General features: G+C 44.0%; 2 protein-coding genes across 4 annotated transcripts in view; both read right to left on the reverse strand.

Annotated features, from left to right (window-relative positions):
- Positions 1–30221: 30221 nt before the first annotated feature.
- Positions 30222–92974, reverse strand: LOC121001861 (mas-related G-protein coupled receptor member H-like). 3 transcript variants are annotated; one of them, XM_040433081.1, is made up of 3 exons: positions 92895–92935; positions 32553–32695; positions 30222–31585 (listed from the first exon to the last, which is right to left on the reverse strand). In XM_040433081.1, the coding sequence occupies exon 3, from the start codon at positions 31545–31547 to the stop codon at positions 30549–30551; it is 999 nt and encodes a 332-aa protein (XP_040289015.1). In that variant the 5' UTR covers positions 31548–31585; positions 32553–32695; positions 92895–92935; the 3' UTR covers positions 30222–30548. The 3 variants fall into 3 exon arrangements, with proteins under 3 accessions (XP_040289015.1, XP_040289014.1, XP_040289016.1); XM_040433080.1 differs by lacking the exon at positions 32553–32695 and having other exon boundaries at positions 92895–92965; XM_040433082.1 differs by lacking the exons at positions 30222–31585; positions 32553–32695 and adding an exon at positions 72645–73805 and having other exon boundaries at positions 92895–92974.
- Positions 92975–108161: 15187 nt separating this feature from the next.
- The window catches only part of LOC121002529 (mas-related G-protein coupled receptor member H-like), an 81051-nt gene continuing 45033 nt past the window's right edge, over positions 108162–144179 (reverse strand). Inside the window, exon 2 of the mRNA XM_040433974.1 lies at positions 108162–109204. Coding sequence (XP_040289908.1) covers positions 108162–109166 — 1005 coding nt within the window. The 5' untranslated portion in view covers positions 109167–109204. The remainder of the gene's footprint in view (positions 109205–144179) is intronic.

A 144179-nucleotide genomic window follows, 5' to 3' on the forward strand; every position in this document is an offset into this window, starting at 1 on the left:
ACAATAGTGATGGAAAAGTTGTTTCAAGGGGACTAACACCTGGACTGTGGCATGTCGGAGGGGGATCCATGGCAAAACTCCCATGGAAAATTACGTAGTTGACGCAGAGTGTGGTAAGTTGAATTCTCAATGCGATTAATATAACCTGTATTAATCGCATTGCGATTACAACTTAGATCTGAGTTCCTAATGGTTGTATTGCTAGAATTGACGAATATAACGAATATAGCACTATAGTCTCAATCTTCGTTATATCCAAGCAATACAACTATTAGGAACCCAGCTCTAAGTTGAATTCGCAATGCGATTAATATAACCTGTATTAATCGCATTGCGATTACAACTTAGATCTGAGTTCCTAATGGTTGTATTGCTAGAATTGACGAATATAATGAATATAGCACTATAGTCTCAATCTTCGTTATATCCTAGCAATACAACCATTAGGAACCCAGCTCTAAGTTGAATTCGCAATGTGAATAATATAACCTGTATTAATTGCATTGCGATTACAACTTAGATCTGAGTTCCTAATGGTTGTATTGCTAGAATTGACGAATATAACGAATATAGCACTATATTCTTAATCTTCGTTATACTCTAGCAATACAACCATTAGGAACCCAGCTCTAAGTTGATTTCGCAATGCGATTAATATAACCTGTATTAATCGCATTACGATTACAACTTAGTCAAATTTGTGACACTGCAGCTTCAGAATGAATCTAAGATGGATGCTGTCCTTGCTTTTTGATAGGAGGTGGGAGGGTCTGAGAGGGAGGGTATGCTGATTGGCTGGAATGTGTCTGCTGACTGTGAGGTACAGGGTCAAAGTTTGCTCAATGATGATGTATAGGGGCGGACCGAACATCGCATATGTTAGCCCGCCGCGGCGAACACGAACAAGCTATGTTCGCCGGCGAATAGTTCGGGACCTCTCTAATAGCCACTAGTGATGAGCGAGAGGTGCCATATTCGATTTAGACAAAATTCGCGAATATTCACTTGAATATTCGTCTCATATTCGTCGAAATCGAATATTCGTCATTATTCTAGTTATCGTGATTAATATGCGATTTCAATAATCGCGTATTGCGATTTTAACTTAGTATTATAATAATTTTATTTATTAAAAAAAGCAGCAAAGTATTATAATCGCATAGCGAATTAAACACAGCTGTCTTAGTGATGAGCGGGAGGTGCCATATTCGATTTCGACGAAATTCGCGAGTATTTGCTTAAATATTCGTCTAAATCGAATATTCATCATTATTCAAGTTATCGCGATAAATATGCGATTTAAATAATCGCGTATTTCGATTTTAACTTAAGGTAACTTTCCTATTGGTTTGATATCTAGAATTAGCGAAGATGACGAATATGACGAATGTATTCGTCATATTCCTCAAAACGAAGATAACTAAGTATTCTCCATCTTTGTTTTAGCTCCATATTCGTCAACTTCGCTAATTCTAGTAATCAAATAGGAAAGTTGACTATAGAGACAGCTGTGTTTAATTCGCTATGCGATAATATTACTTTGCTTTTTTTTATAAATAGAATAATTATAATAATTATCAAGTATTATAATTATTTTATTTATTAAAAAAAAAGCAAAGTAATATAATCGCATAGCGAATTAAACACAGCTGTCTCTATAGTCAACTTTCCTATTTGATTGCTAGAATTAGCGAAGTTGACAAATATGGAGCTAAAACGAAGATGGAGAAAACTTCGTTATCTTCGTTTTGAGGAATATGACGAATACATTCGTCATATTCATCATCTTCGCTAATTCTACCAAGCCAACCATAGTAAACCAGGTCTAAGTTGAAATCACAATGCGATTACTTCAAGTTATATTAATCGAATTGCGATTTCAACTTAGCACTGCTATATTCTATATTCGTTAACTTCGTTAATTCTAGCAAGCTGATCCATTAGAAACACAGCTGTTGAAATCGCAATTTGATTAATATAACTTGAAGTAATCGCATTGCGATTTCAACTTAGACCTGGTTTATTATGGTTGGTTTGGTAGAATTAGCGAAGATGATGAATATGACGAATGTATTTGTCATATTCCTCAAAACAAAGATAACAAAGTATTCTCCATCTTCGTTTTAGCTCCATATTCGTCAACTTCTCTAATTCTAGCAATCAAATAGGAAAGTTGACTAGAGACAGCTAAGTTTTTAATTCGCTATGCGATAATATTACTTTGCTTTTGTTTTTAAATGAATAAAATAATTATAATACTTGATAATTATTATAATTATTCTATTTATAAAAAAAAAGCTAAGTAATATAATCGCATAGCGAATTAAACACAGCTGTCTCTATAGTCAACTTTCCTATTTGATTGCTAGAATTAGCGAAGTTGACGAATATGGAGCTAAAACGAAGATGGAGAATACTTCGTTATCTTCGTTTTGAGGAATATGACGAATACATTCGTCATTTTCGTCATCTTCGCTAATTCTACCAAGCCAACCATAATAAACCAGGTCTAAGTTGAAATCGCAATGCGATTACTTCAAGTTACAGTATATTAATCGCATTGCGATTTTAACTTAATTCTCACATCCGACAGTACATTCTAGTATGGAGGCGTTCCCATGGTGATGGGGACGCTCCATGAGCACGGAAGTCGGCTGAAGCGGCAACGGGCACTGACTGGAGCAGCCAGGAAGCCAGGTATCCTCAGGACAGGTAAGAACTACTTTTGGGAAGTGGGAAATAAAAAAATATAACAATAAAAAAAAAAGAATATTCGAAATAGCGAATTTATAGTGCTATATTCGAAATATTCGCAAATTAGCGAAGTGCCGATATTCGGTAAAAAAATTCGCTATTCGAATATTCGTGCTCAACACTAATAGCCACTGCCTGAAAAAATATGAGACTTCTACTGTAGACTCTGTCATAGCTTTGATAGCTAGTGTACATCCATACACATGACAGCTGCCCCAACACACCCAGCACTGCTATATCTCTATATGACAGCTGCCCCAGCACACTCAGCACTATTACATCTATACACATAACAGCTGCCCCAGCACACCCAGCTCTGCTACATCTATACACATGACAGCTGCCCCAACACACTCAGCTCTGCTATATCGCTATATATGATAGCTGCCCCAGCACACCCAGCTCTGCTACATCTATACACATAACAGCTGTCCCAGCACACCCAGCTCTGCTACATCTATATACATGACAGTTGCCCCAGCACACTCAGCTCTGCTATATCTTTATATATGACAGCTGCCCCAGCACACTCAGCTCTGCTCTATCTCTATATATCTATCTACTGTATAGTAATACTTACAGATATATAGATATAGCAGAGCTGAGTGTGCAGGGGAAGCTGTCATGTGTATAGATGTAGCAGAGCTGAGTGTGATTGGGCAGCTGTCATATATATAGAGAGAGATATAGCAGAGCTGAGTGTGCTGGGGCAGCTGTCATATATAGAGATATAGTAGAGCTGAGTATGCTGGGGCAGCTGTCATGTGTATAGATGTAGCAGAGTTGGGTGTGCTGGGGCAGCTTTCATATATAGAGATATAGCAGAGCTGAGTGTTCTGGGGCAGCTGTCATATAGAGATATAGCAGAGCTGAGTGTGCTGGGGCAGCTGTTATATAGAGATATAGCAGTGCTGGGTGTCTTGGGGCAGCTGTCATGTGTATAGATGTACACTGGCTAGAACAGCAATAACAGAGTCTACAGTAGAAGTCTCATATTTTTTTAGTCAGTAGCTATACAGCTCTTATAGCTGTGTGGGTAAGTGCCTTGCCTCTGATACAGAAGGTTGTGGGTTCGAGTCCCAGCAGACACTCATCTCCCTACCCTGGTGCAGCACAGGCAAGGCAACTGTAGTGATACAGATGACTATGCCTGGGATTTGTCGGATTCAAATTTTGTAAATGAGGTCGGGATTCGAGTCCATGAATCCTTCGAATCCAGCAAGATTCGAGGAATTCACAGATTCGTCGTCCCACCTCTAATTGAATTGTTCAGGGACCACTCCCCTTGCTTCAAGGGGTACCTGCTTAGGAAGTCTGCATGAACATTCTCCTTCCCTTTTATATGGAGAGCTGATACATGACTGACTTGTTTTTCTAATGTTCCTAGCAATCTTCTTGCTTCCCACCCCAGGGTTATCAATCTTGTTCCCCCCTGGTGATTCACATATGCCACGGTCACCTGATTGTCTGAGAGAATCCTCACGTGACCCCTGCCTAGAAGGGACTGAGAAGGTTTCACGGCCAGTCTTACCGCCACTAATTCTTTCTGATTGGAAGAGAACAATCTCTGACTTGGGGACCATAGACCCTGAAAACTGTACCCTTGATCATGGGCTCCCCACCCCCAAGGGCTTGCATCCGTGGTCAGGACAATACGATCTGGATAGGACCAAGGGATTCCCTGAACTAGATTGTCCCTGTCCAGCCACCAGGATAGACTCTTTACTGTTGTGTTTGAAATTTTATTCTGACATCCAATGCCCCCTTGTATTTTTTTAAGGCTGTTAAAATCTCTGACTGTAACTGGCGGGAGTGAAGTTGTGCCCACTCCACCGCAGGGATGCAAGAAATTAGAGACCCCAGAACCGACATTGCCTTCCGAAGAATCAGAGAGGTGGAGGAAAGTGACCTGATTTGTCTCCAAATTTTTTTTAAATTTTCTTGTGTAAGATATACCTTCTGTGTTTCTGAATTCAAAACCAGTCCCAGAAACCTCAGTTTTTTTTAACGGTTTTAATCTGGATTTTTTGCAGTTTATTATCCACCCCAGTTCTTGAAAAGTCTGCACAACCATCTGAACGTTCTTTTTGCAATTGAGCCGGGAATCCGCTATGATCAAAAAATCGTCCAGGTATGGAACTATCAACACGTTCTTGATCCTTATAAATGAAACCATCTCTGCTACAACCTTTGTGAATATCCTTGGGGCCAAGGACAGGCCAAAGGGCAATGCCTGGAACTGATATTGTTAAATGTGACCCTCCATCGGAATCGCCACCCTGAGGTATTTCTGAAATTCCTGGTGCATAGGAATATGAAAATAGGCGTCTTTTAAATCTATTACTGCCATGAAACAATGAGGGAAAAGAAGCTGGACCGTATTCCTCATTGTCTCCATTTTGAACTTTTTGTACACCAGAAATTTATTCAAATCCCTCAGATTGATGATTGTCCTGTGAGAATCGTCTGGCTTTGGAACTAGAAATAGATGGAGAAATAGTCTTCGGATTTCTCTTCTAGGGGAACAGGAATTAGGACATCTTACTTTATAAGGTCTAATACTTCCTTTATTATGGGAAAACAGCCTTTTACACAAATGCTTTTTGTAATAACGAACCTTTGCGGAGGTAAGGAAAGGAATTCTGGTTTTAGACCTGAACGAATGACCTGCAAGACCCAAGGCCCTGCAATCTTTTCCCAGGCTGACTGCAAGAATTTTAGCCTTCCTCCCATTTTTGACCTGGCGTCATTGTTGAGGTTGTTTATTACTTGTAGAGGAAGAGTTTCCAAATAGGAATCCTCTCCCCCCCAAATTTTTGGATCTGAATCTCTGGTCTTTATCTCTAATTGGTCTTCTACCCGCGTTATTCTTATAGGGACAAATGGACTGCCTATTCCTAGAACCAAATACCCCAAAAGGGTTAGGGACCGGAAACCTTCTTTTCCTATCAGGTCATTTAGCTCAGGACCGAACAAAAATTTGTCCTGGCAGGGGATGCCACATAACTTTTGTTTAGGGGATATATCCCCCCCACTCTAACTCTTAAGCCAAAGAGCCCCCCGAGCGGAATTGGTAAGGGATGCCGACTGAGCACTGAGTTTGATAGAATCGACAGAAGCATCTGTCAAGGAGTCAGCCGCTTTTTGTAGTGTGGGTAAGGAAGAGCTTCCAGAGCTAATGTTCTAGCCGTAACAGTAGCGGCTATAGCAGGGCAAAAGGATAACGTGGAGGCCTCCCAAGCTCCCCTAAGGAAAGACTTAGCTTTTTTTATCTAAGGGTTCTTTAAGCACACCAGTATCCTCAAAGGAGAGTGAAGATTTTTTCGATACCTTAGAAATGGCTACGTCAATTTTAGGGGCTTTCCCCCAGGAGGAGGAATTAACTTCCTCAAAAGGATACTTGCGCTTAAAGGACCTAGTGGCAAAGACTTTCCTACCTGGCTTTCTCCACTCCCTCTGAATTAAGGACATGATACTATTATGTACAGGAAAACAACGACCTTTCCTTTCCTGTAACCCTTCAAACAAAGAGTCCGCTACTGATTTATCTTCTTTAACGTCCTCAATGTTCATGGTAGATCTTATGACCTTTAATAATTTATCAGTGTCTTCCGGAGGAAAAAAGGAATTTGCCATAATTTAATCATCTAAAGAAGAGCCAGAAGAAGACGACTCCTGTGGAGAGTCACTGTCGTCAGACGAGTAATTCTGAGGTAGGCTAAATCTAGAACTTTTCTCCTTCACTGATGTTCTAGCCCTTTTGCTTGGCTTCAAGGAATTTTTAACTTCCGGATCTTATATTCTCTAACAATGAAGGCGACTCGTCTGATATGGTCTTGTCAATGCAAGCTTGGCATAATTTCTTCCCATAAGAAGAAGATAGCGTTGTCCTACACAGCGCACACTCTTTGTTTTTTCTTTTTGCCAGCATCTTCTTAAGGTTTAGGCTGGAAAAAAGACAATACAAAGGGCCAAAATTGAGATGGAGTATCATAAATGAGCCACTTATCCAAAGGAAGATTGATCAACTACCAGGATGGGATTCACCATTTCTCCCTCTGCAGATTCTTGTCTTCTTTCTTCCTCCATGGCAGAAATGAGGAAGTAAGGGAGCCTATTCACTGAGGAAAAAATGAATAGTTAACCCTGAATCCGCATATTAATAATGGTGAGGGAAATCGTTTAGAGGAAAGGGATCTCGATACATTAGTCAAGCGCAGACCGTCCTGTAATAGCTCAGGGAAATGGTCTGGCGTCCCCCACAGGAAGTGCGTCATCACGCGCACCGATCCTGGCATATCCGGAAGCGCGTCATCGCACGCACCACCTCCCGGAAAACACTGCCCACGTGACCTGAATCGTTATGCCGGAAACGCGTCATCACGCGCGCCGCCTTCCGGAAGTGACCTGGCACGACGTCACGAAGCATCCCACACCAGCCCGCTATCTTCAGAAAAATAGTGCGGAAGAGCCTTGCCTCAATGATGCCTGCATGCCGTGTCCGCTCCCTGATGGAGCTTTCATGGGGCAGAGCTCTCCCTGAGAGGTAGCCCACATGCCTGCCGCAAGATACAGAGGGCCCCCGGAGCACCTCCATATCTTAGGGTCCAGTCAGCCTGCCCAGCAGCGTGATGGACCCCGGCAGCTACTGTCAGCCCTCTAGGGCCCCCTAGGAATTATACACCGACGGTAAGAAAAACCTAAAAGGAAAAAACTGTAGGTCTCCCACTCCAGGGACGGGGAAACCAAGGGGTAGAGAGGCTCCACCTTTTTATTCTGTAGGTTTCCTGTTCCTGGGGGTGGATCCCTCTCTCTGTGGTGCTGTCGTGGGGAGGGGAAAAATTTGATTTGCACCGAATCCGAATTTTCTCACGCTTCATGGTAACGAATTGCATTTTTTCCTAAAATGGCTGCTGCACATGTTAGGACATGGAGCAAAGAACTCTGGGAACAAGGGATCACCCACAATGCCATGCATGCAACCAACCAGCAGCCAGCCAGCCCTGTGATGTCACAGCCCTATAAATAGCCTCAGCCATCTTGGATTCAGAAATTTTCCAGTGTATTTAGTGTGGGGAGAGAAGTTAGCAGGCGCTAGGGACAGTGCTAGGAAAGACTTGAAAACGTATATTTTGCTCAATAGAAATTCAGGGAAAGGGCATTAGAAGTGTAGGGAAAGGATAGGGAGGAATTATTCAACATTATTGAAGCAGAATAGGGTCCAATAGGGGAGTGTACAGCCTGGGCAATAGGAACAAATCTATTACATCTTGCTGCTCTGAGTGGGGATCCAAATTGCCATTATACTGCTGCTCATTTCAGGTTTGCAATATCTTTGTAATTGCAGCAAATCGTTCATGTTATTGGGGTCTTATTAGCCCTTGTGCGGTGCAGTTATATATATATGTTCTAAAGCCTTTTTTTGTCGTGTATTAGTGGGGGGAAACAAGTGGCTTATTAGCTGTTGTGTGGTGAAGTGAGAAAATTACAGCCCTTTTTGGCGTGTATTAGTGGCAAAAAAATATATATATTATTTGCCGTTCACGCCTGCAGTTATCTGTTCTAAAGTCTTTTTTAATGTGCATTAGTGGGGAAAAAGAAAAAGGGCTTATTAGCCGTTGTGTGGTGAAGTACCAAAATTACAGCTCTTTTTGGCGTGTATTAGTGGCAAAAAAAAGTATTATTTGTCGTTCACGGGCGCAGTTCTATGTTCTAAAGCATTTTTTTGTCATGTATAAGTGGGGAAAAAAGGGGCTTATTAGCCATTGTGTGGTGAAGTGAGAAATTTACAGCCCTTTTTGGCGTGTATTAGTGGCAAAAAATAATTGTATTTTTCGTTCACGGCCGCAGTTATATGTTCTAAAGCCTATTTTTGGCGTGTATTAGTGGGGGAAAAGAAAAAGGGCTTATTATTAGCCGTTGTGTGGTGAAGTGGGAAAATTACAGCCCTTTTTTGGCATGGCCCGGGAGCAGGCCCTGTGCCCTCACATGTCCTCAACCTGCCTCTGTTTTTTCTGTTCACTCAACCAGAGAAGTACTATATGCTGTGGTCTCAGCTCCACTATACAGCAAGGACGAGCTACTAGAGGACAGTCAGCAGCTACTGCCTAGCCAGGATCTGGAGGAGACACATTTTTGGCGTGTATTAGTGGCAAAAAAAAACCTTTATTTGTCGTTCACGGCCGCAGTTATATGCAGTGATGGACAGTTCGCAGTGTTCGCCAGCGAACACATCCGGGCTGCCATCTTTAATAAGGTAGACTTATCCGTCCACAGGTAAGCCCTTACCTGTGACGGGAGACGGTCTGAAATCAAATGCAGTCACCAGGAGCAGGCAGTTCCGAGAACAGCCTGATGAAGGCCCCCGGCGGCTGTTCTCGGAACTACCTGCTCCCGGTGACTGCATTTGATTTCAGACCGGCTCCCGGCACAGGCACAGGTAAAGGCTTACCTGTGCATTGCTGGATAGGTGAGTCTACCTTACTAAAGATGGCAGCCCGCATGTGTTCGCTGGCGAACACTGCAAACTGACCATCACTGGTTATATGTTCTAAAGCCTTTTTTTGGTGCGCATTAGTGGGGGATAAAAAAAGGGCATTATTAGCTGATGTTTGGTGAAGTGAGAAAATTACAGCCCTTTTTGGCATGTATTAATTTCCTTTTTATTTACTTATTTGATCTAACAGTATGTCAGACAGAGAAGTGACACGCCCTGCGCAGGGGAGGGGCACAGGCCTAAATGTTTCTGGTGCAGGCACAGGTCACAGCAGAGTAAGGGGGCATGGCACAAGGGGTCACTTCCAGAGGCCTGAGCTCCCAGTAGCAGCTAGCAGTCGTGTCTTGACCAGCAACCCACCGATTCTTGAATGGTTGACTCGATCTTCGACTTCGTCGCAAGTGACATCAGAGACCTCCAGCCAAGAGTCGGTGGGTTGTCAGACACAACCCTTAGTTGGCATGGCCCAGGAGCAGGCCCTGTGCCCTCACCTGTCCTCAACCTGCCTCTGTTCTTTTCTGTTCCCTCAACCAGAGAAGTACTATATGCTGTGGTCTCAGCTCCACTATACAGCGAGGATGAGCTACTAGAGGACAGTCAGCAGCTACTGCCCAGCCAGGATCTGGGGGAGACATCCACCGCTTCCTCCGGTAGGCGGGAAAGTAACATAGTAACATAGTAAGATAGTACATAAGGCCGAAAAAAGACATTTGTCCATCCAGTTCGGCCTGTCATCCTACAAGTTGATCCAGAGGAAGGCAAAAAAAACCCTGTGAGGTAGAAGCCAATTTTCCTCACTTTAGGGGAATAAAAAATTCCTTCCCGACTCCAATCAGGCAATCAGAATAACTCCCTGGATCAACGACCCCTCTCTAGTAGCTATAGCCTGTAATATTATTACGCTCTAGAAATACATCCAGACCCCTCTTGAATTCCTTTATTGTACTCACCATCACCACCTCCTCAGGCAGAGAGTTCCATAGTCTCACTGCTCTTACCGTAAAGAACCCTTTTCTATGTTTGTGTACAAACCTTCTTTCCTCCAAACGCAGAGGATGTCCCCTCGTCACAGTCACAGTCCTGGGGATAAATAGATGATGGGATAGATCTCTGTACTGCCCCCTGATATATTTATACATAGTAATTAGATCTCCCCTCAGTCGTCTTTTTTCTAACGTGAATAACCCTAATTTTGATAATCTTTCAGGGTACTGTAGTTGCCCCATTCCAGTTATTACTTTAGTTGCCCTCCTCTGGACCCTCTCCAGCTCTGCTATGTCTGCCTTGTTCACAGGAGCCCAGAACTGTACACAGTACTCCATGTGTGGTCTGACCAGTGATTTGTAAAGTAGTGATGAGGAGAGTGGCGTGGGAGCTGGTGTTGCGAGTGGTCAGGCTCCTGGCTCAGAGACCGTTGAGGAGGACATCAGTGACGTGCAGACAGTACTCGATGATGATGTAGTCAATCGCAGTTGGGAGACATGTGACGAAGGGGCTTCATCATCATCGAGAGAAGAGGGTGGCGGATTGCGCGCGAGGCAGCGGCAGAGCCAGCAAGTCGGTAGCGTGACCAGGAGTCAGCAGGGTATCAGCAGAGGGAGGTCAAGAGCCAAATGTGCCCGGGGTAGACCACCCGCTTCGCAGGAGCCTACCAGCCCACAAAGTAGTGGTGCAGGGGTTCACAGAGACAGTGGCAGTAGCCGTCAGTCAGTGCAAACTGTTGGGGGTAAAATCACCTACTCGGCAGTGTGTCAGTTTTTTGTAAAGAAGCCGGGGAGGTGAACATGGCCATTTGTCAAATCTGTGGGCAGAAGGTGAAGTGTGGCCAGGGTGCCAATAATAGCACCAAGGCCCTGCGTCAACATATGCAGCGTCACCATAAAGTGGCCTGGGAGAACTGTGACTCCAATGTGGAGGTCCAGCCTGCCGCAGCAACAACTGCATGACCCAGTGGCACGCACCTGATTTCAGGCAGTCAAGGCTCCACCACCTCAGCCGAAGGAAGCTGTCTGTCCTTACCATCATCTGCTGGTCCTGATGCTATAAACTCCTCCTCTTAGTCAGTAATTCCATCAGCAATAGATCACCGAAGCGATTGCCAAGAGACAATAGTATGCATGCACTCATGCAACGGCGCAGAAGCTGAACGTGCTCCTGGCCAAGTTGCTGGTACTGCAGTCGATCCCTTTCCAAGTGGTGGACTCTGCACCTTTCAGAGAACTGATGGCTTGTGCCGAGACGAGGTGGAGAGTCCCAAGCCGTCATTTCTTTACCAAAAAGGCAGTACCAGCCCTGCACACCTATGTAGAACAGAAGGTGGACCAGTCCTTGAGCCTGTCGGTGTGTCTGTCAAAGTGCACGGCAGCGCAGACGTGTGGAGCTTTAACGACGGTCAAGGACAATATATGTTCTTTATGGCCCACTGGGTAAATATGGTTCCAGCCCAGCCAAACCAGCAACTTGGCCAGTTGACGCCGCTTCCGCCTCCACGTTCTTATGCAGTTGGTCCTGCGACAATGTCTGCCTCTGCCTCCTCATCCTCCACCGTGTCCTCAGCCTCCATTGCAGGGACAATTCACAGTGCCCCACCAGCACCAGAATATGTTTATATATATATTCGCTAGGTATATCAAGATTCACAGTTATACGCCCGGATCTCAGATATATACCATACATATATAAGTGTGGATGAACAGGAGGAAACTAGGAGGAGATTATGTAGTCATGTGATGTTCATGGATAATAACACTGACATGTGCAATGCACCTCTAGAGACGCGCAATGTGAGTCCCGCGGCCGTGATGAACTGACAATACTGCGGTGCACTGTTTAAGGTGAGCACATGTCATGCACCTGAGGGTGCATGCATTTCAGTTTGATTATAAGACACTATTCATTGGGTGTGATGTTAATTGTAAAAGGCTGCTATTAGGGTTGAGCGAACCCGAACTGTAAAATTCGGGTTCGTACCGAACTTTATGATTTTTGGACCCTGGACCCGAACCCGAACATTTCAGTAAAAGTTTGGGTTCGGTGTTCGGCGGTTTCTTAGCGCTTTTTGAAAAGCTGCAGAGCAGCCAATCAACAAGCTTTTAACTTTGTGACCTTAGATGCCATCACAGCCATGCCTACTAATTGCTCTGCTGTGCTTAGTGTAGGGAGAGGATGCTGCTGCTGTGAGGGATAGAATAGGACAGAATCTTTAATCAGAACTCCAATTGAACTTAGCGATCTACATAGATTTATTTGTGTGGGTGCAGTGCACAATCTTTTTACCCTGCCCTGTGCAATTTAAGCTAGAAATACAGCTATAATTTTGTGGGTTTTAAAAAACACCCTTTTTGGGCAAAATACACAATTTTACAGCCATTGCTGTATCTGCACGTGTGAAATTCAATTATATACTGCTGTCATATTCTGTTAGTAAAAAAACACCCATTTTGGGCAAAAAAAACTTAATTTTGCAGCCCTTGCTGCATCTGTGATTGTTAAAAACAAGTTTGATATACTTCAATAATTTTCTGGCTTTGAAAAAACACAAATTTTTGGCAATAACCTTCATCTTGGGCTTTTGTCGCATTAGTCAGTGTGCAATTTAAGCTAGAAATACAGCTATAATTTTCTGGGTTTTAAAAAACACCCTTTTTGGGCAAAATACACAATTTTACAGCCCTTGCTGCATCTCCACATGTGAAATTCAAGCATTATATACTGCTGTCATATTTTGTTATTAAAAAAACACCCATTTTGGGCAAAAAACATAATTTTTCAGCCTTTGCTGCATATGTCATTGTGAGATACACCCTTTAGATACTGTGGTTCTATTCTGCTATTAATAAAACACCCATTTTGGGCAAAAATCTTTAATTTCGGCCTAGTCTGGATCTGTACGTGTGAGATACACCCTTTACATACTGTGGTTCTATTCTGCTATTAATAAAACACCCATTTTGGGCAAAAATCTTTAATTGCAGCCTAGTCTACATCTGTATGTGTGAGATACACCCTTTAGATACTGTAGTTCTATTCTGCTATTAGCAAAACACCCATTTTGGGCAAAAATCTTTAATTGCGGCCTAGTCTGCATCTGTACGTGTGAGATGCACCCTTTACATACTGTGGTTCTATTCTGCTATTAATAAAACACCCCTTTTGGGCAAAAATCAAATGTTTTGGCCTAGTCTTCATCTGTACGTGTGAGATACACCCTTTACATACTGTGGTTCTATTCTGCTATTAATAAAACACCCATTTTGGGCAAAAAAACTTAATTATGCAGCCCTTGCTGCATCTACACGTGTGAAATTCAAGAGTTATATACTGCTGTCATATTCTGTTTTCAAAAAAACACCCATTTTGGGCAAAAAACGTAATTTTGCAGCCTTTGCTGCATATGTCATTGTGAGATACACCCTTTAGATACTGTGGTTCTATTCTGCTATTAATAAAACACCCATTTTGGGCAAAAATCTTTAATTTCGGCCTAGTCTGGATCTGTAAGTGTGAGATACACCCTTTACATACTGTGGTTCTATTCTGCTATTAATAAAACACCCATTTTGGACAAAAATCTTTAATTGCGGCCTAGTCTACATCTGTACGTGTAAGATACACCCTTTAGATACTGTAGTTCTATTCTGCTATTAGCAAAACACCCATTTTGGGCAAAAATCTTTAATTGCGGCCTAGTCTGCATCTGTACGTGTGAGATGCACCCTTTACATACTGTGGTTCTATTCTGCTATTAATAAAACATCCCTTTTGGGCAGAAATCTTAAATTTCGGCCTAGTCTACATCTGTACGTGTGAGATACACCCTTTACATACTGTGGTTCTATTCTGCTATTAATAAAACACCCATTTTGGGCAAAAAACTTAATTATGCAGCCCTTGCTGCATCTACACGTGTGAAATTCAAGAGTTATATACTGCTGTAATATTCTGTTTTTAAAAAAACACCCATTTTTGGCAAAAAAACTAAATTTTACAGCCTTTTCTGCATATGTCATTGTGAGATACACTCTTTAGATACTGTGGTTCTATTCTGCTATTAATAAAACACCCCTTCTGGGCAAAAATCTTTAATTTCGGCCTAGTCTAGATCTGTACGTGTGAGATACACCCTTTAGATACTGTGGTTTTATTCTGCTATTAATAAAACACCCATTTTGGGCATAAATCTTTAATTGCAGCCTAGTCTGCATCTTTACGTGTAAGATACACACTTTAGATACTGTGGTTCTATTCTACTAATAATAAAACACCCTTTTTGGGCAAAATACACAATTTTACAGCCCTTGCTGCATCTGCACGTGTGAAATTCAAGGGATATATACTGCTGTCATATTCTGTTTTTAAAAAAACATCCATTTTGGGCAAAAAACTTAATTTTGCAGCCTTTGCTGCATATGTCATTGTGAGATACACCCTTTAGATACTGTGGTTCTATTCTGCTATTAATAAAACACCTATTTTGGGCAAAAATCTTTAATTGCGGCTTAGGCTACATCTGTACGTGTGAGATACACCCTTTAGATACTGTGATTCTATTCTGCTATTAGCAAAGCACCCATTTTGGGCAAAAATCTTCAATTGCAGCCTAGTCTACATCTGTACGTGTGAGATACACCCATTAGATACTGTGGTTCTATTCTGCTATTAATAAAACACCTATTTTGGGCAAAAATCTTTAATTGCGGCCTAGTCTATATCTGTACGTGTGAGATACACCCTTTAGATACTGTGGTTCTATTCTGCTATTAGCAAAACACACATTTTGGGCAAAAATCTTTATTTGCGGCCTAGTCTACATCTGTACGTGTGAGATACACCCTTTAGATACTGTGGTTCTATTCTGCTATTAGCAAAACACCTATTTTGGGCAAAACTCTTTAATTGCGGCCTAGTCTACATCTGTACGTGTGAGATACACCCTTTAGATACTGTGGTTCTATTCTGCTATTAGCAAAACACCTATTTTGGGCAAAAATCTTTAATTGCGGCCTAGTCTGCATCTGTACGTGTGAGATACACCCTTTACATACTGTGGTTCTATTCTGCTATTAATAAAACACCCTTTTTGGGCAAAATACACAATTTTACAGCCCTTGCTGCATCTGCACATGTGAAATTCAAGCATTATATACTGCTGTCATATTTTGTTATTAAAAAAACACCCATTTTGGGCAAAAAACATAATTTTTCAGCCTTTGCTGCATATGTCATTGTGAGATACACCCTTTAGATACTGTGGTTCTATTCTGCTATTAATAAAACACCCATTTTGGGCAAAAATCTTTAATTTCGGCCTAGTCTACATCTGTATGTGTGAGATACACCCTTTAGATACTGTAGTTCTATTCTGCTATTAATAAAACACCCCTTTTGGGCAAAAATCAAAAATTTTGGCCTAGTCTTCATCTGTACGTGTGAGATACACCCTTTACATACTGTGGTTCTATTCTGCTATTAATAAATGTCACGGCTGAGGATGGGGAAAACCCTCAGCCGTGTGCCGAAGGGTGATGGTCGCTGCTTGACCAGGACAAACAGGATTAGGGAGGAGGTCACCTCCTACAGCGTCCCTTACCTGACCCTAACTCCTACCTGCATGGGCCGACCTTGAAGGTAGGAGGACTCATGCGCAGGAACCTCGGATCCCTACTCGCCCTCCCCTTATCCCTAGGCTAGGAGTCAGAGTAAGACATCCTGTTCCTTCTGGATCCGGAGGAACAGGAGTCTCACTGGCCAAGCTGCAAGCAAGGGGAAACAAATGCAACCTATGGCAATGGCAGGTACTTGCCACTAACATAGCAGAGACCTACCACAGACAACCAAGCCTGGAACCCATGTGGATGTACTGACCACAGACAGCAGGACTCAGCACACAAACACACAACACACGGGAACCCAGGACCACAGGTGCAATAAAGAAACATAAAACCAAACACATCTTCCAGACACCAAAGGACATATATATTTGCTTATGACCAGAAGGTTGGCCCCCACTGGCAGTTGGTAAGTAACCAGGAGGATGTCTACAGCCAGCATGGCTGAAACACCCTCCCTGGCTACTGCCTACAACTGAGACTTTATAGGGCCAAGAGGCCACACCCAACAATCAGACACACCCCGTGACTCACACACACTGAAAGGGAGTTAACCCCTCCAAAACCACAGAAGGGAAAACATACCTTAAAGGGGAAGTGTCCAAACAACAAACACACTGTGGCTGTTGCCGCAGGCAACGACATGGGTGGCAAGCGTGTCCTGGGAGTCAGCCCGAAGGCCGGGACACTGCCACCACATGTACATAATACCACCAAACGTTGCCACGGACAGCCACAGTGCAGGGAAAATGTCAGTGCACACCACACATAAACAAAGTGCACACAGACATACAAAAGTGCTTACAAACGCGCACACAACTCCGAGGGAACCGCACACATAGCTGTTGTCCGCGGCAACCGCACTTGAGGCTAACAACCTTATGCCTCAAGCTGCGGTTGACACTACAACCCAAAACCACGGGCAACAGTATGCGGCTCCCAAGGAGTCACGGCCTAAACCGTGGCCGTGACAATAAAACACCCATTTTGGGCAAAAAAAACTTAATTATGCAGCCCTTGCTTGCATCTACACGTGTGAAATTCAAGAGTTATATACTGCTGTCATATTCTGTTTTTAAAAAAACACCCATTTTGGGCAAAAAACTTAATTTTGCAGCCTTTGCTGCATATGTCATTGTGAGATACACCCTTTAGATACTGTGGTTCTATTCTGCTATTAATAAAACACCCATTTTGGGCAAAAATCTTTAATTTCGGCCTAGTCTGGATCTGTACGTGTGAGATACACCCTTTACATACTGTGGTTCTATTCTGCTATTAATAAAACACCCATTTTGGACAAAAATCTTTAATTGCGGCCTAGTCTACATCTGTACGTGTGAGATACACCCTTTAGATACTGTAGTTCTATTCTGCTATTAGCAAAACACCCATTTTGGGCAAAAATCTTTAATTGCGGCCTAGTCTGCATATGTATGTGTGAGATGCACCCTTTACATACTGTGGTTCTATTCTGCTATTAATAAAACATCCCTTTTGGGCAGAAATCATAAATTTCGGCCTAGTCTACATCTGTACGTGTGAGATACACCCTTTACATACTGTGGTTCTGTTCTGCTATTAATAAAACACCCATTTTGGGCAAAAAACTTAATTATGTAGCCCTTGCTGCATCTACACGTGTGAAATTCAAGAGTTATATACTGCTGTAATATTCTGTTTTTAAAAAAACACCCATTTTTGGCAAAAAAACTAAATTTTGCAGCCTTTGCTGCATATGTCATTGTGAGATACACTCTTTAGATACTGTGGTTCTATTCTGCTATTAATAAAACACCCCTTTTGGGCAAAAATCTTAAAATTTCGGCCTAGTCTAGATCTGTACGTGTGAGATACACCCTTTAGATACTGTGGTTCTATTCTGCTATTAATAAAACAACCATTTTGGGCATAAATCTTTAATTGCAGCCTAGTCTGCATCTTTACGTGTAAGATACACACTTTAGATACTGTGGTTCTATTCTGCTAATAATAAAACACCCTTTTTGGGCAAAATACACAATTTTACAGCCCCTGCTGCATCTGCACGTGTGAAATTCAAGGGATATATACTGCTGTCATATTCTGTTTTTAAAAAAACATCCATTTTGGGCAAAAAACGTAATTTTTCAGCCTTTGCTGCATATGTCATTGTGAGATACACCCTTTAGATACTGTGGTTCTATTCTGCTATTAATAAAACACCTATTTTGGGCAAAAATCTTTAATTGCGGCCTAGGCTACATCTGTACGTGTGAGATACACCCTTTAGATACTGTGATTCTATTCTGCTATTAGCAAAGCACCCATTTTGGGCAAAAATCTTCAATTGCAGCCTAGTCTACATCTGTACGTGTGAGATACACCCATTAGATACTGTGGTTCTACTCTGCTATTAGCAAAACACCTATTTTGGGCAAAAATCTTTAATTGCGGCCTAGTCTATATCTGTACGTGTGAGATACACCCTTTAGATACTGTGGTTCTATTCTGCTATTAGCAAAACACACATTTTGGGCAAAAATCTTTATTTGCGGCCTAGTCTACATCTGTACGTGTGAGATACACCCTTTAGATACTGTGGTTCTATTCTGCTATTAGCAAAACACCTATTTTGGGCAAAACTCTTTAATTGCGGCCTAGTCTACATCTGTACGTGTGAGATACACCCTTTAGATACTGTGGTTCTATTCTGCTATTAGCAAAACACCTATTTTGGGCAAAAATCTTTAATTGCGGCCTAGTCTGCATCTGTACATGTGAGATACACCCTTTACATACTGTGGTTCTATTCTGCTATTAATAAAACACCCATTTTGGACAAAAATCTTTAATTGCGGCCTAGTCTACATCTGTACGTGTGAGATACACCCTTTAGATACTGTAGTTCTATTCTGCTATTAGCAAAACACCCATTTTGGGCAAAAATCTTTAATTGCGGCCTAGTCTGCATCTGTATGTGTGAGATGCACCCTTTACATACTGTGGTTCTATTCTGCTATTAATAAAACATCCCTTTTGGGCAGAAATCATAAATTTCGGCCTAGTCTACATCTGTACGTGTGAGATACACCCTTTACATACTGTGGTTCTTTTCTGCTATTAATAAAACACCCATTTTGGGCAAAAAACTTAATTATGTAGCCCTTGCTGCATCTACACGTGTGAAATTCAAGAGTTATATACTGCTGTAATATTCTGTTTTTAAAAAAACACCCATTTTTGTCAAAAAAACTAAATTTTGCAGCCTTTGCTGCATATGTCATTGTGAGATACACTCTTTAGATACTGTGGTTCTATTCTGCTATTAATAAAACACCCCTTTTGGGCAAAAATCTTAAAATTTCGGCCTAGTCTAGATCTGTACGTGTGAGATACACCCTTTAGATACTGTGGTTCTATTCTGCTATTAATAAAACAACCATTTTGGGCATAAATCTTTAATTGCAGCCTAGTCTGCATCTTTACGTGTAAGATACACACTTTAGATACTGTGGTTCTATTCTGCTAATAATAAAACACCCTTTTTGGGCAAAATACACAATTTTACAGCCCCTGCTGCATCTGCACGTGTGAAATTCAAGGGATATATACTGCTGTCATATTCTGTTTTTAAAAAAACATCCATTTTGGGCAAAAAACGTAATTTTTCAGCCTTTGCTGCATATGTCATTGTGAGATACACCCTTTAGATACTGTGGTTCTATTCTGCTATTAATAAAACACCTATTTTGGGCAAAAATCTTTAATTGCGGCCTAGGCTACATCTGTACGTGTGAGATACACCCTTTAGATACTGTGATTCTATTCTGCTATTAGCAAAGCACCCATTTTGGGCAAAAATCTTCAATTGCAGCCTAGTCTACATCTGTACGTGTGAGATACACCCATTAGATACTGTGGTTCTACTCTGCTATTAGCAAAACACCTATTTTGGGCAAAAATCTTTAATTGCGGCCTAGTCTATATCTGTACGTGTGAGATACACCCTTTAGATACTGTGGTTCTATTCTGCTATTAGCAAAACACACATTTTGGGCAAAAATCTTTATTTGCGGCCTAGTCTACATCTGTACGTGTGAGATACACCCTTTAGATACTGTGGTTCTATTCTGCTATTAGCAAAACACCTATTTTGGGCAAAACTCTTTAATTGCGGCCTAGTCTACATCTGTACGTGTGAGATACACCCTTTAGATACTGTGGTTCTATTCTGCTATTAGCAAAACACCTATTTTGGGCAAAAATCTTTAATTGCGGCCTAGTCTGCATCTGTACATGTGAGATACACCCTTTACATACTGTGGTTCTATTCTGCTATTAATAAAACACCCATTTTGGACAAAAATCTTTAATTGCGGCCTAGTCTACATCTGTACGTGTGAGATACACCCTTTAGATACTGTAGTTCTATTCTGCTATTAATTTTAACACCCATTTTGGGCAAAAATCTTTAATTGCGGCCTAGTCTGTATCTCTACGTGTGAGATACACACTTTACATAACTTCATTCTATTCTGCTATTAATAAAACACCCATTTAGGGCAAGATCCTAAATTTGAAAAATATGAGGAGAGCGTCAAATAAGGGACGTGGCCCAGGTTGTGGTGCTGCTGGTGGAGCTCCTGTTGCAGGGAGAGGACGTGGTCGATCTGTGCCAGCTACACGCACAAGTGAAACCCCTTCCTCAGGTGCGAGTAGGCGACAGAACCTGCAGCGGTATTTGGTCGGGCCTAATGCGGCTCTATGAATTCTCACCCCCTCTATTTCACCTCACCCCCTTGCAAATCAGCCAAGCAGTCTGAGCCCCAAGTCATGCAGCAGTCTCGTCTGCTTTTTGATGACTCTGTTGGCAGGTTTTCCAGGGCCATCCACCTAGTCCTGCCCCAGAAGTGGAAGAAATTGACTGCACCGATGCCCATCCACTTATGTTTCAAGATGAGTACATGGGAGGACCATCTCAGCACGTCTCGGATGATGACGAAAAACAGGTGCCAACTGCTGGGGCTTTCGAGAGTGTGCAGACCGACAAGGAGGGCAGTGGTGAAGACTGGGTGGAAGATGATGTGGAGGACGATGAGGTCCTCGACCCCACATGGAATCAAGGTCATGCGAGTGACCTGTGTAGTTTGGAGAAAGAGGCGGTGGTCGCACAGAGCCACCAGCACAGCAGAAGAGGGAGCAGGGTGCAAAAGCGGAGCGGCCGTCCCCTAGACAGTACACCTGTAATGCCCACTGCAGCAAGGGACCGAGCACACCAAAGCCAGCTCCAAGGAGTTCCCTGGCGTAGCAGTTCTTCAGACAATGTGCTGACGACAAGATACGAGTGGTTGCACGCTGTGCAATCAGAGCCTGAAGCGAGGCATAAACGTTCTCAACCTGAGCACAACCTGCATGACCAGGCATCTAAGTGCAAAGCACGAGCTGCAGTAGAGTAGACACCTCAAAAACCAAGAAAGGTCTCTGGCTCCTCCTGCTTCCTCTTCTGCTGCAGTCTCGGCCTCTTCATCCCCCTCTGGAGTGACAGTGCCACCTGCCACCCCGCAAACAGAGGATCTGCCAGCAACACCACCATCTGGGTCACTAAGCATCTCCACAATGTCCCAAGGAAGCGTTCAGCTCCCCATCTCCCAAACACTGGAGCAGAAGAGGAAGTACCCCCCTAGCCAACCGCGATCCCTGGCCCTGAATGCCAGCATTTCAAAATTACTGGCCTTTGAAATGCTGTCATTCCATCTGGTGGAGACGGAGAGTTTTAAAGGTCTTATGGCAGTGGCTGTCCCACAGTACGTCATGCCCAGCCGCTACTACTTTTCCAGGCGAGCCATCCGTTCCCTGCACATCCAAGTGGGGGACAAAATCAGGTGTGCACTGCGCAACGCTATCTGCGGCAAGGTGCACCTCACTACGGATATGTGAACCAGTAAGCACGGTCAGGGACGTTATATCTCCATAACAGCACACTGGGTAAATGCAGTGGCGGCTGGGCCTGAGGGGGATAGTAGTTTGCTGCATGTCCTTCCACCAACGAGGAATGCAGGGAGCCTCAGTTTGCCTCCTGTTGCTTCTTCCTCATACTCCGCTTCCTCATCCTCTACCGCCTCCTCATCCGGTCAGCGTAACACCTTCACCACCAACTTCAGCATAGCCAAGGGAAAACGACAGCAGGCAGTTTTAAAAATTATCTGTTTGGGGGACAAACCCCACACCGTGCAGGAGCTGTGGACGGGCCTTGAACAACAGACCGATGAGTGGTTGGTGCCAGTGAGCCTCAAGCCCGTCCTGGTGGTGTGCGATAATGGGTGAAATCTTGTAGCAGCTCTGGGACTAGCCGGTTTGACGCATATCCCTTGCCTGGCACATGTGCTGAATTTGGTGGTGCAGAGATTCCTTAAAAATTACCCCAAAATGTCAGAGCTGCTGTATAAAGTGCGGGCCATCTGTGCGCGCTTTGGCATTCTCACCCTGCTGCTCGCCTGTCAGCACTGCAGTGTAACTTCGGCCTTCCTGCTCACCGCCTCATATGCGATGTGCCCACAAGGTGGATCTCCACCTTACACATGCTGGCCAGACTGTGCGAGCAGCAGCAGGCGATAGTGGAGTTTTAGCTGCAGCACGCACAGGTGAGTCGCTCTGCGGAACAGCACCACTTCACCACCAATGACTGGGCCTACATGCGAGACCTGTGTTCCTTGTTGCGCTGTTTCGAGTACTCCACCAACATGGCCAGTGCCGATAAATCCGTTCTCAGCGTTACTATCCCACTTCTATGCCTCCTTGAAAAAACGCTGCTGGCGATGATGGAAGAGGATGTGGCACAGGAGGAGGAGGAGGAAGAGGGATAATTTCGTAGGGTTTCCGGTCAGTCATTAACAAGTGGCTCCGAGGGTGGGTTCCTGCACCCACAAACGCCAGGTACACAATTGTCCAGCCAGGGCACAGTTCTGGAGGATGATGAGGTGGAGGATAAGGAGGAGGAGATGGAGGAGGAGGAACCTTGTTCACAGCAGGGTGGCACCCAGACCAGCTCATGGCCATCACTGGTACGTGGCTGGGGGGATACAGAGGACACAGACGATACACCTCCCACAGAGGACAGCTTTTCGTTGCCTCTGGGCAGCCTGGCACACATGAGCGATTACATGCTGCAGTGTCTCCGCAACGACCGCCAAGTTGCCCACATTCTAACTTGTGCTGATTACTGGGTGGCCACGCTGCTGGATACCCGTTACAATGACAACGTACCGTCCTTAATTCCGTCACTGGAGCGTGATCGTAAGATGCGTGAGCACAAGCGCACGCTGGTAGATGCGCTGCTGGTGGCATTCCCACCTGACAGCGGGGGCACAGTGTTAGCACAAGGCGAATGCAGCTGGGGCACCGCCAGCACCTCAGAAGGCAGGGTTAGCATGGTCAAAAATGTGGAAAAGCTTTGTCAGCACGCCACAACAACCAGCACCACCAGCTGATATGGAACGTCTTAGCAGGAGGCAGCATTTCACCAACATGGTGGAGCAGTATGTGTGCACACGCCTACACATACTGAATGACGGATTTGCCCCCTTCAACTTCTGGGTCTCCAAATTGGGCACATGGCCTGAGCTTGCCCTTTACGCCTTGGAGGTGCTGGCCTGCCCTGCAGCCAGTGTATTATCTGAACGTGTGTTTAGCACGACTGGAGGGGGTTATCACAGGTTATAATGCGGCAGTATAAAATTACTTTTCTTCCTCAGTTCCAATTCAGCCATATCTTTATTATCAGTGTTGCCTCCACCCACAATCGTGAAAAAAAAAAACTTTTAATCTCAAACGTCTAAAAAAAATGGTGTAGATCCAGTTCAATATTGAATCAATAGCTCTCAGCCGTGGGGCAAAAAGACAGTCCCCGGCTTAATACTTTAACCTGCATACTGTCCAGTTCCACCGAGGATATATTCACAACAAGATTATTTCCGCTGGTTCCGTCTGATTGCTCTGCCCTGGGTCTCCTTCCCATGACCAGGGAACAGAGGTGGTGGTGGATTCCTTCTGGGGCCTGTGATGTTTCCTGCCGCCCCGTTGGCACTTCCTTCTCCTGTGCTTTGTGCCTGTCCTAAAACAGCAGACTTCCCAGATTCGGCAGTTGAGTCAGAGTCACAGGTCGTAAACCCAAATTGGCCATGATCGAACCTCCGCCCTTTTCTCCTCCTAGGTCTGGTCTCAGTCCGCTGGTTTTGCCAATTATAAACATGACCCGTCTGGTAGTCTTCCAGATCTCTGTGCCATTTGTCATGCTTTGTTTTTTCCACTTCGGCCCTATGCCGTTGTATGAACTTGGCCATTTTATCTTTATGTGTGGCAAGTTCTTCTAAACCAAGCAGACTTTGTATCTGTGTATCTAATGCTAACAGAGATTTGTTAATACTATCCACCTCCTTTTGCAGATATTCAATGTTTAATAGCATCAATTCAAAGGAGTATTTGTTTTTGACCAGTTTAAATTTTTTACTAAAATCTTCATTGTTAGGGAAAAGATTAAGGCGCAGATGGGACCTCAGTACTCTAGGGATTATCTGCGACCTATAGTATTCTCTTAGGGTACTCAAGTGCAATTCAATGGTGGTTAATCTTTTGGACTCCTTCTTAAATTTTCTTTTAAGCAGGTCAATTGATGGTGTATTAAGAAAAGAGACATCGCTCTTTTCCACATTAATCAGTCTGTGTATATCCTCATCAGTATATAGGCACATATTCACATTCGCCGTCTCTTTGGCTTTACCCAGTACAGGTGGTACTTCCATTATGGATACTAATCCAACCACCGATGCCCACTCCTTGGATCCAATAGTAGACAAAAGTGTTTGTAGAGCAGCACCCACGGACATAAATGGCCACACCGGTAATGCAACAGCCGAGCCACGACCGCAGATCCTCAGCAGTCGACCGTATAGCAAATGAAGAGAGTATTTTTATATACAAAGTTGGCAATTGACCAAGATATTTATCTCACCCAGCATGGGTATATGTAAAATGACACCCCAAAACACATTCCCCAACTTCTCCTGAGTACGGCAATACCACATGTGTGACACTTTTTTGCAGCCTAGGTGGGCAAAGGGGCCCACATTCCAAAGAGCACCTTTCGGATTTCACCAGCCATTTTTTACAGATTTTGATTTCAAACTACTTTGCATGCATTTGGGCCCCTAAAATGCCAGGGCAGTATAACTACCCCACAAGTGACCCCATTTTGGAAAGAAGACACCCCAAGGTATTTCGTGATGGGCATAGTGAGTTCATGGAAGTTTCTATTTTTTGTCACAAGTTAGTGGAATATGAGACTTTGTAATAAAAAATAATAAAAAAAAACATCATTTTCCGCTAACTTGTGACAAAAAATAAAAAGTTCTATGAACTCACTATGCTCATCAGTGAATACCTTAGGGTGTCTACTTTCAGAAATGGGGTCATTTGTGGGGTGTTTATACTGTCTGGCCATTGTAGAACCTCAGGAAACATGACAGGTGCTCAGAAAGTCAGACCTGCTTCAAAAAGCGGAAATTCACATTTTTGTACCATAGTTGGTAAACGCTATAACTTTTACCCAAACCATTTTTTTTTTTTACCCAAACATTTTTTTTTTATCAAAGACATGTAGAACAATAAATTTTGAGAAAAATTTATATATGGATGTCGTTTTTTTTGCAAAATTTTACAACTGAAAGTGAAAAATGTCATTTTTTTTGCAAAAAAAACATTAAATTTCGATTAATAACAAAAAAAAGTAAAAATGTCAGCAGCAATGAAATACCACCAAATGAAAGCTCTATTAGTGAGAAGAAAAGGAGGTAAAATTCATTTGGGTGGTAAGTTGCATGACCGAGCAATAAATGGTCAAAGTAGTGTAGTGCAGAAGTGTAAAAAGTGGCCTGGTCATTAAGGGTGTTTAAGGTAGGGGGGCTGAAGTGGATAGATAGGGCAGCGAATCGATATGGTATTTATATGCATACTTTTTTACCCCTGGTTACATGGGGATACGGTTGTTTATATATATATTTGCTAGGTATATCAAGATTCACATTTATACGCCCGGATCTCACATATATCCCATACATATTTAAGTGTGGATAAACAGGAGGAGACTAGGAGGAGATTATGTAGTCATGTGATGTTCATGACCGATGCGCTCCCCAGGTCCTGAGCACTTATGGATAATAACACTGACATGTGCAATGCACCTTTGGAGACGTGCGATGTGAGTCCCGCTGGCTGTGATGCACTGACAATACTGCGGTGCACTGTTTAAGGTGAGCACATGTCATGCACCTGAGGGTACATTCATTTTAGTTTGATTATAAGACACTATTCATGGGTGGGATGTTAATTGTAAAAGGCTGCTATATATTGTATTGGCTCCTCCTTTTGTGGGTGGAGCTGCATGAACTTTAAAAGGGTAGCAATTATCACTCTGTATTAGGCTGGACAAAGGCTGGGATACAGCAAAACATTGCTGCTTGATTTTATGGCACACTTTCTGCAAAGTCCGTCCAATAAAGGATTCACTGGAGATGCTGCCGCTACCTCTCTTCATTTTCTATCCTGAGGATAGGTCATCAATATATATTGCCTGCTCAACCCCTTTAATGGATATAGCCAAACTGGGTTGGCCCTCTATCTCATGGGGCCCCACAATAGCTGCACGATCTGTGGTTGGTTCTTGGGTCTGATCTTTTAAGCAGTATCAAACTCTTCCAATACGTTCAGCCCCTTTACAGCTCAAATATCGATCTAACAGATCAAGAAAAAAATAAAGTTCTTCTCTGGTCACCTTTGGATGTACAAAACTTCCTGCCTCACATTTTTTATATTCTACATGATGTCAGTGTATTCCATCATATTCTGAACATTTCTGTCACAGCTTTCATGGGAACGGATGATTAAAGGGGTTGTTGGGAGTTATGTAAGCAATGTATCTTATTCCGCTATGCTGTTTGAGTAGTTCCCAATCACTGTAATGTGAGTTACTGGAAAAGCAGAGCTACAGGGCACCCAGCTGTTTCCGTAAGTCCGGCCACATAGGGCCAGCGCTTAGTTTCATTTCAGCATGGAAGCGGTGAGATGGGACAACTCCTTTAAATGTCATATATACATGGTAAGATAAGGTATTTTTATCTTTTTATTGTCATCTTGAGGTTATTCATATGCAGTGATTAGCTGTAGATTGGTAGGACATATTTGTGAGGAAATCCACACCATAAGGCTACATGCACACGACCGTTGTGTGCATCCGTGGCCGTTGTGCCGTTTTCATTTTTTTTTCGCAGACCCATTGACTTTCAATGGGTCCGTGGAAAAATCGGGAAATGCACCGTTTTGCAGCCGCATCCGTGATCCGTGTTTCCTGTCCCTCAAAAAAATAGGACCTGTCCTATTTTTTTGACGGACAACGGTTCATGGACCCATTCAAGTCAATGGGTCCGTGAAAGAACATGGATGCACACAAGATTGGCATCCGCGTCCTTGATCCGTGGCCGTAGGTTACTTTCATACAGACGGATCCGAAGATCCGTCTGTATGAAAGCTTTTTCAGAGCTGAGTTTTCACTGTGTACATGACTGCCCCCTGCTGCCTGGCAGCACCCGATCTCTTACAGGGGGCTGTGATCCGCACAATTAACCCCTCAGGTGCTGCACCTGAAGGGGTTAATTGTGCATATCATAGCCCATTAAAAGAGATCAGGGGCTGCCATGCAGCAGGGGGCAGACCCCCCTCCCTCCCCAGTTTTAATTTCATTGGTGGCCAGTGCGGCCCCCCCGCCCCCCCTCCCTCCCTCCCTCTATTGTATTATTTTCATTGGTGGCACAGTGTGCGGCCCCCCCGACCCCCCTCCCTCTATTGTATTATTTTCATTGGTGGCACAGTGTGCGGCCCCTCCCTCCCTCTATTGTATTATCATTGGTGGTCAGTGTGCGCCCCCCCCCCGGCCCCCCCTCTATTGTATTAATATCATTGGTGGCCAGTGTGCGGCCTCCCCTCCCCCCCACCTGATCATTGGTGGCAGCGAGAGTTAGAAGCATCATACTTACCTGCTGCGCTGTCTGTGACCGGCCGGGAGCTCCTTCTACTGGTGAGTGACAGATCATTAAGCAATGCGCCGCACAGACCTGTCACTTACCAGTAGGAGGAGCTCCCAGCCGGTCACAGACAGTGCAGCAGGTAAGTATGATGCTTCTAACTCTCCGCTGCCACCAATGATCGGGGGGGGGAGAGGGGAGGCCGCACACTGGTCACCAATGATATTAATACAATAGAGGGGGGCGGGGGAGGCCGCACACTGGCCACCAATGATAATACAATAGAGGGAGGGAGGGGGGGCCGCACACTGTGCCACCAATGAAAATAATACAATAGAGAGAGGGAGGGGGGCGGGGGGGCCGCACACTGAGCCACCAATGAAAATAATACAATAGAGGGAGGGAGGGGGGCGGGGGGGCTGCACTGGCCACCAATGAAATTAAAACTGGGGAGGGGGGTCTGTCCCCTGCTGCCTGGCAGCCCCTGATCTCTTATAGGGGGCTATGATATGCAGCACCTGAGGGGTTAATTGTGCAGATCACAGCCCCCTGTAAGAGATCGGGTGCTGGCAGGCAGCAGGGGGCAGTCATGTACACAGTTCGTAGTATATTCTAACTAGAAGCGTCCCCATCACCATGGGAATGCCTCTGTGTTAGAATATACTGTCGGATCTGAGTTTCACGATGTAACTCAAATCCGATGGTATATTGTAACATAGAGGCGTTCCCATGGTGATGGGGACGCTTCAAGTTAAAATATACCATCGGATTGGAGAAAACTCAGAAACTATGGTATATTAACTCCTGACTTTACATTGAAAGTCAATGGGGGACGGATCCGTTTGAAATTGCACCATATTGTGTCAATGTCAAACGGATCCGTCCCCATTGACTTGCATTGTAATTCAGGACGGATCCATTTGGCTCTGCACGGCCAGGCGGACACCAAAACGACTTTTTTTTCATGTCCGTGTATCCTCCAAAAATCAAGGAAGACCCACGGACGAAAAAACGGTCACGGATCACGGACCAACGGAACCCCGTTTTGCGGACTGTGAAAAAATACGGTCGTGTGCATGAGGCCTAAGGCTACATGCAGACGACCATATGTGTTTTGCGGTCCGCAAATTGCAGATCCGCCAAAAAAACGGATGCCATCCGTATTTAAAAAAAAATTTGCGGATCCATTGTAACAATGCCTAAAACGGACAAGAATAGGACATGTTCTATTTTTTTTGCAGGGCTACGGAACGGACATACTGATGCGAACCAATTGAAATTAATAGATCTGCATCCTATCCGCAAATAAAATGGAATGGACACGGAAACAAGATACGTTCGTGTGCATGAGGCCTAAATCTACAAAACAATACAATACAAGGCAAGTAAATATGGTCACATGAGACCCCTACACGTGCTACAGATTAGGCTACTTTCACACTGGCGTTTTGAATTCCGTTTGTGAGATCCGTTTCAGGGCTCTCACAAACTGTTCAAAACGGATCAGTTCAGCCCCAATGCATTCTGAATGGATAAGGATCCGTTCAGAATGCATCAGTTTGGCTCCGTTCCGCCTCCATTCCGCTCTGGGTGCGGACACCAAAACGCTGCTTGCAGCGTTTTCGTGTCCGCCTGGCGATGCAGAGCCAAACGGATCCGTCCTGACTTACAATGTAAGTCAATGGGAGCGGATCCGTTTTCACTGACACATTATGGTGCAATTGAAAACTGATCCGTCCCCCATTGACTTTCAATGTAAGTCAGGACGGATTCATTTTGACTTTGTTCTTCATAATGCAAACGGATCCATTCTGAACAGATACAATTGTTTGCATTATAGGTGCGGATCCGTCTGTGCCGATACCAGACGGATCCGATCGCACCTAATGCAGGGGTGAAAGTAGCCTTATAAAATCAGCAGCATACACTATCTATTGTAAATTTTGTATTTGCCATGATACTTCACAGTACAGAAAATCCACTTCAAAATACCCTCTAAATTTATGGCATTTTCCTTATTTAAAACATACTATACAATATACTAGAAATAGACAGAAAATAAAATTATGAGTGCAAGATGTGACATAATTTACCATTTAGACGGGTGAAAATAGCGTATATAACTGTACAGTGTGCATCTGTCGTGTGCCTAATAATAATATAAAATATGACTTTTATTGTTTAGAATTTGAATTAAAAAAAAGCAAAACACAATGATAGCAAAGCATAAGTAGATGAAACCATTTTTCATAAGAAAAAAACAACTGAATTGAAAAATAGAGTCAATTTTTCTCATTTAAAAATCCATGTCGTTTTTCACTGGTGGAACGATTATCAAATAAAATAAAACACTTTTTTTACTACCTTATCCAGATACGTAGTGCTATGGATTCCCATGATAGATGCAGTTTTATATTTTTGATGGCAAGAAAAGTGCTGTGACGAAACCTAAAAATACCAATGTGAACAGTCTTCAATATAAAGTATTTCAACAGCAAGGATTTTCTTAGGGCTGTACTGGCAAAGGTTAATGACTGTGAATAGTCAAACAGTAGAATGATAATGATCCATTGAGCATTACCTTTGTGTACAGCTGGTTACTATTTATTGCAGTACAGGACGACCATGGAAGCATAATTAAGAAGTACTTGGAAGGTGAATCTGGCTGGATGTGCCACTTGTTTTGTTACTTTTTGAGTTGTTATTTTTATGATTTTCTATTCTGAAGGCTTCTTCGAGGGCATCTTGAATGGTTTGACTAGTCTTCTGCTTCCATTTTTTTCCAATAAGGAAGTAGATATATGGGTCAAGTGCACAATTAAGCACGGTACTATAAATACTAGCAAAGTAAATAGCAAGTATATGATCTTCTGATGGTAGTAGTCTAAAATACATTAAGAACCATGTAACATTAAATGGGATGACAGATGAGATAAATATAACAACCGCAACGATAATGATGATGTAGAGTCTCATTGGATACTGGTCGCTGAATGTTCTTCGTATGTTAATGAGCAAGATGAAACTAGAAATTACCATGATAGGTAAGCAGATTACAATGGATAAACCAAAGGTCATGATCTGAACTGCAGTACACTCTGTAGTCTTTCTCTTAAAAGCTTCTTGTGTGCACACCAAATTCTCTATAAGACCTTCTGAACATCCAATGAGCCAAGCTGAAGCACAGATGATGATGGACAAATTCCGAGGCCGATGGCATTGGTACCAGATTGGAAATAAGACAGAGAGACATCTTTCCAGACTGATGGCTGTGAGGATAAACATTCCTGAATATTGTGCGCAGTCATAAAAGATTTCCAAAAATATTAAAAAAGATTTTTTCCCTGGAAAATCTGGTTTTTTATTCAATAATGTATTAACATACACCATTAGTGTTAATGCACTAAATACCAAATAGATGAAGTCAGCCACCGACAGATTGATAATGTAAATGGTATACTTGTTTTTTTTTATCTTCATGCAAAGATACCAAAATACTGTAACATTTCCTACCAAGCCAATGAGACAGATAACTATACAGATGAGAGCTGCTATAGTAAAATGAATATAAGCATGATCAACACTGTTCTCTGTTGTACTGCTTTCATTGCTGGCATTTGGAGTTGTATTATTCATGGTTTGTGAAATTGTCCTACATAAGTCTCCTTTTCAACCTATGAAGAAACAGCACATTATTATTAATAATTATCAGATAGATACAGAATACATTAAAGGGATTTTCTAAGACTTTTATACTGGTGACCTATCCTCTGCATAATTCATCAGTATCTGATCGGTGGGGTCAGACACTCAGGAGCTGTTTGAGAAGGCACCAGTGCTGACAGTAGCGCCGCACCCTTCTCACAGCTTAGCCTCGGCCATGTGATGTCACGTTCATTAGTCACATGGCCTAGTTGCAGCTCAGCCCTATTCAAGTGAATAGGTCTGAGCTGCGATACCAAGCACAGCTACTATACAATGTACATTGCTGTGCTTGGTAAGCCGAGAGAAGAGCATGGCTCTACTGTCAGCAAATCATAGGGTTCCCGGGTGTCGGACCCCCATCGATCAGATACTGATCATCTATCCAGACGATAAGTCATCAGTATAAAAGTCACAGAAAACCCCTTTAAAATTTAAACCTTACTATTTTTAACATTTTCTAGACATATCCTTTGGAATCCACATCTATCAGGGACTTATGGCATATCCTATGTCATATCACAAATCTATGGTATAGTTTATACCGTATTTTCCACTTTATAAGATGTACTTTTTGGGGGGAAATGGCAGTGCGTCTTATAAAATGAATACCAGTAGACACTTCTATTATGGAAGCGCTTCCTAGTATGCAGGAGTCACAGGGAATGAAGTGCTGATGCTATTCACCTCTCCCTGATTTTCTCTGGGCACGCATTGCACTGTCCTGACCACGTACAGCATCAAGATGTAGTGCGTGTACTATGACTTAGGTAAGTGTTCTGATGAGAAATATTTTTTCTCATTTTCCTCCTCTAAAACCTAGGTGTGTCTTATCATCAGGTAACTCTTATAAAATGTAAAGCAATTTAGTGAATTTATTTAGTGAAGTCTATTCATGCCCACATTTCTGCAGTATGTAGACTGTACATTCGTACTGACCTTTAGATGGGGCTAGGAGCAGAAAGGAGAGTAGAATTATGGGGTCATGGGGCGCTGGCCTCTACACAACTTAGGCGCATCCGCTGCCAGACTAAATCCACACTAGCTCCCTTGCTGGCATAGATTTAGATAATTTTCTATACCTAAAACAGGTGCAGAAAATGATAAATGAGACATGCCCCTTTTTTTAAAGAAATGCAGTACTTAGCGTGGATGGGGAAGAAGTCGTAGATTCAGCCGCAAATCCCCATTGCGACCAAATTTGTTACAGATATAAACCAAAAATTGACATATATCTATTCATAAATGACCCCCTTAGTTTTAGAACAGAAAGCTTGGCACCACTAAAGACATCATCAGCAATGTCTTGTTGTCATCATCTCTCTTTGTATCATATGACCGGACTTGAATCGGTCAACCAATTTGGCCAAATTGCTTGTTAAATAAATATATTTTAAATTTGTATATAGACATTCTTGTCAGACAAAAACACATAATTAAAACAAAAAGTAACCTAACCTGTGACCTGCGCTTATATACAGTATACAAAGAAAATGCCATTCGAGGTTATTTGTGGTGTGCTCTAGTGTTTACAGTATTTATTGTACCATTTGGCATTTATATATTTTGGTAAATATTCAGGAAAAGATTTTTTTAGCATTATTTGTATGTTGTTGTTTGCATGTATGTTGACAAAACGAATAAAAACAAAAAGCTCATAGTAAGCTCAACGTAACATAACAACTGTAATGCTCTGTAATGTAATCTATACTTAGCTAGTGGAGACTGACCGTACAGATTATTTGCTTACATCTGGAGGTGTGCAAAGTGTACAAGTTTTAAAACAGATGCCATAAAACTAGAATATCCCTTTAAATAGGTAGGTAACATCAAAATTAACAAAATCCCAGGCTTCACTTTGTTCTGCTTTTTAATTTCAGGATGCACTGGTATATATAATGGGAGACAGCAGCATACCTGAAGTTATTGTGTTGTACAATATAAGATGAGGCATACATAGGGAGGAATAGAGTAGATGAACGTACCTTAATTACAAATCAACAATATTATATTAGGCAAATATGAAAGCCAGAGAGAAAAAACTAACCTGTAATGTTCTTCTTCTTCACACAGCCGTGGCTTTTCAGTCAAGTACTAAAGTGCCTTCCTAACAGTTCTAAGTATTTTAATGGTACTGTATATACTGTAGGTGGAGCTGCTTCACTTAACAATAAAGTCTACAGGACATTTGAATTTCCAGCACAGCATATGTACTTATTATTATAAAATACAAACCTGTTTATTAGAAAATTACAAAACATCTTGTGATGACAGATTGTTAAAGCATGTTTGTAACTAGTAAGCAAATTAGGCTTCCTTTACACATACTGTAGTATTTTCATAACTTCATTTGCCGTAAAAATACCATGTGTCTTTCTTTTTTTTCTTCTATAGAGATATCTAAAGGAGAGTGTTGTGTTTTGTTAAAAATTTCAAAAAAGACACAATGAGGGAGATTATTATGGCTCTACGCCTTTTTTTTTCTTGTTAAAAGTGGCAATTTGCAACAAAATTTACAACTTTTTAGCTTTTTTTACAACAGCCTCGACACTATTCTGAGGCATGGGTTGGAAAAAGCAGACTGCAGATGGGACCCCAATGGCCTAACTCATTTACCAACATGTGCACCGTGAAACTGGAGCTCATTACATAATTTCAGTTCTGGTGCAAGCGCAGCTAGACATGCGCCACAATTATTAAAAGGCACATATCACACCAGCGCATTAAAATTAACAGCAGTTTACACAATGCCAGTCCTAATAAATCTCCCCCATTGTCTGTAGCCTTTACTATGTTGACTTCAGACCTTTTTCAGACCAGGCCTGGTATCGGCTCTGTCTGTTTGCTACAGCGTCTCTGTATATAATGTTGACGAGGCCCTGACAATAAAATCTTTTAGTTCTCTTCCTGGGTGGGCCCCTTCTGAGTTTAGACTCCAAAGCAGCCACTTCCCCTGATTCCCCTATAGCTACACCCCGGGGACAGAATATGGCACTCTCTGGGCATTGCACCACATTAAGTGGGTACTGTATGATGCTATGAAGGTGATGTCTGGCATTATCTGGGTAAGTTGTGAACTATTTATGTAGGCAATGCAAAACAGGGGTCAGAATTTTCTGAGACTGTTCTTATGATATTCAGGAAACTTATATTGCTGAGAAGCTTTTGGAGGGCTGGTGCCGAGTCCACAAGGTGGTAGCCAGTAAAAAATGGTGAGTCACTTTACATTATCATGCATTGGACTATGTTTTTAATAAACCCTTGCACACTGGAGCCCCAGGCAGGTTAACCAACAAAGTGCTCTTGCCCAAACAGCATCTCATACATTGCTTGTGGTCTTGCCTGCAACAGTGGATACAAACATTAAGGCCCCAATCACACGGGCGAGAATTCCGCGCGGCTGCAATGTGTGAGGTGAATGTATTGCACCCGCACAGAATCTGGACCCATTCACTTCAATGGGGCTGTGCAGATGACCGGTGATTTCCACGCATCACTTGTGCATTGCCTGAAAATCGCAGCATGTTCTATATTCAGCTGTTTTTACGCAACACAGACCCTATAGAAATGAATGGGGCTGCGTAAAAATCGCATAGCATCACCAAGCAAGTACGGATGCAATGTGATTTTCACGCATGGTTGCTAGAAGATGATGTTAGTAAATTGATTAAAGTCAATTTACTGTATTATTTTCCCTTATAACATGGTTATAAAGGAAAATAATAGCATTCTTAACAAAGAATCCTTACTAAAATGTGGCTTATGGGGTTAAAAAAAAAATTTACTCAACTCATCCACTTGAGGACCTGCAAAAGGACCTTTTATGACGTAATCGCGCTAACCCCGTGGTGAGCGCGGTGACGTCAGTGCAGGTCCTGCTGAATAAAGATAGAAGATCCTTCTATCTTCATTCAGCAGGAAAATAATTACATCTAAACAACACCGAACCCAAACCCTGGGTCTGGGTACCACATTCATTTTTATCACGCATGTGCAAAATGCATTGCACTCGCGCAGAAAAAGCTGAACAACGCAACGCAATCGCAGTCAAAACTGGCTGAAATTGCGTGTGCACTCGCGCAGGTTTCCCGCAATGCACCCGGGACGCATCCGGAGCAAATCCGGGACGCCTGTTTGAAAGAGGCCTTAGGCCTTAGGCCTCTTTCACACGGGCGTTGCAGGAAAATGTGTGGGTGCGTTGCGGGAACACCCTAGATTTTTCCGCGCGAGTGCAAAACATTGTAATGCGTTTTGCACTCGCGTAAGAAAAATCACGCATGTTTGGTACCCAAACCCGAACTTCTTCACAGAAGTTCGGGCTTGGGTTAGGTGTTGTGTAGATGTTATTATTTTCCCTTATAACATGGTTATAAGGGAAAATAATAGCATTCTGAATACAGAATGCTTAGTAGGTGATCAATTGAGAGTAAAAAAAAAATAAAAAATTAACTCACCTTCTCCTCTTGTTCACGTAGTTCCCGGTCTCTTCTTTACTTCTTTAATGATGTGCTGTGGGCTAAAGGACCTGTGGTGACGTCAGATCACATGCTCCAATCACATGGTCCATCACCGTGGTGATGGACCATGTGATTGGAGCATGTGATCTGACGTCACCACAGGTCCTAGCCGATAGTTCATCTTTTAAGAAGTAAAGAAGAGACCGGGAACTACGCGAACAAGAGGAGAAGGTGAGTTAATTTTTTTTATTTTTTTTTTACCCTCAATTGATCACCTACTAAGCATTCTGTATTCAGAATGCTATTATTTTCCCTTATAACCATGTTATAAGGGAAAATAATACAGTGAATAGACTGTCACCTAGCAACCATGCGTGAAAATCGCACCGCATCCGCACTTGCTTGCGGATGCTTGCGATTTTCACGCAACCCCATTCACTTCTATGGGGCCTGCGTTGCGTGAAAAACGCAGAATATAGAGCATGCTGCGATTTTCACGCAACGCACAAGTGATGCGTGAAAATCACCGCTCATGTGAACAGCCCCATAGAAATGAATGGGTCGGTATTCAGTGCGGGTGCAATGCGTTCACCTCACGCATCGCATCCGCGCGGAATACTCGCCCGTGTGAAAGGGGCCTAAGAGTATGTCAAACTATCTCTTTATTTCTCTCTAGTTGCCAGGGAACCTGTGCTGGTTGATGGAGCTCTAGTGGTGATGGTACATTGCCTGCTGACTAATTGCCTGCAATCTGCTACCCCTGAATTTAGTGATGTCTTACCTCAGGTGAAACCCTTCCTGGGCATGGATAGAATGGAAAGTGAAACGACAAAATAAAATCACTGCAGGGTTTCTTCACAAAATTACTTATTTATAAACATCTGGGGGCAGATGAGATTCAGGCTTTAACACCTTCTCCCCGGGCCAGTTTTCACCCTTCTACCCAGGTAATTTTTTGCAAATCTGACATGTGTCACTTTTATTTATCCAAGCCATTCTGAGATTGTTTTCTCGTGACACATTGTCCTTCATGTACGTCATAAATTTGAGTCTATATATTTCACCTTTATTTATGAAAAAATCCCAAATTTACCAAAACTTTTCAAAATTTCAATTCTCTGCTTTTAAAACAGAAAGTGATAAAGTGATAAAATATTTATTACTTAACATTCCCATATGTCTACTTTATGTTGGCATCCTTTTGTAAATGTCATTTTATTTTTTAAGGACGTTAGAAGGCTTAGAAGTTTAGAAGCAATTCTTAAAATATTTAAGAAAATTTCAAAAACCCACTTTTTAAGGACCATTTCAGGTCTGAAGTCACTTTGTGAGGCTTAGGCCAAGTTCACACGAACGTGTGTGACCCATGCCCGTGTTGCAGCCCGCAAATTGCGGGTCGCAATGCACGATCGCCGGCCGTAGGTCAGCCGCATCGGATCGCGGACCCATTCACTTTAATGGGTCCGCGATCCGCCCGTTCCGCAAAAAGATAGGTCATGTTCTATCTTTTTGCGGAACGGAAGTACGGGACGCAACCCCACGGAAGCACTCCGTAGTGCTTCCGAGGGGTCACGTTCCATGCGGCCGTTCCGCAATTCCGGATTTGCGGACCCATTGAAGTGAATGGGTCCGCATCCGTGATGCGGAATGCACACGGAACTGTGGCCGTGTATTGTGGCCCGCAATTTGCGGCCCGCAATACGGCCACGGATCACACACGTTCGTGTGAACTAGGCCTTACATAGTAGAAACCCTCCATAAATGACCCCATTGTAGAAACTACACCCATCAAGTTACTCAAAACTGATTTTACAAACTTTGCTAACCCTTTAGGTGTTCCACAAGAATTAAAGGAAAATGGAGATGAAATTTCTAAATTTCACTTTTTTAGCAGATTTTCCATTTTAATCCATTTTTTTCTTTAACACGTCAAGGGTTAACAGCCAAACAAAACTCAATATTTATTACCCTGATTCTGCGGTTTACAGAAACACCCAACATGTGGTCGTAAACTGATGTAAGGGAACACGGCAGGGTGCAGAATAAAAAGAACGCCAAATGGTTTTTGGAAGGCAGATTTTGCTGGACTGGTTCTTAGATGCCATGTCCCATTTGAAGCCCCCCTGATGCACCCTTACAGTTGAAACTCCAAAAAAGTGACCCCATTTTGGAAACTAGGGGATAAGGTGCCAGTTTTATTGGTATCATTTTTGGGTACATATGATTTTTTTATCATTCATTATTACACTTTATGGGGAAAGGTGACCAAATTTTTTTTAATTTTGGCACAGTTTTTACTTATGTATTTTTATAGTGTTCACCTGAGGGGTTAGGTCATGTAATATTTTTATAGAGCAGATCATTACGGACGTGGCAATACCTAATATGTATAGTTTTTCTTATTTATTAAAGTTTTACACAATAATAGCATTTTTGAAACCAAAAAAATGATGTTTTAGTGTCTCCATAGTCTGAGAGCCATAGCTTTTTTATTTTTCGACCGAATGTCTTAGGTAGAGTCTCATTTTTTGCGAGATGAGGTGACTGTTTTATTTATACTATTTTGTGGGACATACGCCTTTTTGATCGCTTGGTGTTGCACTTTTTGTGATGTAAGGTGACAAAAATGACTCTTTTGACACAGTTTTTATTTTATTTTTTTATGGTGTTTATCGAACAGGGTGGATCATGTGATATATTTATAGAGCCAGTCGTTACAGACATGACAATATCTAATATGTGTGTTTTTCCTTCTATTTTTTTTATTAAATCTGGGGAAGGGGCATTTATTTTTAATTTTTTTTGCTTTAACTTTCTTTTTTTATATAAAAAAACTTTTTATTTATTTTTTACTTTTTTTTTTTACTTTATTTCTGTCCCACTCTGGGACTTCAACTTTGGGGGTCTGATCCCCTCTGCAATGCATTACAATACATCTGTATTGTAATGCATTGCCTGTTAGCATACTACACAGAGTAATACACTAACAGGTTGCCTAGGAGACCCAGCCTGAGGCTGGATCTCCTCTGCACCCGTAGAAGGCAGGTCCCGATGCCATGCAGAGATGTAGTGAAAGTCCAGTAGAGATTAATTGTCTAAAAGGACTTATTGCCTCTATGGCATCTATGTTCAGGAGTTTTCTCTGATGCCTGACCATACAAAATTACAGTTTGGCCCACTATGTACTGTAAGTAGTAACCTGTTCAAAAAATGGATCAGAACAGTTTCATGCCATTAGGGAGAAGCGCCTTCTTGGTTGCCTAAAGTAAAGTCAGCTAGAGAAGTGCAGCATTAGGAAAAGAGCTCCCAAGAGACAATTGTGCATGCTTACCAAATTGTAGCAGCAAGAACTGTGAAATCTGTGGAGATTGTGCTTGTGAAACATCTGTCGGTCCATGCTACCTATGATTAATGCAACAGAACTTGAATCTTCAGTTAAGAATTGTTTGCAGTTAACTTGGACTCTTTATTTCTACACTAGATTTGCAAGGTGCTGGCGTTAGAGATGAGCAAATCGAAGTTGACAAAGTGGAATTCGATCCGAATTTCTGAAAAAATTTGATTCAGACCGAATACAAATTTCCTCACGCTTCGTGGTAACTAGTGATGAGCGGAAGGGGCTATATTTGAATTTGTGATATATCACGAATATTTTTTAGAATATTCGTGATATTTTAGTGAATTCGAATATTCGTTATATTCGACATCCCGATTTTCACTTGAAAATCGGGAACGTAATGACCGAGTGCGTGCCCGAGCGCATGACGTAATTTATTGAAACCACACAAAAAATTTGTACTAAATTAAATAGACACGCCACCTGCATCGGTCAGCTATCAGTTTCCATATCGTGCACATTGAGTCTGTGGCAGAACTCTACGGTAGGGCAGACAGCCTCACCGAGTGCTGATTCCTCCTGGCGGTGTTTTGCAGTGGCTCTGTCATCCTCCTTTTGTCTGTGAGGAGGAATGGGTACCGCCGCTCTCCCCACCCATACATGATCAGCACCGCACACACGCTGTGCTCCGGCCAACGGCAGGACTCATCTGTCCTGTGCCCGTCTGAGCACAGAAGGCAGTGATGAGCCCGCTTGGGATTAGCTCAACTGCTGGGATTAGTTCACCTTCCTATCGGTGAAGACTTAGCCGCTTGACTGCTGGCGGGGTCCTCGGCGGTTGCCTCCAGTGTGCTGACCGGATCATCGATCGCAGGTCATGTTGCAGAATAAGCCTTTAGATGCGAGGCTTGTCTACACCCGGGGGGAAGGGGAGGTAGTGTCACACAGCCTGGGGTGCAGCACCTTCACTGTCATTCAGAAGAGTGCAGTCTAGTCTAATCTGAAGGCACCATGTGTTGTGTAGTTACATAAAACTGCCGGTAAAATGTCCCCACATAACGAATGCAGCTGTGCTTCAATTTGGTTGACTTGAAATATATATATTTTTTCTTTTAATTTTTACAAAGTATACATCATTGTGATTTCTACTGTGTAAAAAAAATAATAATTATATTCATCATTACGAATATATGGCACTATATTTAATGAATGTAGTGCTATATATTCGTTTTGACGAATATTATTATTTTATTTTTATTTATTTTTTATGGGTTTTTTAACAGTACACATCAAAATAATGCTAATAGCCAGTGATTAGCTGATCCTACATTTCCAGCCTATTCCCATGTTTCAAGCCAGGACCATGACTGCAGTGCATTATGAAGCAGAAGAATATCAGTATGGCAGCAGAGGGGGGAACTATGAGGTGAGTAACACTTATATTTTTATTTTTAACTCATCCGATTCCTGACTATTAAAAAATATGTATTTTCCCGGAACACATTTTTCGTCCTATAAGAGTTTTAGCTTGTGAGCGAATATGTAGAAGATAGTATATTCTACATATTCGTCCACAAGCTGAAAGTAGGGATGGATCAGTGTCTGGCGCTATATTACTATATATTAGTTTTTTAGAATATTCGTAATATAAAAAAAAAAAAGCATATATAGCAATATAGCGAATATTCAAAAAACTAATACAGAGCAATATAGCTAATATATAGTGCTATATTCGTTTTTTTTTTTGAATAGTCGTCATTTTTTTTCCATCTGAAAGTGAACATGAATGATTCCTCCATGCTTCTTGCTTGTGGGCCAATGAAAGTCGCTAGCGTGGCCGGGAGTCAGCAGGGTGGCAGAAGTGGGAGGCATGGAGCCAAACGTGCCCAGGGTAGCCCCACCCGCTTTGCAGGAGCCTACCTGCCCGGAAAGCAGTGGTGCAGGAGTTCACGGAAGCAGCAGAGGTAGCAGTCAGTCAGTGCGGAGTGTTGGGCGTAAAATCACCTACTTGGCGGTGTGGCAGTTTTTTGTTAAGCCGCCGGAGGAAGTTAACATGGACATTTGTCAAATCTGTGGGCACAAGGTAAAGCGTGGCCTGGGTGCCAATGTTAGCACCAAAGCCCTGCGTCAACATATGCAGCGTCACCATAAAGTGGCCTGGGAGAACTGTTGCTCCAATGTGGTGGTCCAGCCTGCCGCAGCAACCACTGCATCACCCTATTTCAGGCAGTCAAGGCGGCTCCACCACCTCAGCTGAAGGGAGCTGTCTGTCCTTCCCATCATCTGCTGGTCCTAATGCTCCTGTTCCTCCTCCTATTCCTTGTCAGTCATTCCGCTGAATTTGCTCCTAGCCAAGTTGCTGGTGCTGCAGTCCCTCCATTTCCAAGTGGTGGACTCTGCACCTTTCAGAGAACTGATGGCTTATTCCGAGCTGAGGTGGAGAGTCCCAAGCCGTCATTTTGTTGCCAAAAAGGCAATACCAGCCCTGCACATGTATGTAAAACAGAAGTTGGGCCAGTCCTTGAGTATGTCGGTGTCTGCCAAAATGCACGGCAGCGCCGACATGTGGAGCTGTAACCATGGTCAGGGACAATACATGTCCTTTACGGCCCAATACGGTCCTTTACAGGTGGATGTGGTTCCTGCACAGCCACACAAGCAACTTGTCCAGGTGACTCCGCTTCTGCCTCCACGTTCTCACTCCGTTGGTCCTGCAACAATGTCCGCCTCTGCCTCCTCATCCTCCACTGTGTCCTCAGCCTCCACTGCAAGGACAAGTCAAAGTGCCCCTCCAGCATACCACATGTGCACGACACGGCCGTGTCACGCTGTTCTGCACCTCGTTTGCCTGGGCGAACCGAGTCACACAGGGGAGGAACTGCTCCGTGTCCCTTATCAAGAAATCGAATCCTGGCTTTCTCCGCGACAACTCATAATTGGAACCTTGGTGACCGACAACAGGAAGAACATGGTGTTGGCGCTGCGTCAAGGAGGGCTGAGCCATGCGCCCTGCATGGCACACAGGTTCAATATGGTTGTCAAGCGGTTCCTGAAGTCTGCCACCCATCTGCAAGAAATCCTAAAAATGGCCAGGAAACTTTGCATGCACTTCAGCCACACGTACACCGCAAAGCACACCCTCCTTGAGCTGCAGCAGTAGAATGGCATCCACCAACATAGGCTGATATGCGACGTTTCCACCAATTGGAATTCCACCCTCCATATGTTGGACCGACTATACGAACATAGAAAGGCCATACACAATTTCTTGATGATCCAAGCGGACAGGAGTACTCCCCTGTGTAACTTCGATGTCAGCCAGTGGCAGCTCATGCTTGACACATGCCGTTCACTCGTGCCCTTTGAGGATGCCACTTTATGTGTCAGTCGCCAGGACTACGGAATGAAAAACATCATTCCACTGCTTCATGTTCTGGAACAGGTGCTGGCAAATCTGGCTGGTCAGGGGACTGGAGACGTGGCGCCTAGATCTCTCGGCCACGTGAGCCCTGTGGGGGCTGAACTGGAGGAGGAGGAGGAGGACATTGGAGCACAAGCAATGTGTAGCAAAATGGGTAGTTTTTCTACACAGGTGACAGGACAGGAGGAGCAGCCAGAGGAGCTAAAGGGCGATGAGGAAGACGAGGCAGATGACCCAGACACACTGTGGCAGTATGCAGTAGAGATGGAGGCAGGGAGTCCCTCTGAGTCACTTGCACAAATGGCATGCTCACTTGCTTGCGTAGTGACAGCCGAATTGTCAGCATTCGGCAGAGGGATGACTTTTGGCTCTCCACCTTGTTGGACCCTCGCTACTGGTCCAAAATGGGGACCTTTTTTACACCCACAGAGAGGGAGGACAAACTGAACTACTATAAAGACATCCTATGTAGTCAGTTGGTAGCTGCTTATCTGCGCCATCATCCATCCTCTCACAGGTCTGACCGGGGGGGCCATCTGCACTCACGTTCCTCTGCTATGGCTGCTGTGGCAGGGGGCAGGGGGTAGGAGCCGTTCCAGCTCCATCAGCAGCCACTTGAGTCTAGAGTCACTGATGAGCAGCTTTCTTCACCCGCCTAGTGAAGAAAATTACTTACCAACAGCAGCAGCAGCTAGACCTGGAGCAGGACCTAAGCCAGCAGGTGATGGCATACTTGGACAGCACCCTTCCACCCCACATTGAAGATCCGCTGGACTACGGGGCAGCCAAACTGGATTTGTGGCTACAATTGGCAGAGTTTGCCCTGGAAAAGCTGTCCTGCCCGGCCAGTAGTGTGGCACCAAAATGTGGAGAGACTGACCTTTGTCAAGATGAATCAGGCATGGATCAGCCAGGATTTCCACCCACCAATGCCTGATGCATCAGACTATATCATCCATGGTGCCACACCAACACTTTGACAAAAGAGACCGGTTTCTTCTGGCTCTCTGCCTTAGCTACTATTCTGATGCTGTCACCCACCTGATGCCACACATCTGATGCCAAGTGCTCCTTCTATCACCAACCATTTTCAGCTGGTACTGGTATTGCCACCCACCTCCCTACTCTGTAAATGGGTCACTCTATGGCCTCCTGATGCTGCTGCCACCTCACCACTCAGGTCTCCTGATGCTACTGCTGCTACCTCTACACTGTCATTGTGCCACTCTGTTGCCTCCTGATGCTGCTGCCACCCTTACACTGTAATTATGCCACCCTGTGGCCTCCTCCTGATGCTGCTGCCGTCCCTTCCACGCTCTGTTATTGTGCCACTCTGTGGCCTCCTGATGCGGCTGCTGCCACCTTCACACTGTCATTGTGCCACCCTGTGGCCTTCTCCTGATGCTGCCGCTGCCACCTCCACACTCTGTCATTGAGCCACTCTGTGGCCTCCTGATGATGCTGCTGCCACCTCCACACTCTGTCATTGTGCCACCCTGTGGCCTCCTTTGGATGCTGCTGCTACAGCCCTCACACTGTCATTGTGCCACTCTGTGGCCTCCCCCTGAAGCTGCTGATGCCGCCACCTCCACACTCTGTCATTGTGCCACTCTGTGGCCTCCTGATGCTGCTGCCACCTCCACACTGTCATTGTGCCACTCTGTGGCCTCCTCCTGATCCTGCTGCTACCTCCAGACTCTGTTATTGGGCCACTCTGTGTCTCCTCATGCTGCTTCCACCTCACCAATATGTCATAGGGGCACTCTGTGGACTTCTCAGGCTGTTCCCACCCTCCCCAATTCATGACTGGGCCACTCTTTTGCCTTTTGGCCTGGCTATCATCATTTATTTGACCCTTTTTCTGATCTGTCAGGAGGAAGGAAAAATGAGACGCACAACAGGTCCTGTCTATGTACCAGCTGTAAGGCCTGCATGACATGGTCCCTATTTTGCATTAGAATTTGCTTATGATTTGGTAGCCAAAAGCAGGAGTGGGTACAAAGAACAGAAGACATGCAAATATTCCATTCACGTGTCATCGCTGTTTTGCATCCACTCCTGTTTTTTTTGGCTTTAGCAATACTGATGGATTACTGACCAAATACTGACCGAGTGAAGGTGGATGCTCCACAGACAAGATCCGTTTTTTTTGGGTTATTGTTTTGACGCAGAGGAAGGGCAAAATAATCAGTGACGTCAACACAAAGTTACTGCTGACTCCCACTCCACTCGAGGGGGGGGGGGCTTTACTTGTATAAGCGTTTAATAGAACAGGTACTGTAGAAATCTATGTGGAATCAGTGAATTGGTGTAAAAGGAGTGCGCTCTTTCACGCTATAGTAGGATCTTGGGACTCTGCAAGGTTTTTTATACCTGCCGCTAACATTGACCTGTAAACCTGAGATCACACTTAAGTTATTTGGTCAGTTTTAGCCCCGTAACTGCCCAAATAAGTGAGGTGTGCAGTGATTCTAAGAGCGACGCCTGTCATCTACATGTCATACTGACTCACAGTATTGTTTCACTACCAAAGCAGACTCCCTATGCATGTTACTGCAAGGCACAGTGTTCTACACCACTGTAAAGGCTCTCTGCAGCCAGGAAATAGCAGTTTTTTTAACGAAATTCGCCTCGAATAAATTCAGATCGAAACTAATTTTTCGGAAAATTAGGCGTACTGGCCAAATTGAATTTTTAAAAAATTTGCTCATCTTTAGCTAGCGTCATGATAACAGAGACCTTGCCTTGCACCATAAAACATCAACATCAAGGGCACCTCAACCGCCTCAGGCAGGGGAATCCCAACAACTGGAGTGTGCCCCAAAGGGAAGAACCTGTGCGCTCTTCCCATCACTCCATGCCAGCCCATCGAGCTTCAGAACTCTGAGTAAGACTACTGCACCCATCCGGCCACCACCACTCTTACACGTTCCAGTGGCCCAGTCTCTGCACTTCCTTTTTTATTATGCTGAGTTGTATCTGCAGGAAGATCTCAATGGTTCTTTGGGTCACTTGAAAATACACTGATCCTCCTCCACTGATTAATTACTTTAAATTTTGGATAAGATATCCAGTGGTAGGGAAAGGAGTGGGTTGCATCAGGGACACTGTTGTAGAGGTACATAACTACTTAACTTTGTCCTTTATCTAATGCATCATGCAGAATGTTTTACAGTTGCAAGAAAAAGTATGTGAACCCTTTGGAATGATATGGATTTCTGCACAAATTGGTCATAAAATGTGATCTGATCTTCATCTAAGTCACAACAATAGACAATCACAGTCTGCTTAAACTAATACCACACAAAGAATTAAATGTTACCATGTTTTTATTGAACACACCATGTAAACATTCACAGTGTAGGTGGAAAAAGTATGTGAACCCCTAGACTAATGACATCTCCAAGAGCTAATTGGAGTGAGGTGTCAGCCAACTGGAGTCCAATCAATGAGATGAGATTGGAGGTGTTGGTTACAGCTGCCCTGCCCTATATAAAACACACACACCAGTTCTGGGTTTGCATTTCACAAAAAGCATTGCCTGATGTGAATGATGCCTCGCACAAAAGAGCTCTCAGAAGACCTACGATTAAGAATTGTTGACTTGCATCAAGCTGGAAAGGGTGATTAAAGTATCTCCAAAAGCCTTGCTGTTCATCAGTCCACGGTAAGACAAATTGTCTATAAATGTGGAAAGTTCAGCACTGCTGCTACTCTCCCTAGGAGTGGCCGTCCTGTAAAGATGACTGCAAGAGTACAGCGCAGACTGCTCAATGAGGTGAAGAAGAATCCTAGAGTGTCAGCTAAAGACTTACAAAAGTCTCTGGCATATGCTAACATCCCTGTTAGCGAATCTACGATACGTAAAACACTAAACAAGAATGGATTTCATGGGAGGATACCACAGAGGAAGCCACTGCTGTCCAAAAAAAACATTGCTGCACGTTTACAGTTTGCACAAGAGCACCTGGATGTTCCACAGCAGTACTGGCAAAATATTCTGTGGACATATGAAACCGAAGTTGAGTTGTTTGGAAGAAACACACAACACTATGTGGAGAAAAAGAGGCACAGCACACCAACATCAAAACCTCATCAAAACTGTGAAGTATGGTGGTGGGGGCATCATGGTTTGGGGCTGCTTTGCTGCATCAGGGCCTGGACGTATTGCTGTCATCGAAGGAAAAATGAATTCCCAAGTTTATCAAGACATTTTGCAGGAGAACTTAAGGCCATCTGTCCACCAGCTGAAGCTCAACAGAAGATGGGTGTTGCAACAGGACAACGATCCAAAGCATAGAAGTAAATCAACAACAGAATGGCTTAAACAGAAGAAAATACGTCTTCTGGAGTGGCCCAGTAAGAGTCCTGACCTCAACCCGATTGAGATGCTGTGGCATGACCTCAAGAAAGCGATTCACACCAGACATCCCAAGAATATTGCTGAACTGAAACAGTTCGGTAAAGAGGAATGGTCAAGAATTACTCCTGACCGTTGTGCACGTCTGATCTGCAACTACAGGAAACGTTTGGTTGAAGTTATTGCTGCCAAAGGAGGTTCAACCAGTTATTAAATCCAAGGGTTCATATACTTTTTCCACCTGCACTGTGAATGTTTACATGGTGTGTTAAAAAAAAACATGGTAACATTTAATTCTTTGTGTGGTATTAGTTTAAGCAGACTGTGATTGTCTATTGTTGTGACTTAGAAGAAGATCAGATCACATTTTATGACCAATTTGTGCAGAAATCCATATCATTCCAAAGAGTTCACATACTTTTTCTTGCAACTGTATATGTCTGTATATATATAAAAAAAATATATACTGTCTTCTGCAGTCACCACTTTTCTTACTGATGTGAAAGGTGTTTGTATTCCCCTAACATAACAGCACTCACATAGTACTAGACACAAAGATTATATACACTGCTCAAAAAAATAAAGGGAACACCTAAACAACACAATGTAACTCCAAGTCAATCACACTTCTGTGAAATCAAACTGTCCACTTAGGAAGCAACAATGAGTGACAATCAATTTCACATGCTGTTGTGCAAATGGGATAGACAACAGGTGGAAATTATAGGCAATTAGCAAGACACCCCCAATAAAGGAGTGGTTCTGCAGGTGGTGACCACAGACGACTTCTCAGTTCCTATGCTTCCTGGCTGATGTTTTGGTCACTTTTGAATGCTGGCGGTGCTTTCACTCTAGTGGTAGCATGAGACGGAGTTTACAACCCACACAAGAGGCTCAGGTAGTGCAGCTTATCCAGGATGGCACATCAATGCGAGCTGTGGCAATAAAGTTTGCTGTGTCTGTCAGCGTAGTGTCCAGAGCATGGAGGCGCTACCAGGAGACAGGCCAGTACATCAGGAGACGTGGAGGAGGCCGTAGGAGGGCAACAACCCAGCAGCAGGACCGCTACCTCCGCCTTTGAGCAAGGAGTAACAGGAGGAGCACTGCCAGAGCCCTGCAAAATGACCTAGAGCAGGCCACAAATGTGAATGTGTCTGCTCAAACGGTCAGAAACAGACTCCATGAGGGTGATATGAGGGCCCGACGTCCACAGATGGGGGTTGTGCTTACAGCCCAACACCGTGCAGGACGTTTGGCATTTGCCAGAGAACACCAAGATTGGCAAATTCGCCACTGGCGCCCTGTGCTCTTCACAGATGAAAGCAGGTTCACACTGAGCACATGTGACAGACGTGACAGAGCCTGGAGACGCCGTGGAGAACGTTCTGCTGCCTGCAACATCCTCCAGCATGACCAGTTTGGCATTGGGTCAGTAATGGTGTGGGGTGGCATTTCTTTGGAGGGCTGCACAGCCCTCCATGTGCTCGCCAGAGGTAGCCTGACTGCCATTAGGTACCGAGATGAGATCCTCAGACCCCTTGTGAGACCATATGCTGGTGCGGTTGGCCCTGGGTTCCTCCTAATACAAGACAATGCTAGACCTCATGTGGCTGGAGTGTGTCAGCAGTTCCTGCAAGACCAAGGCATTGATGCTATGGACTGGCCCGCCCGTTCCCCAGATCTGAATCCAATTGAGCACATCTGGGACATCATGTCTCGCTCTATCCACAGCACCACAGACTGTCCAGGAGTTGGCAGATGCTTTAGTCCAGGTCTGGGAGGAGATCCCTCAGGAGACCGTCCGCCACCTCATCAGGAGCATGCACAGACGTTGTAGGGAGGTCATACAGGCACGTGGAGGCCACACACACTACTGAGCCTCATTTTGACTTGTTTTAAGGACATTACATCAAAGTTGGATCAGCCTGTAGTGTGTTTTTCCACTTTAATTTTGAGTGTGACTCCAAATCCAGACCTCCATGGGTTAAAAAATTTGATTTCCATTTTTTTTATTTTTATGTGATTTTGTTGTCAGCACATTCAACTATGTAAAGAACAAAGTATTTCAGAAGAATATTTAATTAATTCAGATCTAGGATGTGTTATTTTTGTGTTCCCTTTATTTTTTTGAGCAGTGTATAAACTAATACCCCGTTTTAATATGATAAATAACTTTGAGGGTGACTCTTGGTTTGATCAGAATATATTTCCTAAGAACCTCAATGTTTTGTATGTAAAGTTTTATATATTATCTTTATGTCTAGTATTATGAGAGTGCTGTTATTCTCTTTTCCATTTAGTTGTGGCCATGTACATCCATGTATTTATCATATTTTTCAGGTTGCTTTTATTTTGTGTGTGTTTTTTTGTCCTTTACTTTTGTGTCCTACTGTGTGGCCAGGCCACAGTTTTAGGGGGGTATACATGGGTATTTCTAAACACATAAAAAAAAAAAACTGAAGAAACTGCCATCAAATTTTGAGCTCAGGTGAGTTCAAAATACTTACTACACCCTGTTGAATACATTGAGTGGTGTACTTTGTGAGAGTTTGTGAGGGTTTCCTTATGTTCTGGTACCCTTATTACATCAGAGACTATACAAACCTTGCTTGTTTAATAAAAGCAAAAGGCTCTTTACAATAAAAAAAATTAATTAAAATTGCAAACATTGTAACTTCTTAAATTTTTTAAGAGTAACACTGACATGGAAAAGGATCTAGGAATTTTAATAAACAGCAAACTAAGTAGTAAAAGCCAGTGTCAGGCAGCTGCTGCCAAGGCCAATAAGATAATGGGTTGCATCAAAAGGGGCATAGACAGTGGCGTAGCGTAGGTTGCCAGCACCCGGGGCAAGCCAAGTATTGCGCCCCCAACCTGTGACCACGCCCCTTTTTACAAATAATGTAGTAGATATCTCCTGCAGTCCTATGTAACACCACAGATAACACAGGGATAACTCTGAGTACAGATAATGTAGTAGATGGGTGTGAGCCCCAGAATTCAGAACACACACAGTGTGACCTGAAGTCTGGGGCCAGGCGTCGACAGTGTAGCCCAAATTCTATATCCACCCCCCCCCCCCCCCCCCCCCCCCAAACAGATATTTGTATGTACATAACATACATTGCTATGAAAAATACAGGAGAATACAGCACTATACCTGTTACATCCAGTGACTTCTCCTGTGATATAGACTTTCCTCAGCATCTTCATTCGGAGATAGGAACGCCATGACACCTTCTTTCAGCCGCATCTTGTCTCTGTAGAGTTTCACAGAAAATGTTTGGGATTTCTCACTTTACTATCATCCTCAGATAACAGATCTCCCCCGTAGTTCCCATAACTATAATGCCCTCTGTATAATTATAATATATACTGGCCCCTCTAGATTATTATTATTATTTTCTCCTCTATATTAATATTATTAATATTAAAATGGCCCCCTCTGTAGTATTATAGTAATAATTATGCCCCCCCTTCAGCATACAGTCCCATGTAAGATACAACCTTCCCCCTGCCTTCAGCCCCTCCAGCATACAGTCCCATGTAAGACACATCACTCTCCTGCCTTCAGCCCGTCCAGCATACAGTCTCATGTAAAATACATCACTCCCCGCCTTCAGCCCCTCCAACATACAGTCCCATGTAAAACACATCACTTCCCTGCCTTAGCCCCTCCAGCATACAGTCCCATGTAAAATATCACCCCCCCCTGCCTTCAGCCTCTCCAGCATTCAGTCCCATGTAAATAATATCCCCCCCCAACTTCTCTTCAGACCCCACTAACATACAGTCTCCAATGCAAAGAGGATTCCTTCTCCCTTCAGCCCCTGCAAAAAGCCCCCCCAAGTAAAAATAACAGTCAGTATTCTCCTCCACATACTGACCTTCACACTCTGCTCCTGCTCTGTAGAATCTCCCGCACATCGTTAGGCCACGCCCCCTGGATGACGAGACTCCGCCTCTTCCCTTGACATCATACCGGCTCCCAGGATCAACTACATTCTCTTACACTACGCTCGCTCTACTGCCTCATAGGCTTCAGGCCACTAGCCTGAAACCTATGAGGAAGAACGGAGGTGACGGGAGCCATAGGCTCCCATGACCCTCATTGAAGTGTTTGCCGCCTGGCGCCCCCTGCAATTTTGCGCCCGGGGCAACGGCCCCCCTGGCCCCCCCCACGCTACGCCCCTGGGCATAGATGCCCGTGATGAGAACATAGTCCTACCACTTTACAAATCGCTAGTCAGACCACACATGGAGTACTGTGTACAGTTCTGGGCTCCTGTAAACAAGACAGACATAGCAGAGCTGGAGAGGGTCCAGAGGAGGGCAACTAAAGTAATAACTGGAATGGGGCAACTACAGTACCCTGAAAGATTATCAAAATTAGGGTTATTCACTTTAGAAAAAAGACGACTGAGGGGAGATCTAATTACTATGTATAAATATATCAGGGGTCAGTACAGAGATCTATCCCATCATCTATTTATCCTCAGGACTATGAATGTGACGAGGGGACATTCTCTGCGTTTGGAGGAAAGAAGGTTTGTACACAAACATAGAAGAGGATTCTTTACAGTAAGAGCAGTGAGACTATGGAACTCTCTGCCTGAGGAGGTGGTGATGGTAAGTACAATAAAGGAATTCAAGAGGGGCCTGGATGTATTTCTGGAGTGTAATAATATTACAGGCTATGGCTACTAGAGAGGGGTCGTTGATCCAGGGAGTTATTCTGATTGCCTGATTGGAGTCGGGAAGGAATTTTTTATTCCCCTAAAGTGAGGAAAATTGGCTTCTACCTCACAGGGTTTTTTTTTGCCTTCCTCTGGATCAACTTGCAGGATAACAGGCTGAACTGGATGGACAAATGTCTTTTTTCGGCCTTATGTACTACAGTATATGTTATTATGTTACTATGTTACTCTCCTGCCATGTCAGTTTTAGGCTGAGTTCACATCACCGTTTAGCTTTCCGTTCTTCTGATCAGTCAGAAGAAGAAAAAAAAATAAAAAAAGATTATGTTACATCAGTTATGCATAGGATTGTATAGGAGCTGTTTTTTTTTACAGGATCATGTAAGACACCGGATCCTGTTGTATCAGTTGTCATCCGTTTGAGCCATTTCCGTCTGAAATCTGTTTGTTAGACGGAAAAAAAAGGACTGCATGCAGGAATTTTTTTCCATCTAAAAAAAACAATCTCAGACGGATATGTCTCAAACAGATGACAACCGATGCAACAGGATCCGTTTTTTTTTTACAGGATCCTGTTTTTTTCTCTCTCTCTGTCTTCTTCTGACAGATCAGAAGAAATGAAAACTAAACGGAAATGTGAACTCAGCCTTAGCAGGGCCGGTGCTACCATAAGGCAGACCAAGCGGCTGCTTTAGGGTGCACCCTGGGGAGGGCGGAAAAATTAACATTCTTTTTTTTTTTAATCACTAACTTGTGAGTTGCACCGCCGGCCACCAGCCCCAGCCTGCGTGCACCGTGCGGCCCCAGGCACTCACTCACAGAGCAGCACGGGCCCGGCAGCACGGCAACACGGTCACAGGGTCAGGCCAGGGGGGTGTGACTGGCGAGTGGCGCAGCAGCGGCAGGTGGCAGCAGGGAGCTGACTGTGTCACGGCATAAATGTGTTTTAAAAAAATTATTACACAAACAACAATCATAAATGGAGGGAGGGGGATGGTGACCTTGACATGATGGGAGGGGGGACAATGTCTGTAGTCTGTGACATGGGGATGGGGCCAGGGCCGGCCGGGGGGGGGGGGATGATGTGCCATGGGGGAGAAATGTGACACAATAGGGGGTAATGATGTGATCATGATGTGACACAAAGGGGGTGATGTGACATGGTATGGAGGGGGAGAAATGTGACATTGAGGGGGTAAAATGTGACAAGGAGGGGGAGAAATGTGACATGGGGGGAGAAATGTGACATGGATGGAGGGGGAGAAATGTGACATGGAGGGCTAATCTAACATAGGTGATTTGACATGGAGGGGGGAAATGTGACATTGAGGCCTTGAGGGGGAAAAATGTGACATTAAGGGGGTGAAATGTGACGTGGAGGGGGAGAAATGTGACATGGGGGAGAAATGTGACATGGGGGTGATGTGACAGAGGGGATTATGTAAAAAGGATGGTGGAAAATGTGACATGGAGGGGGGGAGAAATGTGACATGGGGGGCTGATGGCTGACATGGGGGCATGATGGCTTACATGGGTGGCTGATGGATGGGGGCTGATGGCTGACATGGGGGCTAATGGCTGATATGGGGGGCTAATGGCTGACATGGTGGGCTAATGGCTGACATGGGGGCTAATGGCATATATGGGGCATGATGGCTGACATGGGGGACTGATGGCTGACATGGGGGACTGATCTGAGGCATTGGGGGTCTGATCTGAGGTCTGATTGCTGGTCTGACCTGAGGTGTAATGGAAAATATTTTTTTCTTATTATCCTCCTCTAAAACCTAGGTGCGTCTTAGAGGGCGAAAAATACAGTCCTCAAACCAGCGATTGTCTGAAGCAGAGAGAAGATACCAGGACCACACAGAGGAGAATCCAGCTGCTGCAGACGGGCAGGGCCGCTGATAGGCCAGTACAGCTGGCCCAGTTGTACCGGGCCCGGCTGGCAGGGGGGCCCGGGCTGCCGACTCCCGAGCCATTTTAATTTTTTTGCTGTCAGTGGGCTGGCTCCAGTGTGCTGCTGCTGTATCTGGCGTCGCTCACCATGTGTCTGGGAGCGCGCGCTTCTAAAGGTTAAAGGGGCGGGGACTGAGTCAGTGACGTCACGGGGGAAGCCTCTCTGGGCGGCGCTGTTCGGCTGGTGCGCTGGAGGCCGGGGAGATCCTCCTGCTGCAGTGTTGTTGTGCCGAACGAGCGCTCAGGCTGGTGCTCCGGGGGTAGCGCAAGTTGGAAACGGCAGATCAAAGGGGGTGGATCAGGCTGATGTGCTGATATCGTAGTGGCGATCTCCAGTAACAGCAGGCAGTGTGGGGGCGGCGCTCACTCACTGACGTCACACGCTTCTCCTCCCACTAGGCGGCGCAGGCGCGTGACGTCAGTGAGTGAGCGCTGCCGCCCGCACTTGTTACTGGAGGCTGGAGGGTGGAGGGAGGAGGCAGGAGCTGAATGTAAGGTAGTATTTTAGTAAAGAGATGAGCGCTGTGCCTGTGCTAAAATTAAAGTTACTGTCTGCAGCCTGCACGGCTGCACCGATTTATTAATGTATACTACTGTGAGTGGCGGGGGGGGATCTATATGGATGACGTCATGACGGCACTGTTATAGGGAGGGCGGGGGATCCATGGATGGCACTGTTATGGGGGGGGGGTCTGTCATGTGGATGACACTTATGGGGGGGGCCGGGGGGTCTGTGGATGACACTTATGGGGGGGATCTGTGGATGGCACCATTATGGAGGGGGATCTGTGGATGACACTGTTATGGGGGGGATCTGTGGATGACACTGTTATAGGGGGATCTGTGGATGACACTGTTATGGGGGGATCTGTGGATGACTGTTATGGGGGGGATCTGTGGATGGCACTGTTATGGAGGGGTATCTGTGGATGACACATAGCATAAGATGCTATATACGGTATGTGTCATCCACAGATCCCCCTCTATAACAGTGCCATCCACAGATCCCCCCATAACAGTGCCATCCACAGATCCCCTCCATAACAGTGCCATCCACAGATCGTCTCCATAACAGTGCCATCCACAGATCCCCTCCATAACAGTGCCATCCACAGATCCCCTCCATAAAAGTGCCATTCACAGATCCCCTCCATAACAGTGCCATTCACAGATCCCCTCCATAACAGCGCCATTCACAGACGACCCCCCAGCGCCATAAATATCACTTGTAGGCAAATCTGCATGTTGTTTCAAGGCGGCGTCTGGGGAGGGGCCAAGGGCGGGGCCAGGGGTGTGGCTGAAGGAGGGATCAGGGGGTGGAGCTGAAGGGGGCCCCGTCATGTATGCTGTACGGGGCCCCATGATTTCTATCAGCGGCCCTGCAGACGGGACAAGGGCCAGGTGAGCTGCGAGGGGGGTCCTTCTGCGTGCGTTCTGTATTTTTCTCACACCCATCAATTGCAAGGGCTGTTATCGTCTGAAAATATGAACAAGAATAGGACTTTCTCTGTAATTTGCAAAACAGTTGCAAAAATTCAGCCCCATAGAAATTAACCACCTCAGCCCCCATAGCTTAAACACCCTTAATGACCAGGCCACTTTTTACACTTCTGCACTACACTACTTTCACCGTTTATTCCTCGGTCATGCAACTTACCACCCAAATGAATTTTACCTCCTTTTCTTCTCACTAATAGAGCTTTCATTTGGTGGTATTTCATTGCTGCTGACATTTTAACTTTTTTGGTTATTAATCGAAATTGAACGATTTTTTTGCAAAAAAACGACATTTTTCACTTTCAGTTGTAAAATTTTGCAAAAAAAAACGACATCCATATATAAATTTTTCTCTAAATTTATTGTTCTACATGTCTTTGATAAAAAAAAATGTTTGGGTAAAAAAAAAATGGTTTGGGTAAAAGTTATAGCGTTTAACTATGGTACAAAAATGTGAATTTCCGCTTTTTGAAGCAGCTCTGACTTTCTGAGCACCTGTCATGTTTCCTGAGGTTCTACAAGTACAAACACCCCACAAATGACCCCATTTCGGAAAGTAGACACCCTAAGGTATTCGCTGATGGGCATAGTGAGTTCATAAAAACTTCCATGAATTCACTATGCCCATCACGAAATACCTGGGGGTGTCTTCTTTCCAAAATGGGGTCACTTGTGGGGTAGTTATACTGCCCTGGCATTTTAGGGGCCCGAATACGTGAGAAGTGGTTTGAAATCAAAATCTGTAAAAAATGGCTGGTGAAATCCGAAAGGTGCTCTTTGGAATGTGGGCCCTTTTGCCCACCTAGGCTGCAAAAAAGTGTCACACATCTGGTATTGCCGTACTCAGGAGAAGTTGGGCAATGTGTTTTGGGGTGTCATTTTACATATACCCATACTGGGTGAGATAAATATCTCGGTCAAATGCCAACTTTGTATATAAAAATGGGAAAAGTTGTCTTTTGCCAAGAGATTTCTCTCACCCAGCATGGGTATATGTAAAAAGACACCCCAAAATACATCGGGCCCCTAAAATGCCAGGGCAGTATAACTACCCCACAAGTGACCCCATTTTGGAAAGAAGACACCCCAAGGTATTTCGTGATGGGCATAGTGAGTTCATGGAAGTTTTTATTTTTTGTCACAAGTTAGTGGAATATGAGACTTTGTAAGAAAAAAAAAATCATAATTTTCTGCTAACTTGTGACAAAAAATAAAAAATTCTAGGAACTCGCCATGCCACTCACGGAATACCATGGGGTGTCTTCTTTCCAAAATGGTGTCACTTGTGGGGTAGTTATACTGCCCTGGCATTCTAGGGGCCCAAATGTGTGGTAAGTAGTTTGAAATCAAAATGTGTAAAAAATGACCTGTGAAATCCTAAAGGTGCTCTTTGGAATGTGGGCCCCTTTGCCCACCTAGGCTTCAAAAAAGTGTCACACATGTGGTATCACCGTACTCAGGAGAAGTTGGGCAATGTGTTTTGGGGTGTCTTTTTACATATACTCATGCTGGGTGAGAGAAATATCTCGGCAAAAGACAACTTTTCCAATTTTTTATACAAAGTTGGCATTTGACCAAGATATATATCTCACTCAGCATGGGTATATGTAAAATGACACCCCAAAACACATTGCCCAACTTCTCCTGAGTACGGCGATACCAGATGTGTGACACTTTTTTTCAGCCTAGATGCGCAAAGGGGCCCACATTCCTTTTATGAGGGCATTTTTAGACATTTGGATCCCAGACTTCTTCTCACGCTTTAGGGCCCCTAAAATGCCAGGGCACATGTGACCCCATTTTGGAAAGAAGACACCCCAAGGTATTCAATGAGGGGCATGGCGAGTTCATAGAAATTATTTTTTTTTGGCACAAGTTAGCGGAAATTTTATTTATTTTTTTTTTCTCACAAAGTCTCCCTTTCCGCTAACTTGGGACAAAAATTTCAATCTTTCATAGACTCAATATGCCCCTCACGGAATACCTTGGGGTGTCTTCTTTCCGAAATGGGGTCACATGTGGGGTATTTATACTGCCCTGGCATTTTAGGGGCCCTAAAGCGTGAGAAGAAGTCTGGAATATAAATGTCTAAAAAATTTTACGCATTTGGATTCCGTGAGGGGTATGGTGAGTTCATGTGAGATTTTATTTTTTGACACAAGTTAGTGGAATATGAGACTTTGTAAGAAAAAAAATAAAAATTCCGCTAACTTGGGCCAAAAAAATGTCTGAATGGAGCCTTACAGGGGGGTGATCAATGACAGGGGGGTGATCAGGGAGTTTATATGGTGTGATCACCCCCCTGTCATTGATCACCCCCCTGTAAGGCTCCATTCAGACGTCCGTATGTGTTTTGCGGATCCGATCCATGTATCCATGGATCCGTAAAAAACATACGGACGTCTGAATGGAGCCTTACAGGGGGGTGATCAATGACAGGGGGGTGATCAATGACAGGGGGGTGATCAGGGAGTCTATATGGGGTGATTACCCCCCTGTCATTGATCACCCCCCTGTAAGGCTCCATTCAGACGTCCGTATGTTTTTTACAGATCCACGGATACATGGATCGGATCCGCAAAACACATACGGACGTCTGAATGGAGCCTTACAGGGGGTGATCAATGACAGGGGGGTGATCAATGACAGGGGGGTGATCAGGGAGTCTATATGGGGTGATCACCCCCCTGTCATTGATCACCCCCCTATAAGGCTCCATTCAGATGTCCGTATGTGTTTTGCGGATCCGATCAATGTATCCGTGGATCGGTAAAAAACATACGGACGTCTGAATGGAGCCTTACAGGGGGGTGATCAATGACAGGGGGGTGATCAGGGAGTCTATATGGGGTGATCACCCCCCTGTAAGGCTCCATTCAGACGTCTGTATGTGTTTTGCGGATCCGATCCATGTATCCGTGGATCGGTAAAAAACATACGGACGTCTGAATGGAGCCTTACAGGGGGGTGATCAATGACAGCGGTGTGATCAATGACAGGGGGGTGATCAGGGAGTCTATATGGGGTGATTACCCCCCTGTCATTGATCACTCACTTGTAAGGCTCCATTCAGACGTCCGTATGTGTTTTGCGGATCCGATCCATGTATCCGTGGATCCGTAAAAAACATACGGACGTCTGAATGGAGCCTTACAAGGGGGTGATCAATGACACGGGGGTGATCAATGACAGGGGGGTGATCAGGGAGTCTATATGGGGTGATCAGGGGTTAATAAGTGACAGGGGGGGTGTAGTGTAGTGGTGTTTGGTGCTACTTATTACTGAGCTGCCAGTGTCCTCTGGTGGTCGATCCAAACAAAAGGGACCACCAGAGGACCAGGTAGCAGGTACATTAGACGCTGTTATCAAAACAGCGTCTAATATACCTGTTAGGGGTTAAAAAAATCGCATCTCCAGCCTGCCAGCGAACGATCGCCGCTGGCAGGCTGGAGATCCACTCGCTTACCTTCCGATCCTGTGAACGCGCGCGCCTGTGTGCGTGCGTTCACAGGAAATCTCGCGTCTCGCGAGATGACGCATATATGCGTGACTGTGCGCAGAGCTGCCGCCTCTGTATCGCGATCCTGCGTTAGGCGGTCCGGAGGCGGTTAATGGGTCAGAAAATGGCGGTTGTGTGCATGCGCTATTTGCCTTCTTATGGTTCTTCATTGATTTTTTTATTTTTTTTTTATTGTGCCATTTATCTTGCTTATTTTTAAGCCATATTTACATAAAACATGAAAACCTCTCTGCTTTCACATGGCCGAACTATTGGAGCATTTTAGCATCTGTATTATGGCTGCAACAAACTGACAACAATGAGTCAACTGGACCATAGAGTTCAACTTCTGGGGCGGGGGAAGCCAAAATGTAGCTTCGCTTGTGTTGGCAAAAATCCTTGCACCGGCCCTGAGCCTTAGCAACTATTTGCATCCCCTCTAATAACAATTCTGAGGCATCTATTATTAAGAATGTTAATCCTGAATTGTTAATCCTAAATTATGACTGAATTGCTAGCAGTTCGCGATAAAGGTGGGTGTTACCATTTGGATATGTGTCCCTGCACAGTCTGACATTATCTGATCAGTGTTGCCAGTGTCAGACTGTGCAGGGACACACACCCAACTGATAACACCCAGATGGACCTTTATTGCAGGCAATTTATTCATAGCTTTCAGCAGCAATAATAAACAAACAGCACACCATAGTCAGAAGAATAGATGCTCCAAAATTGTTATTACATGGCGAATGCAAATAATTGCTAAACCAGACATGTCAGGAAAGGTTACAGGTCCTCGTAAGTAGCATTCTGTCAAAATAAATTAGACATATAGAAATATACATTTCAAACCACCACAAAGGACTTCTCTGGCCAAAAAAAAACAGACTCACTAAAGATACAAAAAAAAAAAAAAACATGTTAGTATAAAACAACTTCATTTATAAGGGCCCATTTTGTCTAGGGGGTGGCCAGGGAGGGATTAAAATGCCTGCTGTCACTTTCCTAAACAAGGAATCCGTCCCAATCACAATGCAGGACGGGTTGTGTCAGAATACAGAGCACAGAGCCGGAGCCCCTTTCTCGTCCTGTCAGTTATCAGCACTGTGAAGCACTATGCCACAGATGTAGCCAGCCTTATCTTGTCAGCAGGTTGCGACAGGATGGACTCTTTAAAGCAATTTGTTGTATTACTGTAATGTGATTTTGTTGCGGTAACACATTAAGCCGGTCAAGATAATGTTGGCTACATCTGAATGTAGAGATCACAGCTGAGACAGGGGCTGGGGTGTGTGCCTTGGAATGGAGCACATCTCATACCCACAAGCCGAAGGAATGGGGAAGGAATATAGTAATGTGGGAATAGACACACGCTGCTGTGGGGAGAGGAGTGTCATTAGAAAACACTTCAGCATGTCTGTACCAGGTGAGCTCCATTTACTGCATAAAAAAACCTGAGCGTGAAAACCCAGCCATGGAGCAGTTTCAAAATTTCAAGACTACAAGTATCTAGATTGTTGATCTATCAATTTTTTGTTCACCTATGACAACTCTTTTTTGTTAAAAGGCTTAATAAGAAGATCAGTTGTCCCAATGATCAGTTGTAAACTACAGTGAAGTATGGTAGCCAATATAAAATTCCTCTGCAGCCCATTACATGGAAAATCAATCTTTATAATGTGCCCATTTAAATTACCCATTGGAAGCGTAAATGTAAATTTAGACTGGGCAATAATCGGGCATATTCTCGGGAACAAACGGTCCTGCGATCCCTCTCTCCCGACAATCTGCCCGCCTAAAGGAGCCACAGATCTCCCAATGAACAAGCGCAACTGTCATTCATGCTGGCACGTAAATTATCGGTTCTAGGCAGCAGATCCTGCTGTTTAAACAGTGACAGCTTGGACACATACCATGGAGGTAATCACTGCATGTAAGTGTAAATGTGAAATGTAAAGGAACGATTCTTTCCCGACAATCTGCTGGTCCTCGACACATCTAAATGCACATTAAAGTTGTGTATGAACTGAAATTAATATCCACCCAACATTACTTTAATTTACATCACACAAGTATAGTTTCTTGGTAACTATTCTTACTGTATTGCAGTCACTTAACTTCTACCATGAGTGGCTAGATGACTACCACAGCCTTAGTGGACAAAATTTAAAGGGGTGTTACCAATCCAAAAACTCACTGAAAAAAGTGGCCTAAATGGGTGAAAATGCTCCAAACCCAGACACTGTATTGTGTCTATAACCGGGGGAGCAATTCCTCCGCATGCGGTCCGCAGACAACGGCAATCCCCAGCAAAAAATGCGTACAATGGAGGATGCCGGGAAGGACAGCATGCAGCACAAGGACATCTTACACAAAATGATACATTGTGCAGATGAAAAAATATACATACACAAATCACTGCAAAAAATGCACCAAAATGATACACAACTGACAATCCTAGCTAATTCCTCAGGCCGATGTTAAAAGCTGAGAACTTTGCCAATATCTTCCAGTCAGGAACATATCGGAGCCCCTCATGCACCACGTCAGTATCTCAGCACGCATGGGGTCCTACCACTCAACTGCCCATGGTGTGTGAACATGGTCTGAACAGTGCTAGAAACACACTCACAGCCTTTGCGTATCATTTTGGTGCATTTTTTGCAGTGATTTGTGTTACCAATCCAGACATACATCTTTTCCCGCTGTCCAACCTTTCAGAGACTGCCAGGTTTATGGAAACAGCAGCGCTCACTGTCCTATGGGAGATACACAAACAGCGTAACACAGCTAAGCCTATAACTAGTGAGATGCAAAAAATGCATAGTTGTGCTACGCTGGTTCTCTAACTTCCATTCACTTCTACAGGAGTTTCATCTGGATATATCTTTAATGTCTGAGATCAGAATACCTTTTGCTTCAAGTCACTATACTGACTTTGCAATTCCAAGTGTACATGCCTCTCTACATTAGGACATAAAAAAGCAGGGCAACAACTGCAGCATCTAAGGGGTTTGACAGTTGGACTGTTATCTCTCTAAACCCCCATAACATGGTCATAGAGCGCTGATGGATTGTGATGGCAGCTCAGGGCCTAGCAATGTCCTTCAGGTCTACCATCTATAGAAGCCTATTAGTCTAAATGACTTTCTATTAGTGTAATCAGGGCTTTTTTTCTCAGAGAAAAGGTGGTGGAACTCACCCCCCCTCCCCTGGCCACGCCCCTACCCACCCCTAGGACCGCCCCCTAAAACCGCCCCTTTAGAGAACAGGGATGCAAGTAAAATTTGGGGAGGGCTATAAAAGTCCAGCCCAGCAAAGAAACCCCCCAGATGGGGATGGCACTGTTAATGGGGGATCTGGGGATGGCACTGTTAATGGGGGATCTGGGGATGGCACTGTTAATGGGGGATCTGGGGATGGCACTGTTATGGGGTGGAGGATCTGTGGATGGCACTGTTATGGGGGATCTGTGGATGGCATCCACAGATCCCCCATCCTATAACAGTGCCATCCACAGACCGCCCCCACTCCATAACAGTGCCATCCACAGACCCCCCCCACTCCATAACAGTGCCATCCACAGACCCCCCCCACCCCTTAACAGTGTCATCCACAGACCCCCCCCCATTGCCGCTCCAGTACAGTTATAAAATGTGTAATTCAATTAATAATGCTGCCCCCTCTGTAGTATAACATTCAATATATCCTACTCACAGGGCTACTGTTTAGAGTTGAGCGAACACCTGGATGTTCGGGTTCGACGAGTTCGGCCGAACTTTCGAAAAATGTTCGGGTTCGGGATCCGAACTCGACCCGAACTTCATCCCGAACCCGAACCCCATAGAAGTCAATGGGGACCCGAACTTTTGGGCACTAAAAAGGCTGTAAAACACACCCGGAAAGGGCTAGAGGGCTGCAAAAGGCAGCAAAATGTAGTTAAATCCCCTGCAAACAAATGTAGATAGGGAAATGATGAGTTAACATAAAATAAATAAAAATTAAACAATATTAATTGGAGTGAGGTCCCATAGCACAGAATCAGGCTTCAAGTCACCCACCAATGGAGAAGGTCACTTACTATTATTTTGACCACAGCACCCAGACAAAGGAGAGAGGTCCCACAGCAGAGAACCAGGCATCATATCACCCACCACAGGAGTAGGCCACCATTTAGTTACTTTGACCCCTACACCCAGACGGAGGAGAGAGGTTACACAGCAGAGAATCAGGCATTTAGATCACCCACCACAGGAGTAGGCCACCATTGAATCAGACCCCGGCAACCATGTCAGATGGCACAAGCATAAGCTTTATATCAATCAGCACAGGAGAAGGCGACTTTGACAGACTTTGACCCCTACACCCGGACGGAGGAGAGAGGTTTCAAAGCAGAGAATCAGGCATTTAGATCACCCACCACAGGAGTAGGCCCCAATTTAATGGGACCCCGGCAACCATGTCAGATGGCACAACCATCAGCTTCATATCAATCAGCACAGGAGAAGGCGACTTTGAAAGACTTTGACCCCTACACCCAGACGGAGGAGAGAGGTTTCACAGCAGAGAATCAGGCATTTAGATCACCCACCACAGGAGTAGGCCCCCATTGAATCAGACCCTGGCAACCATGTCAGATGGCACAACCATCAGCTTTATATCAATCAGCACAGGAGAAGGCGACTTTGAAAGACTTTGACCCCTACACCCAGATGGAGGAGAGAGGTTTCACAGCAGAGAATCAGGCATCATATCAACCACCACAGGAGAAGCCACCATTTAGTTACTTTGACCCCTGCACCCAGGAAGAGGAGAGAGGCACCACAGCACATATTCTGGCATCATATCAGCCACCACAGGAGAAGCCACCATTGAGTTACTTTGACCCCCGCACCCAGGAAGAGGAGAGAGGCACCACAGCACATATTCTGGCATCATATCAGCCACCACAGGAGAAGCCACCATTGAGTTACTTTGACCCCCGCACCCAGGAAGAGGAGAGAGGCACCACAGCACATATTCTGGCATCATATCAGCCACCACAGGAGAAGCCACCATTTAGTTACTTTGACCCCTTCACCCAAACAGAGGAGAGAGGTTCCACATCAGAGAATCAGGCATCATATCAACCACCACAGGAGTAGGCCACAATTTAGTTTATTTGACCCCTGCACCCAGGAAGAGGAGAGAGGCCCCACAGCACATATTCTGGCATCATATCACACACCACAGGAGAAGGCCTCTTTCAGTGATTTAGGCCTTTGGACCCAGACAGAGGAGAGAGGTCAGAGATTAGCTTCATATCCCCCAGCACAGCAGAAGACCGCTTTATTTGACTTAGGCCTCAGCACCCAGACAGAAGACAGAGGTAGCATGGCAGAGGTTATGGCTTGATGTCACCCGTTAGTTTAACCGGCCACTTTCATCTGGTTAGGCCCCGGCGCCCAGACAGAGAAGAGTTTCATTCAACTGTGGGTTTCATAAAATTTGTATCAAATAAAGAAGTGGCCCGTAGCACAACAAGACATGTTTTAGGCAGTTAATAAGGACTACTCTGCACAAGGGAGGGACAGGTCCTGTGGGATCCATGCCTGGTTCATCTTTATGAAGGTCAGCTTGTCCACGTTGGCTGTGGACAGGCGGCTGCGCTTGTCAGTAATGACGCCCCCTGACGTGCTGAATACGCGTTCAGATAAAACGCTGGCCGCCGGGCAGGAAAGCACCTCCAAGGCATAACATGCTAACTCTGGCCACGTGGACAATTTCGAAACCCAGTAGTTGAATGGGGCCGAACCATCCGTCAGGATGTGGAGGGGTGTGCAGACATACTGTTCAACCATGTTAGTGAAATGCTGCCTCCTGCTAACACGTTCCGTATCAGGTGTCGGTGCAGATAGCTGTGGCGTGGAGACAAAACTTTTCCACATTTCTGCCATGCTAACCCTGCCCTCAGATGAGCTGGCCGTGACACAGCTGCGTTGGCGACCTCTTGCCACTCCTCTGCCTTCACCTTCCACCTGTTCCCCTGTGACATGTGGGAATGCTCTCAAGAGCGCCTCTATCAGCGTGCGCTTGTACTCGCGCATCTTACGGTCGCGCTCCAGTTCAGGAATTAAAGTGGGCACATTGTCTTTATACCGGGGATCCAGCAGGGTGGCCACCCAGTAGTCTGCACACGTTAAAACGTGGGCAACTCTGCTGTCGTTGCGCAGGCATTGGAGCATATATTCGCTCATGTGGGCCAGGCTACCCATGGGTAAGGACAAGCTGTCCTCTGTGGGAGGCGTATCGTCATCGTCCACCGTATCCCCCCAGCCACGCACCAGTGATGGGCCTGGGCTGCCACCCCGCTGTGAACTTGCGTCATCCTCGTCCCCCTCCACCTCCTCCTCCTCATCCTCCTCGTCCTCCAGTACAGTGCCTTGGCTGGCGACTTGTGAACCTGTCCTCTGCTGCTTAAACAAACCTCCCTCTGAGCCACTTCGAACAGACTGGCCCGAAAGTGTTAGAAACGAGCCCTCATCCTCCTCCTCCTCCTCCACCTGGGCCACCTCCTCTAACATCATTGCCCTAAGTGTTTTCTCAAGGAGACATAGAAGTGGTATTGTAACGCTGATAACAGTGTCATCGCCACTGGCCATGTTGGTGGAGTACTCGAAACAGCGCAGCAGGGCACACAGGTCTCGCATGGAGGCCCAATCATTGGTGGTGAAGTGGTGCTGTTCGGCAGTACGACTGACGCGAGCGTGCTGCAGCTGAAACTCCACTATGGCCTGCTGCTGCTCGCACAGTCTCTCCAGCATGTGCAAGGTGGAGTTCCACCGGGTGGGCACGTCGCATATGAGGCGGTGAGCGGGAAGGCCGAAGTTCCGCTGTAGCGCAGACAGGCGAGCAGCGGCAGGATGTGAACGGCGGAAGCGCGCACAGACGGCCCGCACTTTATGCAGCAGCTCTGACATGTTGGGGTAGTGGTGAATGAACCTCTGCACCACCAAGTTCAGCACATGCGCCAGGCAAGGGATGTGCGTCAAACCGGCTAGTCCCAGAGCTGCCACGAGATTTCGCCCATTATCGCATACCACCAGGCCTGGCTTGAGGCCCACCGGCAGAAACCACTCGTCGGTCTGTTGTTCAATACCCCGCCACAACTCCTTTGCGCTGTGGGGCCTGTCCCCCAAACATATGAGTTTCAGAATGGCCTGCTGACGTTTACCCCGGGCTGTGCTGAAGTTGGTGGTGAAGGTGTGTGGCTGACCGGATGAGCTGGTGGAAGCAGTGGAGGAGGAAGCCGAGTAGGAGGAGGAGGCTACAGGAGGCAGAGAATGATGCCCTGCGATCCTAGGGGGCGGAAGGACGTGCGCCAAGGAACTGCCCGCCGGGGGCCCAGCCGCCACTACATTCATCCAGTGTGCAGTTAGTGAGATATAGCGTCCCTGGCCGTGCTTACTGGTCCACGTATCTGTGGTTAGGTGGACCTTGCCACAAATGGCGTTGCGCAGTGCACACTTGATTTTATCGGACACTTGCATGTGCAGGGAAGGCACGGCTGTCTTGGAGAAGTAGTGGCGGCTGGGAACCACATACTGCGGGACAGCCATGGCCATCAGCTGTTTGAAGCTGTCTGTGTCCACCAGCCGGAATGACAGCATTTCAAAGGCCAGCAGTTTAGAAATGCTGGCGTTCAGGCCAAGGGCTCGAGGGTGACTCGGGGGGAATTTGCGCTTCCTCTCTAAGGTTTGAGATATTGAGAGCTGAACGCTGCTGTGTGATATAGTGGAGACGCTAGTTGACGGTGGCGGTGGTGGTGGTGTCGGTGGCACATCCTCTGTTTGCTGCTCGGCAGGTGGCAACATTCCTCTCGAGGCGGAAGCCGAGGCAGCAGCAGTAGAGGGAGCAGGGGGAGCCTCAGCGAGTGCCTGGTTTTTAAGGTGTGTACCCCACTGCAGTTCATGCTTTGCATGTAGATGCCTGGTCATGCAGGTTGTGCTGAGGTTCAGAACGTTAATGCCTCGCCTCAGGCTCTGATGGCAGAGCGTGCAAGTCACTCGGGTCTTGTCGGTAGGACATTGTTTAAAGAAGTGCCATGCCAGGGAACTCTTTGAAGCTGCCTTTGTGGGGCTGGGTCCCTGTTGGCGATGTCCAGTAGCAGGCGAACTCTGGGGGCGGCGGCTCGTCTGCTTTGGCCCCCTGCTCCCTCTTTGGCTTCGCTGTTGTCTCGGTCTCACCACTACCTCTTCCTCTGAACTGTGAAAGTCATCGCCACGACCTTCAGTCCATGTGGGGTCTAAGACCTCATCGTCCTCTGCATCGTCTTCCACCCAGTCTCCCTCCCTGACCTCCTCTTGTTCAGTCTGCACACTGCAAAAAGACGCGGCAGTGGGCACCTGTGTTTCGTCATCATCAGAGAGTCGGTGACTCTGCTGTGGTGGTATTCCCATGTCCTCTTCATCTGGAGACATAAGTGGTTGTGCGTCAGTGCATGGTATGTCTTCCTCCACTGGGGAAGGGCTAGGTGGACGCCCCTGGGAAACCCTGGAAGCAGAGTCTTCAAACAGAAGAAGAGACTGCTGCATAACTTGTGGCTCAGACCGTTTCCCTGATATGCTTGGGGGTGATGTGACAGACTGATGGGCTTGGTTTTCAGGTGCCACCTGTGCGCTTTCCGCAGAAGACTGGGTGGAAGACCATGTGGTGAACGTGCTGGAAGCACTGTCGGCCACCCAATCGATTAATGCCTGTACCTGCTCAGGCCTTACCATCCTAAGAGCGGCATTGGGCCCCACGAGATATTGCGGTACATTCTGCCGGCTAGTTGAGGGAGTTCGTTCCCTACTGTGTGCGCCTGGGGCCGAACGGCCACGTCCTCTACCAGCAACAGAGGCTCCACGGACACCACCACGACCGCGTCCTCGTCCCTTAATAGTATTTTTCTTCATTGTTGCGATTCAACTCGCACCACAATGAAATATATTATTTTTTATAAGCAAAATCCCCTCACTGGAATACTTTCAGTCTTTTGACTGTATGGATTACAGATGGAATGACTGTTATATGTGAGTACCGCTTTCTTTGACAGATTCTAGTATGGGTACATATATGTTTTCCCAACCCCAGCACATTAGTTTGCTAATTCCAGATGTATGAAACGCAGGCCTAACTGTATCTAGTATATTGAACGCCAGATAAACTAACTTGGCCTTTTTTAAATAAAAAAAAAATTCCCTCACTGGAATACTTTCAGTCTTTTGACTGTATGGATTACAGATGGAATGACTGTTATATGTGAGTACCGCTTTCTTTGACAGATTCTAGTATGGGTACATATATGTTTTCCCAACCCCAGCACATTAGTTTGCTAATTCCAGATGTATGAAACGCAGGCCTAACTGTATCTAGTATATTGAACGCCAGATAAACTAACTTGGCCTTTTTTAAATAAAAAAAAAATTCCCTCACTGGAATACTTTCAGTCTTTTGACTGTATGGATTACAGATGGAATGACTGTTATATGTGAGTACCGCTTTCTTTGACAGATTCTAGTATGGGTACATATATGTTTTCCCAACCCCAGCACATTAGTTTGCTAATTCCAGATGTATGAAACGCAGGCCTAACTGTATCTAGTATATTGAACGCCAGATAAACTAACTTGGCCTTTTTTAAATAAAAAAAATTCCCTCACTGGAATACTTTCAGTCTTTTGACTGTATGGATTACAGATGGAATGACTGTTATATGTGAGTACCGCTTTCTTTGACAGATTCTAGTATGGGTACATATATGTTTTCCCAACCCCAGCACATTAGTTTGCTAATTCCAGATGTATGAAACGCAGGCCTAACTGTATCTAGTATATTGAACGCCAGATAAACTAACTTGGCCTTTTTTAAATAAAAAAAATCCCCTCACTGGAATACTTTCAGTCTTTTGACTGTATGGATTACAGATGGAATGACTGTTATATGTGAGTACCGCTTTCTTTGACAGATTCTAGTATGGGTACATATATGTTTTCCCAACCCCAGCACATTAGTTTGCTAATTCCAGATGTATGAAACGCAGGCCTAACTGTATCTAGTATATTGAACGCCAGATAAACTAACTTGGCCTTTTTTAAATAAAAAAAATCCCCTCACTGGAATACTTTCAGTCTTTTGACTGTATGGATTACAGATGGAATGACTGTTATATGTGAGTACCGCTTTCTTTGACAGATTCTAGTATGGGTACATATATGTTTTCCCAACCCCAGCACATTAGTTTGCTAATTCCAGATGTATGAAACGCAGGCCTAACTGTATCTAGTATATTGAACGCCAGATAAACTAACTTGGCCTTTTTTAAATAAAAAAAATCCCCTCACTGGAATACTTTCAGTCTTTTGACTGTATGGATTACAGATGGAATGACTGTTATATGTGAGTACCGCTTTCTTTGACAGATTCTAGTATGGGTACATATATGTTTTCCCAACCCCAGCACATTAGTTTGCTAATTCCAGATGTATGAAACGCAGGCCTAACTGTATCTAGTATATTGAACGCCAGATAAACTAACTTGGCCTTTTTTAAATAAAAAAAATCCCCTCACTGGAATACTTTCAGTCTTTTGACTGTATGGATTACAGATGGAATGACTGTTATATGTGAGTACCGCTTTCTTTGACAGATTCTAGTATGGGTACATATATGTTTTCCCAACCCCAGCACATTAGTTTGCTAATTCCAGATGTATGAAACGCAGGCCTAACTGTATCTAGTATATTGAACGCCAGATAAACTAACTTGGCCTTTTTTAAATAAAAAAAATTCCCTCACTGGAATACTTTCAGTCTTTTGACTGTATGGATTACAGATGGAATGACTGTTATATGTGAGTACCGCTTTCTTTGACAGATTCTAGTATGGGTACATATATGTTTTCCCAACCCCAGCACATTAGTTTGCTAATTCCAGATGTATGAAACGCAGGCCTAACTGTATCTAGTATATTGAACGCCAGATAAACTAACTTGGCCTTTTTTAAATAAAAAAAAAATTCCCTCACTGGAATACTTTATGGCTTTTCACTGTATGGATTACAGGTGGACTGGTATTAGTAGGGGTGACACAAGCACACCCAAGTCCCTGATGTAGGATTTCTATGGCACAGACCACTATTACAAGTGATTAATGGACGTTGGGAGAGATTGTGCTGCAGCACTAGTCCCAAGATGGCCGCCGCCTATCAGCCCAGTAACATGTGCCACAAAATGGTCTGCACAACCTTTAAAAAAAATAGCCTTGGACTGTGCTGCTAAATCGCTATTGGTCTGAATCCCAGGTGTAGATGTCTGACTTGTTTGGAGCTTTGGAATGCACACTGTGGCAGCTTCTGCTGCAGCACTACAAGTCGCAAAATGGCGGCCGGCGGTCAGCCCAGGTACATGTGGATGGAAAAATCACTCTGGCCACTCTAAAAATAGCCAATCCCTATCAAAAAAGCAGCTCAGCTGCAGTTGTTCAGATGAATCACAGGTGGAGGAGAGAAATTTGCTTCCAGTTATTCAATTATCCCTGCCTATTCTCGCCCTAGCATCAGCTGCGTCTATCCCTGTTCTATTCACATCGGGAGTGAGCACGTCCCGACGTGCGCACAAGCTTATAAAGAGGCTGAGTCACATGCTGCACTTGGCCAATCACAGCCTTGCCAATAGTAGGCATGGCTGCGATGGCATCTTAGGGCAAGTAGTATGATGCATGTTGATTGGCTGCTTTGCAGCCTTTCAAAATGCGCCAAAATACATGCCGAACGACGAACCCGAACCCGAACTTTTACGAAAAAGTTCGGGTTCGGGTCCGTGTCACGAACACCCCAAAATTCGGTACGGACCCGAACTATGCTCGAACTGTTCGCTCAACACTACTACTGTTATATCGTAATGCAGGCCGGCCGGGCAGACGAGCGGCAGAGTGACTGACTGACGTCACGTGCCTGCGCCGCCTGCTTCATTCATAAAGTAGGCCGGGCAGGCACGTGACGTCAGTCAGTCACTCTGCCGCTCGTCTGCCCGGCCGGCCTGCATTACGATATAACAGTAGCCCTGTGAGTAGGATATATTGAATGTTATACTACAGAGGGGGCAGCATGAATCATTATTAATTGAATTGCACATTTTATAACTGTACTGGAGCGGCGGGGCCAGAGCACAGTGAACGCACCGGCCCCCAGCTCCTCCTCCCAGTCCCTCCCCGCTGATACATCACAGCCTGCGATGCTGGAGCATGGCAGGCTGCGATGTCAAAAGGTGGCGGAACGCCGTTCCAGTGCGTTCCACCAGAAAAAAAGCCCTGAGTGTAATACAGACAGGTATAATATACTCCAATAAACAAAGCGTTTTTATTGTACAAAAGCAGTAGAACGTAAAAATCTATACATATTTATTAATACCATAATGGTTATAACTCATAGAATAAAAGTAATGTTATTTATGCAGAAAAGTGAATGGCACACATTTTATAATGCTAAAAGAATTGCAGAATTGCTTATTTTTGTATAAGTTAATTAATACGTTATATGCACCCCAAAAACTGAGCTGTTGAAAAATATAATGCATCCTGCAAAAAAAAAAAAAAGAAAAGAGCCTTCATATGGCTATGTTAACAGAAAAGGTTCTTGAATGGAATGAAGAAGAAAAAATATATATAATTCTTGGACTTTAAAGAGGTTCCTCGGGAATTATTTAAAATGGCCCCCGGTAACCTGTTCTAGAATGTGAGCAGGACTGGTTGCCTCCACTTGCAGATCTGCCCAGGGGTATGGGGCCTCACCACACTCTACACTGCTTTACAATAGATGGTAATAATGCAATCCTGTCTACTAAGGACCAACAAATCAATTCTGCAGCTGCTCTCTGCTGCACGGCGAGCAGGTAAATATCATCATCGCGCAAGAGATCGGCAGGGGTGCCTTCCAGCCTTTTAAACATGCTTATGTTGTAAAACTAGGAAAATAGCTAAGCCAGCAGATAGAAACAGCTTCTCTAGTTAAAAGGCCTTGGGGGGACCTCTGGGAGTATACTATTTCTATTATGGAGACCAGTTAATATACGCGATAACTATTGTCAAATTACCATGTGTAACATCTGCTAGCATAAGATAGGATTAGAAAAGTAAATTTGAATATCTTTCCCAGAAATCCCAGAAGGGCATTGTTTGGCCTACAATTTTGTGCACACGTACGATACACACAAAGTGTGAGAAATAATACCCTCCAGACAACACATATATATTGTCAAGAATCACAGAGTAGCATACTGGTCTCTCTCTGTAGTATATAATAGTGCCAGAGCATAGTGTGTATTGAGGCCCAGTCACCTCACCCCCCTAGGCAGCACTGCAAGTGGAAGCGACCAGTCCTGATCACATTCTAGGACAGGATGCTGGTGGCCAAGCTCTACTGTACTTTGCTCACATAATGATGCAAAGACAGTACAATGAACACTTGATCAGATATGAACTAACTGTATATTAAACTCCTATGATGCAGTCAGTTCAGGTCAGGGAGCCATGGTTAGTCCAGCAGAAGATGCCGATATATAGCACGTATTTCCGGGTCTGAACGCAGTGGTCTGAATTAGCCCTAAAATAGTCTTGTCACTAAAGGATTAACTAAACTCATGATTTTTTTCTGTATTATAGTGCATTTACACCCACCCACCCACCACTACTGGGTGGGTGTAAATGCACTAAAATGCTGAGAAATTTCACTGGGGTTGCACATTTTTAGAAAATAAGGTCTGTATGTTTGTTTTTCCGTAGAAACAGTGCCGCTCTTTTCACTTGAATGCGACTGAACTGCAATACCAGATGCATCCTATGGTTAGGATAATTTTCATTTAGCAGAATCCTTGATTGTTCCAGTCCCTGCCTTAGGTTGTTATTGCAGTGCAGCGCAAATCCTATAATGCACTTGCAAGATTGCTTTGGTTTGATATGTTGCTTGTTTTATTGCTGTTTGAGTCATCATTTTCATCATCTTCTGTTCTGAAGGCTCGTTCAAGGGCATCTTTGATAGAGTGACTAGATTTCTTCTTCCATTTATTCCCAATAATGAAGTAAATATAAGGGTCAATGGTGCAATGCAAGACAAGACAATACATACTACCAAAAAAAAATCCAACTGTTTCAAAATCTGATTTTAGCACTTTGAAATACATGAAAAACCAGACAAAATTGATTGGGATAACAGAAATAATAAATACACAAACTGCAACAATAATGATAATGTAGAACTTTTGTGGATATTGGTCGTCAAAGGTCCTCTTTATCTTGAAGAGCAAGATGAAACTTGAAATCACCATAATTGGTAAGCAGATAACAATGGCCAAACCAAAAACAATGATCTGAACTGCCGTGCACCCTATATTCGGTTGATAAAAAGCTCGTGCTGGGCACCCCAAGTTATCTATGAGACTCTCTGTGCATCCAAGAATCCAAACTGAAACACAGATGATAATGGACAAGTTATTAGGTCGCTGACAATGGTACCAAATGGGGAATAGGACAGAAAGGCATCTTTCCAGACTGAGAGCTGTGAGGATATACATTCCTGAATATTGTCCGCTTTTAGAAAATATTTCCAAAAATACTAAAAAGGGTTCTTTCCATTCCGTCTGTGGATTTGTACTTGTTAGTGTATGAATGAACAATATTAGCGCAACTATGTTGAAAAGCAGAAAGATGAAGTCAGCCACTGACAGATTGATAATGTAAATGGTATACTTGTTCTTCTTGATCTTGAAGCAAAGATACCAAAAAACAATAAAATTTCCAATCAAGCCGATGACACTGAAGACAATAGCAATGCCAGTAGCTGCAGTGAAAGACAGTTGTGTATTTGCTTGATAGGAACCATCAGCTTCAGTGACATTCGGAGTTATAGTTGAGTTATTCATTTTTTGAATGGTGATAGTTTCTTGATAACCTGTGTTCAGAGATTTAAATGTATTACATAAACTAAACACAATCATATAGCAGCATTATATATATATATATATATATATATATATATACACGTGTATGTGTAATGTTCATACATTGCCATTATATTGATCTAACACTAGAGGATATTTAGTTATTTAGTCAGGGGGTTCTCCTTTACAATCAGAGGATTTGTGAAGAGCTATTTGCAACTTCTATTTGAAGTGTGGAGGTGACCACTGAGCAGGAAGGATTTTTCTATCTAAAGAGAATGTATTGTTTAACCCCATCCCAACTGCCATACAGCTATATACGTGCTATGTGCACATGCCCCGTGCAGCTAGCACGTATATAAACGTTCTGGCAGCTCTTTAATCCAAGCGCTGCAAAACGCTTGGATTAAAGCTTCTGCCCCTGGACTGCCACTGTAACGGACAGCATACAGTCCAATAATGCCAGCAAGGGACCAATCAGACTAACCAATCGGATCGCGGCAGTGTAAAAATGCCGGTTTCAGGCTCTGATCTGCACTCTGCAGATCAGAGATTTCCAATCAGGCACTCGCTGCTGTGTGCCTCCAATATGTGCACCCCAATCTGTGCCCCCTGATGTCTTCCTGTGGCCTGTCTGCCCCTTGATGTGATGTCTTCCCTGGTGCTGTACATTGTGGCTGTGTTTCCTCTGTGCCGGCCCTACACCCATCTGTGCTGGCCCTGCCCCCATTTCGAACACCCTCCCCAGCCCTGGTGGGTCCCCCTACTCCGTCCCTCTGCTATTTGTGATGGCGGCGGCTCCGTTCCTGAGCTGCCGCCATCAGCAGCGAGTGTCCCTCTTTCAACCATTGGGCTGCTGCACTGCAAGAGCATTGCAAAGCATAGTACAGCCATCAGCCCCACTGGATCTTCAAGATCCAAGTGGGACTTGATAAAAACAAAGTGTGAAAATAAAAAAAGTTAAAAAAAAGAAATAAATAAAAATGTAAATTAAAAAAAAAATTAATTGCCCTTTCCCATATCTGCTCAATTATAAGAGATTAAAAAATGAAATAAATAAATAAACTGCACATATTAGGTATCACTGCATCCGTAACGACCGGCTCTATAAACATATCACATGATCCACCCTGTTCGATAAACACCATAAAAAAAAACCTGTGTCAAAAAAAGCCATTTTTGTCACCTTATATCACAAAAAGTGCAACACCAAGTGATCAAAAAGGCGTATGTACCACAAAATGGTACCAATAAAACCGTCACGGCACTCTTAAGTAATTTGCAAGATGAAATTTGAGTGTTTATTCAAGCCACCAATGTTTTTCAGTTTTATTGGGCCAACGTTCGGTTGTTTTAGTGAACTGGGAAGCGACCTGAACTTTTGACTTACTTGGCTACTGTTACTATTTGTGGATTTATCTGTCCCCTGATGATTTGGCTGAATGCCATTGAAAAGCGTCGGGACAAGTGTTTTTTGGTATTTATGTGTAATCTGATTTTATTCATTTTTCTTTTCAAATGACATTTTACAGAAAAAGACAGTAGAAAACAGGGAACGGGGTCTCGCAGGACCCTCATAGAACAGCCATATTATAAGTTTACAATACGTCTAAAGAAACCCTTATCGTCCCGTATGTAACAGGGGGCCTTAAGTAAGGAAGAAATAATAGCTTGTAACAATATAAGGCTTGTCACAAGCCTCACAGAACTCATGAACGAGAGCACCAGGCATTATTCGGCCTCAATATAGCTAATATCTAGGTCAAACAAAACATATAGGACACAAAAGGAAGGAGGGTAAGGATGGGAGGGGGGGGACAAGGGGTAACGAGGCCTGCTTGCAGAAAAATGCAGAAGAATATCCACAAATTCACAGCATATCCTTAAATCTCTGAGAGTCCAAAAATAAGGTCAGAGCGGTGTATCTGTTCTGAAACAACTCCCCCCTTTCTTGACTATCTGCTATCAGTTCTTCCATCCTTAAGATGTGTTTCAATTCACTCACCCATTCCATCAAAGTGGGGGAGGAACTGGTTTTCCAATGTCTTGGAATTACCATACGCGCCGCCGCCAAAAAGAGCCGTAAAGCCCCCTTCTTGACTTGCGAAATGGATCCCGGAAGGAGTGAGAGCAGAGTGATTTGAGGTGTATTGGGTATGGATTTACTAGAGTAGCTAGCGTATATCTTTAAAACCTGCTCCCAGAAAGACCTTATCAAAGGACAGCCCCACCAAATGTGTTTTTTGGTATTTATGTGTGTACCATTGTTGTGTGTTCTTCCCTGACGAAGCTGGGCAGTCATAACAAAAGATGAGAAAAAATTAAAAAAAATTAAAAACTGGAGACAGCACGTCTAAAGTGATTGAATTTAATCCGGAAGCTGGGCAGTCATCGCCTTATTTGAAAAGGGACACCCAGGGACATACAGAGAGGGTTTCAATGAGAGTTAGAACATAGGGAAATATAGGGGAAGAGACCCAGCATCTGTCTCCCTCTTGATCTATATCCCAATTTTTCTAACTCGCCCTCATAGCATTTGTGAACATCCTACATTTCAATACTTCTCTAAAAAAGCTGTACCAGCCCTGCACACGTATATTGAGTAAAAGATGGGTCAGTCCTGCTGTGTCGGTGTCTGGTACAGTTCCTGCCAGCTCTAACATGTGGAGCTGTAACTACAGTATGGGCAAGGCCAGGAAAGACCTGATTTAATGTGTTTCATGACAAAGTAATTAGTAAAAAAGCAAATTTTTGGGAAAAATTTGGCAAAGCGATCTAATTGAATTTTTGAAAACTTTGCTCATTTCTAATCACAACAAATGGGATATGTGAGACACAGCCAGTTTACTGCCAGGGGCTATAGGCACCTAATTAGGGTGTTCATTCTCAGGCTGGTGGGGTAGACCTGGTACCACCACCCATGACTTAGGGAGATACTGCTACTGCATTCTGAGCTGTACTATGCTGAGCTAAGCTAAGCTGAGTAAAAGTGACTAAGCTGAATCTGATCTGATCAGCAATGAGTCCTCTACATACATTCCAGTTTGTCAAGCACAATGCTGGTACTCCTATGAGTATAAAGACAAGCAAAAAATAGCAAGTCTATAAGCGACCAATTTAGAAAAGGGTTGTAAGCCCCTGGTACCTCGACTATAGGTTCCTCACTAACCAATAGTAGTTTAAAAAGGTAATACTCCAGTTCAGTGCAAAAGAATGACTATTCACCCATACGGATGAGATGTTTCAGCTGTACTATATTAATATTGAATAGGGCTTTATAGAAGCACTGAAACATTTCATTTTTCAGTAAACTAATTAGAATGCTGCCATTTTATACTACTGTTAGTCTTGGGGGGCGGCGCTTTCACACATAGGTTTTTGCCGGTGTTTGTTGTTGTAGTGATGATGAATTATAAGGGTCCATTCACACATCCGTGTGTGTTTTGCGAATCCATGGATCCGCGGATCCACAAAACACGGACAGCGGCAATGTGCGTTCCGCATTTTGCGGACCGCACTTTGCCGGCACTAAGAGAATATGCCTATTCTTGTCCGCTATTGCGGACAAGAATAGGACATGTTCTATTTGTTTCGGGATCGGAATTACGTACCCGGAAGTGCGGGTGCGCATTTCCGGATCTGGGCCGCACTTCGTGCGGCCCCATAGAAATGAATGGGTCCACAATTCCGTTCCGCAAAATGCGGAGCGGAATTGCGGATGTGTGAATGGGGCCTAATGGAAATCCTATATCGCGTCTTTTCCAGAGATGAAGCTTTATTTCCATTATCAGGCCCAAATACAGCAATTTTTATAGCTCTTATGATGAATGAACCTACTAATACCCAGAATGATGTTACCTCAGTTCATTCACCCTTAAAGAGGTTGTCTCATCATTGACAATGGGGGCACCTATGTAGAGAACGAAGCCCCGCAAGGTTGTGGCTGGAGGATTTTGGTCCGGCCACCACCAAGCCTGCTCCCCATAGAAGTGAATGGGAGCATACCGCGCATGCGCGGCCCCCACTCCCATTAATTTTTATGGGGCCAACGGAAAAAGCCGAGCCAGCACTCGACTATTTTTGCTGGCCCCATAGAAAATGAATGTAGGGTGGCTGCGCATGCGCAGTGCGCCCTCCGTCACTTCTGGGGCTCTGTTCTCGATATAGGTGCGGGTCCCAGCTGTGGGAATCCTTTGAATCCCGAGGAAGAAAAGCAGTCTGGTTTGAGAGCTGCACTTATACAAGCAGACAAACAACGCAAGTTTGTGAGCGTTCGCCTGTTTGATTTCAAGTGTGTGTTTGTATTAAGTGTGTGACTTTAGATTTTGTGAGGGAGTATCTGTGAGAGCTAAATTATTTGTGCACATTGCTGAGTGTCTGTGCCTGACTATATTGTACTCTATACCAAGTCAGAACAGTGTAGTTTATACACTGTGACTTGCTTTTGCTGCCAGGTTTATTTCATAGCAGCTGCGAGTATACTCTGATTATATTTATTTATTTATTTATTTATTTTTCTCTTCCTTCTCCGGGGTGTTGTACAGGTGGGTAATTAGGGTGTGGCTATCTAATTAGGAGAAGTTAAATAGCCAGTCTTGAGGGCAGCTCAGTCCTTTGAATCCGCAGGAAAAAAAGCAGTCTGGTTTGAGAGCTGCACTTATACAAGCAGACAAACAACACGAGTTTGTGAGCGTTCATGTGTTTGATTTCAAGTGTGTGTTTGTATTAAGTGTGTGACTTTAGATTACGTGACTTGAGATTCAGGGACTTTAGGAGGGGACTACAGTAAGTTAGATTCTTATTAGGGTTGTTTCGGGTATCGAAATTACGATACCCAATCGATACTTTTGTACCGGTTTCGATACGATACCAGGATTTCAATTTTTTTTATACTGGGCTGCGTTGCTACTGCTGTCAGCACGCTCCAAGTTCCCTCAGCAGCACAGGGGAGAAGGAAGCAGTCTCTCCCTCCCCCTGTGCCGCCGCTGCCAATGAGGAAAGACGGGAGGAGGAGGAGGGGCGGGAGCACTGCGCCACCAATGAAAGTTAACTTCTAATACAAATACAGCAGGTGGCAGAATCACATAGCCGACACCCTGCCTCTATGACAGGGTGCTGCGATCAGCCACAGTTAACCCCTCAGGTGCCGCACCTGAGGGGTTAACTGCCGCTGATCGCAGCTCCCTGTCAGAGGCAGGGTGCCGGCTATGTGATTCTGCTGCCGGCACCTGCCTCCTGTATTAAAAGTTACCTATCATTGGTGGCGTAATGCGCCCTCCCCCCCTCCTCCCCAGTATTAAAAACATTGGTGGCACAGTGCGCCCTTCTCCCCCCTCCCCAGTATGAAAAACATTGGTGGCACAGTGCACCCTTCTCTCCCCCTCCCCAGTATTAAAATCATTGGTGGCAGTGGCGACAGGGTCCCCTCCCCTCCTCCTCATTGGTGGCAGTGGCAGCTTCTGATTGGAGCACCAGCATTATAATCCTGGGGCTCCGATCAGTTACCATTGCAGCCAGGATGCTACTGGAGCCCTGGCTTCCATGGTAGTCTCCCTGCTGCTGTGTGTACTATGCACAAGGCAGCAGGAACAGTGTGAAGTCTTATTCACTCTAATAGAGCTCTGTTAGGGTGAATAGGACAAGGGATTAAAAGATCCCAGGTTCTAGCTCCTAAGGGGGGAAATTGTTAATAGATAAACATAAAAAAAAAAAAAAAAGTTAAAAAAACACCAAAATATTAAGTATAAATCACCCCCTTAAAATCTCCTACGTGGTGAACGCCAGAACAGAAAAAAAAAAAAAAAAAAAAAACTGTGTGATTCGCTATTTTTAAGTCACCTTGTCCCCCCAAAATATAGGATTGGACTGTTCGTCCTTAAAAATGATTTTAGAGATTTAGGTCGCAAGCTTAGGGCAAGGACCTTAAAGGTAGTGTTTTCCAAAATACTACCTGTACCACGAGCCACACAAGAAATGCAGTGGGAGATTAGGGAGGTTAACAAGTGGCTCAGGAACTGGTGTAGGAAGGAGAGAGGTTTGGGTTCCTGGAGACCTGGGCCGACTTCTCTGTCGGCTACAGACTCTATCGTAGGGATGGGCTGCACCTCAATGGGGAAGGGGCAGCTGTGTTGGGGGAGATGATGGCTAGAAGATTGGAGGAGTGTTTAACCACCTCAGCCCCCTTAGCTTAAACACCCTTAATGACCAGGCCACTTTTTACACTTCTGACCTACACTAATTTCACCGTTTATTGCTCGGTCATGCAACTTACCACCCAAATGAATTTTACCTCCTTTTCTTCTCACTAATAGAGCTTTTATTTGGTGGTATTTCATTGCTGCTGACATTTTTACTTTTTTTGTTATTAATCGAAATTTAACGATTTTTTTGCAAAAAAATGACATTTTTCACTTTCAGGTGTAAAATTTTTCAAAAAAAACGACATCCATATATAAATTTTTCTCTAAATTTATTGTTCTACATGTCTTTGATAAAAAAAAATGTTTGGGTAAAAAAAATGGTTTGGGTAAAAATTATAGCGTTTACAAACTATGGTACAAAAATGTGAATTTCCGCTTTTTGAAGCAGCTCTGACTTTCTGAGCACCTGTCATGTTTCCTGAGGTTCTACAATGCCCAGACAGTACAAACACCCCACAAATGACCCCATTTTGGAAAGTAAACACCCTAAGGTATTCGCTGATGGGCATAGTGAGTTCATAGAACTTTTTATTTTTTGTCACAAGTTAGCGGAAAATGATGATTTTTTTTTTTTTTCTTACAAAGTCTCATATTCCACTAACTTGTGACAAAAAATAAAAACTTCCATGAACTCACTATGCCCATCAGCGAATACCTTGGGGTGTCTTCTTTCCAAAATGGTGTCACTTGTGGGGTAGTTATACTGCCCTGGCATTCTAGGGGCCCAAATGTGTGGTAAGGAGTTTGAATTCAAAATCTGTAAAAAATGGGCGGTGAAATCCGAAAGGTGCTCTTTGGAATGTGGGCCCCTTTGCCCACCTAGGCTGCAAAAAAGTGTCACACATGTGGTATCTCCGTACTCAGGAGAAGTTGGGGAATGTGTTTTGGGGTGTCATTTTACATATACCCATGCTGGGTGAGAGAAATATCTTGGTCAAATGCCAACTTTGTATAAAAAAATGGGAAAAGTTGTCTTTTGCCAAGATATTTCTCTCACCCAGCATGGGTATATGTAAAATGACACCCCAAAACATATTTCCCAACTTCTCCTGAGTACGGAGATACCACATGTGTGACACTTTTTTGCATCCTAGGTGGGCAAAGGGGCCCACATTCCAAAGAGCACCTTTCGGATTTCACCGGCCATTTTTTACAGATTTTGAATTCAAACTCCTTACCACACATTTGGGCCCCTAGAATGCCAGGGCAGTATAACTACCCCACAAGTGACCCCATTTTGGAAAGAAGACACCCCAAGGTATTTCGTGATGGGCATAGTGAGTTCATGGAAGTTTTAATTTTTTGTCACAAGTTAGTGGAATATGATACTTTGTAAGGAAAAAAAAATAAATAAAATCATCATTTTCCGCTAACTTGTGACAAAAAATATAAAATTCTAGGAACTCGCCATGCCCCTCACGGAATATCTTCTTTCCAAAATGGGGTCACTTGTGGGGTAGTTATACTGCCCTGGCATTTTCCAGGGGCCCTAATGTGTGGTAAGTAGGTAAATGACCTGTGAAATCCTAAAGGTGCTCTTTGGAATGTGGGCCCCTTTGCCCACCTAGGCTGCAAAAAAGTGTCACACATGTGGTATCTCCGTATTCAGGAGTAGTTGGGCAATGTGTTTTGGGGTGTCTTTTTACATATACCCATGCTGGGTGAGAGAAATATCTCGGCAAAAGACAACTTTTCCCATTTTTTATACAAAGTTGGCATTTGACCAAGATATTTATCTCACCCAGCATGGGATATATGTAAAATGACACCCCAAAACACATTGCCCAACTTCTCCTGAGTACGGCGATACCACATGTGTGACACTTTTTTGCAGCCTAGATGCGCAAAGGGGCCCACATTCATTTTATGAGGGCATTTTTAGACATTTGGATCCCAGACTTCTTCTCACGCTTTAGGGCCCCTAGAATGCCAGGGCAGTATAAATACCCCACATGTGACCCCATTTTGGAAAGAAGACACCCCAAGGTATTCAATGAGGGGCATGGCGAGTTCATAGAAATTTTTTTTTTGGCACAAGTTAGCGGAAATTTATTTTTGTATTTTTTTTTCTCACAAAGTCTCCCTTTCCGCTAACTTGGGCCAAAAATTTCAATCTTTCATGGACTCAATATGCCCCTCACGGAATACCTTGGGGTGTCTTCTTTCCGAAATGGGGTCACTTGTGGGGTATTTATACTGCCCTGGCATTCTAGGGGCCCTAAAGCGTGAGAAGAAGTCTGGAATATAAATGTCTAAAAATTTTTACGCATTTGGATTCCGTGAGGGGTATGGTGAGTTCATGTGAGATTTTATTTTTTGACACAAGTTAGTGGAATATGAGACTTTGTAAGAAAAAAAAAAAAATTATTTCTGCTAACTTGGGCCAAAAAATTGTCTGAATGGAGCCTTACAGGGGGGTGATCAATGACAGGGGGGTGATCAATGACAGGGGGGTGATCAATGACAGGGGGGTGATCAGGGAGTCTATATGGGGTGATCACCCCCCTGTCATTGATCACCCACCTATAAGGCTCCATTCAGATGTCCGTATGTGTTTTGCGGATCCGATCCATGTATCAGTGGATCCGTAAAAATCCTACGGACATCTGAATGCAGCCTAACAGGGGGGTGATCAATGACAGGGGGGTGATCAATGACAGGGGGGTGATCAGGGAGTCTATATGGGGTGATCACCCCCCTGTCATTGATCACCCCCCTATAAGGCTCCATTCAGATGTCCGTATGTGTTTTGCGGATCCGATCCATGTATCAGTGGATCCGTAAAAATCATACGGACATCTGAATGCAGCCTTACAGGGGGGTGATCAATGACAGGGGGGTGATCAGGGAGTCTATATGGGGTGATCACCTCCGTCATTGATCACTCCCCTGTAAGGCTCCATTCAGACGTCTGTATGTGTTTTGCGGATCCGATCCATCTATCAGTGGATCCGTAAAATTCATACGGACCTCTGAATGGAGCCTTACAAGGGGGTGATCAATGACAGGGGGGTTATCAATGACAAGGGGGTGTTCAGGGAGTCTATATGGGGTGATCAGGGGTGATCAGTGGTTCATAAGGGGTTAATAAGTGACAGGGGGGGTGTAGTGTAGTGTAGTGGTGTTTGGTGCTACTTTACTGAGCTACCTGTGTCCTCTGGTGGTCGATCCAAACAAAAGGGACCACCAGAGGACCAGGTAGCAGGTATATTAGATGCTGTTATCATAACAGCGTCTAATATACCTGTTAGGGGTTAAAAAAAATCACATCTCCAGCCTGCCAGCGAACGATCGCCGCTGGCAGGCTGGACATCCACTCGCTTACCTTCCGATCCTGTGAACGCGCGCGCCTGTGTGCGCGCGTTCACAGGAAATCTCGCGTCTCGCGAGAGGACGCGCAGGCGCGTCCAGGAGGAATGAATCAACCACCTCCAGGACGCGTCGCTGCGTTCGGCGGTCCGGAGGTGGTTAAACTAGGGACTGGGGGGAGGATAATTATGTTATAGGATGGAAGATAGTGCAGATAGAGACCAGGGGCAAGGTAATGGGATTGGGGGAGGAAGTATTCTTCTATATGTTTTTGAATTGCTTTCACATTTTCTTGATTACTTAGCAAAGTTTTGTCTAGTCTACATGTAAAGTTAGTTTTGAAAAGGGAAGCCACTCTAATCTCCACAAACACCGGGGCATGGTCTGATAGCAGTATATTGCCTATAGATGTCCGGGAGCACCTGGAAAGTAAATGTGGGGGGACAAATAAGTAGTCCAACCTTTGGTAGGATGTATGAGCTACCGAGTAAAAGGTGTACTCCTTAGTTGTTGAGTGTAATGCTCTCCAGACATCTACAAGCCCTGTGTTAGCAAGTTGTGTTTTAATTTTTCGTAAAGCTATTTGAGATACCGATGAGGTACCTCCCGATGTATCTATCGTGGGGTCTAGAGCCACATTTATATCTCCTCCCATAATTATCACTCACTCAGCGAATGTTTGAAATATGGACAGTGTATTTTTAATCCAATCAGCTTGAGATATGTTGGGAGCATACATGTTTTCCACTGTTATTTTTTGTGTTCCCAATATCGCTTTTATAAACAAATAACGTCCCTCATCATCTGCTCGATGATGAGTCGACTGCACCACCAAAGGTGTATTTTTGTGTATCGTTATTGACACTCCCCTGGAAGCCCCTGATGAAGAGGTGCTGTGAAACCATTGGTTAAATACCATATGAGATAAGTGTAGAATATATCCTTGTCTAAAGTGGGTTTCTTGTAGGAGAGTAATATTCACCTTTTGTTTTTTAAGAAATTGGCAGATCTGTGTTCTCTTAGGTGGTGCATTCAACCCCCTAACGCTAAAAATACCTATTTTTATGTCAGCCATAGTCAATTATTTCATCAACATCTAGGTCCTCTGCTTTTTTCCCGAAGGAGAGGAGGAAGTAGTAAGGGGAATGGGGTAGGGAATGTGGGGTAACAAACAAACTGTAGCCCTTATAAAGCAGGTACTTTTCAAAGCTTGTGAGAAAATCCATACAAATCGCGATGTATCTCCCAGGAGCAGCATCTATGCGATGCCCCTGTTAGATGAGGGGGGGGGGGGGGGGAAGGGAGGACCAAAACCAGAGTCCGTAGTGTGGTAAACGAGCAAGTATATAAAAAATGGGTACACATGTGGGGGTCCTGGCCTTGATATAAATGCTTATATTACTTTGTCCTACACAATATAACATTTTTTTTTTTTTTAGTTAGTATGTAGTTAAACCTCTACTTATCTCTAAATCTTCAGAGTCCATTTCCAGGTGAGTCCCTGAGTTTTAATAATAATTCAAGAGAAGTTGAGTGAGTCTCTGAGTGAAGACAAGGCGATTAGAGTCCCTCCATATCTGTAACCAGCCGCTTGGGTGTTAATACTACTGACCGCCATCTTAGCTCCATGCCTTCCGGCCAGTACAGTTTGTTTGTGGACGAATTTGTCCATTTCTCCCTGGCTGGGTCCAGTTTTAAGTGGTCCAGGGGTGTCTCTGGATCTGTCTCTTGAGTTTTTACCCATCTTCAGCTGGTTTGGTCAGCTTAATGTGCTTGTTCCACTTGGCCCTGAGCAGAGCTCACAATTCCATGTGTACCGCATGAAAGGTTAGTATATAAAATGAGAATGCTTGGACTGGGAGAAAATGTCTGTATGTGGGTAAGTAACTGGCTCAGTGATAGCAAACACACTCAGATTGGGTCACTGTCACTAGTGGAGTACCTCAGGGGTCAGTATTGGGCCCTATTCTCTTCAATATATTTATTAATGATCTTGTAGAAGGCTTGCACATAAAATATACATTTTTGCAGATGACACTAAACTAGGGCTGCAACGAGTACTTGATTAAATCGAGTAATTCGACACAAAAAATCCTCGATGCAAATTTTTTGCATCGAGGATTCGTTTGTTTCACGTGACCACGAAGCGGGAGTGAAGAGCTTGCTATTACCCCTGCTCCGTGGTCTGCCGCTGGCCCGCAATACCCACCTTTTCCAGCAGGGGGCCTCCAGATGATCCACGGCACGTCCATGGTGCCGCGCTGCACTGACCTCCTGACGTACACACGCCGTGACCTGACGAGCTGTATGACGTCAGGCCCAGAGCAGCGCAAAACGATGGAGTGTAGGCGGCTCCCCTGCTGGAAATGTGAGTTGGTGACAGCGAGGGGGTGGGGGCACGACTAAGGCTGGCCCGGAGTGTACAGCGTCATAGCAACCAATGACGCTGTGCACTCCGGGTGTCAGAAGAAGGGAGGGCTGCATGGACAGACACAGCTCTGGGTGCTGGGACAGAAGCTCTGTGTGGAAGCTGCAGCTCCAGCTTGCAGGGGGCGTGTCCTCGAGATCCCAGGATAAAACAAGAAAGGAAGTAAAGGTGCCCATAAATAGTGCCAGCCAGGCTGCCCCCAATATTAAAAAGCATGTGAGAGTGCTTTTATGACTAGTGCCAGTTTGTGTCACCATATATGATGGCAGCTAGAGCACCCTTTTGTATAGTGCCAACCAGAGTGCTCCCATGAATGGCTCCAAACAGAGAATCACCATGAATAGTTCCAGTCAAATGGCCACCAGGAACAGTGCCCCCACAGTAACCTCATCAATAGTGCCAGCCACAGTGCCCCCATCAATAGTGCCAGACACAGTACCCTCATTAATAGTGCCAGCCACAGTGCCGTCATCAATAGTGCCAGCAACAGTGCCCCCATCAATAGTGCCAGACATAGTACCCTCATCAATAGTGCCAGCCACAGTGCCCTCATCAATAGTGCCAGCCACAGTGCCCTCATTAATAGCGCCAGCGACAGTGCCCTCATCAATAGCACCAGCCACAGTGCACTCATCAATAGCGCCAGGCACAGTGTTCTCATCAATAGCACCATAAACAGTGCCCTCATCAATAGCGCCAGATAAAGTGCCCTCATCAGTAGTGCCAGCCACAGTGCCCTCATCAATAGCGCCAGTCACAGTGCCCTCATCAATAGTGCAAGACAGTGCCCTCATCAATAGTGCCAGTGGCAGAGACTATGACACAAGGGGGGGAGATGATGGCACAAGGTGGGAGAGACGATGGCACAAGGGGGAGTGGAGCTTATGGCACTGAGTAGGGAGAGCTGAAGGCACTGGGGGAGTGGAGCTGATGGCACTGAGCCGGGAGAGCTGAAGGCACTGGGGGAGTGGAGCTGATGGCACTAAGTCGGGAGAGCTGAAGGCTCTGGGGTAGCGGAGCTGATAGAATGGGGGGGAAGCTGATGGCACTGGGGGGAACTGATGCACTTGGGATGATCGCACAGGGGGGAACGAAGGGTGTTGGGGACTGATGGCAGGGGGTCTTATGAGTTTTTATAAAGGAAAACAGTCTATTAATTTATTTTTTCTTATTAGAATACTCGATTAATCGTAAAAATAATCGATAGAATACTCAATTTCTAAAATAATCGTTTACTGCAGCCCTACACTAAACTGTGTAAAGTAATTAACATGGAAGAGGACAGTATACTGCTACAGAGGGATCAGGATAGATTGGAGGCTTGGGCAGAGAAGTGGCAGATAAGGTTTAACACTGACAAATATAAGGTTATGCACATGGGAAGGAATAATGCAAGTCACCCGTACATACTAAATGGTAAAATGCTGGGTAAGGCCTCATGCACACGACCGTTGTGTGCATCCGTGGCCGTTGTGCCGTGTTCCGTTTATTTTTCGCGGATCCATTGACTTTCAATGGGTCCGTGGAAAAATCGGAAAATGCACCGTTTTGCAGCCGAGACCGTGATCCGTGTATCCTGTCCGTCAAAAAAATATGACCTGTCCTATTTTTTTGACGGACAACGGTTCACGGACCCATTCAAGTCAATGGGTCCGTGAAAGAACACGTATGCACACAAGATTGGCATCCGTGTCCGTGATCCGTGGCCGTAGGTTACTTTAATACAGACGGATCCAAAGATCCGTCTGCATAAAAGCTTTTTCAGATCTAAGTTTTCACTTCGTGAAAACTCAGATCCGACAGTATATTCTAACACAGAAGCGTTCCCATGGTGATGGGGACGCTTCTAGTTAGAATACACTACAAACTGTGTACAAGACTGCCCCCTGCTCATATCCCCCTGTAAGAGATCAGGGCTGCCAGGCAGCAGGGGGCAGACCTTCCCCCCCTCCCCAGTTTGAATATCATTGGTGGCCAGTGCGGCCCCCCCCCCCTCTATTGTAATAATAGGTTGGTGGCCAGTGCGGCCCCCCCCCCTCCCTCTATTGTAATAATTCGTTGGTGGCACAGTGTGCGCCCCCCCCCCTCCCTCTATTGTAATAATTCGTTGGTGGCACAGTGTGCGCCCCCCATCGGCCCCCCCTCCCTCTATAGCATTAACAACATTGGTGGCCAGTGTGCGGCCTCCCATCTCCCCCCCCTCCCATCATTGGTGGCAGCGGAGTTCCGATCGGAGTCCCAGTTTAATCGCTGGGGCTCCGATCGGTAACCATGGCAACCAGGACGCTACTACAGTCCTGGTTGCCATGGTTACTTAGCAATAGTACAATAGTAGAAGATTCATACTTACCTGCTCCTGGCTGCTGCGATGTTCGTGTCCGGCCGGGAGCTCCACCTACTGGTAAGTGAAGGGTCTGTGCGGCGCATTGCTAAATGAACTGTCACTTACCAGTAGGAGGAGCTCCCGGCCGGACACAGACATCGCAGCTCCCAGGTAAGTATGAATCTTTTACTATTGTACTATTGCTAGTAACCCGCTGCCACCAATGATCGGGGGGGGGGAGCAATGGGAGGCCGCACACTGGCCACCAATGTTGTTAATGCTATAGAGGGAGGGGGGGCCGATGGGGGGCGCACACTGTGCCACCAACGATTTATTACAATAGAGGGAGGAAGGGGGGAACGCACACTGTGCCACCAACGATTTATTACAATAGAGGGAGGAAGGGGGGGGCGCACACTGTGCCACCAACGATTTATTACAATAGAGGGAGGAAGGGGGGGGCGCACACTGTGCCACCAACAAATTATTACAATAGAGGGAGGAAGGGGGGGGGGGGCCGCACTGGCCACCAATGATATTCAAACTGGGGAGGGGGGGGGTCTGCCCCCTGCTGCCTGGCAGCCCTGATCTCTTACAGGGGGATATGATAGTACAATTAACCCCTTCAGGTGCGGCACCTGAGGGGTTAATTGTGCTGATCACGGCCCCCTGTAAGAGATCGGATGCTGCTAGGCAGCAGGGGGCAGTCATGTAAACAGTTTGTAGTATATTCTAACTAGAAGCGTCCCCATCACCATGGGAACGCCTCTGTGTTAGAATATACAGTCGGAAATGAGGTTTCACGATCTAACTCATATCCGACAGTATATTCTAACATAGAGGCGTTCCCATGGTGATGGGGACGCTTCAAGTTAAAATATACCATCGGATTGGAGAAAACTCAGATCCGATGGTATAAAAGGGACTCCAGACTTTACATTGAAAGTCAATGGGGACGGATCCGTTTGAAATGGCACCATATTGTGTCAACGTCAAACGGATCCGTCCCCATTGACTTGCAATGTAATTCAGGACGGATCCGTTTGGCTCCGCACGGCCAGGCGGACACCAAAACGACTTTTTTTTCATGTCCGTGGATCCTCCAAAAATCAAGGAAGACCCACGGACGAAAAAACGGTCACGGATCACGGACCTACAGACCCCGTTTTTGCGGACCATGAAAAAAAACGTCCGTGTGCATGAGGCCTAACACTGACATGGAAAAGGGCCTAGGAATTTTAGCGAACAGCAAATTAAGCTGTAGAAACCAGTGTCAGGCAGCTGCTGCCAAGGCCAATAAGATAATAAGTTGCATCAAAAGGGGCATAAGATGCCCATTGCACATGATGAGAACATAGTCCTGCCACTTTACAAATCACTAGTCAGACCACACATGGAGTACTGTGCACTGTTCTGGGTTCCTATGAACAAGGCAGACATAGCAGAGCTGGAGAGGGTTCAGAGGAGGGCAACTAAAGTAATAACTGGAATGGGGGGACTACAGTACCCTGAAAGATTCAATCTAGAAAAAGGACGACTGAGGGGAGATCTAATAACTATGTGTAAATATATCAGGGGTCAGTACAGAGATCTCTCCCATCATCTGCGACAAGGGGACATCCTCTGCGTCTGGAGGAAAGAGGGTTTGTACACAAACATAGAAGAGGATTCTTTACTGTAAGAGCAGTGAGACTATGAAACTCTCTGCCTGAGGAGGTGGTGAGTTCACTAAAAGAGTTCAAGAGGGGTCTGGATGTATTTCTGGAGTATAATAATATTACAGGCTATAGCTACTAGAGAGGGGTCGTTGATCCAGGGAGTTATTCTGATTGCCTGATTGGAGTCAGGAAGGAATTTTTTTCCCCTAAGGGCTCTTTCACACTTGCGTTGTTCTTTTCCGGCGTAGAGTTCCGTCGTCGGGGCTCTATGCCGGAAGAATCCTGATCAGGATTATCCCCATGCATTCTGAATGGAGAGAAATCCGTTCAGGATGCATCAGGATGTCTTCAGTTCCGGAACAGTTCCGGTCAAAAATCCTGAACACTTGCCGCAAGGCCGGACCCGGAATTAATGCCCATTGAAAGGCATTAATCCGGATCCGGCCTTAAGCTAAACGTCGTTTCGGCGCATTACCGGATCCGATGTTTAGCTTTTTCTGAATGGTTACCATGGCTCCCAGGACACTAAAGTCCTGTTTGCCATGGTAAAGTGTAGTGGGGAGCGGGGGAGCAGTATACTTACCGTCCGCGCGGCTCCCAGGGCGCTTCAGAGTGACGTCAGGGCGCCCCACGCGCATGGATGACGTGATCGCATGGATCACGTCATCCATGCGCATGGGGCGCTCTGATGTCATTCTGGAGCGCCCCGGGAGCCGCACGGACGGTAAGTATACTGCTCCCCCGCTCCCCACTACTACTATGGCAGCCAGGACTTTAATAGCGTCCTGGGTGCCATATTAACACTGAACGCATTTTGAAGACGGATCCGTCTTCAAATGCTTTCAGTTCACTTGCGTTGTTACGGATCCGGCGGGCACCTCCGGCAAATGGAGTGCACGACGGATCCGGACAACACAAGTGTGAAAGAGCTCTAAGTGGGTAAAATTGGCTTCTATTTCACAGTTTTTTTTTGCCTTCCTATAGATCAACTTGCAGGATAACAGGCCGAACTGGATGGACAGATGTCTTTTTTTGGCCTTATAAACTATGTTACTCTGTTACTATGTCCCATTAACCAAAAACTGATGCATGAATAGATCCAATTGCTTTTTAGTATGTATGAAGAGGAAATTTGTTTGTGTCTTTACACCAATTTTCTTAAACTTTTCCAACATATGCAACAATTAAAGGGGTTGTCCAGGTTCAGAGCTGAACCCGGACATACCTCCATTTTTACCTAGGCAGCCCCCCTGACTTAAGCATCGGAGCAGTTCATGCTTCAATGCTCTCCTTTGCCCTGCGCTAAATTGCACAGGGCAAAGGCATTTTCAGGAGTTCTGGTGACGAACCGGGCTCTGCATGGGGCTGCCAGGGAGCCCGGTGACGTCACAGCACTGATGGGCGGGCTTCAACGCTGCCCTAGCCAGTAAAACGGCTAGGGCAGCGCTAAAGCAGGCCCATCTGAGCTGGTGGCATCACCGAACACACTGTTGGGCAGAAGCCTCCGCCCGGGAGTGTGTTATTGTAAACAAAAGAGCCCTTGCCCTGCGCGATCTAGCGCAGGGCAAGGGACGGCATCGGAGCATGAGATAGGGGCTGCCTGTGTGAAAATATGGGTATGTCCGGGTTCAGCTCTAAACCCCGACAACCCCTTTAAGTTGTGCCATAACAAATGGCATTTTCTGCCACTATTAATGTCTGGATGATAAGAAAGGTCCTACGCTCATTAAACCTTTTGTTGACCCCAGCCTAACCCCAACATTTCCCTGGCTAAATTATGAATAACATGAGAGTTAAAACATTATTTTTGTATATAGAGATTTCCCCCAAAAAGTTTTAAAATGAATAAATACTATAGCCCTCCTCTTATGTTAGCTTTCTGTTACTATCCATGATGTTAACGGGTCGGTTTTGACCCGTGTCTTAAATCAGCCATAAAATACCCTCTGAACAATTATTTATCATCCAATTTGTTTCTTACCTCTTGGTTACCTTGTCAGGCTTCTTTATCCTTGAAAAGATTGGTTTTAATATTTTTGGTGTGACCCCTTAGACCTTTCTTTTGATAGCATACCTCTCATTTTCAAATTAAAAAAATGGTAAAATAAACCTCAATAGAATATTTACTTTATTTAGAGAAGCAGACAAGCAGGCAAAGAGATCGGCCTCTCCCTAACTACAGCTCACAGGTTTGACAGGTGATTGGCCGTCAGTGTTACTAAGCAGAGAGAGTGTTTAGGATTTCAGTTTTGGCACTTATTAGTGTCCTATAATCCTATATTATTGTCACGACCGCTACCCCAGCAGCAGTCGTGTCGCACCAGACGGAGGGGAAGGGGGACCCTTATCTACGGATGGGAAATAGAATGGCCACCCCTGACTAACCCTAAGCTGGCACCTGTCTGCCCTGATACCCTAGACGGGGTGTGAACCCGTGCGGCGAGCAGGATGCCTAAACCCTCAGTCACCCTAAAGCCTAGAGTGGGGAAAGGCCGATGGGAGCACTAGTCACCATCACTCATGTCTAGGAGAACAGCAGGGGAAGACAGCAACAAACAAACTATAACAGAGATAGACTTATCCAGTCACGAGCAGAGAAGGCGATCGCAATCACGACAGTCCACGCCGGACAAGAGCTCCACAGCAACACCATCAAACGATCTCCTTCAAAGGTCAGAATAGAACTGGAAGTAAGGACTATATCTGGCAATGACTGCAAGTGAAAGTGAAACTAATATAGTAGCTGGGAGTGGCAGACAGGACTCATCTGAGAAGGATGCTTACAAACTCCCAGTCAGGACAAAAAGGTTCACAAGGCAAAACCCAGATGACATACCCTGAACCACGGAGCAAACTCACAAGCTATCGCGAGTAGCAAGTCGCTGTGACCTTCTCCTCCCAGACCTGTCTGGATCAGTCACAGTCGTGACAATTATAACTGGGTCAGAATTGACACTAACACCATAAACGTCTTAATTTTCACCACAGTATTTTATAATTTAGCGAAAAGGATTCTTTTTCTATTACATTGTTTAAATAGAGGTTCCTGACAAAGTAAAAAAATCTTGATGCAATAAACAAATTTATGTGATACTTATAGACATTCAAAACCTGAAAACGGGTCGGTTCTGACCCTAACATAAGAGGAGGGTTAAACCATAAAATGAGAACATAGATATAACCTGTAATGTCTTGTTTTCCGTCATATAGAGATCAATCCATCCTAAGTCTGAGTACAGAGGGAATGCCCGTGTCTTCTCAGTAGCTCTTATAACAAGTTATGCTACATAGGCGGGGTAACCTGATGGAACAGAAATTATATGGGAAGTTCCAGGATTTAGCAACATGTATGTAATAATTGTTTGAGACGGAACTTCATAACAGAATGTCTGAATCTAGGTCACTTCCAGGTTGTCATTACATTACAGGTGCTGTAACTATTTTCATTTATCCAAGAGAAATATTTTGAGGAAAATGAAAAATGATTCACCAAAAACAATAAACCATCAACACTGGACACTTCCACCCAGAATAGGGCATTCCTCATAGACAGAAAACATAGCTATTACAATGACAGTACCTGGACTACTTCATGTTGGATTATAGAGTTTTACTTTTGAGCAGAAACATCGTCACGCAGACATTGTAGAAAAATAAAGTGGGACAATATTAAAGGAGAATATTCATATGGAGATGGTTGGGACAGGAGCACAACTGACACATGACAGCTGTGTTTTACTTTGGGTTCGGATACTGTTTAAAGAGAGACTACACACACCAGTTTGAGAATTGTAATATATATATTCTTTTGGTATATTTTATTAAGGCAATAGTAATCAGTCAAATATGTCCTTCTTTTGCAATTATCTATATACAAAGCATTAAGAACCTACATCACCAATAAAGCAGACATTATCTGACAACAACCCATCAGCTGGGACGTCCTGTCAGCGACAGCAGTCAGAGACTCGGTTGGGAAAACACTAATTATGCTCCTATGCAAGGTGTCCCCTTGTAAGATCCAACTTTTATACTGTTTAAACAAAGAGCTGCATTCCCTAGTGGAATATAGCCAGTGCATGCGCTCTATATTTGTCACTGTGTACGCATTGTTTATCAACCCAGACCTAGGAGATACCAATAACCAGATCCGCAATGAATCAGAATCCGAAAACAACCTTGACAAAATATGCAGACAACACCTAACTCCCTTGCACAATAAATTCCAAACAAATCTTCAGTTCACCCACATATCATGATGGATCTAACAGACAAAATGGAATCCAAATGATCAGAAACTACATCTGCACACATTAATCCACCCATGATCCCAATGCCCAAGTGCTCGTTGCCTAGAGTGGATCTCATGCATTGTTTGTGGTCTTGCCCTGTGACCCAGAAATATTGGGACATGATTAGACAGTCGATACAGACATGGGAAGTATGTCTACCAGTGGAACCTATCATGTTATTTCTCCCAAGATATTAGGGCACCTGTGCTGGTTGATGGAGCTCTAGTGGTGGCGGTGTAAGAAATACATATTTTTAGAAGTAAATTAAGCGTTTTATTGCATTATATTTATATGAATCAGAACTGTGACTGTATGTCTGAATAGTATGTACTTTATTAGTATGTATCTAGCTCCTTTGTCTTACTCGGATTCTCACAGATAAAGGTCTGGGAGTATCCTGTATTTATGTGAGGTTTTCTGCGACTTTCTGTTAATTTGTGTCTATATTTTTCGGATATTTTATTATTCTGTTACATTAATTTGTTATATGTCAGCCTTTGACCCTTTCGGATAAAGACACGTTCTTCTCCAAGTGTGAACACTGCATTGTCTCTCTGGACAAAGCCCATTAGCATTTCAAGGGCAACAAATACTGTAGTAAGGCTACTTTCACACTCGCATTTGGTGCGGATCCGTCATGGATCTGCACAGACGGATCCACACCGATAATACAACCGCATGCATCCGTTCAGAACGGATCCGTTTGTATTATCTTTAACATAGCCAAAACAGATCCGTCTTGAACACCATTGAAAGTCAAAGGGGGGCGGATACGTTTTCTATTGTGCCATATTGTGTTAGTGAAAACGGATCCGTCCACATTGACTTACATTGTTTGTCAGGAAGGATCCGTTTGGCCCAGTTTCGTCAGACGGACACCAAACCGCTGCGTGTCCACCTCCAAAGCGGAATGGAGGCGGAACGGAGCCAAACTGATGCCTTCTGAGTGGATCCTTATCCTTGCAGAATGCATTAAGGGCAAAACTGATCCGTTTTGGACCGCTTGTGAGATCCCTGAATGGATCTCACAAACGGAAACCAAAACACCAGTGTGAAAGTAACCTAAGTCAGCTATTTCATAAAGCAAGAAAGTGTGACAACTCGTCCAGTAGGTGGTACAATGGCCAGATGGGCAGAAAGATGCTGAAAAATCCTAGAGATACCACATCTAGCTGCTTTTAAGAGTTAACTGGAAATTGCTAGTAACCAGACGCGACAACCAATCAGAATTAGCCAAGCCATATTCTAGAAGATTCTAGAACTGGCTTTTAAAATTATAAAAAGGCTGAGATTTGAGACCCAAAGGGATGAGAAGAAAAAGGAAGGGAGACAAAATGAAAAGAGAGAAAAAAGGAGAGGAGAGACTGGTGGAGAGCCCTAGAAAGGCCCATGGGTGGTCACTATATACGGTAAAGTTATAATAATGTTGTTCTTTAGATACCAAATGGTCTTGTTAGGACTGGAGTAGCATTATGTTGTAATCTTGAAACTGTGTAACTAATTGTAACTATTGTTGTATAGAAATCTCTCTGTAATGTTAATTTTTTGTTTCATTTTATCTCCACATATACTTATCAATATAATAATTGTAACATCAATTTTATTACAGTACACGAGGCTCCCATTATGCGTAACTTTCTTTTACTGAATCCGCAGCTAAAGAGTTAAATATCAATACATAAAGAAAAAACTTGTTTAGGTACAACCTAGCATGCTTTAACATATAGTAACCAATGAGGATGTATCAGAGAACATATAAGCAATATGAGGATAAACTCCGACCTCTTTCTTTAGCTGTGTCCGCAGTGAAAATTTTCTTGTTATATTAATGATATCATTCTATCATATTTGCTCATTATTGTCCTTATTTTCTATATTCACTCCTTCTTTCTTACGCCCTCCTGAATTAACTTGTGGTTTTATTCATCTTTTTTCATCTTTCTTACTTAACATACACTCACCTAAAGAATTATTAGGAACACCTGTTCTATTTCTCATTAATGCAATTATCTAGTCAACCAATCACATGGTAGTTGCTTCAATGCATTTAGGGGGGTGGTCCTGGTCAAGACAATCTCCTGAACTCCAAACTGAATGTCAGAATGGGAAAGAAAGGTGATTTAAGCAATTTTGAGCGTGGCATGGTTGTTGGTGCCAGACGGGCCGGTCTGAGTATTTCACAGTCTGCTCAGTTACTGGGATTTTCACGCACAACCATTTCTAGGGTTTACAAAGAATGGTGTGAAAAGGGAAAAACATCCAGTATGCGGCAGTCCTGTGGGCAAAAATGCCTTGTGGATGCTAGAGGTCAGAGGAGAATGGGCCGACTGATTCAAGCTGATAGAAGAGCAACGTTGACTGAAATAACCACTCGTTACAACCGAGGTATGCAGCAAAGCATTTGTGAAGCCACAACACGCACAACGTTGAGGCGGATGGGCTACAACAGCAGAAGACCCCACCGGGTACCACTCATCTCCACTACAAATAGGAAAAAGAGGCTACAATTTTCACGAGCTCACCAAAATTGGACTGTTGAAGACTGGAAAAATGTTGCCTGGTCTGATGAGTCTCGATTTCTGTTGAGACATTCAAATGGTAGAGTCCGAATTTGGCGTCAACAGAATGAGAACATGTATCCATCCTCTGATGGCTACTTCCAGCAGGATAATGCACCATGTCACAAAGCTCGAATCATTTCAAATTGGTTTCTTGAACATGACAATGAGTTCACTGTACTAAAATGGCCCCCACAGTCACCAGATCTCAACCCAATAGAGCATCTTTGGGATGTGGTGGAACGGGAGCTTCGTGCCCTGGATGTGCATCCCTCAAATCTCCATCAACTGCAAGATGCTATCCTATCAATATGGGCCAACATTTCTAAAGAATGCTATCAGCACCTTGTTGAATCAATGCCACGTAGAATTAAGGCAGTTCTGAAGGCAAAAGGGGGTCCAACACCGTATTAGTATGGTGTTCCTAATAATTCTTTAGGTGAGTGTATATGTCATAATTTTCCTTTCCGACGTTGGTTGGTCGTCAGCCTTCGTCTCCCACCTGTTCCAGTCAGTGCGAGCGCTGCTCTCAGACTGGACGGACATTGTTAATCTGCGGTGTAGAAAGATTTTTACCTCACAGGTTTCCTCATAATCTACTCTCTGTGGCCATATTAGTGACTGCTCTCTCTCTATATATATATTAATTCTGCCTTTGAATACCTCACCTGAGGAAAATACTTTTGATATATACACATATATTATATAATTTTACCGGTAGTTAATTATCTACCCTTACAGGCCTCACTATAAACTGTGAATTTCTGTTATTACAGTGCCCTCATATATATATATATATTTTGGTCATGTCTGCCCAAAATCAAGACAAGGATACATACTTTATGTCAAGGGACCAAATCCAAAATTTAATTGACCAGTTTGTGTCACGCTCTGTACAGGAGGCAGTGCGCTCAGCTATGTCATCTGTACAAGAGACAATTTCCAGGTCGGTCACTAGGGCGATCGCCCAGTCGGCACCTCCAAAATCCCCTCAGGCTACACCACAAACTCCATCTGAGGTGTTTTGGTCAGCGACTGACTCTACAACCAATTTGGCAAAAGGTTTTAAAAAAATCACATAAACCTGCCCTCAAATGGCATTTAATGAATGACGACCATACTCCAAACACACAGACTAAGTCTGCTCATACCGGGAAAGGTCAAGCAATTCATGACGACTCACAGCTAACGTGCAGTACCCATACTGATGCTCATGCTATGCATCCAAGACCCTCCGCCCATGAGGACGATACAAATAGACGGGCTCGGACCGCCGTTAAAAGACTTAAACCAGACTCATATATGGAGTCTTCGGACAGGTCTTCTCTAGATCAGTCCGATATTTCAGACAATGAGGGCTATTTTGATCTGGAGGAAGAATCAGACTTTGAGGAAGGTGTCTCTCAAGATCCTCCCTCGTCAGAGTCCTTAATTTTAGATGGCATGGGGACTCCTTACTTCGACCCCTCCTTAATTAAGCATCTCCGTTCTGGAGAATGGGTCCCCAATCCACAGGTCCAACAGTTTATTTCCCTATGAATCAAAAAAGGGCTAGATCATGCCTCTAGAAACAAATTAAGGGCTGAATGCCCGCGACCTACATTACCGGGAAACGCAGCTGCTACTCCTGACATAGATGTTATCCTTATAAAGTACCTGTTAAAATCGGGAAAAAACCCAAGAAGGGGATAGACCGCTCATTTCGAGCCTGTCAAGATAAGCTCCTGGATGTTTTAGGACCTCTTACCAGAATACTTGATTTGACTGAAGAGGCAGCAGTCTCTGGAACTGCTATTGATATACCTACCATGAAAGGTTGGTATCAAAGAGCCATGGTACTATTAGGCAACGGTAATACTGCTCTCTGTGCGGAACAACGCCGTTCAGTGCTGATGAGCTTAGACCCTCAACTGTCCCAATTGGCTACCTCAGAGCCGAATCTTCCCACGGACAGCTCTCTCTTCGGTGAACCGTTCATAAAAGAAATTAATAATTATGTGGGATTATTTTCCTCTCTAGACCAGGCACAGACCAATTTAAAGAAAGTATTTCAGAACAAGGTTTTCACCCATGCCGGTAAAGGAATTAGGTGCCGCTTTCCCAGCCGGACATACCAAGATTATAGAAACAGAAGTTCCTACCAACCTGAGAGAACAGCCTATTTCCACCATTCTTCCCCTATCGGGGACGATCTTGGTGTGGCCGAGGACAACGGGGTTTCACACGTCTGAGAGCATCTGGCGGTAAGTCAACACTCCCTTCATTCTTCTCTCATACCCCTAGGAGGCAGACTCCGACATTTTACCCATCATTGGGCTTTTTACCCAACGATTGGTTGGTAAAAATAGACCTAAGGGATGCCTACCTGACGGTACCAGTCCATCCTTCTTCTCAGCCATTTCTCCAATTCGTTTGGGAAGGTCAGAGATGGCAGTTTACCTGTCTCCCATTCGGCCTTTCTTCAGCCCCTTGGTGCTTTACCAAGTTAATGAAACCAGTAGTAGCCTCCGTACGTTACCGTGGAGTGCGCCTCATTATATACCTGGACGATATACTGATTCAAGCGGAATCTATATCACTGGCACATCTTCACATGAATTGGACCTTATCTCTTCTGACGGACCTCGGATTTCTCATCAATTACGATTGGTGCAGTCAACTGACTTGGATCCCGTACAGGCCTCTCTCACCCACATCTTAAATTTTCTTTCTGCCTCTTTTGAGGCCGGTAAAGCATACCGCACCATAAGCCTTTACCGTTCCGCTATATCTGCATCTCTTGTTCCCATTCAATCCTTACCCATAGGGAAACACCCCCTTGTTTGTAGATTACTTAAGGGTATCCGTTTCAAATGTCCCCCCTTGTCAAAATACCAATCGACTTTGGTCGTTAACGTTGTCCTGGACCTTTTATCATCTTGGGGAGATAATGACTCTTTATCTCTAAAACTTTTATCTCTCAAACTAACTGTCTAATTATGTCTTATATCCAGTAAAAGAGTCTCGGATGTAAAAACTCTGGATATCTCTAACAGATCCTATTCCCCTAACGTCGTACATTTTACTATAACTAGACGAAATAAGACCAACGTTCATTCCATCTTCTACCCAGCCTTTCCACACACAAGCACCTATGTGTGGTCAAATGTCTACATTCTTATGAGTATAAGACTGCTTCACTTCGACATCCCTCCAAACCTCAACTACTGATCGCTTACTGCAAACCACACTTGCCGGTATCCTCTCCCACTCTAGCCCGATGGGTTTAACAAGTCATGTCCCTTGCTAACACTGACATTTCGTCTTTTGGGGCCCATTCTCTTAGGGGAGCCGTTTCTACCAAACTTATTCAATCAGGTGGTTCCCTGACTGATCTTCTTAAAGCCGCTAACTGGTCCTCTGAGTCTATTTTCCGAACCTTTTATTTTCATCCTATTTCTCATGTTTCTACGAGCCTTGTGTACTGTAATTAAATTGGAGATTTTCCTAACTTGTGCTGGAAAATATAGATTTTTATTAAGGACACGAGGCGAGCATTATCCCACCCTGTTTAACCCATCCCTATGCTTTTATCTCATAATTTTCAGCTTTCCAACAATAAAAAAGAATCTTTAGGCTTCTGGGAAATATCCATCGTCTACCTGATCTCTGAATAAAGACATTCCACGAGAATCTTCTGACTTCCTTCCATAGACTCAGCATACCCGGACCCAATGGAGAGAAATTCCTGTTCCTGTGATTTTCATTATCTAACTGTTTATCCATGTTATTCCACTAAAGAAAGAGGGCGGAGTTTATCCTCATATTGCTTATATGTTCTCTGATACATCCTCATTGGTTACTATATGTTCAAGCATGCTAGGTTGTACCTAAACAAGTTTTTTCTTTATGTAAGGATATTTAACTCTTTAGCTGCGGATTCAGTAAAAGAAAGTTAAGCATAATGCTCACCTCGGGTCCTTAATAAAATCAATATTTTCCAGCACAATAGCTAGGAAAATCTCCAATTTTCCACACTGTACAATATACCTTTTTTATACGCTCATCCTTGTGTCATTTATTACACCTAACTTTAGAATCAGTCCCAGTAAGAGGGTATATTATATATAGTATATATTTAATACATATTTATTATCACGGACATACCGAGACATACGGGTGTCCCAGCGACATTGAGTGAGTGACAGGAGATCTTTGAGACTGGTAACACGTGGTTTGGTTTGAAATGTTTACCTTGTGGATCAATATGCATCAGTGTTGTTTCTGGTACTGGCCACACCCTTAACCTCCAAGGTGGTCATTTAACTTTCCCTATTTATAGTTGTCTCACCCACAATGCTGTGGGGTTTGTAACTTCCGTGGGACCTGTGGATAGCTTGTGTTTGGATCTCGGCTGAGTTCCTAGTGCTGCCATAGCTTCTTGGAAGTTAAGTGTTACCATTCCCTTTGTATTTTGGCTTTTTCTATGTGTTACATTTCTTTGTTGTTTGGCCTTAGGGAGACTCACGTTCATCCTTCCTTTTGGAGACACAGGATGCCTCATTCCTGTCATTAGTACCTGGGTCCTTTAGGGTTAGATAGGACTTTAGGTATTCCTGTGTATGAACTCACCTACCTCTGGGGTCTGTTCATACTGGTAGTCAGTCAGGACTTTGATTAGGGTTTTCACTAGAAGGTGTCCATCTTCCTTCCCTAGTTTTCAGGCCTTATTTCCTTTCCCTCCTATGTTTGGTGTGGGTGTTTCCCTCCCACACTAGAGCGTGACATTTATATATAATAATTTCTTACAGAGGTACATTGCCTGCTGAATAATTGCCTGCAATCTGCTACCCATGAGTTTACTGAGATTTGAGGTCAGGTGAAAAACTTCTTGGGTATGAATAGGATGGAAACTATATATGTGTGCGATACACACCCTTTCACCTCTGGTGCGATTATGCACTGTTCCGTTTGGTGTGCCTAAATTCCTGTTACCTACTGCGGCACAGGTAAGTCCCTTCCTTGGAGATCATGGCCGATATACATTCACTGTGTTTTTTCCTGTACTTAATACCCAACCATTTGTATACGGACACAACAGGAGGTAGATTGTCCTATCTGCACACTACCCTACAACATTTTGCCTTAAGGTATCATTACCATCTTGGTCCATACTCTGTCCCTGTTGATCCATATACAAATACTGAGTTGACCCATACAAATTACAGTATACAATTGTGGTATGGTCATTGTGCTTAATTCATTTTTGTTAACACTGGTCAAGCTGCCTCCACCATGTCCTCACTACGGACTCCCAATAGACATCACAGACTTTGTAATCAGTATGATGCATGTAGTTAACACGATATACTCAGCACTCTGACTATGCCTTATATTATGTACTCAACACCCTATCCTTGCCTTATATTATGTACTCAGCACCCTGATTTTGCCTTAAATTATATACTCAGCATTCTGATGTTGCCTTATATCATGTACTGAGCACTCTGACTTTACCTCAGGTTATGTATTCAGCGCAACATTCACTAAGAGCAGAGTTCTCCAGTATATTTATAAACCTTGTTTTTTGCTAAGCCCCAATAATCTGTACCAGGGAACTAGCGTCTTGTATTCAGCACGGCGACAATCATCTCTTGTTATGTATTCAGCCTGTTGTACGCATCTGTATTAATCTTCAGATGAAAATGGGAGATCATCATAAGTACTTTAGAAATATATTTAAAGATAATATTTTGTTATTTAATTGTGACTACCGTGGAGCGAATTCTTCTCCGTTGTACACAGCCATCTCTATGTTACGTCGGTCTTTGTAATAGTAATTTTTCGGTTTTAATAAATTTTGTTCTATTGTAATTATACAGGGTGGGCCATTTATATGGATACACCTTAATAAAATGGGAATGGTTGGTGATATTAACTTCCTGTTTGTGGCACATTAGTATATGTGAGGGGGGAAACATTTCAAGATGGGTGGTGACCATGGCGGCCATTTTGAAGTCGGCCATTTTGAATCCAACTTTAGTTTTTTCAATAGGAAGGGGGTCATGTGACACATCAAACTTATTGGGAATTTCACAAGAAAAACAATGGTGTGCTTGGTTTTAATGTAACTTTATTCTTTCATGAGTTATTTACAGGTTTCTGACCACTTATAAAATGTGTTCAATGTGCTGCCCATTGTGTTGGATTGTCAATGTAACCCTCTTCTCCCACTTTTCACATACTGATAGCAACACCGAAGGAGAAATGCTAGCACAGCCTTCCAGTATCCGTAGTTTCAGGTGCTGCACATCTCGTATCTTCACAGCATAGACGATTGCCTTCAGATGATACGAGATGTGCAGCACCCGAAACTACGGATACTGGAAGCCTGTGCTAGCATTTCTCCTGCAGTGTTGCTATCAGTGTGGGAGAAAAGGGTTGCATTGACAATCCAACACAATGGGCAGCACATTGAACACATTTTGTAAGTGGTCAGAAACTTGTAAATAACTCATGAAAGAATAAAGTTACATTAAAACCAAGCACACCATTGTTTTTTTTGTGAAATTCCCAATAAGTTTGATGTGTCAAATGACCCTCTTCCTATTGAAAAAACAAAAGTTGGATTCAAAATGGCCGACTTCAAAATGGCCGCCATGGTCACCACCCATCTTGAAAAGTTTCCCCCCTCACATATACTAATGTGCCACAAACAGGAAGTTAATATCACCAACCATTCCCATTTTATTAAGGTGTATCCATATAAATGGCCCACCCTGTAGTGTCTGACGAAGGCCTATGTGCCGAAAACATTATTACACGAACTGCCACATGTTTTCCGATGTACTCAGCAATAAAAGCACTTCTAATTGATGGTGACCTGCTGTGATTCGTTATTATCTGATCAGGATCCTGATCAGTCTTAAAAATGCCTGATCAGTCAGAAAAATGCATTGAAATGCTGGATCCGGTGTCATCCGGAAAAACGGATCCGGTATTTATTTTTTTCACCTTTTTTTCGGTCTGTGCAAGTCTTCAGCTTTTGTGGCCGGAGATAAAATCGTAGTATGCTGAGGTATTATCTCTGTCCTGAACAGTCAAAAAGACTGAACTGAAGACATCCTGATGCATCCTGAACTGAATGCTCTCCTTTCAGAATGCATGGGGATAAAACTGATCAGTTCTTTTCCGGTATAGTAACATAGTACATAAGGCCGAAAAAAGACATTTGTCCATCCAGTTCGGCCTGTTAGGGCTCTTTCACACTTGTGTTGTTCTGTTCCGGCATAGAGTTCCGTCGTCGGGGCTCTATGCCGGAAGAATCCTGATCAGGATTATCCCCATGCATTCTGAATGGAGAGAAATCCGTTCAGGATGCATCAGAATGCATCAGGATGTCTTCAGTTCCGGAACGGAACGTTTTTTGGCCGGAGAAAATACCGCAGCATGCTGCGCTTTTTGCTCCGGTCAAAAATCCTGAACACTTGCCGCAAGGCCGGATCCGGAATTAATGCCCATTGAAAGGCATTAATCCGGATCCGGCCTTAAGCTAAACGTCGTTTCGGCGCATTACCGGATCCGACGTTTAGCTTTTTCTGAATGGTTACCATGGCTGCCAGGACGCTAAAGTCCTGTTTGCCATGGTAAAGTGTAGTGGGGAGCGGGGGAGCAGTATACTTACCGTCCGTGCGGCTCCCCGGGCGCTTCAGAGTGACGTCAGGGCGCCCCACGCGCATGGATGATGTGATCGCATGGATCACGTCATCCATGCGCATGGGGCGCCCTGACGTCATTCTGGAGCGCCCCGGGAGCCGCACGGACGGTAAGTATACTGCTCCCCCGCTCCCCACTACTACTATGGCAACCAGGACTTTAATAGCGTCCTGGGTGCCATAGTAACACTGAACGCATTTTGAAGACGGATCCGTCTTCAAATGCTTTCAGTTCACTTGCGGTGTTACGGATCCGGCGGGCACTTCCGGCAAATGGAGTACACAACGGATCCGGACAACGCAAGTGTGAAAGAGGAAGGCAAAAAAAACCCTGTGAGGTAGAAGCCAATTTTCCCCACTTTAGGGGAATAAAAAATTCCTTCCCGACTCCAATCAGGCAATCACACTAACTCCCTGGATCAACGAACCCTCTCTAGTAGCTATAGCCTGTAATATTATTACGCTCCAGAAATACATCCAGGCCCCTCTTGAATTCCTTTATTGTACTCACCATCACCACCTCCTCAGGCAGAGAGTTCCATAGTCTCACTGCTCTTACCGTAAAGAATCCTTTTCTATGTTTGTGTACAAACCTTCTTTTCTCCAGACGCAGAGGATGTCCCCTCGTCACAGTCCTGGGGATAAATAGATGATGGGATAGATCTCTGTACTGACCCCTGATATATTTATACATATTAATTAGATCTCCCCTCAGTCGTCTTTTTTCTAAAGTGAATAACCCTAATTTTGATAATCCTTCAGGGTACTGTAGTTGCCCCATTCCAGTTATTACTTTAGTTGCCCTCCTCTGGACCTTCTCCAGCTCTGCTATGTCTGTCTTGTTTACAGGAGCCCAGAACTGTACACAGTACTCCATGGACGGCATAGAGTTCATATGTTTATGACCACATATGGGGTGTTTCCATAAACTACAGAATCAGGGCCATAAATATTGAGTTTTGTTTGGCTGTTAACCCTTGCTTTGTAACTGGAAAAAAAATATTAAATTGGAAAATCTGCCAAAAAAGTGAAATTTTTAAATTGTATCTCTATTTTCCATTAATTCTTGTGGAACACCTAAAGGGTTAACAACGTTTGTAAAATCAGTTTTGAATACCTTGAGGGGTGTAGTTTTTAGAATGGGGTCATTTTTGGGTGGTTTCTATTATGTAAGCCTCACAAAGTGACTTCAGACCTGAACTGGTCCTTAAAAAGTTGGTTTTTGAAAATTTCTGAGAAATTTCAAGATTTACTTCTAAACTTCTAAGCCTTGTAACGTCCCCCAAAAATAAAATGTCATTCCCAAAATGATCCTAACATGAAGTAGACATATAGGGAATGTAAAGTAATAACTATTTTTGTAGGTATTACTATGTATTATAGAAGTAGAGAAATTGAAACTTGGAAATTTGCAAATTGTAAATTTTTTTGGGCAAATTTGGTATTTTTTTATAAATAAAAGTGCATTTTTTTTACTCCATTTTATCAGTGTCATGAAGTACAATATATGATGAAAAAACAATCTCAGAATGGCCTGGATAAGTCAAAGCGTTTTAAAGTTATCACCACTTAAAGGGCTTCTGTCACCCCCCAAACACCAATTTTCAGTTTTTGACTTAATATATTTGCTAATGTTTACAGATTCGATATATACCCCTCTTACCTCAGGCTGTGGTGTAATTTCAGTAAAAATCAGACTTTAGTGATATGTAAATTTCTTCACTACCAGCAAGTTAGGCAGACTTGCTGGTAGCCGCCGCATCCTCTGTCTGAAAAAACGCCCCCTCCTCCACTTGATTGACAGGGCCAGCGAGCGCTCTCATCCTCCTGCTGGCCCTGACTGCAGCTCAAATCCCGCGCCTGCGCCATACCGGTTGTCATTCGGCCCAGGCGCTCTGAGACCTATTCACTTGAATAGGGCTGAGCTGCAACTAGGCCATGTGACTAATGAACGTGACATCACATGGCCGAGGCTAAGCTGTGAGACCTATCCTCTGCATAATTCATCAGTATCTGATCGGTGGGGTCAAACACTCAGGACCCCACCGATGAGCTGTTTGAGAAGGCACCAGTGCTGACAGTAGCGCCGCACCCTTCTCACAAAACATTAGCAAATATATTAAGTCAAAAACAGAAAATTGGTGTTTGGGGGGTGACAGAAGCCCTTTAAAGTGACACTGGTCAGATTTGCAAAAAATGGCCTGGTCCTTAAGGTGAAATAAGGCTGTGTCCTTAAGGAGTTAATGGATATAGCCAAACTGGGTTGGCCCTCTATCTCATGGGGCCCCACAATAGCTGCATGATCTGTGGTTGGTTCTTGGGTCTGATCTTTTAAGCAGTATCAAACTCTTCCAATACGTTCAGCCCCTTCACAGCTCAAATATCGATCTAACAGATCAAGAAAAAAATTTAGTCCTTCTCTGGTCACCTTTGGATGTACAAAACTTCCTGCCTCACATTTTTTATATTCCACATGATGTCAGTGTATTCCATCATAACCTGAACATTTCTGTCACAGCTTTCATGGGAATGGATGATTAAAGGGGTTGTTGGGAGTTATGTAAGCAATGTATCTTATTCCGCTATGCTGTTTGAGTAGTTCCCAATCACTGCAATGTGAGTTACTGGAAAAGCAGAGCTCCAGGGCACCCAGCTGTTTCCGTAAGTCCGGCCACATAGGGCCAGCGCTTAGTTTCATTTCAGCATGGAAGCGGTGAGATGGGACAACTCCTTTAAATGTCATATATATATGGTAAGATAAGGTATTTTTATATTTTTATTGCCATCTTGAGGTTATTCATATGCAGTGATCATCTGTAGATTGGTAGCACATATTTGTGAGGAAATCCACACCATAAGGCTACATGCAGACGACCATATGTGTTTTTTGGTCCGCAAATTGCAACAATGCCTAAAATGGACATGAATAGGACATGTTCTATTTTTTTTGCGGGGCTACGGAACGGACATACTGATGCGGACAGCACACGGTGTGCTGTATGAATTTTTTGCGAACCCATTGAAATTAATAGGTCTGCATCCTATCCGCAAAAAAACGGAATGGACACGGAAACAAGATACGTTCGTGTGCATGAGGGCTAAATCTACAAAAAAATACAATACAAGGCAAGTAAATATGGTCACATGAGACCCCTAAACGTGCTACAGATTATAAAATCAGCAGCATACACTATCTATTGTAAATTTTGTATTTGCCATGATACTTCACAGTACAGAAAATCCCACTTCAAAATCCCCTCTAAATTTATGGCACACTCCTTATTTAAAAACTACTATACAATATACTAGAAATATCCAGAAAATAAAATTATGAGTGCAAGATATGACATAATTTACATAATATATTTAGACAGTGAAAATAGCGTATATAACTGTACAGTGTGCATCTGTCATGTGCCCAATAATAATATAAAACATAACTTTTATTGTTTAGAATTTGAATTAAAAAAAACAAAACACAATGACAACAAAGCATAAGTAGATGAAACCATTTTTCATAAGAAAAAAACTACTGAAATGAAAAATAGTGTAAATTTTTCTCATTTAAAAATCCATGTCGTTTTTCACTGGTGGAACGATTATCATATAAAATAAAACACTTTTTTTACTACCTTATCCAGATACGTAGTGCTATGGATTTCCATGACAGATGCAGTTTTATATTTTTGATGGCAAGAAAAGTGCTGTGACGAAACCTAAAAATACCAATGTGAACAGTCTTCAATATAAAGTATTTCAACAGCAAGGATTTTCTTAGGGCTGTACTGGCAAAGGTCAATGACTGTGAATAGTCAAACAGTAGAATGATAATGATCCATTGAGCATTTCCTTTGTGTACAGCTGGTTACTATTTATTGCAGTACAGGACGACCATGGAAGCATAATTAAGAAGTACTTGGAAGGTGAATCTGGCTGGCAGTGGCAGTGCCACTTGTTTTATTACTTTTTGAGTTGTTATTTTTATGATTTTCTATTCTGAAGGCTTCTTCGAGGGCATCTTGAATGGTTTGACTAGTCTTCTGCTTCCATTTTTTTCCAATAAGGAAGTAGATATATGGGTCAAGTGCACAATTAAGCACGGTACTATAAATACTAGCAAAGTAAATAGCAAGTATATGATCTTCTGATGGTAGTAGTCTAAAATACATTAAGAACCATGTAACATTAAATGGGATGACAGATGAGATAAATATAACAACCGCAACGATAATGATGATGTAGAGTCTCATTGGATACTGGTCGCTGAATGTTCTCCGTATGTTAATGAGCAAGATGAAACTAGAAATTACCATGATAGGTAAGCAGATAACAATGGATAAACCAAAGGTCATGATCTGAACTGCAGTACATTCTGTAGTCTTTCTCTTAAAAGCTTCTTGTGTGCACACCAAATTCTCTATGAGACCTTCTGAACATCCAATGAGCCAAGCTGAAGCACAGATGATGATGGACAAATTCCGAGGCCGATGGCATTGGTACCAGATTGGAAATAAGACAGAGAGACATCTTTCCAGACTGATGGCTGTGAGGATAAACATTCCTGAATATTGTGCGCAGTCATAAAAGATTTCCAAAAATGTTAAAAAAGATTCTTTCCCTGGAAAATCTGTTTTTTGATTCAATAGTGAATTAATGTACACCATTAGTGTTAATGCACTAAATACCAAATAGATGAAGTCAGCCACCGACAGATTGATAATGTAAATGGTATACTTGTTTTTTTTTATCTTCATGCAAAGATACAAAAATACTGTAACATTTCCTACCAAGCCAATGAGACAGATAACTATACAGATGAGAGCTGCTATAGTAAAATGAATATAAGCATGATCAACACTGTTCTCTGCTGTACTGCTTTCATTGCTGGCATTTGCAGTTGTATTATTCATGGTTTCTGAAATTGTCCTACATAAGTCTCCTTTTCAACCTATGAAGAAACAGCACATTATTAATAATTATCAGAAAGATGCAGAATACATTAAATAAAGGGGATTTCCAAGACTGATGACCTATCCTCTGCATAATTCATCAGTATCTGATCAGTGGGGTCAGACACTCAGGACCCCACCGATGAGCTGTTTGAGAAGGCACCAGTGCTGACAGTAGCCTTCTTACAGCTTAGCCTCGGCCATGTGATGTCACGTTCATTAGTCACATGGCCTAGTTGCAGCTCAGCCCTATTCAAGTGAATAGGTCTGAGCTGTGATACCAAGCACAGCTACTATACAATGTACATCTCTGTGCTTGGTAAGCCGAGAGAAGAGCATGGCTCTACTGTCAGCAAATCATAGGGTTCCCGGGTGTCGGACCCCCATCGATCAGATACTGATCATCTATCCAGACGATAAGTCATCAGTATAAAATTCACGGAAAACCCCTTTAAAATTTAAACCTTACTATTTTTAACATTTTCTAGACATATCCCTTGCAATCCACATCTAACAGGGACTTATGGCATATCCTATGTCATATCACAAATCTATGGTATAGTTTATACCATATTTTCCACTTTATAAGATGTACGTTTTGGGGGAAAATGGCAGTGCGTCTTATAAAGTGAATACTAGTAGACACTTCTATTATGGAAGCGCTTCCTAGTATGCAGGAGTCACAGGGAATGAAGTGCTGATGCTAATCACCTCTCCCTGATTTTCTATGGGCGCGCATTTCACTGTCCTGACTGCATACAGCATCAAGATGTAGTTCGTGTACTATGACTTGGAGAGTATTGACGAAGCAGTAGAGGTAAGTGTTCTGATGAGAAATATTTTTATTTTATTTTCCTCCTCTAAAACCTAGGTGTGTCTTATCATCAGGTAACTCTTATAAAGTGCAAAGCAATTTAGTGAATTTATTTAGTGAAGTCTAGTCCTGCCCACATTTCTGCAGTATGTAGACTGTACATTCGTACTGACCTTTAGATGGGGCTAGGAGCAGAAAGGAGAGTAGAATTATGGGGTCATGGGGCGCTGGCCTCTACACAACTTAGACGCATCCGCTGCCAGACTAAATCCACACTAGCTCCCTTGCTGGCGTACATTTAGATAATTTTCTATACCTAAAACAGGTGCAGAAAATGATAAATGAGACATGCCCTTTTTTTTTTTAAATGCAGTACTTGGCGTGGATGGGGAAGAAGTCGTAGATTCAGCCGCAAATCCCCATTGCGACCAAATTTGTTACAGATATAAACCAAAAATTGGCATATATCTATTCAAAAATGACCCCCTTAGTTTTAGAACAGAGAGTTTGGCACCACTGAAGACATCATCAGCAATTTCTTGCTGCCATCATCTCTCTTTGTATCATATGGGCGTAGGCCAAGTGCCATGTTGGGCACTGGTCGATGGAGCCCACCCATCTGTTTTGACTCTTGGTGACTTACTTTATTTAATATTTGTCTTTGTATATATCTTTTATCATAGTTTAGTGAACTCTTTATGCACCTAGAACTTCCGATCTCAAGATAGTACATAAAGCAAAAAATATGGTTTTCTTTTTATGTGTCAGACATGGAGGCATGCCAATTTAATATTTATTTGATACATGAATACAAGGTTTTTATGAAATTTCAATTTGGGTAGAATAGATTTGGACCGGACTTGAATCTGTCAACCAATTTGGCCAAATTGCTTGTTAAATAAATATATTTTAAATTTGTATATAGACATTTTTGTCAGACAAAAACACATAATTAAAACAAAAAGTAACCTAACCCAGGGCTTGACAAATTTCCTTGGAATCTAGGAGCCAGCTAAAAAAGTTAGGAGCCAGACGGAGCCGCGTCGTAAAGCCCCTAGTAGGTGCCCCCATAGTGCCCCCCCCCACTTCTCCATAGAGCCCCCCCAATAATGCTGTATACCATGTTACATATACCGCCGCTCCGTCCCCGGACCCTATTGACTATAATGGGAACGGGGGTGAAGCTCCGGAGCAGCATGGCAGTTCGCGGTGAGAGGCCGCCAGACTAAAAAGTTGGACATGCAGTACTTTTAGTCCGGCGGCCTTTCACCATGCACTGCTGTGCTGCGCCAGAGCTCTGCCCCCATTATAGTCAATGGGGACAGATCTGCAGTCCGGCGAAACAGCGGAAGGACGGATCCGACAGGGTGAACAACCTGCCGGATCCATCCTGCCGCAAGTGTGAAAGTAGCCTTAGTTCTATAGCTACTGAATGAGACAGAAGAAGGGATGCCTTTAACATGTATATCTCCTTGAGAAGCCAATTTGATCCTAAAGGGTTAATTCAAACTGTAATCTAAACTGTGTCATCTGTCACTTCTCTTATCTCTCTGCTCCTGTCCCTTAATCTTATCACTGCTGCAAAAGCATCAGCCGAGAGTGGACAGCCTGAGTGTAACCTGTTCTAGAGTCTGACTCACGGTTCTTTTAACTCAAAGAATCGAATGAGTCTTTAAAGGGGTTATCCAAGTTATATTTATTGATGACCTATCCTCAGGATAGGTCATCAATATCAGATCGGCGGGGGTCCGACACCCGGCACCCCCTCCGATCAGCTGTTTGAAGAGAAGGCATGTGCGGTGTCAGCGCTGCCTCCTCTTCACTGTTTACCTTCTAGCCGTTGCATCTGCAGTGGTGAGCAGGTGTAATTACACCCAAGCCTTCCTATTGAAATGAATGGGACGGCTTGGGTGTAATTACACCTGCTCACCACTGCAGATGCAACGGCTAGAAGGTAAACAGTGAAGAGGAGGCAGCGCTGACACCGCACATGCCTTCTCTTCAAACAGCTGATCGGAGGGGGTGCCGGGTGTCGGACCCCCGCCGATCTGATATTGATGACCTATCCTGAGGATAGGTCATCAATAAATATAACTTGGATAACCCCTTTAACCAAGTCGGATCTTTAGATTCTTTAACCTGAGACTCATTTGATTCTTTCTAGACTCCCTCCTGTACTTGTGTCAGTGACTCAGAGCTGCTAGTGCTTGCCTTGCCTCAGCTCTGATTGGTTGGTGGGCGGGGAGGGGAGGGGCTGGCAGAAGCAGCTTCCACTCTAGGATCAGATTACACTCCTCCTGAGTCCCTCCCCTCCCTGCTGCCAGCGTCTCTGCTATTGTGTGCTCATAGGAAAAAATGCGTATAGCAGCACAACGAAAAATTAAAGTCTTATCTTGTGGTGGTGCCAGCCGTGTTGGGAGCCAGTCAGAAGTTCCCCCTTGGATGCGTCATATAGAAGAAACCGCAGCACTCTCCTGTCTTCAATTCAGTGGAATTTATTTCACCAGCAAAAAAAATGCGACGTTTCGACCGTAAAGGTCTTTCTCAAGCCTTGAGAAAGACCTTTACGGTCGAAACGTCGCATTTTTTTTGCTGGTGAAATAAATTCCACTGAATTGAAGACAGGAGAGTGCTGCGGTTTCTTCTATATGCTATTGTGTGCTGTGACGGAGCTGTTTCAAACGGTGCTGCCTCCGGACAGAACGGCAGCTCCGCACCCATCGCCCGGGCACCTTTGAAAACGGGCTGACAAATACCCAAGCGCCAGAACTAAATTCCTGGTCGCCATGGCGACCTGGCGCCTGGGATTTGTCGAGCCCTGACCTAACCTGTGACCTGCAGGCTGCGCTTATATATACAAAGAAAATGCCATTCGAGGTTATTTGTGGTGTGCTCTAGTGTTTACAGTATTTATTGTACCATTTGGCATTTATATATTTTGGATATATTCAGGAAAATACTTCTTTAGCATTATTTGTATGTTGTTGTTTGCATGTATGTTGACAAAACGAATAAAAACTGTTTTTAAAACAAAACAAAAAGCTCATAGTAAGCTCAAAGTGACATAACAACTGTAATGCTCTGTAATGTAATCTATACTTAGCTAGTGGAGACTGACCGTACAGATTATTTGCTTACATCTGGAGGTGTGCAAAGTGTACAAGTTTTAAAACAGATGCCATAAAACTAGAATATCCCTTTAAATAGGTAGGTAACATCAAAATTAACAAAATCCCAGTCTTCACTTTGTTCTGCTTTTTAATTTCAGGATGCACTGGTATATATAATGGGAGACAGCAGCATACCTGAAGTTATTGTGTTGTACAATATAAGATGAGGCATACATAGGGAGGAATAGAGTAGATGAACGTACCTTAATTACAAATCAACAATATTATATTAGGCAAATGTGAAAGCCAGAGAGAAAAAACTAACCTGTAATGTTCTTCTTCACACAGCCGTGGCTTTTCAGTCAAGTACTAAAGTGCCTTCCTAACAGTTCTAGGTATTTTTATGGTACTGTATATACTGTAGGTGGAGCTGCTTCACTTAACAATAAAGTCTACAGGACATTTGAATTTCCAGCACAGCATATGTACTTATTATTATAAAATACAAACCTGTTTATTAGAAAATTACAAAACATCTTGTGATGACAGATTGTTAAAGCATGTTTGTAACTAGTAAGCAAATTAGGCTTCCTTTACACATACTGTAGTATTTTCATAACTTCTTTTGCCTTAAAAATACCATGTGTCTTTCTTTTTTTCTTCTATGGAGATATCTAAAGGAGAGTGTCTGAAAAAACACCACACCTAGACCATGCTGTGTTTTGTTAAAAATGTCAAAAAAGACACAATGGGGGAGATTATTATGGCTCTACGCCTTTTTTTCTTGTCAAAAGTGGCAATTTGCAACAAAATTTACAACTTTTTAGCTTTTTTTTACAACAGCCTCGACACTTTTCTGAGGCATGGGTTGGAAAAAGCAGACTGCAGGTGGGACCCCAATGGTCTAACTCATTTACCAACATGTGCACCATGAAACTGGAGCTCATTACATAATTTCAGTTCTGGCGCAAGGGCAGCTAGACATGCGCCACAATTATTAAAAGGCACATCTCACACCAGCGCATTAAAATTAACAGCAGTTTACACAATGCCAGTCCTAATAAATCTCCCCCATTGTCTGTAGCCTTTACTATGTTGACTTCAGACCAGGCCTGGTATCCGCTCTGTCCGTTTGCTACAGCGTCTCTGTATATAATGTTGACGAGGCCCTGACAATAAAATCTTTTAGTCCTCTTCCTCGGTGGGCCCCTTCTGAGTTTAGACTCCAAAGCAGCCGCTTCCCCTGATTCCCCTATAGCTACACCCCGGGGACAGAATATGGCACTCTCTGGGCATTGCACCACATTAAGTGGGTACTGTATGATGCTATAAACGTGATGTCTGGCATTATCTGGGTAAGTTGTGAACTATTTATGTAGGCAATGCAAAACAGGGGTCAGAATTTTCTGAGACTGTTCTTATGATATTCAGGAAACTTATATTGCTGAGAAGCTTTTGGAGGGCTGGTGCCGAGTCCACAAGGTGGTAGCCAGTAAAAAATGGTGAGTCACTTTACATTATCATGCATTGGACTATGTTTTTAATAAACCCTTGCACACTGGAGCCCCAGGCAGGTTAACCAACGAAGTGCTCTTGCCCAAACAGCATCTCATACATTGCTTGTGGTCTTGCCTGCAACAGTGGATACAAACATTAAGGCCCCAATCACACGGGCGAGAATTCCGCGCGGCTGCAATGCGTGAGGTGAATGTATTGCACCCGCACAGAATCTGGACCCATTCACTTCAATGGGGCTGTGCAGATGACCGGTGATTTCCACGCATCACTTGTGCATTGCGTGAAAATCGCAGCATGTTCTATATTCAGCGGTTTTCATGCAACACAGACCCTATAGAAATGAATGGGGCTGCGTAAAAAGCATCACCAAGCGAGTACGGATGCAATGTGATTTTCACGCATGGTTGCTAGAAGATGATGTTAGTAAATTGATTAAAGTCAATTTACTGCATTATTTTCCCTTATAACATGGTTATAAAGGAAAATAATAGCATTCTTAACAAAGAATGCTTACTAAAATGTGGCTTATGGGGTTCAAATTTTTTTTTACTCAACTCATCCACTTGAGGACCTGCAAAAGGACCTTTTATGACGTAATCGCGCTAACCACGTGGTGAGCGCGGTGACGTCAGTGCAGGTCCTGCTGAATAAAGATAGAAGATCCTTCTATCTTCATGTAGCAGGAAAATAATTACATCTAAACAACACCGAACCCAAACCTTGGGTCTGGGTACCACATTCATTTTTATCACGCATGTGCAAAATGCATTGCACTCGCGCAGAAAAAGCTGAACAACGCAACGCAATCGCAGTCAAAACTGGCTGAAATTGCGTGTGTACTCGCGCAGGTTTCCCGCAATGCACCCGGGACGCATCCGGAGCAAATCCGGGACGCCTGTTTGAAAGAGGCCTTAGGCCTCTTTCACACGGGCGTTGCGGGAAAATGTGTGGGTGCGTTGCGGGAACACCCTCGATTTTTCCGTGCGAGTGCAAAACATTGTAATGCATTTTGCACTCGCGTAAGAAAAATCACGCATGTTTGGTACCCAAACCTGAACTTCTTCACAGAAGTTCGGGCTTGGGTTAGGTGTTGTGTAGATGTTATTATTTTCCCTTATAACATTTGTTATAAGGGAAAATAATAGCATTCTGAATACAGAATGCTTAGTAGGTGATCAATTGAGGGTTAAAAAAAAATAAAAAAATTAACTCACCTTCTCCTCTTGTTCGCGTAGTTCCCGGTCTCTTCTTTACTTCTTTAATGATGAGCTGTGGGCTAAAGGACCTGTGGTGACGTCAGATCACATGCTCCAATCACATGGTCCATCACCGTGGTGATGGACCATGTGATTGGAGCATGTGATCTGACGTCACCACAGGTCCTAGCCGATAGTTCATCTTTTAAGAAGTAAAGAAGAGACCGGGAACTACGCAAACAAGAGGAGAAGGTGAGTTAATTTTTTATTTTTTTTTAACCCTCAATTGATCACCTACTAAGCATTCTGTATTCAGAATGCTATTATTTTCCCTTATAACCATGTTATACACTGCGTGCAGAATTATTAGGCAAATGAGTATTTTGACCACATCATCCTCTTTATGCATGTTGTCTTACTCCAAGCTGTATAGGCTCGAAAGCCTACTACCAATTAAGCATATTAGGTGATGTGCATCTCTGTAATGAGAAGGGGTGTGGTCTAATGACATCAACACCCTATATTAGGTGTGCATAATTATTAGGCAACTTCCTTTCCTTTGGCAAAATGGGTCAAAAGAAGGACTTGACAGGCTCAGAAAAGTCAAAAATAGTGAGATATCTTGCAGAGGGATGCAGCACTCTTAAAATTGCAAAGCTTCTGAAGCGTGATCATCGAACAATCAAGCGTTTCATTCAAAATAGTCAACAGGGTCGCAAGAAGCGTGTGGAAAAACCAAGGCGCAAAATAACTGCCCATGAACTGAGAAAAGTCAAGCGTGCAGCTGCCAAGATGCCACTTGCCACCAGTTTGGCCATATTTCAGAGCTGCAACATCACTGGAGTGCCCAAAAGCACAAGGTGTGCAATACTCAGAGACATGGCCAAGGTAAGAAAGGCTGAAAGACGACCACCACTGAACAAGACACACAAGCTGAAACGTCAAGACTGATTTTTCTAAGGTTTTATGGACTGATGAAATGAGAGTGAGTCTTGATGGGCCAGATGGATGGGCCCGTGGCTGGATTGGTAAAGGGCAGAGAGCTCCAGTCCGACTCAGACGCCAGCAAGGTGGAGGTGGAGTACTGGTTTGGGCTGGTATCATCAAAGATGAGCTTGTGGGGCCTTTTCGGGTTGAGGATGGAGTCAAGCTCAACTCCCAGTCCTACTGCCAGTTTCTGGAAGACACCTTCTTCAAGCAGTGGTACAGGAAGTAGTCTGCAGCAAGAAAAACATGATTTTCATGCAGGACAATGCTCCATCATACGCGTCCAAGTACTCCACAGCGTGGCTGGCAAGAAAGGGTATAAAAGAAGAAAATCTAATGACATGGCCTCCTTGTTCACCTGATCTGAACCCCATTGAGAACCTGTGGTCCATCATCAAATGTGAGATTTACAAGGAGGGAAAACAGTACACCTCTCTGAACAGTGTCTGGGAGGCTGTGGTTGCTGCTGCACGCAATGTTGATGGTGAACAGATCAAAACACTGACAGAATCCATGGATGGCAGGCTTTTGAGTGTCCTTGCAAAGAAAGGTGGCTATATTGGTCACTGATTTGTTTTTGTTTTGTTTTTGAATGTCAGAAATGTATATTTGTGAATGTTGAGATGTTATATTGGTTTCACTGGTAAAAATAAATAATTGAAATGGGTATATATTTGTTTTTTGTTAAGTTGCCTAATAATTATGCACAGTAATAGTCACCTGCACACACAGATATCCCCCTAAAATAGCTAAAACTAAAAACAAACTAAAAACTACTTCCAAAAATATTCAGCTTTGATATTAATGAGTTTTTTGGGTTCATTGAGAACATGGTTGTTGTTCAATAATAAAATTAATCCTCAAAAATACAACTTGCCTAATAATTCTGCACTCCCTGTAAGGGAAAATAATACAGTGAATAGACTGTCACCTAGCAACCATGCGTGAAAATCGCACCGCATCCGCACTTGCTTGCGGATGCTTGCGATTTTCAATCAACCCCATTCACTTCTATGGGGCCTGCGTTGCAGAATATAGAGCATGCTGCGATTTTCACGCAACGCACAAGTGATGCGTGAAAATCACCACTCATGTGAACAGCCCCATAGAAATGAATGGGTCGGTATTCAGTGCGGGTGCAATGCGTTCACCTCACGCATCGCATCCGCGCGGAATACTCGCCCGTGTGAAAGGGGCCTAAGAGTATGTCAAACTATCTCTTTATTTCTCTCTAGTTGCCAGGGAACCTGTGCTGGTTGATGGAGCTCTAGTGGTGATGGTGCATTGCCTGCTGACTAATTGCCTGCAATCTGCTACCCCTGAATTTAGTGATGTCTTACCTCAGGTGAAACCTTTCCTGGGCATGGATAGAATGGAAAGTGAAACGATTCAGGCTTTAACACCTTCTTCCCGGGCCAGTTTTCACCCTTCTACCCAGGTAATTTTTTGCAAATCTGACATGTGTCACTTTTATTTATCCAAGCCATTCTGAGATTGTTTTCTCGTGACACATTGTACTTCATGTACGTCATAAATTTGAGTCTATATATTTCACCTTTATTTATGAAAAAATCCCAAATTTACCAAAACTTTTCAAAATTTCAATTCTCTGCTTTTAAAACAGAAAGTGATACCTCATAAAATATTTATTACTTAACATTCCCATATGTCTACTTTATGTTGTCATCCTTTTGTAAATGTCATTTTATTTTTTAAGGACGTTAGAAGGCTTACAAGTTTAGAAGCAATTCTTAAAATATTCAAGAAAATTTCAAAAACCCACTTTTTAAGGACCATTTCAGGTCTGAAGTCACTTTGTGAGGCTTAGGCCAAGTTCACACGAACGTGTGTGACCCGTGCCCGTGCTGCGGCCCGCAAATTGCAGGTCGCAATGCACGATCGCCGGCCGTAGGTCAGCCGCATCGGATCGCGGACCCATTCACTTTAATGGGTCCGCAATCCGCCCGTTCCGCAAAAAGATAGGTCATGTTCTATCTTTTTGCGGAACGGAAGTACGGGACGCAACCCCACGGAAGCACTCCGTAGTGCTTCCGAGGGGTCGCGTTCCATGCGGCCGTTCCGCAATTCCGGATTTGCGGACCCATTGAAGTTAATGGGTCCGCATCCGTGATGTGGAATGTACACGGAACTGTGGCCGTGTATTGCGGCCCGCAATACGGCCACGGATCACACACGTTCGTGTGAACTAGGCCTTACATATTAGAAACCCTCCATAAATGACCCCATTGTAGAAACTACACCCATCAAGTTACTCAAAACTGATTTTACAAATTTTGATAACCCTTTAGGTGTTCCACAAGAATTAAAGGAAAATGGAGATGAAATTTCAAAATTTCACTTTTTTAGCAGATTTTCAATTTGAATCCATTTTTTTCTTTAACACGTCAAGGGTTAACAGCCAAACAAAACTCAATATTTATTACCCTGATTCTGCGGTTTACAGAAACACCCAACATGTGGTCGTAAACTGATGTAAGGGAACACGGCAGGGTGCAGAATAAAAAGAACGCCAAATGGTTTTTGGAAGGCAGATTTTACTGGACTGGTTCTTAGATGCCATGTCCCATTTGAAGCCCCCCTGATGCACCCTTACAGTTGAAACTCCAAAAAAGTGACCCCATTTTGGAAACTAGGGGATAAGGTGCCAGTTTTATTGGTATCATTTTTGGGTACATATGATTTTTTTATCATTCATTATTACACTTTATGGGGAAAGGTGACCAAAATTTTTTTCATTTTGGCACAGTTTTTATTTATGTATTTTTATAGTGTTCACCTGAGGGGTTAGGTCATGTAATATTTTTATAGAGCAGATCATTACGGACGTGGCAATACCTAATATGTATACTTTTTCTTATTTATTTAAGTTTTACACAATAATAGCATTTTTGAAACAAAAAAAATGATGTTTTAGTGTCTCCATTGTCTGAGAACCATAGCTTTTTTATTTTTTGACCGAATGTCTTAGGTAGAGTCTCATTTTTTGCGAGATGAGGTGACTGTTTTATTTATACTATTTTGTGGGACATACGCCTTTTTGATCGCTTGGTGTTGCACTTTTTGTGATGCAAGGTGACAAAAATTACTCTTTTGACACAGTTTTTATTTTATTTTTTTATGGTGTTTATCGAACAGGGTGGATCATGTGATATATTTATAGAGCCAGTCGTTACAGACGTGACAATATCTAATATGTGTGTTTTTCCTTCTATTTTTTTTATTAAATCTGGGGAAGGGGCATTTTTTTTTATTTTTTTTTGCTTTAAATTTCTTTTTTTTTATAAAACACTTTTTATTTATTTTTTAATTTTTTTTTACTTTATTTCTGTCCCACTCTGGGACTTCAACTTTGGGGGTCTGATCCCCTCTGCAATGCATTACAATACATCTGTATTGTAATGCATTGCCTGTTAGCATACTACACAGAGTAATACACTAACAGGTTGCCTAGGAGTGCAGAGGCTGGATCTCCTCTGCACCCGTAGAAGGCAGGTCCCGATGCCATGCAGAGATGTAGTGAAAGTCCAGTAGAGATTAATTGTCTAAAAAGGACTTATTGCCTCTATGGCATCTATGTTCAGGAGTTTTCTCTGATGCCTGACCATACAAAATTACAGTTTGGCCCACTATGTACTGTAAGTAGTAACCTGTTCAAAAAATGGATCAGAACAGTTTCATGCCATTAGAGAGAAGCGCCTTCTTGGTTGCCTAAAGTAAAGTCAGCTAGAGAAGTGCAGCATTAGGAAAAGAGCTCCCAAGAGACAATTGTGCATGCTACCCAAATTGTAGCAGCAAGAACTGTGAAATCTGTGGAGATTGTGCTTGTGAAACATCTGTCGGTCCATGCTACCTATGATTAATGCAACAGAACTTGAATCTTCAGTTAAGAATTGTTTGCAGTTAACTTGGACTCTTTATTTCTACACTAGATTTTCAAGGTGCTGGCGTTAGAGATGAGCAAATCAAAGTTGACAAAGTGGAATTCGATCCGAATTTCTGGAAAAATTTGATACAGACCGAATATAAATTTCCTCACGCTTCGTGGTAACTAGTGATGAGCGGAAGGGGCTATATTTGAATTCGTGATATATCACGAATATTTTTTAGAATATTCGTGATATTTTTGTGAATTCGAATATTCGTTATATTCGACATCCCGATTTTCACTTGAAAATCGGGAACGTAATGACCGAGTGCGTGCGCGAGCGCATGACGTAATTTATTGAAACCACACAAAAAATTTGTACTAAATTAAATAGACACGCCGCCTGCATCGGTCAGCTATCAGTTTCCATATCGTGCACATTGAGTCTGTGGCAGAACTCTACGGTAGGGCAGACAGCCTCACCGAGTGCTGATTCCTCCTGGCGGTGTTTTGCAGTGGCTCTGTCATCCTCCTTTTGTCTGTGAGGAGGAATGGGTACCGCCGCTCTCCCCACCCGAACATGATTAGCACCGCACACACGCTGTGCTCCAGCCAACGGCAGGACTCATCTGTCCTGTGCCCGTCTGAGCACAGAAGGCAGTGATGAGTCAGCTTGGGATTAGCTCAACTGCTGGGATTAGTTCACCTTCCTATCGGTGAAGACTTGGCTGCTTGACTGCTGGCGGGGTCCTCGGCGGTTGCCTCCAGTGTGCTGACCGGATCATCGATCGCAGGTCATGTTGCAGAATAAGCCTTTAGATGCGAGGCTTGTCTACACCCGGGGAAGGGGGGAGGTAGTGTCACACAGCCCGGGGCTGACAGGCAAAGTGCAGCACCTTCACTGTCATTCAGAAGAGTGCAGTTTAGTCTAATCTGAAGGCACCATGTGTTGTGTAGTTACATAAAACTGCCGGTAAAATGTCCCCACATAACGAATGCAGCTGTGCTTCATTTTGGTTGACTTGAAATATAATTTTTTTTTCTTTTAATTTTTACAAAGTATACATCATTGTGATTTCTACTGTGTAAAAAAAATAATAATAATATTCATCATTACGAATATATGGCACTATATTTAATGAATGTAGTGCTATATATTCGTTATGACGAATATTATTATTTTATTTTTATTTTATTTATTTTTTTATGGGTTTTTTAGCAGTACACATCAAAATAATGCTAATAGCCAGTGATTAGCTGATCCTACATTTCCAGCCTATTCCCATGTTTCAAGCCAGGACCATGACTGCAGTGCATTATGGAGCAGAAGAATATCAGTATGGCAGCAGAGGGGGGAACTATGAGGTGAGTAACACTTATATTTTTATTTTTAACTCATCCGATTCCTGACTATTAAAAAATATGTATTTTCCCAGAACACATTTTTCGCCCTATAAGAGTTTTAGCTTGTGAGCGAATATGTAGAAGATAGTACAGGGTGGGCCATTTATATGGATACACCTTAATAAAATGGGAATGGTTGGTGATATTAACTTCCTGTTTGTGGCACATTAGTATATGTGAGGGGGGAAACTTTTCAAGATGGGTGGTGACCATGGCGGCCATTTTGAACTCGGCCATTTTGAATCCAACTTTTGTTGGAGAAATGCTAGCACAGGCTTCCAGTATCCGTAGTTTCAGGTGCTGCACATCTCGTATCATCTGAAGGCAATCGTCTATGCTGTGAAGATACGAGATGTGCAGCACCTGAAACTACGGATACTGGAAGCCTGTGCTAGCATTTCTCCTGCGGTGTTGCTATCAGTGTGTGAAGAGTGGGAGAAGAGGGTTGCATTGACAATCCAACACAATGGGCAGCACATTGAACACATTTTGTAAGTGGTCAGAAACCTGTAAATAACTCATGAAAGAATAAAGTTACGTTAAAACCAAGCACACCCTTGTTTTTCTTGTGAAATTCCCAATAAGTTTGATGTGTCACATGACCCTCCTCCTATTGAAAAAACAAAAGTTGGATTCAAAATGGCCGACTTCAAAATGGCCGCCATGGTCACCACCCATCTTGAAAAGTTTCCCCCCTCCCATATACTAATGTGCCACAAACAGGAAGTTAATATCACCAACCATTCCCATTTTATTAAGGTGTATCCATATAAATGGCCCACCCTGTATATTCTACATATTCGTCCACAAGCTGAAAGTAGGGATGGATCAGTGTCTGGCGCTATATTACTATATATTAGTTTTTTAGAATATTTGTAATATAAAAAAAAAAGCATATATAGAGAATATTCAAAAAAACGAATACAGAGCAATATAGCTAATATATAGTGCTATATTAGTTTTTTTTGAATAGTCATTTTTTTCCATCTGAAAGTGAACATGAATGATTCCTCCATGCTTCTTGCTTGTAGGCCAATGAAAGTCGCTAGCGTGGCCTGGAGTCAGCAGGGTGGCAGAAGTGGGAGGCATGGAGCCAAACGTGCCCAGGGTAGCCCACCCGCTTTGCAGGAGCCTACCTGCCCGGAAAGCAGTGGTGCAGGAGTTCACGGAAGCAGCAGCGGTAGCAGTCAATCAGTGCGGAGTGTTGGGCGTAAAATCACCTACTTGGCGGTGTGGCAGTTTTTTGTTAAGCCGCCGGAGGAAGTTAACATTTGTCACCAACCATTCCCATTTTATTAAGGTGTATCCATATAAATGGCCCACCCTGTATATTCTACATATTCGTCCACAAGCTGAAAGTAGGGATGGATCAGTGTCTGGCGCTATATTACTATATATTAGTTTTTTAGAATATTTGTAATATAATAAAATAAAGCATATATAGCGAATATTCAAAAAAACGAATACAGAGCAATATAGCTAATATATAGTGCTATATTTTTTTTTTTTTTGAATAGTCATTTTTTTTCCATCTGAAAGTGAACATGAATGATTCCTCCATGCTTCTTGCTTGTGGGCCAATGACAGTCGCTAGCGTGGCCTGGAGTCAGCAGGGTGGCAGAAGTGGGAGGCATGGAGCCAAATGTGCCCAGTGTAGCCCACCCGCTTTGCAGGAGCCTACCTGCCCGGAAAGCAGTGGTGCAGGAGTTCACGGAAGCAGCAGCGGTAGCAGTCAGTCAGTGCGGAGTGTTGGGCGTAAAATCACCTACTTGGCGGTGTGGCAGTTTTTTGTTAAGCCGCCGGAGGAAGTTAACATTTGTCAAATCTGTGGGCACAAGGTAAAGCGTGGCCAGGGTGCCAATGTTAGCACCAAAGCCCTGCGTCAACATATGCAGCGTCACCATAAAGTGGCCTGGGAGAACCGTTGCTCCAATGTGGTGGTCCAGCCTGCCGCAGCAACCACTGCATCACCCTATTTCAGGCAGTCAAGGTGGCTCCACCACCTCAGCTGAAGGGAGCTGTCTGTCCTTCCCATCATCTGCTGGTCCTAATGCTCCTGCTCCTCCTCCTATTCCTTGTCAGTCATTCCGCTGAATTTGCTCCTAGCCAAGTTGCTGGTGCTGCAGTCCCTCCCTTTCCAAGTGGTGGACTCTGCACCTTTCAGAGAACTGATGGCTTATTCCGAGCTGAGGTGGAGAGTCCCAAGCCGTCATTTCGTTGCCAAAAAGGCAATACCAGCCCTGCACATGTATGTAAAACAGAAGTTGGGCCAGTCCTTGAGCATGTTGGTGCCAAAATGCACGGCAGCGCCGACGTGTGGAGCTGTAACCATGGTCAGGGACAATACATGTCCTTTACGGCCCACTAGGTGGATGTGGTTCCTGGACAGCCACACAAGCAACTTGTCCAGGTGACGCCGCTTCTGCATCCATGTTCTCACTCCGTTGGTCCTGCGACAATGTCCGCCTCTGCCTCCTCATCCTCCACTGTGTCCTCAGCCTCCACTGCAGGGACAAGTCACAGTGCCCCTCCAGCATACCACATGTGCATGGCACGGCCGTGTCACGCTGCTCTTCACCTCGTTTGCCTGGGCGAACCGAGTCACACAGGGGAGGAACTGCTCCGTGTCCCTTATCAAGAAATCAAATCCTGGCTTTCTCCACGACAACTTATGTACTATGTAACTCATAATTGGAACCTTGGTGACCGACAACGGGAAGAACATGGTGTTGGCGCTGCGTCAAGGAGGGCTGAGCCATGCGCCCTGCATGGCACACCGGTTCAATCTGGTTGTCAAGCAGTTCCTGAAGTCTGCCACCCATCTGCAAGACATCCTAAAAATGGCCAGGAAACTTTGCATGCACTTCAGCCACACGTACACCGCAAAGCACACCCTCCTTGAGCTGCAGCGGTAGAATGGCATCCACCAATATAGGCTGATATGCGACGTTTCCACCCATTGGAATTCCACCCTCCATATGTTGGACCGACTATACGAACAGAGAAAGGCCATACACGATTTCTTGATGATCCAAGTGGACAGGAGTACTCCCCTGTGTAACTTCGATGTCAGCCAGTGGCAGCTCATGCTTGACACATGCCGTTTGCTCGTGCCCTTTGAGGATGCCACTTTATGGAATGAAAAACATCATTCCACTGCTTCATGTTCTGGAACAGGTGCTGGCAAATCTGGCTGGTCAGGGGACTGGTGACGTGGCGCCTAGATCTCACGGCCACGTGAGCCCTGTGGGGGCTGAACTGGAGGAGGAGGAGGAGGACATTGGAGCACAAGCAATGTGTAGCGAAATGGGTAGTTTTTCTACACAGGTGACAGGACAGGAGGAGCAGCCAGGGGAGCTAAAGGGCGATGAGGAAGACGAGGCAGATGACCCAGACACACTGTGGCAGTATGCAGTGGAGATGGAGGCAGGCAGTCCCTCTGAGTCACTTGCACAAATTACATGCTAACTTGCTTGCATAGTGACAGCCGAATTGTCAGCATTCGGCAGAGGGATGACTTTTGGCTCTCCACCTTGTTGGAACCTCGCTACTGGTCCAAAATGGGTGCCTTTTTTACACCCGCAGAGAGGGAGGACAAACTGAACTACTATAAAGACATACTATGTAGTCAGTTGGTAGCTGCTTATCTGCGCCATCATCCATCCTCTCACAGGTCTGACCGGGGGGGCCATCTGCACTCACGTTCCTCTGCCATGGCTGCTGTGGCAGGGGAGGCAGGGGGTAGGAGCCGTTCCAGCTCCATCAGCAGCAACTTGAGTCTAGAGTCACTGATGAGCAGCTTTCTTCACCCACCTAGTGAAGAAATTACTTACCAACAGCAGCAGCAGCTAGACCTGGAGCAGGACCTAAGCCAGCAGGTGATGGCATACTTGGACAGCACCCTTCCACCCCACATTGAAGATCCGCTGGACTACGGGGCAGCCAAACTGGATTTTTGGCTACAATTGGCAGAGTTTGCCCTGGAAAAGCTGTCCTGCCCGGCCAGTAGTGTGGTACCAAAATGTGGAGAGACTGACCTTTGTCAAGATGAATCAGGCATGGATCAGCCAGGATTTCCACCCACCAATGCCTGATGCATCAGACTATATCAACCATGGTGCCACACCAACACTTTGACAAAAGAGACCGGTTTCTTCTGGCTCTCTGCCTTAGCTACTATTCTGATGCTGCCACCCACCTGATGCCACACATCTGATGCCAAGTGCTCCTTCTATCACCAACCATTTTCAGCTGGTACTGGTATTGCCACCCACCTCCCCACTCTGTAAACGGGTCACTCTATGGCCTCCTGATGCTGCTGCTACCTCACCACTCAGGTCTCCTGATGCTGCTGCTGCCACCTCTACACTGTCATTGTGCCACTCTGTTGCCTCCTGATGCTGCTGCCACCCCTACACTGTAATTGTGCCACCCTGTGGCCTCCTCCTGATGCTGCTGCCGTCCCCTCCATGCTCTGTTATTGTGCCACTCTGTGGCCTCCTGATGCGGCTGCTGCCAACTTCACACTGTCATTGTGCCACCCTGTGGCCTTCTCCTGATGCTGCCGCTGCCACCTCCACACTCTGTCATTGAGCCACTCTGTGGCCTCCTGATGATGCTGCTGCCACCTCCACACTCTGTCATTGTGCCCCCCTGTGGCCTCCTTCGGAGCAACACTGGAAGATGTCACGCTCATCCACAGGAAGCCAGGAGCCCGGACCTCGCCCTGAACCTTAGGCGCACAGCAGATTCCAATAAAAAGAAAAACGGTCCAGCTTCACTGAAAAATACTTGAGGCTTTATTTAATCCCGTGCAGATAAAAACCAACATACAGCAATGCAGAAAATCGACCGGTTTCGGATCACTATAGATGTGGATCCTTAGTCATGATGTGCATCAGTAGGAGGTGAAGTCGATACTAAATAGTGAACCATTGAAAACAGGTGATCACAATCTGGTACAGGACACACCTCCTGATGACATCCTCTACAGATAAAGTGCATAACAATTACAACATGCCCAAAGACATAGAAAGTAAGATAAAATTTACAAATTACAATAATAAAAAAGATATACAATGAAAGGATGTACCTCCTTGCGCTCCTAATGTGTAGTTATGTAAAATCAGCCTGAACAGGATAATTCCGCGGCTGTATGTCTTATAAAGGAGCTGTTGTCCTCCTTAACCACCTCCGAACCGCCTAACGCAGGATCGCGTTCCGGAGGTGGCAGCGCTGCGCACAGTCACGCATATATGCGTCATCTCGCGAGACTTCCTGTGAACGCGCGCACACAGGCGTGCGCGCTCACAGGAACGGAAGGTAAGAGAGTTGATCTCCAGCCTGCCAGCGGCGATCGTTCGCTGGCAGGCTGGAGATGTGTTTTTTTTAACCCCTAACAGGTATATTAGACGCTGTTTTGATAACAGCGTTTAATATACCTGCTACCTGGTCCTCTGGTGGTCCCCTTTGTTTGGATCGACCACCAGAGGACACAGGTAGCTCAGTAAAGTAGCACCAAGCACCACTACACTACACTACACCCCCCCCCCCGTCACTTATTAACCCCTTATTAGCCCCTGATCACCCCATATAGACTCCCTGATCACCCCCCTGTCATTGATTACCCCCCTGTCATTGATCAACCCCCTGTAAAGCTCCATTCAGACGTCCGCATGATTTTTACGGATCCACTGATAGATGGATCGGATCCGCAAAACGCATCCGGACGTCTGAATGAAGCCTTACAGGGGCGTGATCAATGACTGTGGTGATCACCCCATATAGACTCCCTGATCACCCCCCTGTCATTGATTACCCCCCGGTCATTGATTACCCCCCTGTAAAGCTCCATTCAGACGTCCGCATGATTTTTACGGATCCACTGATAGATGGATCGGATCCGCAAAACGCATCCGGACGTCTGAATGAAGCCTTACAGGGGCATGATCAATGACTGTGGTGATCACCCCATATAGACTCCCTGATCACCCCCCTGTAAAGCTCCATTCAGATGTCCGCATGATTTTTACGGATGCACTGATAGATGGATCGGATCCACAAAACGCATCCGGACGTCTGAATGAAGCCTTACAGGGGCATGATCAATGACTGTGGTGATCACCCCCCTGTCATTGATTACCCCCCTGTCATTGATTACCCCCCTGTAAAGCTCCATTCAGACGTCCGCATGATTTTTACGGATCCACTGATAGATGGATCGGATCCGCAAAACGCATCCGGACGTCTGAATGAAGCCTTACAGGGGCGTGATCAATGACTGTGGTGATCACCCCATATAGACTCCCTGATCACCCCCCTGTCATTGATTACCCCACTGTAAAGCTCCATTCAGACGTCCGCATGATTTTTACGGATCCACTGATAGATGGATCGGATCCGCAAAACGCATCCGGACGTCTGAATGAAGCCTTACAGGGGCGTGATCAATGACTGTGGTGATCACCCCATATAGACTCCCTGATCACCCCCCTGTCATTGATTACCCCCCTGTCATTGATTACCCCCCTGTAAAGCTCCATTCAGATGTCCGCATGATTTTTACGGATGCACTGATAGATGGATCGGATCCACAAAACGCATCCGGACGTCTGAATGAAGCCTTACAGTGGCATGATCAATGACTGTGGTTATCACCCCATATAGACTCCCTGATCACCCCCCTGTCATTGATTACCCCCCTGTAAAGCTTCATTCAGATGTCCGCATGATTTTTACGGATGCACTGATAGATGGATCGGATCCGCAAAACGCATACGGACGTCTGAATGAAGCCTTACACGGGCGTGATCAATGACTGTGGTTATCACCCCATATAGACTCCCTGATCACCCCCTGTCATTGATCACCCCCCTGTCATTGATCAACCCCCTGTCATTGATCACCCCCCCTGTCATTGATCACCCCCCTGTCATTGATCACCCTCTGTAAGGCTCCATTCAGACATTTTTTTGGCCCAAGTTAGCGGAATTATTTTTTTTTTTTCTTACAAAGTCTCATATTCCACTAACTTGTGTCAAAAAATAAAATCTCACATGAACTCACCATACCCCTCACGGAATCCAAATGCGTAAAATTTTTTAGACATTTATATTCCAGACTTCTTCTCACGCTTTAGGGCCCCTAGAATGCCAGGGCAGTATAAATACCCCACATGTGACCCCATTTCGGAAAGAAGACACCCCCAGGTATTCCGTGAGGGGCATATTGAGTCCATGAAAGATTGAAATTTTTGTCCCAAGTTAGCGGAACGGGAGACTTTGTGAGAAAAAAATAAAAATATCAATTTCCGCTAACTTGTGCCAAAAAAAAAAATTTCTAGGAACTCGCCATGCCCCTCATTGAATACCTTGGGGTGTCTTCTTTCCAAAATGGGGTCACATGTGGGGTATTTATACTGCCCTGGCATTCTAGGGGCCCCAAAGCGTGAGAAGAAGTCTGGTATCCAAATGTCTAAAAATGCCCTCCTAAAAGGAATTTGGGCACCTTTGCGCATCTAGGCTGCAAAAAAGTGTCACACATCTGGTATCGCCGTACTCAGGAGAAGTTGAGGAATGTGTTTTGGGGTGTCATTTTACATATACCCTTGCTGGGTGAGAGAAATATCTTGGTCAAATGCCAACTTTGTATAAAAAAATGGGAAAAGTTGTCTTTTGCCAAGATATTTCTCTCACCCAGCAAGGGTATATGTAAAATGACACTCCAAAACACATTCCCCAACTTCTCCTGAATACGGCAATACCACATGTGTGACACTTTTTTGCAGCCTAGGTGGGCAAAGGGGCCCATATTCCAAAGAGCACCTTTAGGATTTCACAGGTCATTTACCTACTTACCACACATTAGGGCCCCTGGAAAATGCCAGGGCAGTATAACTACCCCACAAGTGACCCCATTTTGGAAAGAAGACACCCCAAGGTATTCCGTGAGGGGCATGGCGAGTTCCTAGAATTTTTTATTTTTTGTCACAAGTTAGTGGAAAATGCTGATTTTTTTTTTTTTTCATACAAAGTCTCATATTCCACTAACTTGTGACAAAAAATAAAAACTTCCATGAACTCACTATGCCCATCAGCGAATACCTTGGGGTCTCTTCTTTCCAAAATGGGGTCACTTGTGGGGTAGTTATACTGCCCTGGCATTCTAGGGGCCCAAATGTGTGGTAAAGAGTTTGAAATCAAATTCTGTAAAAAATGACCTGTGAAATCCGAAAGGTGCTCTTTGGAATATGGGCCCCTTTGCCCACCTAGGCTGCAAAAAAGTGTCACACATCTGTTATCTCCGTACTCAGGAGAAGTTGGGGAATGTGTTTTGGGGTGTCATTTTACATATACCCATGCTGGGTGAGAGAAATATCTTGGCAAAAGACAACTTTTCCCATTTTTTTATACAAAGTTGGCATTTGACCAAGATATTTATCTCACCCAGCATGGGTATATGTAAAAAGACACCCCAAAACACATTCCTCAACTTCTCCTGAATACAGAGATACCAGATGTGTGACACTTTTTTGCAGCCTAGGTGGGCAAAGGGACCCATATTCCAAAGAGCACCTTTCGGATTTCACAGGTCATTTTTTACAGAATTTGATTTCAAACTACTTACCACACATTTGGGCCCCTAGAATGCCAGGGCAGTATAACTACCCCACAAGTGACCCCATTTTGGAAAGAAGAGACCCCAAGGTATTCGCTGATGGGCATAGTGAGTTCATGGAAGTTTTTATTTTTTGTCACAAGTTAGTGGAATATGAGACTTTGTATGAAAAAAAAATAAAAAAAAAATCATCATTTTCCACTAACTTGTGACAATAAATAGAAAATTCTAGGAACTTGCCATGCCCCTCACGGAATACCTTGGGGTGTCTCCTTTCCAAAATGGGGTCACTTGTGGGGTAGTTATACTGCCCTGGCATTCTAGGGGCCCAAATGTGTGGTAAGGAGTTTGAAATCAAATTCTGTAAAAAATGACCTGTGAAATCCGAAAGGTGCTCTTTGGAATATGGGCCCCTTTGCCCACCTAGGCTGCAAAAAAGTGTCACACATCTGGTATCTCCGTACTCAGGAGAAGTTGGGGAATGTGTTTTGGGGTGTCATTTTACATATACCCATGCTGGGTGAGAGAAATATCTTGGCAAAAGACAACTTTTTCCATTTTTTTATACAAAGTTGGCATTTGACCAAAATATTTATCTCACCCAGCATGGGTATATGTAAAAAGACACCCCAAAACACATTCCTCAACTTCTCCTGAATACAGAGATACCAGATGTGTGACACTTTTTTGCAGCCTAGGTGGGCAAAGGGGCCCATATTCCAAAGAGCACCTTTCGGATTTCACAGGTCATTTTTTACAGAATTTGATTTCAAACTCCTTACCACACATTTGGGCCCCTAGAATGCCAGGGCAGTATAACTACCCCACAAGTGACCCCATTTTGGAAAGAAGAGACCCCAAGGTATTTCGTGATGGGCATAGTGAGTTCATAGAAGTTTTTATTTTTTGTCACAAGTTAGTGGAATATGAGACTTTGTAAGAAAAAAAAAAATAAAAAAATCATCATTTTCCGCTAACTTGTGACAAAAAATAAAAAGTTCTATGAACTCACTATGCCCATCAGCGAATACCTTAGGGTGTGTACTTTCCGAAATGGGGTCATTTGTGGGGTGTTTGTACTGTCTGGCCATTGTAGAACCTCAGGAAACATGACAGGTGCTCAGAAAGTCAGAGCTGCTTCAAAAAGCGGAAATTCACATTTTTGTACCATAGTTTGTAAACGCTATAACTTTTACCCAAACCATTTTTTTTTACCCAAACATTTTTTTTTTTATCAAAGACATGTAGAACAATAAATTTAGAGCAAAATTTCTATATGGATCTCGTTTTTTTTGCAAAATTTTACAACTGAAAGTGAAAAATGTCATTTTTTTGCAAAAAAATCGTTAAATATCGATTAATAACAAAAAAAGTAAAAATGTCAGCAGCAATGAAATACCACCAAATGAAAGCTCTATTAGTGAGAAGAAAAGGAGGTAAAATTCATTTAGGTGGTAAGTTGCATGACCGAGCAATAAACGGTGAAAGTAGTGTAGGTCAGAAGTGTAAAAAGTGGCCTGGTCTTTCAGGGTGTTTAAGCACTGGGGGCTGAGGTGGTTAAAATTATAAATGAATAACTAATATATCACCATTAAGTGATGTAAGACGTCAGCGCTGGGGTAACAGACTAAACGGCTACTTCCCTTTAAGTTTAGTTAGATGAATAGGTGGATAACCTTTAGAAAGAAGGGGGAATGGAGCAGAAAGCTGTATAGTGTTGTGGTATGTAGACCAACTAACTTTGTTAAAAGGATATATCTACACTGCGTGCAGAATTATTAGGCAAATGAGTATTTTGACCACATCATCCTCTTTATGCATGTTGTCTTACTCCAAGCTGTATAGGCTCGAAAGCCTACTACCAATTAAGCATATTAGGTGATGTGCATCTCTGTAATGAGAAGGGGTGTGGTCTAATGACATCAACACCCTATATTAGGTGTGCATAATTATTAGGCAACTTCCTTTCCTTTGGCAAAATGGGTCAAAAGAAGGACTTGACAGGCTCAGAAAAGTCAAAAATAGTGAGATATCTTGCAGAGGGATGCAGCACTCTTAAAATTGCAAAGCTTCTGAAGCGTGATCATCGAACAATCAAGCGTTTCATTCAAAATAGTCAACAGGGTCGCAGGAAGCGTGTGGAAGAACCAAGGCGCAAAATAACTGCCCATGAACTGAGAAAAGTCAAGCGTGCAGCTGCCAAGATGCCACTTGCCACCAGTTTGGCCATATTTCAGAGCTGCAACATCCCTGGAGTGCCCAAAAGCACAAGGTGTGCAATACTCAGAGACATGGCCAAGGTAAGAAAGGCTGAAAGACGACCACCACTGAACAAGACACACAAGCTGAAACGTCAAGACTGGGCCAAGAAATATCTCAAGACTGATTTTTCTACGGTTTTATGGACTGATGAAATGAGAGTGAGTCTTGATGGGCCAGATGGATGGGCCCGTGGCTGGATTGGTAAAGGGCAGAGAGCTCCAGTCCGACTCAGACGCCAGCAAGGTGGAGGTGGAGTACTGGTTTGGGCTGGTATCATCAAAGATGAGCTTGTGGGGCCTTTTCGGGTTGAGGATGGAGTCAAGCTCAACTCCCAGTCCTACTGCCAGTTTCTGGAAGACACCTTCTTCAAGCAGTGGTACAGAAAGAAGTCTGCATCCTTCAAGAAAAACATGATTTTCATGCAGGACAATGCTCCATCACACGCGTCCAAGTACTCCACAGCGTGGCTGGCAAGAAAGGGTATAAAAGAAGAAAATCTAATGACATGGCCTCCTTATTCACCTGATCTGAACCCCATTGAGAACCTGTGGTCCATCATCAAATGTGAGATTTACAAGGAGGGAAAACAGTACACCTCTCTGAACAGTGTCTGGGAGGCTGTGGTTGCTGCTGCATGCAATGTTGATGGTGAACAGATCAAAACACTGACAGAATCCATGGATGGCAGGCTTTTGAGTGTCCTTGCAAAGAAAGGTGGCTATATTGGTCACTGATTTGTTTTTGTTTTGTTTTTGAATGTCAGAAATGTATATTTGTGAATGTTGAGATGTTATATTGGTTTCACTGGTAAAAATAAATAATTGAAATGGATATATATTTGTTTTTTGTTAAGTTGCCTAATAATTATGCACAGTAATAGTCACCTGCACACACAGATATCCCCCTAAAATAGCTAAAACTAAAAACAAACTAAAAACTACTTCCAAAAATATTCAGCTTTGATATTAATGAGTTTTTTGGGTTCATTGAGAACATGGTTGTTGTTCAATAATAAAATTAATCCTCAAAAATACAACTTGCCTAATAATTCTGCACTCCCTGTATATACTGAGTGATTACAAGCACAAATACTGAAAGTGTCCCGCAATAACAATACGATCTGTACCTGATATATTTCAGCTTTACTTACTTTATTCAATGGTTCTGTGGTGTACCCTTCTTGTCTTTCTTTTCTTTTTCTCTTTCTTTTCTTTGTCTTTATTTCTGTATGTGTCTTTAAATCAGAACGTCCTCCTGGCTCACCTACTAGCACGCACGCTGCCCCGGCCGGAAGCACGCGTGGTGCGAGGGAGCTTGTTGTTTCGGTTGCCCGGGAAACCGCTTCGGTGACGTCACCTCTGTAGATACCGTAGCATCCGTGGGACAAAAACCTCCTACGCGTTTCGGGGCCTATCGGGCTCCTTCGTCAGGGATAGTTTGTTCATACTGCCCGTGGAGGTTAAATAGCTGGTTCGGTTTCCATGGCAACGTGTATCAACAAGTGAGAGAGATGTCCCATTCATTAGTACTGTATGAAGCGCTACAGGTATGATTAAATCGCACACAAGGGGTTCAGATTATTGTTTCTTCAATTTTCCAAAGAGCACAGTGAGTATGGTTTATTTAATAGTATGGGGGTGATGATAATTTCTCGGTTGTTTTGTTGTCCAAGTCACATTGTGGATATAATTGTTATTGGAAAGCAAAGAGTTTTATTTCTTTGTTTAACCCATTGGGTGCCAGGCTGTTACATCTAAAAATCCATTTGCTCTCCATTCTGGACATGAGTTTGATAAAGTCTCCTCCCCTGCTATCCTGTTTTATTCTCTCAATGCCCCCAAAGTTGGATCCCAGGAATTTTCCTTGGTGGAATTCCGCATAATGGCGTGATAGGGGGTGGTGGTCAATTTTTTTGTGGATGTTATTGATGTGTTCTCTGATTCTAGTTTTTAATTCTCTTTTGGTGCGTCCAATATATATTTTATTACAGGGACACCTGATGTAGTAAATAACCCCTTTGGTATTGCAAGAGATGTAATCTTTGATTATATATTTGCCTTGTGGGGTATCTAGTTCAGATATGGGTTTGATTAGGTGTCTCAATGTTTTGCAGTTTTTGCATAGTCTGCATGGGTAAAAGCCCTTTCTGAAACTTATTTTGTTCTCCACTTTGTTTCTTTTGATGGATGGGGCTACTAGGTTGGCTAAATTTGCGGATTTCTTGAAAATGAATGTGGGGTTGGTGGAGATCTTATCCCCAATTATTTTATCATATTTCAAGATATCCCAGTGCCTATAGATAATTTTTTTGAAAGTGCTCACCCCTGCACTGTATGTTGTAATGATAGGGACCTTGATCTTGTTGGTATCTTCACTTGCACGTTTTTCCTTTGGCGTTATTTTTTCTTTCAATAATGTGTTCCTATCTATGTCGCTCACTGCATTAGTAATTGGAATCAATTGTTCTTTATTGTACCCCTTTTCTATGAATTTTTTATTTAATATTTCTACCTCATTTTGATAGTCCGTACTGACGGTGCAATTTCTGTGGGCTCTTATATACTGGCTATAAGGAATATTGTTGAGCCATATAGGTAAATGACAGCTTTCCAGGGGGATAAAGCTGTTAGTATCTGTCGGTTTGTGATAGGTTTTGGTGTGTATTTTTCCGTTTTCAATGAATATGGTTAGGTCAAGAAAGTTGATTTGTTTTTTATCAAAGAATGGGGTGAGATGTAAATAAAATTCATTTTTATTTAGATTAGCTAAAAAACTGTTAAGGGATGGTACATCCCCTTTCCATATAAAAACAACGTCATCAATGAACCTTTTCCAGAGGACCAGACCCGCACCGAGCTCTCCATTGGGAAATATGGTAGGCTCCTCCCATCTACCCATATAGAGATTGGCGAAGCTCGGTGCGAATCAGGTCCCCATCGCGGTCCCCCACGTCTGGAGGTAGAAGTCTGGTCCATATTTAAAATAATTATGTTCTAGAATGAACGTGATACAGTCACCAATAAAATTAATTTGCTCCTCTGATATGGTTTGGTCTTTTTTTAAAAAATATTCTACAGCTTCGCGGCCCTTTTTCTTATCAATGACCATGTATAAGGCGGTCACATCCAAGGTGCCTAAAATGAAGTCTGCCTGCCATTGGATCCCCTCTAGGATTTGTAAGATATGTTTTGTATCCTTTAGATACGCCGGTAAATGTAAGACTTTTTCTTGAAGTAGGACATTGATGTATTTGGATAGATTGGAAGTAAGGCCTTCTATCCCAGAAATTATTGGTCTGCCTGGGGGACTGGTTTTGTTTTTATGGATTTTGGGTAAATAATAAAATATGGGGATCTTGGGGCTTTGGTTATTGATAAAAAGTGATTCCTCCTTTGAGAGAGCTCCCATATTTTTACCCTTTTGAATTAATTGATTCAATTTGCCCTTATACAATTCTGTGGGGTCGAAGGTCAGTTTTTTGTAGGTTTTGTCATCAGAGAGGAGTCTCAGGGATTCTTTGTGGTAATCAGTCTGATCCAGTATAACTAATCCTCCCCCTTTGTCCGCTGGTCTGATAAGGATTTGATGATTGGTTTGTAATGATTTTATGGCCCTAATTTCACCCTTAGTTAGATTTTGGGGGGATCTTTTATTTTTTTGGGGGTTAATGCTGAGTAGGTCTCTGATGACCAAAGATTGAAAGGTGATGATGGAATCTGAATATTCTGAAATGGGGTTGAATTTGGATACTGGTTTTAGATCGGTATGAGTGAATTTCTCCTCTAGATCTAAATGGTTACTTGTGTCAGTCCTTACTGTCCTTGCGTTCTGTTCAGGTTTGCATAGTGTCTTATTTAGACATGGTTTCTCGGCTCTAGCGAATGTTCTCATTGCTCTTTTTGTTGTTGTAGTAGCCGTGTTGTTACGGTCTGTGATTGGTTGTTTGTTCATATTAAATTGCTTCTCCTTTTTAATAAAAAACTTTTTTAGTGCTACTGTAGATTACACAGAGAACATGTTATGCAATATACTACATATGTGGTGTTGCAATTAATGTATTGCTGAATAGTGTGAGTAGTGTGATTACTTGTAGACAAAATATGCGGGCCCATCCTCATATGTGAACAACATGTGCATTTTTTATGTCCACATTTAAAATTACCTATGTGTCTCAGCCAAGTAGGCTGGGACCCAGGTTTATCCTGGTAAAGAGAGGGGCTCACCATATTAGCTAAAGTAGCAGCACGTCGGGCAACACATTTAACACCGCTTTTTACAACATCACCCCAGACTTGGTCATATTTGAGAAGATGAAAATGTCTTTTGACAATGTTATATATTTGTGAGTATTCACAGCTATAACTCGTGGAAAAAATCACTTGCTTCTCCTTATGACCAAGTTTGGGCTTATTGTTTGGGAAAATTAGATTATCCCCAGACATAGTGGAAACCATATTTTTGGATCGGTTTAAAAGTCTGCTGGGATAATTCCTGGCTAGGAGACGGGTGGTGACAGTATTAATTTCTTCAATACAGGTTTCACTAGAGGAGCAATTGCACAAAGCGCGAATATATTCACCCCTGGGGATGTTGTGGACAGTATGTGCAGGATGACAGGATCCTGCATGCAGGATGGTGTTTCCTGCGGTTTCTTTTCTATACGTGCGACTCTGTACACGGCCATCCCCCACATCCCCCACCAAACACAAATCCAAAAAGGATATTTGGGTCTTATGCGAATTTAGAGAAAAACGTAAATTGCAATTATTAGCATTGAGGAAGGGTCCGAATGATGGTACGGCCGCCACATCGCCCGACCAAACAAAGAGCAGGTCATCGATGTAGCGACCGTACCACCGGCCATGGGTTGGAATCAGAGAATAGAAATTGATGTTCCCACCATGCCATATAAATGTTTGCAAGCGATGGTGAGAAACGGGCCCCCATAGAGACTCCTCTGCATTGGAGAAAAAACCTCCCATTAAACATAAAATAATTGTGCTGCATAAGAAATAGTACAACTTTGCAGAGGAAATCTCTAAAGGGTAATGAGAAATTGGAATAAAGACTCAAAAACCAACCCAAGGAGATAATGGCGAGTTCCTGGGGGATAGCCGTGTACAGAGAAGTGACATCAGCAGAGATCCAAGAAAGATCAGAGGACCACTGGAAGGAATGGAAGGCCTGTAAGACTGAAGCAGTGTCCTTCAGAAAACCAGGAATACAATGTACCAGTGGCTGCAACATACTGTCCACCCAGGATGACAGATTGTGGCGAAACCAACCTCGCCACTGGGTTTTGGAGGGGCCTGGCTGCTGGCCTCTTGCCCCAGGATTATGGGCCCTCTCATCAGCCAGGCCTCATTTGTTCACAAAGGACTTGAACTAACTTGAACTCCTGGTCTAATTCGTGGCATTGTGGGATGTTAAATGTCTGTGTATTGAAAAGGGTTGTGACATTGTATGTTTAAATGGTGATTTCTGTTCTGTTGTCCCCATATGTGTATTGGTGATTTCCCTTTGTCTTGAGAGATAATTGGATTACTCATCGGGTGTCTCCAGGGCAGAGAGGAGGAAACCATGATGCATTGTGGGGATGTATTGTCCCTGTGTATCCTGCAGTGCTGCATATCTGTCCTGTGTCCCAGTCTTCCTTCTGGTCCCCTAGGGGCGTGTACACCAGATGGGCTTGGTTGTTTTATACCTCCCTGTGGGCGGACCTGTATTTGCAACAACTGTAATAAAAACCAGGCTGGGTGTGCCAGCACCTCAGACCACTGCTTGACCCTCAACACGGAGCCTTGTCTCGTTATTGGGGGGATCCACTGTATGCTGTTAGAGACTGATTGCCAGGAGTGTAAGCTGATTCCTGTTCGTCTGCTAGCAGCTATTCGTGAGGGCCCAGTTTGGAGTGCTATTTTGTATCCGGTTCGGGAGTTTGGTGTTCTGCAGTAGCTGTGCCTGTCTCTCAGAAAGGGGCATATCGCCTAAACGGATTTTAACCCCTTGTCTGCTGAAACGGTCCGTTACATTGGTGGCAAGCAGCGGGATCGTTCCTACAGCCAGAAGGACAGCTACAGGAGACACCATTTCTTTGGATTTTACAACTTAAGGGCAATGCATGTCTCAGTACAGCGACCCTAAAAGCACCAGGATGGAACCAGCAGTGGAGTACAGATACTCTGTTGAGGAATTTGACCGTATGATGTGGTTGCGGCTGAACTTCTTCGGACCCAATCCAGCTGAGAAATCCGTGAAGTTCGTGAGGAGTCTAGTGTTCAAGACCCTACTATACAGGGCAGAAGGTGACGGTCAGCTGCCACGTTGGGTGGACCTCCATCGGAAGTTACAGTTGCGGGACAGAGAGAGCTCAGTCTCCTCTCCCCAGCAGCAGAGTGTCCAGCAGGGAATTGGGAGCCCAGTCTCCATTCCCCGGCGGCAGTGTGAATTGCAGGGAATTGGGAGCCCAGTCTCCATTCCCCAGCGGCAGGCTGAGTTACAAGGGGCAGAGGTAGTTGTTCCTGCCCCCCAGCAGCAGAGTGATATGCCGGGAAGGCAGTGTGAAGTGCAGGGAGAGGAGAGCAGCGTCCTCCCTCCCCAGCGGCAGGCTGAGTTACAGGGGGCAGAGGTAGTTGTTCCTGCCCCCCAGCAGCAGCATGATTTTTGGGGAATTGGGAGCCCAGTCTCCATTCCCCAGCGGCCGAGTGATGTACAGGGAATTGGGAGCCTAGTCTCCATTCCCCAGCGGCCGTGTGATTTATTGGGAATTGAGAGCCCAGTCTCCATTCCCCAGCGGCAGGCGGAGTTACAGGGGGCAGAGACAGTCGGTCCTGTCCCCCAGCGGCAGAGTGTCCAGCAGGGAATAGAGAGCCCAGTCTCCTTTCCCCAGCAGCAGGACACTGTATTGGGAGTGGAGACGGTCGGTCGCCCTCCCCAGCGGCTGGAAGTATGTATGGGAGAGGAGCTCGTTACCCCCTCTCCCCAGCGGCAGCTTAACGCACCAGGGGGAGACAGTAAGCCCCACAACAGTGCAGATGGGACCGTGGTCTCTGCACTTACAGCACAGGGGGTAGAGACAGTCGGTCTCCCCCTCCAACAACCAGGGCAGAGTACCGCTGATACCTGCCCACAAAGCAACCTCCACACCAAGCCAGGGAGCAACACAGAGACCGGGAATACCAGCTACCAACATAGCCTTGGTGGACTCACTGGACAGAGACAGGCTACCAAATCCAACAGGTCCAGTATTGGGATGTGGGTGGACTGCCAGACTAACTCAGGTACTGACCGTGAGGTCAGGTACCTGGTTAGTCTTCCCTGGGAGGGGGAGATGTGTGTCGAAACCAACCTCGCCACTGGGTTTTGGAGGGGCCTGGCTGCTGGCCTCTTGCCCCAGGATTATGGGCCCTCTCATCAGCCAGGCCTCATTTGTTCACAAAGGACTTGAACTAACTTGAACTCCTGGTCTAATTCGTGGCATTGTGGGATGTTAAATGTCTGTGTATTGAAAAGGGTTGTGACATTGTATGTTTAAATGGTGATTTCTGTTCTGTTGTCCCCACATGTGTATTGGTGATTTCCCTTTGTACACCAGATGGGCTTGGTTGTTTTATACCTCCCTGTGGGCGGACCTGTATTTGCAACAACTGTAATAAAAACCAGGCTGGGTGTGCCAGCACCTCAGACCACTGCTTGACCCTCAACACGGAGCCTTGTCTCGTTATTGGGGGGATCCACTGTATGCTGTTAGAGACTGATTGCCAGGAGTGTAAGCTGATTCCTGTTCGTCTGCTAGCAGCTATTCGTGAGGGCCCAGTTTGGAGTGCTATTTTGTATCTGGTTCGGGAGTTTGGTGTTCTGCAGTAGCTGTGCCTGTCTCTCAGAAAGGGGCATATCGCCTAAACGGATTTTAACCCCTCGTCTGCTGAAACGGTCCGTTACACAGATTCTCTGAGAAAGACCCAATACCCGAAACTATAGGGCGCATGGGGGGGGGGAACCCCTCTTTATGTATCTTGGGGAGGGAATGGAAGATGGGGACCACTGGATATGAGACAAAAATATAGTCAAATTGTTTTTGGTCCAAGTATCCACTATCCAGTCCCTCCTCCAAGATACTCCTCAAAAGGGTTTGGAAGGGAGCGGTGGGATCCTGTTTCAACCCGGTATAGGTGGCAGAATCAGAGAGCATAAGCTCATTTTGTGCAGCATACACGAGTCTATCCAAGATAACCACCGCTCCCCCCTTATCAGCCTTTCTCACAATTATGTCAGACATACTTTTCAATTCTTTTAACGCTCTGCGTTCACTGGCCATGAGATTATTTTTACTGTGACTGAATGGGATAAAAGTCTCTGTTATAGGTGCGAAAATTATTCGCAAAGTCACTGTGCACCTGCCGCTCTGGATCAATCCCAGAGAGAAAACGCATAGTCTGCATAGAGGCAATGTGTGGTAATTCCTGAAAGGAAAAGGAAGACATCTGATCAACAAAAAAATTTGACTGAGTTGTATCAGCCTCTGCAGAACCTACACCAACATTATCTATATCAGAAAAGTGTTTTTTAATGGTAAGATTCCGTGCAAAATGGTTCACATCAAGTAAAGTGCGATATACATCAAAGTGCACTGTGGGAGAAAAAGATAAACCCTTGGCAAGTACATTAATTTGCAATTGTGAGAAAACCTTGGCTGATAGGTTGATGACTTGAATGTTGTTTAAGTCTTTCTGTGGCGTGACGGGTAGCGACCTCCTCCTTGCATGCTTCCGCCCTGCACGGCGTTTTTGCCGGCCTTGTAATAGCATTTGTATTGGGATTGGTGTCATGTACAGTGCCAGAATGATGAACAGAGGATAATACAGATGATTCTGGGGCGGAATCAGAGGATTCAGCGTCAGTGGAGCTGAAAGCCACTTTGTTACCTCTATTCTTTTTATAATACTGGCGTCATTTCATAATAGAGCGAGGTGTATAGGTACGCGTATCAGTCCAATTATACACATTATTAAACCTATAATCCTGCATGTCACGGTTGTATTTCTCTTGTTTGATGTGAGTCAAACTGTCCTCCATTGTATTTAAACTCTTTTGGAGTTTCTGATCCAGTTCAATGAGTGTCTCAGTATTAGCCAGAGGGGTTATCAATTCCTGTGTAACCTTAATTTCCTAACGCAAAGTGGATAATGATTGTTCCTCATAAGAAATAATAAGTTCCATAAGTTTAAATGAACAGTCAGATAAAATGAGTTGCCACTTGCTAGTGAAGACATCAGAGTAGACGGTAGTAGGTTTTTTTCGTAGGCGCAAGCCGCGCGGTATCATCTGTTTGTCCAAATATTTAGTTAGGCTTGTTAAATCACACCAGGTTCTCATCTCCTTAGTGAGCAGTTTTTCCAAGGATGACATTTGGATCTTCAGATTCAAAGTATCCTGCGTATCTTTGTTATCCACATCAAATATAGTATTCATTTTTAGCAATCTATCTTGGCAATCGTCAATAGCTTTAAGTGAAGAATGCTGCATTATAGCTTAGTTGGTATTGTAAAATCCTACTGCACATAGAGGGATGTAATTCGCCTAGTAAATCTCCTTGGGAGCACTGACCTGGTTCAGACAGACTTTGGAGCAACACTGGAAGATGTAGCGCTCATCCACAAGAAGCCAGGAGCCCGGACCTCGCCCTGAACCAAACACAAATCCAAAAAGGATATTTGGGTCTTATGCGAATTTAGAGAAAAACGTAAATTGCAATTATTAGCATTGAGGAAGGATCCGAATGATGGTACGGCCGCCACATCGCCCGACCAAACAAAGAGCAGGTCATCGATGTAGCGACCGTACCACCGGACGGATCCACTCCATGGGTTGGAATCAGAGAATAGAAATTGATGTTCCCACCATGCCATATAAATTTACTTTACTTGTATAAGCATTTAATAGAACAGGTACTGTAGAAATCTATGTGGAATCAGTGAATTGGTGTAAAAGGAGTGCGCTCTTTCGCGCTATAGTAGGATCTTGGGACTCTGCAAGTTTTTTTTATACCTGCCGCTAACATTGACCTGTAAACCTGAGATCACACTTAAGTTATTTGGTCAGTTTTAGCCCCATAACTGCCCAAATAAGTGAAGTGTGCAGTGATTCTAAGAGCGACGCCTGTCATCTACATGTCATACTGACTCACAGTATTGTTTCACTACCAAAGCAGACTCCCTATGCATGTTACTGCAAGGCACAGTGTTCTACACCACTGTAAAGGCTCTCTGCAGCCAGGAAATAGCAGTTTTTTAACGAAATTCGCCTCGAATAAATTCAGATCGAAGCAAATTTTTTCGGAAAATTCGACGTACTGGCCAAATCGAATTTTTTAAAAATTTGCTCATCTTTAGCTAGCGTCATGATAACAGAGACCTTGCCTTGCACCGTAAAACATCAACATCAAGGGCACCTCAACCGCCAGAGGCAGGGGAATCCCGACAACTGGAGTTTGCCCCAAAGGGAAGAACCTGTGCGCTCTTCCCATCAAGCCAATCAAGCTTCAGAACTCTGAGTAAGACTACTGCACCCCTTCGGCCACCACCACTCTTACACGTTCCTGTGGCCCAGTCTCTGCACCTCCTTTTTTATTATGCTGAGTTGTATCTGCAGGAAGATCTCAATGGTTCTTTGGGTCACTTGAAAATACACTGATCCTCCTCCACTGATTAATTACTTTCAATTTTGGATAAGATATCCAGTGGTAGGGAAAGGAGTGGGGTGCATCAGGGACACTGTTGTAGAGGTACATAACTACTTAACTTTGTCCTTTATCTAATGCATCATGCAGAATGTTTTATATGTCTGTATATATAAAAAAATATTGCTGTCTTATTTTTATTCTTCTGCAGTAAAATAGTCACCACTTTTCTTACTGATGTGAAAGGTGTTTGTATTCCCCTAATGCCTCATGCACACGACCGTATTTTTTTGCGGTCTGCAAAACGGGGTTCCGTTTTCCCGTGATCCGTGACCGTTTTTTCATCCGTGGGTCTTCCTTGATTTTTGGAGGATCCACGGACATGAAAAAAAAGTCATTTTGGTGTCCGCCTGGCTGTGCGGAGCCAAACGGATCCGTCCTGAATTACAATGCAAGTCAATGGGGACGGATCCGTTTGACGTTGACACAATATGGTGCCATTT

The sequence above is a fragment of the Bufo bufo genome, chromosome 5 (assembly GCF_905171765.1).
Source record: "Bufo bufo chromosome 5, aBufBuf1.1, whole genome shotgun sequence".
Classification (NCBI taxonomy): Eukaryota; Metazoa; Chordata; class Amphibia; order Anura; family Bufonidae; genus Bufo; species Bufo bufo.

Coding starts and splice junctions, on each gene's coding strand:
- LOC121001861 (XM_040433080.1), bottom strand. CDS start 31,547: ATGAATAATACAACTCCAAATGCCAGCAATGAAAGCAGTACAACAGAG.